Source organism: Sander vitreus, chromosome 8 (assembly GCF_031162955.1).
Source record: "Sander vitreus isolate 19-12246 chromosome 8, sanVit1, whole genome shotgun sequence".
Taxonomy (NCBI): Eukaryota; Metazoa; Chordata; class Actinopteri; order Perciformes; family Percidae; genus Sander; species Sander vitreus.
Genome location: NC_135862.1, coordinates 29366250 through 29483997, shown reverse-complemented (window position 1 = coordinate 29483997; position 117748 = coordinate 29366250). Strand labels below are relative to the sequence as shown.

The 117748-nt window shown below is 40.6% G+C and overlaps 3 protein-coding genes across 4 annotated transcripts in view; 2 read left to right on the top strand and 1 right to left on the bottom strand.

The window, feature by feature from the left end:
- Window positions 1–218: 218 nt before the first annotated feature.
- On the bottom strand, window positions 219–8623 carry tsnaxip1 (translin-associated factor X interacting protein 1). Its single transcript, XM_078256167.1, has 10 exons — window positions 8522–8623; window positions 8233–8373; window positions 8048–8141; window positions 7431–7627; window positions 6607–6748; window positions 5628–5791; window positions 5404–5517; window positions 2462–2571; window positions 2108–2231; window positions 219–1326 (listed from the first exon to the last, which is right to left on the bottom strand). The coding sequence occupies exons 2-10, from the start codon at window positions 8311–8313 to the stop codon at window positions 1282–1284; spliced, it is 1071 nt and encodes a 356-aa protein (XP_078112293.1). The 5' UTR covers window positions 8314–8373; window positions 8522–8623; the 3' UTR covers window positions 219–1281.
- Window positions 8624–9642: 1019 nt separating this feature from the next.
- On the top strand, window positions 9643–62107 carry ranbp10 (RAN binding protein 10). Of its 2 annotated transcripts, none has more exons than XM_078257771.1 (15): window positions 9643–9989; window positions 24314–24425; window positions 35484–35536; window positions 41838–42005; window positions 43574–43596; window positions 44615–44799; window positions 46116–46228; window positions 46837–46945; window positions 48032–48180; window positions 50563–50776; window positions 51854–51993; window positions 52284–52432; window positions 55925–56036; window positions 56278–56419; window positions 58651–62107. In XM_078257771.1, exons 1-14 carry the CDS (start codon window positions 9791–9793, stop codon window positions 56406–56408), a joined length of 1857 nt encoding a protein of 618 aa, XP_078113897.1. In that variant the 5' UTR covers window positions 9643–9790; the 3' UTR covers window positions 56409–56419; window positions 58651–62107. The 2 variants fall into 2 exon arrangements, with proteins under 2 accessions (XP_078113897.1, XP_078113895.1); XM_078257769.1 differs by having other exon boundaries at window positions 9644–9989; window positions 50560–50776.
- A 43326-nt stretch (window positions 62108–105433) lies between these two features.
- Window positions 105434–117748, top strand: part of det1 (DET1 partner of COP1 E3 ubiquitin ligase) — a 14395-nt gene continuing 2080 nt past the window's right edge. Inside the window, exons 1-8 of the mRNA XM_078257768.1 lie at window positions 105434–105697; window positions 107149–107505; window positions 109057–109323; window positions 109800–110012; window positions 110644–110867; window positions 113097–113226; window positions 114892–115082; window positions 116860–117051. Of these exons, the coding sequence (XP_078113894.1) occupies window positions 107257–107505; window positions 109057–109323; window positions 109800–110012; window positions 110644–110867; window positions 113097–113226; window positions 114892–115082; window positions 116860–117051 (1466 nt within the window). The 5' untranslated portion in view covers window positions 105434–105697; window positions 107149–107256. The remainder of the gene's footprint in view (window positions 105698–107148; window positions 107506–109056; window positions 109324–109799; window positions 110013–110643; window positions 110868–113096; window positions 113227–114891; window positions 115083–116859; window positions 117052–117748) is intronic.

Here is a 117748-nt window from a genome sequence, read left to right as displayed (position 1 = left end):
AAAAAGGACTGGAGGACATTTTCAAAACATGACGTCAACATGAACGGTAAAATTGGCATTTACAGATTACTGTACGTGACTAAAAGCAGCTTATCTAGGGTGGCCACGTTATCATTACCAGCACATTCATTAATCTCTTTCTCCAGACTATGTACTTCAAGGGCTTTTAAGCGTGGCTTGGGTCCTCACTGTCTTTATGCAGATGTAGTCATATATACCATCTGCACTGCTATCTGCCATCAAGCTGTAAGAACACAACACTATGCTTTACACACTAGAATGAATCATGTCCTTTTAGTGTTTCACAGGCTGTGGTGAAAGAACGTAAGCATGTATAGAGGAATATACAATATGTAAATTGTATCAGCTCTATAGATATCTTACCAAATACCATCTTTGTATACGGTTTTCTGTCTCCATTCATGTATTTACGTTGATGAATCAGCAGTTGGTAGATTTGTTTGAGACTTAGGCCCCCGTGTGACTTGTTAGTCTGCATCAACAGAAGTACATTTCCAGGATAACTGCCTGACATCCGGCGCGCTTAGCCTCCGCTCTGTGTTGCCGTTCTGAAACTGTCTTGCATTGCAGACTTTACGCCACAATGCTGTGGCGTAAGGTCTGCAATGCAAGACTACTTTAGCCCTGTTCTACCACAGTGCCTGTAACAGCCTGGAAATGTGAGATAGAAATGATCACTCAGACAACGAGGTTCTCTCTCCGGTAGCTCCACCGAGAATGAGGCATCGCGCTGAGAGCTCCCGCTTCTGACCTTGTAGACATAACTAATCAATCATGATCAGTTTTCTCAAGAAGGGGACACATGCTACAAGGTAAAAAAATAAAACCCCTAATTTGATGAAAAATGTATTGGAAATTAACGAGCATTTTGAAGTTGTAATAAATAGCTTAAGACCGCAAGAAACATACTAACAAAGCCATCTGAATGACCATTATACATTTATAGTCATTATTGTTTATCATTTTTATTTGGCAGGATATTAGCCCATTCTACAAGACACACCTGGTTAAAACATCAGTGTCCGGTCACTCAAATCACAAAATATCCCAACTGATATCCAGATTTTGATTAATGTACATTTGCAGTTATTTAAATATCAGGAACTGTTAAAAATGTATTGTGGGGCAATTGATAATCTGTGATTCAAGAATAAAGGTTCCATTATATACCTTCTTTCTTACCTATCCTTAATTGACAATCAATAAAATTAACATACAGTTGCTGGCATGAAATGGACTTGATGCAGCATTTTCTTCCGATTATTCAAGAGCTGGATGTAAGGCTGCCACACCAGATTCTGCTAGCTGTTGGAGCATGTCAAGAGAAAAATCTTAGGAAGTATCCAGAAAACTGTTCAAACTAAATTCCAAAAGTACAGTGCATTCAGAAGTATTCAGACCCCTTTACTTTTGTGACGTTGCAGCCCTATGCCACGAGACCTTCTACAGACGAGTGTGAGCCTTTCCACATCATGTCCAACCAGTGTCATTTGCCACAGGTGGACTCCAATTAAGATGTAGAAACGAGTTAACGATGATCAAGAGAAATGGAGGCACCTGAGCTAAATTTAAAGCAAAAGGGCCTGAACACGTCAAGATTTCATTTTTCTCTTTAATAAGTGTGCAAGAGGGGGTGTCTAACTGTGTCAATCACCACTCATGCACACACATTCCTTCTCCCTTGTGGGGGGAGGGGCTTACAAGACCTATTGGGCTTTCGCGCAAGGGGGGGAGGGACTGAGAAGTTGTCCATGTTCAAATTTTTTGGTCAAAGTCCAAGTCCTGGATCGTCACAATCCTACCTACAGCACCTTTAAACAATTAGAGCATGCTGCAACATAAAATGTGAAAGAATTGAAGCGGGGTGAATATTTTCTGACTGCACTGTGACTGCATATTTAACATGCAGTCACTAACTCCTGTACATTTTGAAGTGTAATTCAATGGTTTCACCAAATGAGAGAACAAATGTCTTAGAATACCTACAGATTCATGTTGTGGTAACATTTCGTGAATTATGCAAACTAAAATCAGCCTAAAAAAAAAAAGAAAAAAAAAGTGACACCTGTGCTGGTACTGTACGTACCAGGCTGTGGAGTCTCTGAGAGGAGATGGTGTCATTGCTGTTGTCTGGTTCACTTTGAGCCGAGGCCACAAGTTCATCTATTTCCTGATCTGACTTCAGAGGGAACGCTGTCCTCAGGGCCGCCCTACACATACATGGAGAAAACACTCTTGACAGAGAAAAACCAACAAAAACTTCTCTGCTGAAGGCTTTATTTTGGAAGTTTGTCCTCAGCTGAATATAGGTCTAAGGATAGAGGGTGTCATACATTGCACAGATAGTAAGGCCTCTGAGGCAAGTTTGTGATTTTAGGCTATATAAATAAAACTTCACTACAATTTTGTGTGCTCTTCTGTGTGCCTCTTTTTATATCACCTAAACTCCTGGACAGTGAGTGTGTTGCTCTCCGGGGCGTCCAAGTTGATCAGGTCTTTTAGGTTGCGAGACTGAGTCCGGCTTTGCCCTTGGGACACACTCTCATCCATCTGAAAAACACCACAGCTTTTAAAGAAACTGTTTAACATTTGGGGGAAAATGTTTCTTCACCTTTTGGCAAAGAGTTATCCGATACATTACATACTTATCATTCCAATATGCATCTTGCACAGTACTTTGCACTGTTAATTCTTGCACTTTACATCTGTCACGATATGTTAGAGACTTAAGTAGCAAGGCTTGGACCCAAATGCAGTTCAGAGTAGATGATGTATTAACAAAAGGACCACAACAAAAGGTGCCCAGAAACTGGCATAGCAAAAACCGAGTTCCATAGAGATAAATAATAAAAACCCCAGGGAATACAGCAACAAGGAACGCCGCAACAAGAAAAATCAACTCACCCACAAAACCCTAAACAGCAAACAATGATCCAACAAGAGACAAACGCGGAACAGGAACTAAATACACCAGGTAACGAGGACTAACACTGGACAGGTGACACAACAGGTGAAACAAATCAGGGTGGGGCAGAACAATCAAAAAAGGCGGGAAACAAACAAAGACAGGAAGTAACCTAGACAAGACAAGGGAGACAAGACAGACTACAAAATAAAACAGGAAACAGAACATAACAGAAAAACAAGATTACCATAATAATACGGAACAAAACCCTGACAACATCCCACTCCATGTGTACTTGTCTTGATATTATGTCTTAATTGTGTATTTGTATTTTTGTATATTATGTTGATATGTGCCTATATGTATATTGTTGTCTCTATTGTACAGTATGTGTCTATATTACTATTTGTCTATGTTTACTACATGCATATTTGTTGCATGTATAGAGAGTTAACACCTACCAAAGTCAAAATCCTTGTGTATGTAAGTATACTTGGCCAATAAATCTGATTCTGATTCTGAGTAGATCGAGACTTCTCTTGTATCTGTTAGTTCAATATGAAACTGGAATCAGAAAATGGTTAGCTTAGTTTAGCTTAGCTAAGCATAAGTAATGAAATAGGGGGAAACAGCTAGCCTGGCTAGTCCAAAGGTCAAAAAAATAAATAAAAAATAAAACACCAACTAGCATCGCTAAAAAATAACCATGTTATATGTTTGTTTTTATCTGTTAAAAAACCAAATTGTTGACTGTTGCACGACTAAAACAACTCTTGAACGGGCACATGTTCCACCAAAACAAGTTCCTTCCCGAGGCTATTTTGCAGTGGCACCGTCATAGGCGTCGATTTCGGTGGGGACCATAGACAGTACATAAGAATGGACCAACAGATCCCGTTGCTCTGGATGGAGACCAGTGAAGGATATTAGAAGCACTTTTCCGGTGAGCGCTGAGCGTTACTGCGCAGCCTCCAACTGAGAGAGACGACGTAAATGTGACGTGAGCAACCTGTCTGAAAGTTGTAAGTCTTCTGGTAGCTGTGCCAAGAGAAATCTCAATCATTCCCAATCTTGCAGAGACGGAGAGCGTAGGTATAAGTAAGGAGATAACATAGGCACAGGTTAATTATTGCTAACTAAAATGCTAGTTAACATTAGTAATTAAACTTAAACAGCTAATGTAAGTCAAAACTGCCTGCGAGCTTCTCCTGTACTATACGGTAATTCCTCTGGTTATGACACAATCGTTAGCCTATTTTTACAAAAACGTCTGCTACGGAGCCATAACGTGAGATACAAGGTAATGGAGCCTTTTATACATTGTCGTGTTTCTTTAGAAATAAACATTGGACAAATAGAGTATTTACACGCTTCAGATGTAAAGTTATTCGCTGTCAAAGTGGCGCCAAAATGAATGGCAGTCAATGGAATGCTAACGGGAGGTGATGGCTTGGTAGCATCAAAATGGCGCCACAGGAGCTACGCGTTCTGGGGAGAGGCTTACCCCCTTGGTGGGGACGCGTACCTATGAGATTTCGTCATGAGTCATTTTGTACCCACCACTTTTTTTTAAAAGTTCATAACACATATAATTCTTGAGTGACAGATGACAACAAATCCAAAACAATCTCTATCCCAACAGAGCAGGCACAGACACAGCCGCTCTGTGGTGCAGAACTACAAATATTGTGCTGCACAATATGACTGAAGCGCCTGCACCGTTATTCCACGGGACGGTGCTTAGGCTCAGCCGCCTGCACGCACTTCAACACCGCTCACTCTAACTTTGGATACACTTTTTTTTCTTACACATCTCCAAGGAGCCAGGGACTTTTGCTTTGTGTGTGTGTCTTTCTCAAAGATTGTCAGATTCCGTTTTTTTAATGCTTTTTGGGAAACTTCCCCTGATCTATAGGAAGCATTAACTCCATTCAAGAGGATTGTGTTGCATTGAAACCCCAGAAGTAACTATTTCCACAGTTTAACTGTTGTACTGTGACAGTGTTTTTTTTATCCTGCGCAGCTCCTCTCTCTGAGTCTGATGTCAGGTCATGTCACATTGTCAACATGGTACATAGATACATGAAGCAGAACATAGTGGTTCATATGTCTAATGCTTTTTGAAAACTAAAGGCTTTCTTCTTCATAAACTGTGTCGGACATCATCACATTTTTGTATACATTTTTATTCGTTTACATCAGTAAGCTACAGGACAGCGTCTTTCAAAACATGACCAGCGCGAAAGAGAATAAAATGAATGAATGCGCCTCTGTCCCCAGCACATTTCAAACCAAACTGACGCCCATGGGCACCGTGGCTCTCTGGTGCTTAGCGCCGCCCAAGTCGACTGTGATTGGTTTAAAGAAATGCCAATAAACCAGAGCACGGAATTCTGTGTGGACTAGCCAGACCCTCCTCCACAGCGCTGTGGAGGAAGGTCTGGCAATGCGAGACTAGTCAGGGTATTAACAAGTACCTGCGCAGTGATGGGGTCCTGTGTCTTGTTCTGCATGCTGCCACTTTTGTGGAGCTCCAGCAGGGTGTCATACTCCCTCTTCAACTGATCAAAGTCACCCTGCAGCGTCTTCAACTGGACACCACAGAAAATACAAAAACATGACCGTTAACATTTTAAAACTCTATGTATGTGTATATGCAGGCGTGTACTGTGTGTACAGTGTATGTGTCTATACGGGCCACCTGCAGGAGGTTCTGTCTGTGTGTTTGTTCCAGGGTGTCCCAGTTGCGTCTTGGCACGACATCCCAGTACTCTGCCTTCATCCTGTTGAGCTCCACCTGGGCTTTGGTCAGGTCTTCCCGACACACCTTCAGAGCGAGCTGCAGCCCCACAGGGTCTTTTGCCTCTTTTTTTTTTTTTACAATGAAAACATAATACTTAAATTTAGATATTTACAGTTTAGGTTTTTGTTTGAGCCTTTTATTTTGATTTCTTTCATAAATTCCTAACATGAGAGGTATCGGTATTTTTGTTTGTTTTTGTTTTTTGCATAGGGCCAGAATATTTCAGGATTGGCTTTATTATAACTGATTCTTTGAGGTACTCACCTCAAATAGTGTTTTCATATTCCTTTTTGATGCCAGAAAGAAGGGGTTGGTAGAGAGGTATCGGTACTGCTTAGCATTATTTGGGAAATATGCTTTTGCAATTTGCCTTCTTGCTGAGTTTTCAGTAGAAAAGTGCATAAGCATGTTCCCCAAAATGTTAAACTATTCCGTTACAGACTTTGTAAGAGCCTTAACCATAAGTTGTAAGTCAGCGGGCAAAGTTTTAAGGAATACAATATAATAAACATGTGTACGGTTTCAAGCTGGGATGCAACTAAATTATGTTCATTATCAATTAATCTGTCCGTTATTTTCTTGTTTAATCAATTAATCATTTGGTCTATAAAATGTCAGAAAATGGTAAAACATGCCCATCACATCCCAAAGCCCAAGGTGAAGTCTTCAAATGTCTTGTTTTGTGCAACCAACAGTCCACAACCTAAACATTTTCAGTTTACAATCGTAGAAGACTAATGAAACCAGGAAATATTCACATTTGAAAAGCTGGAACCAGAGGAATGACAAATTGATTATCAAAATAGTTTCAGATTCATTTTCAGTTGATTGACTGATCGACTAATTGAATAACGGACGATTAGTTGCAGCTCTCTACCAATGTTGTCATCTGCAGGATGCTCCTCCTTCACAGAGCCTCTTGTTAGGTCATTGAGCTTCCAGATCAACAGCTTGCGGGCATCCCGCTCCTCCCTGTACTGCAGATACTGCTGGGAGAGTTGAGACTGCAGGCAGTCCACCTGGAAAGGCATAGAAGATAGTGGGGTGGGTGAGACAAGATTAGGGCTGGGTAGCGATACCAATACCGTGACTTTGATACCGGTTCCTAAACGATACTTTTTTTCCGATACCAATTTGATAAAACAAAAAGAAATTACAACATAACGGCGCAAATGTATTTATTTATTTTTCAGCTCCTGCTACGTGAGCCCCGTCTCTGTGCGTAATTTAGAGTTTTTCCTGCGTGTCTCTACGACGTGTAACGTTAGACAGCCAATCACAGACATTATTAGATCTTGGTATATATAATGGTGCTGCATGCTTCTACCATTATACTACCATTATATTGGCTCAATGACGCTGGTGAGATTTACTCCCTAGGTATTGAAATTGGGTATTGAATGACGAGGCATTTTTCGATACTCGATACTTTAGAGGCAATTCGGTCGGTGCCTAAAAAGTGTTGGAGTCAGTACCCAGCCCTAGACAAGATAGTGAAAATCTACCATTGACGTTACTATCTGAACTACAGGGATCTCCACCTGTGACCCTAAATAACTTTGTCATACACGTTTGAGATCAGGAAAGCACATGAAATACATATTTAAGATCATATTTAGGAGAGTTGTATTCCTTAAAAAGCCACATGAATGAATAAATAAATTGTGGTTAGAACACCCCTTTTACAAGTATGTCATGTACCACCGCCTCCATAGCCTTTTGTTTCTCCCTCATGGCCTCAATGTGCCTCTGCAGTTGCTGCTTCTCCCTTTTCAAGGCTCCAATCTCAGCCTGCTCCTCTGCCCAGCGAGCTTGAATCTTCCTGTCACATTCCTCTGTCACTAGCCTCAGATGGGTTCGCAGTGGTTCCAGTTCTCGGATTTGATCCTGCAGATATGCTGAACAGATGTAAAATGCAATAAAATGATCTATCATTCATGGAACTATTATGGGCTGAAACAAGTATTTGGTAAAACGAAACGCAAATGATTTGAGCAATTTGAAGACGTCAATCACTTCAGGATCTGAGAAGCTGTGATGAGCACTTTAAATATTTTAGAGACTATATGACTAATGGACACACTGACAATGACAATGGCAATTTTATTTATGAATACACGTAAACTCAAAGTGCTTTACATTAAAAGACAAAATATAAAAAATAGAAGCATAAACAACAAAAATGAGAATACAGTTTAAGCATTCACACAAGAAGACAACCTACAACAAATTAAAGCAAACAAAAAACAAACAAGTATGACCATAGATTCTTAAATAATGAAAATGATCAGGCCAGCTTACTCATAGAAGGTACTGACCTAAAGTGTTTTCATATTCCTTTTTGATGCCAGAAAGAAGGGGTTGGTAGGTTTTGAACTCTTTGATGAAACAACCAAAGACATCACGGTAGACCTGTAGCCAAAGCAGATTAAGATATATGAGTACTTTCTCAGACAAGAAAATGTTTGTATAGTATGGCAAAAAAAAAAAAAAAACATAGCACCTGTAGTTTCAGTTCCTGAAATGTTGGCTCATGTGAGCTGATTGTATGCAGCTCCTTGTTCACATAGCTCTCCAAGTGCATCAGAAGTTGAGGCTTTCTCCCCGGGCCTGCATAAATGTAACTGCTACCTGTCCAGCACAACTATAGGGTTTATCACACACGCACACACACACACACACATACACACAGCTACTAGATCTATTTTTCACATTCAATAATAAAGTAGGCTTTATAAGTGAAATTCTGCCAGGTTTAATGAACCTCTACTGTAGTTACCTGGTTTGCTTACCTTTCTTGCTGCAGGTTGGACAGAAACAGCACCAGCACTTTCTCCTTCTTGCCCTTCCTCTGATGTCTGGACAGTGTCATTTTGTAGTCTATGCTCATATGTAAGTCTAAAATAAATAAATAAATAAATAAAAGACCAAAGATACATTTAACATTGTAGTTATGTTAACTCTAGCTATATATAGCAGGCTAGTTAGCTAGTTGCAGCAATCGACTAACGTTAGCTGCAATATTTTTGCTTTATGAATCTCAATCTCAATCACTTGCCTTTGTTTTTGTGACGGAGTTAAAGGTGGGAATTTAATATCTTTATGTGGTGACATCTCTAGCGGCTATATGAAAGCCAACATGACATAACAACCTCTTGTCCTTTTTAAACTGCTGAATGTGGTCCGTTTAGCTTTGGCTTTAGCACACAGATCACAGCATTGTAACATGGTTCCCATGGTAACGAGGAGGAACACGCTGCGTGCAAGACCCAAATAGGAGACCGAGGCGCGCCTAAACTATTTTTTATTTATTCAAATTATGTAAACTTTCCTTTTAAATAGAACATATAGAAACGTTCTAACCACGGGAAACGCGTGTATAGGGCAGGCCATCAACGCTGACTAGTTTCCAATAACAAATATGATGAATAAATAAACAAACAAACAAACAAACGGGCAACTACTTTATAAATATCACATACAAATAATAATGAAGTGACAGAACAGAAGATACCATATGCCAAAATCACATGAGTAGAAACTCTGTCTTTAGGAGTAACATTAGGAAAATTTTGAGAAAAATACACGTTGTGTTAGTTCTGTAAATAATGCTGTCAATTAATTTTCATCTAGCTAAATATGTGTGGAATGTTACACGTTCTCCATATGTGGCACACACACACACACACACATATGGATAAAACTAGAGATAATGATAAAATTATATAAATGTTCTAAAAAAACGGTCAATACATTTACACAGCTGAAAAACTACATTTCCTAGCTACCTTTCTCGATGGAAGTCTTAAACCAGGATAACGGTAGTGGAGCTGTGTAGTCATTATTAGGGACAGTATCATAAAAGCGAGCGTGCAGCTGAACTACAGTACCCAAACGACACTGTTCCAGCCTACAGTACATTCTGCTGCTTATCCGGGGATGTCACACCGCTGCTATTTTCTCCCCTCAGTCCTTCTCACTCTCAGCCTACAGCTCAAGCGGACTGACACGGGGCTTTGGATAGAAAGAAACGGACAATAAGATACAAAACAGAGGCCAAAATGGCAGAGCTTGGAGCGGGAAGCCTGTCGTTAGGGGATCCTGCTTTTAATTATCAGGAACACGAGCTGAACGAGCGGCTGAAACGGCTGTACCCGGCTGTGAACGAGGAAGAGACCCCTTTACCCCGATCCTGGAGCCCCAAGGATAAATACAGCTACATTGGGCTGTCACAGAACAACCTGCGAGTCCATTACAAAGGTTAGAGAGCTGGCTTAGTCCTGATGGTCTGACAAGTAACGTTAACGTTAGTCACAATAGCAGAGGGTCTCAGCTCAAATCTGTCACTGTGTTGTCTCACACTCTCTCTCACACACACACACACACACACACACACACACACACACACACACAGTATGCGATTATGTTGATTGTGTACGCGCGCGCGCGCGTGTGTGTGTGTACTCCTGGTAAATCTAGTCTGAGCTGCCTCTCCTGTCCTGTAACCTTGCTTTGTTTCACAAATGAGCAGAGGAATGCCCAAATGGGTGACAGTGAACTCGCTAACCCTGACAGTTGGTCTTATTACCACCTCACTGAAATTCACCTTCAACAACGCGGCTCTCCTTTGTTTATTTGCCGTTTATGACGTTATTTGTTTGTAGTAAACTGTGCATCTGACGTTCTCTGTAGTTTGTACTGGAAGTGGGCATTGGCAGCAATAACGACGCATAGACAAGGCTATGTCAATAAGCTAACTAATGGTATTTAATGTATCTAACGTTAGCAAACAGCAAGCTATCTCATACAGCAGTTGGCCTTGTGGCTAACTAGCTAACGTTAGCTCCTTGTAACTAACATGGATTTAAATAAACAGTAAGGTAAGCTGGCTACAAGATGGACACGAGCCAAACTTGTTGTTAACATATTACCACGTAGCTGAGTACTGAGGGTAATGCTGCAATTGTTTAGTTTTTGACAACAGCAAGCACCAAAATAGAATAAATATGGCATTGTTTTTTTCTCGCGTGATTTCAGTGGCAGTGTTCTAGAAGTCTTTTCCAGAATTCGTAAATCATTTTTTTCCGAGCCTGGAAGCAACCGGTCCAACTCCATTCAGATCTGTACCCTGAGCTCAACAACAGTCTCATGTCCAACCTCCAGCAGGCAGCAGCTCGATTTCAACAGCTGCTGTGAGGGAGGAGGCCTCTGCGCATTACATTAGGCCAATTGTACCGATCTTGTAATTCATCTTTGTATCGTCAGATTTCGGCATTTTCACAATATCAACAACTTTACTCGTCAGACGTATGTTGCAGTCAATCACTTATTCAAATGGCTAAAACCGGTCAGTATGGACTGCCAGGCCCATCAGCTGGATTTATTATATATCTCTCTTATCGTTCTTAAATCAAAACAAGATGACTGTGTGAAGTCCTGTTCTCAGTCTTTTGCCTGCTCTCTTATTTTTCGTCAGGCGACACGTCAGGGCAGCCCCCCAATAGCTGGCAAGCTAGCCCTGCATCTCAGGCCAGGCTATGAAAAATCTCCACAGAGGCATTGCAAGGCCACTTTGGGCCCTGCTGGCTGTTTACATCAGTGAAACATGCAGAGGATAAGAGGATGCAGGCAGGCTGTGTAACCTATTTTGGAAAGCTTATTTGGCATATAGTAATAATCCTGCTGTTTGTGAATAGCAGGGAAGGCCTTTTATTTGTTAAAATCAAGACTCTGGCAGATATAACCCAAAGAATATTTGATGCATAATGGATCAGTTCCCTGCTGTTGATATGACCAGTGGTCAAATTTAATAAAGCCTACATTCTGCTTATCAGTGTTGTAGATTGCATAATTTCTTTGTGGATGCGGTGCTCCATGTTGATCCCAATAAAGATGTGAAAAAAAAGAGTTGTGAAAAAGCTTTTTTTTTTCATCTAGCCTTACATTATAATCAAGGATATTGAGATCCTGGCATTCTGTCTAGAGTTACCCATGAACTTGTCACAGCAATGGAATTGGCACAAAATGATGAATGGGCCCATGTATTTCTGAAGATAAGACATGTCATGTCATGTTGGGGTCATTTATGTAGGGCACAGTCTTTATGTGGCACAGTCTTTATGTGTATGAAAAGTGCACAGATTAAGTGATCCTGCACAATTGTTCAGGGATGATGTATAAATAGGTCTATTCTGGATTGTGCAGGATACCTTTTCTCCTCCTGGTAGTTTTAGCTCCTGCTCTCTTCCCTCACCCTTGTGGTTTGAATTCTATTTTGACCAATTTGTGCCAATTTTCTCTGTTTAAGACCACACAGTGTCTACCTAGTCCTGCTGTGCACAGATGGATTCATCTACCCAGTCTCAACAGATGCATACATAAATACACAAACACTGCAACACACAAACTAATGAACTTAGTGCGAATGATTAAATCAATTGAGTGATGTCATTTTGTTTTTAACGAGCGCTCTGGTCCATGAAGGATTCCTCTGCTTTATTTAGATGTAGAGGATTTCATTGTTCTTTTTAATAGGCCTTAAAGGGCCAGTTCACCTCAAAATCAAATATATATATATTTTTTCCTCTTAGCTGTAGTGCTATTTATCAATCAAGATTGTTTTGGTGTGAGTTGCCCAGTGTTGGAGATATCGGCTTTTCTTAACAAAAACGTGTTTGCTGTAAGTTCCGACAGTATTCTTCAACCGTTTATATACCAACTTATAATATACCTGTTGATCTCTGCACCTTTTTTCCATCGTTGAGGCATTATTTTTTTCCCGCCCTAATGTTTTGTTATTGGCTGATAATACTTTGCTGTGATTGGCCATCTACACCGGGCGGACCTGGTCACTGATCGCTCAGCGCTATGTCCCATGTTTCATTTCTCTAAATGGTTGTAGATCTATCCAATTACGTCCAGATGCATTTTGGTCTACCCCTTGGAAATCAAAAATGAACTGAGAGGTTCCAGAAAGCATTTGCATTTTGGGTGAGCCCAAACATGCTGTGAAGGAAACACATTTTAACCCATTTGATCCTATCCTTTTAGTGACTACCCAAATAGTCTCACATTGCCACAGCGCTGCGGAATAAGTTCTGCTAACACCATGTATAGATTCTAGGATAAGAGAAAAATCCGCTCTGGGTTATTTGCATTTCTTTAAACCAATCACAATCGTCTTGGGCGGCGCTAAGCTTCGGACGCAGCGACGGCGGCTCTGCGAAATAGTCAATTCTTCAAGTCTTCCTCTATAATACCATTCAAATTTCATTTGTTATTTTTTTTAATATTCGAATATTTAATGCTCATTTGCAGCCTGTTATTAATATGTACTATACTACTCAGGCTTATGCATTGCCAATGCCACTTTAAGCATGTTGTTGTTGTTACACGTTCCGTCCACTAGAGGGACAACCAGCAATAGCCTGGCCTTGAAGGGGACCTACGTCATGGCGCATTGGATTTCTGGCACGCCACTCTCTGTTTACATTATTTTCCACCCCGCACACAGCGACAAACACAAATCAACAGAGAACTCTCTAATGAAACATTATCTAACACGCGTATTGAAGCGGCTCTGTTGTAAAGACTAACGGTCCTCGGTTAGCACAATGACATCATGTTAAACAGCACAGCCGAAACAATTTGTCATAAGTAACAATAGTGTTAGCCACAATGCTAATGGAATTGATAACTAGCTAAGCCAAACGGTGCTGTCACCACTATTTTAGTGATTTAAAAGCAACCTGTTTCTTGCAGATTGTCTCGTTACTGAGAATACAGCTGTAAGAAGGTAATGCTGTAGGGCAGCTAACATTAACTTTAGCTGTCTCCATGAAGCTCCCAACTAAGCTCCTATAACTCGTGACGCATGTTAAAACTATTTCCCACCCTTCTTCCGATTTCCAGCCGAAGCCTGTCACTCCCCCCTGTACTAACATTACTCGGTACGTAACGTTAGCTCACAATGCCTTGGGTTTCTCACTCCCGTAACTTTTTGTTCATCAGACGTGACATGATAAGTGGGAGATTAGCTAACGTTAGCCAACCTACATTCAAATGACTGTATATTCAACTTTCGGAATTCGTTCCAACAGCCCTTAGGCCGGTTACACACTGGATGCGTCGCGCGAGCGTGTCAGCTGCGTGGCGTTTCCGTTTACATTTCGGCTCCCATGTTAACAGGTTAGAGGCTAGCTTACACACTGCCTGCTTGACGCGCGTTTTCAGCGTGGCTGCGTGCCTGCTAGAAATAGAACCAACGCCTATTTTTCAAGCGTGTTGGAAGCGTTTCCAGGCAAAATAGAATAGGAAAAGATGTTTATATGTTGTTTAGACACAAATACATATTAATAAATGACATGTTGATGTTTGAAAATCTCTAGGTTTTGATATAAATGCAAAAAATCGATTTTCTAATATTGCACCTGTCAATACAGAACGAAATATTCTGTAGCCTATTTTGCCGCCAATACTGCCGACGTTGTCTTTGCTGTAATCAAATCAGTATATATTTTATGTTTAACATGGTATTTAATTTTATCAATGGGAAACATACATGTGTCCAGACAAGGCTAGCAGCTAAGCACCGCGTCAGACACGTTTCTGGTGTGAAAAGACAGAAAAATCCACGTGGCTGACACGCAGCAGAAACGCCACGCTAACGTGGCGTGTCCGTTTATATTTCGGCTCCCATGTTAACAGGTTAGAGCTTACACACTGCTTGCGTGAGACGCGCGTCTCACATGCGGCTCGAGCCGGGCCTGAGACAGCGTGCCTGCTACAAATGGAACCGACGGCTTATTCGTCACGCGAGATGCGAGCGTGTTGGAGAGCGTTTCAGGCAAAATATTCTGTAACATATTTTGCAGTCAATACTGCCGACGTTGTCTTGCTTTAATCAAATCAGTAGGCTATATATTTATGTTTAACAACTCTCTCCCCCATACGTCGAACAAGCCTATATATAAAGGGTAGGATAGGCTACAATAACAACGTAGTGTGTGTTCTGAGTGACGGTCCAACATCAGATAGGCTATATAGGCTCTTTACAGCTACACAAAGTTGTTATAAACAGACAGCCCACTTACCCATTTTTCAGAGTTTGAATCTTTCGCGCTATGTCCCGAGATCAGCCCTCCCTGTACCTAGCAGCAGGAGTAGCGCCGCGTCAGACACGCTTCTGGTGTGTAGGACACAGAAAAATCCACGCAGCCGCCACGCTTCTGAGACGCAACAGAAACGCCACGCTCGCGTGACGCATCCAGTGTGTAACCGGCCTTAGGTAGAGTAGGTCTAGACCACACTATCATTTACAGAGACCCAACAATTCCTCCAAGAGCAAGCATTTGGTGCAACAGTGGCAGGAAAAACTTCTTTTTAACAGGCAGAAACTTCAGACACTTTGGTGGGCGGCCATCTGCCACATATACAGATATACAAAAAATATAGAGTTTATTAGCATCACAGTATCAGGGAGAGGATCTACAGCCAGGCCATACAGAGTAATGGCATGAAATATACAGCCACTACATGAACCATCAAAAACTCAATCAAATAAAACAAAATAAACTGGATGGGGTTAAACTGCACTAAAAGAGGGACAAGTGTAGAGTTAACCGCCAACACAATTTGTCACAGAATGAAGGCAATTTATAGATAAACCCAACACGGTACACTAGGGCTGTGAGCTTAATCAAATTTGTAATCGTGATTACTATTTCGACTCCTATGGATCACAAAAACAGAGTAATCGAAAAAAAAAATAATTGTTTACGCAGTGTTATTGTCTGCTATAAAAATTTGGTCCGCCGCTGAAGGAGCGATTGCCGCAGCTCCTTTCAATGTTTTAAAAAAAAAAAATGTCATGAAGTCGTAATTACACCAAAGATCCTCTTAACTAAACCGTCTCCGATTACACGACTCTCGCAAAGTCATGGCAACCAAATAATCACCAGCGGCGAAAGCCAACCATGGAAACCGTGTGAAATGTGACAGCTACAGTCACTTGTAAATTAGCGTTATGGGCACTGACTTTGATGAATTTACTGTTTATCAGACCCCAGATGAGACAAGAAGCTAACGTTAGCTAACCCTGTGGTCCCTCTGCCTTTGACTCCCCGCTGCAGGCGACGTTGTGTCCCCCCGACGCGCTGTAACGTTATTCACTTACTGTTTAAAATGGTTTCCAGGTTAGTGGGGATGCATACCACTCAAAACCAACATGAAAAAACGTAGTAATGTTCCCTCAGCATTTTGTTTTGTTGTTAAACTGTATGTAAAGTGCTGGATTTTTCTTTAGCGGAGGTTAGCTAGCAAATAAGCCCACTGACGGCGACGTTTTTGTTCATATTTTGGCACAATGTTTAGTAATGACAGTAGTATTGGTCATAGTGAGTGGAAATGTGATGTGAGATGCACATTGTGTTATGTATCTGGAATAGTTCATTAGCTGTGTAACGTTATGTGTGATATCTGTAAAGCTGAACCGACTCACAGTAGTAAAACAGATTTTATTCTGATCCAAAGAGTCTTTCTGTGAGAGAGAGGACACTAACATTATATCCTGAAATGTTAATAATTGTAAAATATATGACGCTTCCTAGAAACGATTGCAAATACCCCCCCCACCCAAAGGTTAATGAGTAATCGTGTTAAATCATTGTGATTTCAATATTGACCAAAATAATCGTGATTATAATTTTTTCCATAATCGCACAGCCATACGGCACACACGCCACTTTAAGCAGTTTTATACACTCAAACTGCCTATTCACAGCACATGGATGGATGGATGGAGATGGGTCCCAGCGCCAGAGGTGGGCCGAGCCTGGAGCTCTGCAGCGGGATGCTAGCGGATAGACCCACTGGATCCTACCTGCCCAGCACCTAATGGCTGACGGACAAAGTTAGCGACTAGCTGATAAACTTAGGAAAGAGGCATTTAGCAGCATAAGAGACAGATATTTCCATCAGGAGTCAACCCAAAACAGAGCTAGAAACATGATCAAGTTTATTTGTTTTTTCTGGATGTGTAAATAAGAAATTGTCTGCAAACCCATTGGTCATAACAATGTTTAAGATCAATGATATGCAAATCCCCCAAGGGCCCAAAAAAAAAGAAATAATTTAATACAACTTTAAGCTTCTGCACTTGTGGCAGCACATCGCTCCAAATCCATTGGAGATAATTCACCTTCTTCTGACATGAACCATGATATGCTGACCATCATCTAAACCACTTCACAATCGGATGCAAATCAATGAGTGATGTAGGTCACAGCCTGACCAAGCTACATAACAGAACTATATAGTCTGTACAAATCTGACACGGAATCCTGAGATCGCCAAAGAAGACTGGACATCCTTCAATCCTTGGTTGTTTTTCACAATTCTTACCTTGAAAATCAGGAATGACAAGAGACAAAGAGACAGAATGACAAAGCACAATGGAGTCATCTATTGAGAAAGCGCTTGATAAAGTGCCAAGGATGAAGACATAGCTTTTGGTCCAGTTATACAAGGCCTAATTGCTCATAGTAACAGCCCCAGTGGCCCATAGTCCCAGATCTGCCCCTTCATGACACCTTGGACTAGTCCAAGTTCATTAAACACACTTTTAAGTACTGCTAAAAGTTAGAAATCGTAGCTGTGTAGCTACGTAGCTGCTCATCGACGTTATGGCTAACGGCAATTTTTTGAGGGCTGTTTAGTAATTTATTACTATGTGAAAGATGTGAAACACTTCTAAAAAAAAAAACATTCTTTTGATTCCCCTTGAGATAGTTGAAAGACTAGCTTTCAAAATGTTCAATGAGCAGTTAAGAGTTTACAGTTTTAAAAGGTCCCCCATATTCACACCGGTGTGTTCAGTGATCCTGGCTGATTCAGGTTTAAGTTTGGCAGCTCTTTGATGGGAATTTTGTGAGGTATCTAAATTCCACATACTACTAATACAGAGGTGTGTTTCAGGAGCGGGTAGTATATCAATCACAGATTGGATGGTTCAATCCCCGGCTCCGCCTGTCTTTTAAACAAGACCCCGAAACGTGATTGCTTCCAGCCAGGAGGCCAGCATCCTGTATAGCAGTGGTTCCCAACCTGGGGTCCGGGGACCCCTCTGAGGGGGTGGCAAAGATCACAGGGGGTGCGGTGCGCAAGTCTTTATCTGGTTTGAGGTTGAGGTAAAAAAAATAAATATTGTTGAATATATAATGTATACAAACATGTCTGTATAAAAACTATGTATTTTTGTTCTCGCTTAAAATTGTAGGCAGCCTACTTAGTAGGCCAAACCTCCAGGACCTCTTAACCTGGGACCCTTGCTGTCATCAGGTCAGCTGCTAGCTGCTATCATCCTCGTTTTTCCTGCCGCCACGGCATCACTATTTTATGAATGAAACATGGCGGAGAAACGTAAAAGTGCTCATAACTCCTCTGTATCAAAAAAGAAAGTAAGGCTCTATCTCGAGAGTTACCTCAACTTTGGTTTCGGAGGGGGGGGCTCAGCTTTTCTTAAACATAAGTAATGGGGGGCGCCAAGGAAAAAAGGTTGGGAACCACTGCTGTATAGTAACTTCACCACCATCGGTGAGTGCTTCAATTTGTGGCACATTACAAAGCACTTTATAAATGCAGTTTTATAAATGCGTTTTGGACAAAATGCCCTTCTGTAATAATAATCTCTCTTTGCAAAATATTGCAGCTAACATTAACATTAGCTGTCTCCATGAAGCTCCCAGCTGAGCTCCTATAACTCACAACGCAGTTAGGAAACAAGAACGAGCCAATTAATGATAACATAAGCATTTGACTTGGCGGATGACAATTTTCAATTTGTGGTAAATCAGTATTTTCCATCCTTCTTTTTATACCCAGCTGCAACCTGTCACTGCCTCTCTACTACTTGGTCTCTACTGTAGCTCCGTGCCCTAAGATATCACAATACCTTGTGTTGCTCACTCCCGCTGACTTGTTCATCAGACGTGACAAAAGCATTTGGTTTTCACATGCGGGTATGCCAAGGCGAGAATGGCGAGATCATAGAACTAATTGTATTTCTTTGGGCGAGATTCACCAGCGTTAGCCAACACATAAAAAATACACCTTCGAATAGTAATTCAAGCATTCGATTAGTACTGATTTTTTTTTTTTTACTATTATTCCAAAAGCCCTACAATGTTCATCCTTGGAGCTAGATTAGTTGAATCATGACTAATGTCTTGTTCCTCCCATCAGACAAAAACTACAGGAAGTAAACTAAAAATGAATTTAAATATTGTTCTGTTGAATACACACTGTATACAGAGACAATGTGCAATTAGTCCCGCCCACACTGGAGGAAAAAAACAATCGTTCTCCATGTGACTTTTGCGTGAAGGTGCCTCCTTGTCAATTCTGTCTGCTAGCAAACAAGAGGAAAATACCTTAAAGCTGCTGTGTAACTAAGTTTTTTTAAGCTGCTGAACCGAAAACCTGACCCTTTAAGAAGACAAAAGTGGACACAGGCAATAAGACGTGAGGCATCAGCAGGAAATGGGGAAATTGGTGGGGTCCTTACATGTTACATTTGCAGCAATCATTTTGTCACTAAGTTAAATATCCAAATGTCAGTTTTAGGCTAACTATATTTTATTTTGACAGAATTCCACTTGTGTTATAGTGGAATGTGGCTAAATCAGAAAGCTATGCAGTGTTATGTTTGCAAGAGCCTCAGCTTGCTAACACATAGCTAACATTAGCGTACAGCTAACATGTCCTCTCTGCTAGACAGTGGGGCTAAAATAATCATTCGACACACTTAGATTCAATGTTTTTTGCTAGATACAGACATTTTGTTAGCATTTCAGCCCTGGGTTGCATAGTGTTTTTGATATTTTTTTTTTTTTTAAATCTGCTGTATCGACTATATTAGTATTAATATTGAATTTTATTTAGATGTAACTGCCAGATTTGGAGGCTTTGCAGCCATTTTGCCACTGGTCTGTTGTCACTTTTCAGCAACTGTCAGAAATGCCCAATATCGCCAACAATTACAGTCTGAACAATTTGGCGTGAATGTGGGATTAAGTGGTTACAGTGTTTGTCAGTAATGGGCAGAACTGTAAACCCTTTTCTTGTTAGTTGTTAGAATTTTCTGTGTGTCATACTTACTGCTTTTGGGGCTTAACAGTACTTGTAAGTGCAGACTAAACCGGTGTACACAAACAGGCAATATGTAGCCCTACACTGCATGGCCAGATATTAAACTTTGTCTTCAGATCTTCAATTCTAAAGAAAAAAAAAATAAGACTTTGAAATTGTTCTTGAGCTGAAGTAACTTTTCCACTTAACACTAAACAAATGCCAGAGAGTCTGTGTTTCTTCAACCAATCGAACAGTTCATCAAACAGCCTAGCATGGAATCTAAAAGAAGGGGTTGTCATCTTTTGTGTGCTTTGGCCAAAGTTTGGTTGCTTCTGAGATGTGAGGACAAAGGTATGTGTGTGTGTGAAGAAGGCGTCAGGTAAAACATTAGCAAAATGGTTTGATTTAAATGGCATTGATTCTTCATTGGTCACGTCGTGCTATTCACTTTTCTGCTGCTGACGGGAAGAGGCAGAGGACACTAAGTGATAGATGTTATACTTTCCCTTGCTTGTGGTCAAGGCTAAAACCTGGAGTGGGATTACTGGTTTCCTAGTAAGCAATTAAGGAGTCACTGCTGAGGGGTAAGAACAGGACATTAACCTTTGATCCTTGACCTCTCTGCTGGAGAGGTTTGATGTCACATAACAGCTGAAAGGTGTAACACTGCCGTGTCTGTTTCTCAGAGGACATTTTTATTTCAATTCAGGAGGTTTATGTCTCTAAAACACCCGTAGACAGTTTCTCCTAATCACCTGACAATGTAAAAAAATCCTACAAAATGTAAAGGTTTTGCTTTTGCTTTCATAAACGCAACATTTTGAATTTAGGATTGTCATTAAGGGGGTGGTTGGTGCTGTTAAAAGCAGTAGCCATTTCTCCTACCCATCTATGCAGTTGTAAAGAGACCTGTTGGCCTACTGACGACACGTTTTTCACGAGGAGCAGCTAAAAATAGACGCCATGAATGTTGCTGCAACCATTGGACCGGACAATCGCACACAAACACACATGCACTGCTGGTACCATGAATAAACACGGATTTGTTGAGTCGTAGAACGGGCAGAATTGAAAGTAATGGTATATCATGGTTACTAGTGGAGTCACTCATATTCATTTGGTTATTCCTTGGCCGTTTTACTTGATGACATTGATGCACAAGCATATGTGTAGCCTATATTTTATGTATTAATAGTGTTCTGCAACTTCTCATGTAATAATGTACTTTATTTGTCATTTTGAAACGGCATTTCTTTTTGGGATTTACACAAACCGAATGATAGGCCGAGCAGTTAGATGTTTAGTGTCTTGCTCAAGGGCACCTCAGCAGTGCCCAGTAGGTGAACTGGCACCTCTCCAGCTACCAGTGGACTTGAACCGACTAGCCTCCGGTTCCCAAGCCAAGTCTACTGAGCTACTGCCGCCCCCATTTACTTTAATTCAATATCATAGTGATGTCAGTTTTAAGGAATGATCGCATGACATTTATCTCCTGTAAACATTGTCTGTACATGGTGTGATGATGATTTCACGAACGGTAAAATCACTACGAGCTTAAATGTTACATTTAAAAATGCAGAAGTTAAGTATGTCAAAGTTAAATATAGACCACAACACTAAGCTCAGTTTCAGTCAACTAGCATATTTGATCATTATTATATGTCTTGTATGTTCCCAGCTGGCAGTGTGTTTAGTGGCTGGAACTTCCATGCTCTGTCTGTGTCTTACACACACACACACACACACACACACACACACACACACACACACACACACACACACACACACACACCAGCTGCTTCGTTTAAGATTACAGCCTATCTACATTTCAAACATGTCAAACATAGAGCTCACAACTTTATCAGGACAGGTGAACTCAGTCAATGGTGTGATTTATATGTAACAGAAAGCAATGCACATGTTTACTGCAGAGCCTAGATGGCAGTTATACAACAGCTACTGACCATTGTAATCTCTCTCTCTCTCTCTCTCTCTCTCTCTCTCTCTCTCTCTCTCTCTCTCTCTCTCTCTCTCTCTCTCTCTCTCTCTCTCTCTCTACCCTCATGACCCGAGGGATTGCATAAGCAGCCATCTGAATATAGAATGACGGACCGTAATGACTGTTGTACTTAAATCTAATTGGTCCAGAGGCAATACATGAGCCCTATGACCCTGTTACTGACATCTTTACCACTTATTGTAGATAAAGTGTATTATCTTTACACACATAGACAAAAGAAAAAGTAATTTACTGTATAACCTCATTATACAAAAGTGAGATTACATTGTAGATTGCAGTACATCAAGTCAAGATAGATGTGACTATCTGATATGTGCATTGATAAGCTGTCCTAGAAAATGAAGAATGATACAGAGGAACTTCTTCATCAAACTTGTTCAGGGATAAGAAATAAAGCACAGTAGATCAGCCCTAAAAGAGTATCGTCACACGGCTGAAAAGACCATTTTCAGCGTGTAGCTTGCTAGCTTGGAGGTTCTGGTTGTTGTTTACCGAAGCAACCGGAGTTTAGAACGGCAATACAAAGAAAGCAGAAGGTGAGGGACATCCGGTGGAATTTCCGGCAGTGCCGGAACTATCCGGTAAATTAACTGTTGTCTATCCAGACTAGTGGAAAGCCAAGGGAAATACTAGATTTGTGTCATATAATTTTTTTTAAGTTCATGGGACATAACGCATTTTAAATGTAAAAAATAAGGATATAGTTTATCCACACTACAATTTTAAAGATGCTGAACACCCAGTTGGTGTAAACTAAATACACTGATAGAAGTCTGTGTCATATTTTGAGACGACAAAGGCAGATTGATTGCACAAATGTAGGATTTTTATGAGCACTCGGCTTTCCCTTGGCTGCTTTTGGGATTTTGGTAGAAAATCAGCAATCAAACACAGGCCAAAAGTTATTCTAAAGCTCAATTTTGCTGGTGAAATAAAATTGGAAGCAGCAGGCTAATGTCCCTTTGTCAACTGTTGGCTTAAGCCCCTTTATGACCAGAGGAACTTTCCCCAGGGACAAGGAGCCTTTTGGGTAACTCATTGGGTTTGAGCGCAGGGACCGGGGTCTAATTTAGGGGCCGAGGACATTTTCCAGGAGCATTTTACCCCCCTAAATGTACCTGCTCGGTTGGTAGTACTTTACGAAAGTACAGGCTGCAGAGTTTTTTTACCCATGCGACCACCAGCAGATGATGTTGCTTTTTCATACGTCAGCGGACGGATTTGCATAATCTTCACAGGTACAGTGGTGCTCATAAGTTTATGAACCCATGCTAAAGTTGACTAAAAAGAGGAATAAAAAAAAAATCATCTTTTGGAAATTGATCTTAATGCCTTAATTAAAAAAATGAGGAAAAATCCAACCTTTAAGGACACCAATTTTCTTTGTGAATGAATATCGTAAATAAATAAATGTTCTTCCTTAAAATAGAGGGGGCATAAGTAAGTACAGCCCTATGTTTAAATTCCCATAGAGGCAGGCAGATTATTATTTTTAAAGGCCAGTTATTTCATGGATCCAGGATACTATGCATCCTGATAAAGTTCCCTTGGCCTTTGGAATTAAAATAGCCCCACATCATCACATCCCCTTCACCATACCTAGAGATTGGCATGGGGTACTTTCCATAAAATCATCTCTCAATGCAAATCAAACCAGCTATTAGGCTAACCGACATAAAACCATGCCAATCTCTAGGTATGGTGAAAGGTATTTGATAATGTGGGGCTATTTTAATTCCAAAGACCAAGGGAACTTTATCAGGATGCGTAGTAACCTGGATACTATGCATCCTGATGAAGAGATGATGCAGAGATGATTTTACAGAAAGTACCCCATGCCAATCTCTAGGTATGGTGAAGAGTATGTGATGATGTGGGGCTATTTTAATTCCAATGGCCAAGGGAACTTTATCAGGATGCATAGTATATATGCCATAGTATATATATATAAAAATATGCCTGCCTCTATGGGAATTTAACATAGGGCTGTACTTACCTATGCCCCCTGTATTTTAAGGAAGAACATTTATTTATTTATGATACATTATTCATTCACAAAGAAAGTTGGTGTCCTTTTAAAGGTTGGATTTTTCCTTTTTTTTTTTTTTTTAATTAAGGCATTAAAATTAATTTCCAAAAGATGATTTTTTTTTATTCCTCTTTTTAGTCAACTTTAGCATAGGTTCATAAACTTATGAGCACCACTGTATCTAGGCAATGGTGGAAACCCAGATAACGGGCTGCAGGAACCTTTCGGTTCCTTGAAAAGTTGTTCCTAAGTTGGACGAAAAGTGGGTGGAAAGGCAGTAGTAGTTCTTTTCAGTGGAACTCAATGACGGCACAAACCTTGACAATGCATTTTCCAGAAGATTTTACTCCTGACATGAAATTATGTTATCATATTGTTCATGAACACCTTATATTTCTCTTCTTGCAGGCCATGGAAAGAACCACAAGGACGCAGCATCAGTGCGAGCCACACACCCAATCCCTGCTGCCTGTGGGATCTACTACTTTGAAGTCAAGATTGTCAGCAAAGGTCGAGACGGGTAAGGAGATTCTGGAAACATGTTTTATCATTAATTACATTTTTGTGCCTACATGAAAATTATAGCTATTAGCAACAAACAATAAGTCATTATTAGGGCTGTCAATCGATTAAAAAATGTAATCTTATTAATTACATACTCTGTGATTAATTAATCGAAATTAATCGCATACATAATTAACGGTGCCTGAACCGATACTTTTTAAGAAAGTAAAAAAAGAAAAGAAAAAAAAAGGGTACTAAACAACAGTTGGTGACATTAAAGAACGGCTTGTTTATTGCTAAGGCCATATGGTCAAAATTAAATGATTTAATAATAATGAATAACAATAACTAATTTAAGTAGTGAATTGCTGTTGAACCATCAGATGGGAAAAGGACATTTACAATAACTTCAAATGCACCACGAGGCTGTAGTTTACCAGTTTCATTGAACGCACCATCTGTGTTGTTTTTTCGAAGGCAGCTGCAGATTGTTACATACCGGTGTTGAATCCTCTACAGTGAAACACAGTCAAACTTTACACCGTTTAGCGTTAGCTGTCAGCATTTTAACCGTGTTTAATCCAGCTACTAGCTAGCGGTAGGCTAACGTTAGCTGCTGTCGAGTATAGTGTTAACTGGCGTCATGTGCAGCGGTGTTTGTGTTGCAGAGCATCAGAGAGAAGCGTAGCCATATCGGTGGCACCAGATTTCGGTAGCCAGGGTTGGCAGGAAGAAGATTTTTACAAGTAAATGTTCCAATTAATAATCCAGGCAGAACATTCTCGTCTCCCTCCTTCATTTTACAGTCCATTGGTGGCTAGAATGGCTCCGGGTAAAACGTCAACATGGAATGGATTAATCTGCGTTATTTTTTTTAACGCGTTATTTGTTCTCAGATTAATTAATCGAAATTAACGCGTTATTTTGACAGCCCTAGTCATTATCAAAACGCAATAATTGGTCATGAGTCTAATTTATCTCAGTACCATAGCATTGGCTCTAGGGATAGCAATGTCTTGACAATTTTTGACAGGATTACTGTGTGAAAATGGTACAGAAATTAAGAGTTTGCAGAGGATGAATGATAATGTCTTTGCTCATGGTTACCTAACAGCACCACTTGCCCAAAATTCATCACAGGGTACTTCGAAAGCAAAAGTAACAGCATGAGAAAACACACTCAGTTGGTTCAGTTTGTGCTAAGCAATAGCTACACACACACACACACACACACACACACACACACACACACACACACACACGCACACACATTTTCTGTCTTCCCTGAGATGACTTAAGTCTCAACCCTCTAAATCATTCACACTAAATGTTAGCTAAAATGAAAAATGTTAACATGCTAAATTGAACTGGAGAAGAGTGTTTTTAACGTGTTTTTAATTTTGATGGAAGCTCACACTAGTCTGCAACTCGCTGTGTGTGCGCTCTCAAAGTAAGAAATTGTATCTAACATGCCTAATACTAGTGCCAGTACCCTCAAAGTGATACCGATACAAATAACGTAACGTTTTGGTGGCATCTCGGCACGCTGAGCTGTTAACTCCGTCACTTACACCGCGCTCGACTTCAGCCACCCGCAGACTGTATGGGTTGTAGCTGCTGCGGTAGTGAGCCATTTACAAGTCCCATTAACTCGAAGAGTACTGGCTGATATTGCTTGCCAACGTACCCCAACAAATAGTACATTTTTCCTAGATCTGGGTACAAAAAGGATCAAATGCAGGTATCGTTTTCAAAATTTTGATACTATTATGTTTTGTTATTTCGGTTGATTCCGATATCCAGCCCTAATGCTCTTGGTATGGATGTTAATGTGCTGACATGCTTAACATTAAACGTTAAATGGTATCATATTAGCAAGCTCACTTTGCATGTTAAGATGCTAACATTGGTGCGCTATCAATGTTTGTGGCCTCATAGATTTCTACACACCTAGACTATGACAATTTATAGTTCCATTAGGAGTGGAACGGTACACTAATTCACGGTTTGGTATGCACCGCGGTTTTGGGATCATGATTCAATTTTTTTCCATTTATTTTGAAATGCAAACATTCAACAGTGGCCCGTTGACCATAATTCGTACTGTAAAGACCTTTTCACACCGGGGGTGTTTAATAAAAAGGTTTGAATATTCGCGTACGCTTACCATTTCAGTGGGACAGTGAGAGGTTCTTCTGGGGATGCTGCTGTGGTGAAGCGGTGAAGATCTCAAGTGAATGTACAGTAGCTAGAGTCTGCAGTTTGAGCACAAATAAGTGCTGCAGCTCCTCAAGATCAACAGAGATGTCCTGTCTTGTTTCCCCGGCTGCTGAGTGGAGCGACGGGGGTTAGTTTTGGGGCTCAAGCCCCCTGTGCTGTACGACCACAGCCGGGACAATTTTGACAGTAATCGTTTGGGTCCCAGTTTGTACTGGACCAAGGAAGTCACATAATGAATGTCCCGCATAGGGTCGCACGATATTGACAAAATGTGATATCGCTTATGAATATTGCGATATAGATATTAATGTCTATATTTTTTAAACCTATGTAAAATTACGAAAGTTATGGGAAAATGCATCAAAATAGATTGATAACAAATAAAACAAGTTCTCTTACAACACAAGGTTTATTTCAACTTACTGGTACAACATGAATAAATAAATAAATAACGACCATGTCTACAGAACAGGACATGTTTTACTGGTTGTGCAGTATAAAATAAATAAATAAAGAGAACAGGACACAACTTTTCTTTTGCTTCACTGATTCACTTACACTGTCACTCTGTCGAAATATGCACACACGTGGTACGCAACATAGGGTTTGTCACGTAGTGGACCCGTGCGTTGACGTGTACTAACATGTGCAAGTGGCACGGTAACTGGCCAATGAAAGGATGACCATTATAGGGTTTCAAGCGGGCTCTAAATCAAACACAACTAAGCCACACAGCCAACGGACGCTCCACAATATAAACAAAATATTGCAAATATTGCAACCCCTTTCGATATAATATTGTGCAACGTGATATTGCGTTAACGATATTGGCTTGATATATCACGCACCCCTAGTCCTGTACATGGGGATGAATACACATACCGTTACAGCCCTAGCAGTTTTTCTAGGAAGGGTAGTATACACTGTGAAATTGTCAGCACCAGTACATTTTAATTTCATGTGTATTGTAATGTGTTTTCAGGCTAGTTAGGTCCGTGTGTAGTTCTATGGTTGTTTTTTCCTCCATAATGTGTCAAACATTAGAGTGCACTTTCTTTGCTCGTCTTTGTTTCCTGTGGTTGTTTTGGTAAGGTCGGACATCCCTGGCTCACTGTGATGGCTTGTGAATTTTTAAACTTGCTTAAGCAGCATTTCCCTCACCTTGAGTCTGCATAAAAACGGCAGTCTTTATCACTGTTCCAAGTGTATTGCCAAATACAACAGTGCCTCCAAATATGTCACTCACGACCTCTATCAGACTGGTCTCAGTCTTGTTGCCAATATCTGCATCAGCTGTCCGGTTCTCCCAATGTTAGTGCCACGACAGAGAGAGTTGCATCAACAGTGGTAGACATTTAAACTCTGTTTAAACTGCTGTGTCAGGGAAAATTGTGACGTTACAACCCAAAAGGGGTTAAGCAACATGCCATGGCTCATCAAATCTGAAGGACAAAACCCAACTGTTGAAGTTTTATGTTGCTGAAAAATCAAAAGATGCATCCTAACTGCACCAGAGTTATCTCCACATTTGGCCCATTTAGTTCTAGAAGCAGGAATGAGGCATTGCAAATGTACATCAAAAAAGAACATCCAACAGAGATGCAATGCAGAATAGGGCCTAGGCTTTTCCACCATGTTTTAGTGGTTCAGGGTGATACATTATTTAAAATACTATCAGAGAAATTGTATTTGTAGGCAGATTGTAAAGCCTTTATTCTACAGGCTCTACAGGCACTACAAAAATGTGCTTCACATCTGGTCTTACAGTTTCATCATGCTATTGCATGTACTGATATGTTGACCAGAGTACACTCAGCGTTAACCAAATGTTTCCCCCATGATTACACCAATCCAGTTTGCTCCAAGATAGCAGCCAAAATAAGTGACATCATGCACTGTTCCTGAAGTAACTAAATGAATAACTGATTTCAAACTGAATTTTACAGTAAGCCACATTACTGGCCCTTAGCTAAAGCATCTGCTGGGGTTGTTTTGGTTGTTGATTAGTACCAGCAACTCTGCAATTACTTTGCCAGATGCTTAGATTCCTGGCTTTCAAAGGTCAAACCTTTTTGACCTGTTCTCTGCATTGGAAACTCCCCCCTCATCCTCCCCAATAAAAGTCTCAGGTTGCATAATATACTGTTTAGTTACACTCCCCAGTTCCAGTTGAGCAGCTCTGTGCAAACAGAACAAAACAGTGGTGTAAAAGACGTGAAGAGTGTCTGTATGTGTAACTACTACGTTAGCTGTAAATAGGAAAGTTTTCCGAATCAACTTGGCTGCTTGATTTGAAACACCAGACAGCAGCAGTGTGATCGTATGGAGTGATTGTCTGGTTCACTGGACTAGAAGCAGGACTTAACAACATCTTGAATTCATATTTGAGTTGCAACATGAAATAATGACATATACCATATGATGCACTTCACAAAACAAGTGGACATTCATTTCTTTTGTTTCATAACATTACAGTGCAGATAGAAGTGGTATGTCAGAAAATACTGCATGAGTAATGCCATGACATGCGTACAATACATGTGTATTTCCAAGTTAGGAACTTAAAATGAAAGCAAAATAAAGCCAAATATGATATTGACTACTGAACTCAAAAAACACAATGTCAATACTATGGCCTTAGTTCTCAGGCTTCAGTCTCTCAAAAGCATGGAGAAAAGTCTAAATGTGAAATCTCCTCACTTTTTGTGTAAGGAAATATAATTATACTATAACTATTAATATGTGCATTTAAACATTTTCGAGAACAGGATAAAACCGATTCAAGACTTATTTGTGGAAACAGCTTCTAAGCTTCAAGCCTCTGGGTGGGTGCTTCCCTTATCAGTGGTTTACTGACATTATCAACAAGCTTGGCAATTCGTGCTTATTAGTGCCATTAGTGATTTAAGATGAATGTCCCTTTACAACAGTAAAGTTACTTAGTCCTAGTTACTTATGCCCACTAGTAGTTAGTTTTCATTACTAGGATATATCGTTTTTTTGTTGTTGTTTTTTTCCGATACCGGTGCTAAAACGATACTTTTAAAACAGTGCCAGTGCCTAAACAGTGCCTGAACCAATACTTTTTAAGAAAGTTAAAGAAAAGGAAAAAAAAAGAAGGGTACTAAACAACAGTCACCGACATTAAAGAACGGCTTGTTTATTGCTAAGGTCAAAATTAAATGATTTAATAATACAGTAATAACTATAACTTATAACAATAACGTATTTCACTAGTTAATTGCTGTTGAACGACAAAAACAACCACCAGATGGGAAAAGGGTATTTTATAGGGCTGTCAGCATTAACACGTTAATCGCGATGCGATTACGGGCCGAGCATAATGCATACTTTTTTTTTTAATGGCATTAATCGCATGCCGCCATTTATTAATTTATTTTAAACTTCACTAGGCTTTGCGTCGTGCCTAACAGGCTACTATCTTGACCCTTTGCCGCACCTTTACTTATCATCAAGCTGCCATACTCCCTCGTAACACATCCTGCTGCTGCAGGCTGCAGGCATGATGGAGAAAGACAGCAGCAACACAATTCTGAATGGCGCTTTTTATTTTCCAAAACTCCCGGACGGCTCAGAAGTCGAAAGCCATATGCACATTGTGTAAAGCCGAATTAAAATATCACCGAAGCACGTCAAGCTTGAGCTACCACCTACGAGCTCAGCATAGTACAATTAACGTGACTGGAGAGTGCTACAAGTTGCCGACCTGTTGATGAAACCAAATCCCCAAAAATTACTACAGCACTTGCGAAATGGGTGGCAACTAACTGCAGACCTGTCAGCATCGTAGAAGACTTGGGTCTTAAAGACTACAGTTGGCATGTTCTGACCTGGCTCGTTGCCGTCGAGGGAGACAGTAGTTTCACTCATACACAGCCTGTACGACACGGAGAAAGAAGCCCAACTGGAACTGCTGCAAAGTGCAAACGCTGTCTCATTAACCGGTGATCCCTGGACGTTAGTGAGTAATCAAAATTATTTAGAAGTTACTGCACACTATATTGACTCTAGATTCAAATGTGTGACTAGATTCACACATTTTCTTTTGTTTACAGTAAATAAATAAATAATAAACAAATACAAATCTTAAAGTCAACTTCATAAAGTAACTTTCTTTGTATTCATTTGATTCCCAATCAAGATACACTGGTAAGAATTGCTTTCCATTGTTAATATGTACTTAAAAACAGTTCTGAAATGCAAAATAATAGAATTTTAATCATGTGATATAATATGCGATTAACTATAGAAGTTCAGCGATTAATCGCGAATAAGACAAAATTAATCGTTTGACAGCCCTAGTATTTTTGACTGCACCGTGAGGTTTCAAGTCAACGCACCGTCTGTGTTGTTTTTCCAACAACGGCAGCTGCACACTGCTTAACGTCCCGCTGTTGGATCCTCTACAGTGAAATACAGTCACACTTTACACTGTTTAGCTGTCAGCATTTAATCCAGCTGCTAGCTAACGGTAGGCTAACGTTAACTGCTGTCGAGTGTAGTGTTAACTAGCGTGACATGCGGCAATGTTTCTGTTGCCTGTAACGTCCGTTTCGGAGCATCAGAGAGCAGCGCAGGCATGTCAGTGGCACCGAAATGATGCACCGAAATCCGCGTTGCTATTCGGTCCGGTAGATACTGGTCGTTAAGACACTGGTGCCATATTAGCACCGGGTCTCGGTACCCAACCCTATTCATTACATATACTTCTGGCTGTAAATTTTAAGTTAACTGCCACCTCTTATTATACTTTGCAGCCCAATAAAACATATTGGAATATTTTTGGCTTCAATTTAATGTTTAGCCATGGCATACTCCATATTATTCATGTGAATTGCCATTTAATATTTATATATTACTTTGAGATGTCTTTATTCTGACTATCATTGGCCTTGCCACAGGGACAGATTGGCATGTAAATTACATCAGTAGAATTGCAATGAATAAAGAGCCTATGGAAAAAAAACACTTCCTGTAAGTGGTTGAGACAAAAATATTGCAGTTGCTGTTAGGACATTGTCTTTAAGTGAAAGCCAGGTTGATGACTCACAAATCTCCAATGAATGTCCCAGTGCCTCCTATCCTTTTTAGAATATCTCTGGGTGCTGCACTCATTTGAGTAATTTCATCACTTTGGTAGTCTATGTCGATGACGTTTCATTTACGGGACAGTTCCAGTGCCGCTGTAGGTTCCGCCGGATGTCCCTCATTTTCGCCCGGATGTCCCTCACCTTCTGCTTTCTTTGTGTAGGCATTCTAAAGTCGATTCGGGAAACCTCCTCTGAGCTACAACCGACAAGCAAATTATGTTTATCTTTTTTTGGAGTAATATTCTCATCACACACTTGACAGCCATTTTAATTCCAGAACTCGCCTCCCTATGTGCACATGTTCTACCAAAACAAGTTCCTTCCCAAGGCTATTTTGCAGAGGCACCGGCCAAGACGATTGTGACTGTGATTGGTTTACAGAAATGCCAATAAACCAGAGCACTTTTTTGTGTTCTCTGGACATAGGTCTTGCAAGCGAGACTATCACTTTGGTAACACTTATCAGAAAAACATTTTTAGCCATGCTACTGGCTTAAATAATGGCAATCTTGGTCTATCCCTCTGCCACTCTACTACTTTGATCCAGACTGAAATAATTCAACATGGATTGCCATATTTTGTACAAGCATGCGCCAACAGCATGCCAATTCTTTTCTCCAGTTAAATTGACTCAAAACATTGCTCAAAGCACAGGTTGACTACAGAAAACTATGGAGGTATTTAAGGGCCATAACTAAATACATTAATACATAAATAAATCTATAATTATATAATTAAATGTATGAATGTGTATACATTTATTGATAGCTTTATTTATGCTTTTATCACAATTAAAATTCTATTTTGCATTTCAGAACTGTTTTTAAGTACATAATAACAATGGAAAGCAATTCTTACCAGTGTATCTTGATTGGGAATCAAATGAATGCAAAAAAAGTGACTTTATGAACTTGACTATTATTTACTTACTGTAAACAAATGTGTGAATCTGTCATTATTGCACAATTCCTCCAAGTACCTAACTAAAACACCACAACAATTGACTGAGATGTAACACTAACACGTTGCTTGTACAGTACAAACAAAATGGTCCAAAAACCAGATGCCACAGCAGGACATTTAACCTTTAACAGAACAATTGACTGAGATGTAACACTAACAACCACCGTTAAGGCAAACGAGTGCAAAGTCCAGCCAGAGTCAATATAGTGTTTAGTAACTCCTAAATAATGTTGATTACTCACTGACATCCAGTGATCACCGGTTAATGAGACAGCGTTTGCACTTGGCAGCAGTTCCAGTTTAGCTGCTTTCTCCGTGTCATACAGGCTGTGTATGGTGAAACTACTGTCTCCCTCGATGGCAGAGTATATGACGGGTCAGAACATGCCAACCGTAGCACTTCTTTAAGACCCGAGTCCTCTACGATGCTGACAGGTCTGCAGTTAGTTGCCACCCATTTTGCAAGAGCTGTAGTCATTTTTTGGGATTTGGTTTCATCCACAGGTCGGCAAGTAGCACTCGCCAAAATACTGCTTTGCCTGAGCCCGCTAGCGTCAAACTGCGTCACGTTCATATGCTTAGCTCGTAGGTGGTAGCTCAAGCTTGACGTGCTTCGGTGATATTTTAATTCGGCTTTACACAATGTGCTTATGGCTTTCGACTTGTCTACTGAGCCGTCCGGCATGCGATTAAAAAAAAATGAATCGCATTGCGTCGGCCCTTAATCGCATCGCGATTAACGCGTTAACGCTGACAGCCCTATTTTTTTACACATTTATACTTTTATTTATATTTTTATACTTTTAGTTATACTTTAATCTTTTATTTATTTATTTATACTGTTATACTTTTATTGATCCATAGCGTAACTTGCTGCAGGGACAATATAAATCTGTTGACTTCAGCCATCAAAAGTCAGGGGGCGGGCTCTGCCCTGTGATTGGTTGTTGAACCTGAATGTACTGCTTTTGCCTAATTCAAGATGGCTGCGCACACAACCTACCCATAGACCGTACCTGAAACTGGTTGCAAGTGTGGCACATAGTATATTTTGGGCTGACACTTATTTTTACACAGTATGTATTATTTAACTTTTAATGACAGACCACATTTAATGTATTTCTTATATGAGTACAAACACACAAGCAGCTGTCACATGTTGCCAGAGCAACTCCTCACATCCTGAGTGGAGATTGTGTGATTTCCTAAATTTAATAAATACTGCACAATTAACTGCTTAATCTTGTTATAACTAAGTTAAACTATGTTTCCATGGATAGATGTAGCTACTATACGTCCAGAGACAATTTCCGGTTCCTGCTCAGTCAGCCAGTCAACTTAAGCTAACGTTAGCTTTGTAGAGATCGTGGGATTTCCCAAACTAAATAACTAAAGCACATATAAACACAAAACTGCTTTGCTAGCTCACTCGTGTTGTAACTAATATATCTGCATAAAAAATATTTTTTTCCATTGACAGATTTAGCTCCTGTATGTCCGCGAACTACACATGTAGCAGCTATTTTTAACATAGCGCCCTGTCAGCAACACAGCTGATGGGATCCAAACATTTCCAGTTAACTCCAGAGTGTTGTAACAAATATATCGTTTAATCCGATGAATCACTTTATATAAATATGTTACTTTTTTTGTGTTCCAATGTTATGCCTGATTTTATTTTCATGAATACAAATGTTTCAAAACCAGTTTTTGATTCAACTCCGTTATGTTGACATGGAAATGGCAGAGTAATATTTTTAGTGATGAGCCTGTGGTGTGCTCAAATGGCTCTGTGTGTGCTATCCTGCTAATTTGAGCATGTTCTAAATGTCTAGTTTGAAAACCCAATCCAAATCTAGTAGCAAACCCAACTCATAGCTCGATCCAAGAGAGCTCGATTGACTAGATGAGCCTGCAGGGGTTGTAATACGTTCATTAACCAATCAGAAGCTTTAACCCGCCCCCTGAACTTTGATGATTTATTGACAGATTTATTTTTATCGTGCAGCAAGTTACACTATGGATGAATACAACTTTAAAAGTATAAATAAATATATACAATTTTAGACATTTAATTATATTTATTTAGTTATATACCTTTAGACCCTCCATAGAAAACTCCTTGTCTTGCTTTATTATGCCAGACAGACTAATGAAATCATCCCTAGATGAACAGTTGCTGAAGTGACAATGACTGCTTGTCCCACCCGTAGTTCAATTATTTACTTCCAGTTGATTGATGTGACACCAATGTCTTTTTCCTCCCTTTTAACATCCTAGAAGTAATTGAGGAAAAAGCAGGAAACTTGTGAATAAGGCCATCCATTCGGCTTAGATAAGAAATAATTTATTGCTGGGGTGATACCAGTATTCCCAAAGTGTGCTGAGACTATGTCACACCCATACAATGTCGATGACTCGTTCAATTGAGAAAAAAGTTTTTTTTGCTGTGCTTTCGTAAGCTTGCATACATGAAAAGGATGCAGGCCAAGTGCTTATCCTTGTGTTACGTACATATGATGTCACTGCTGACCCCTAATCTTCGCTCGCTGTCTCTTTTGAAGTTCGGACGTTCCATCGGAGGCAACTCACTCTGCCATAACTAGTCCTACACAGGATATCAAAGACAGTATATTTAAAGTTGCCTCTGCCTGACACTCATCTAAGTATGATCTGAATATTTTTCAACATTAACCTGAGAAAACGCCTAAACATTGATACTCAGCTATAATGCGTAAAATCTACTACAGTTTGAATTCTTCTTCTCTTGTTGTATGCAGGTACATGGGCATTGGCCTGTCTGCCCAGGGAGTCAACATGAACAGATTGCCTGGTGAGTAATGTATGAATGATGTCACCATGACATAAACAGTATGGAGTTGGATGATGGACAGATTTGTTAGATAGGTCGATGCTGAAAATAAGGACACAATGGATACAAGGATAAGGATAATAAGGATACAGGTTACAATGGGCGGGTGGATGTCAGAATGAATTGATAAAAGCATAGTAGAACAACAGGAGTCTGTGTTTGGAGCAATCAACGACATGGGGCCAAATAAGGATTCCCAAGGTTTTTCAACATCAACGGAGTGTATGGCGAGTCCTTAATCACGCCATTGTCTAGCAATAACATTGGCTCACTGGGCCAAAGCCAGAATTACAAACATTTAACTGTCTGATTGAACCAGTGCTTTGTTTAGTTTTGGTTACACGCAGGACAGTCTGAGCAGCTCTGGAGTGGCTGGCCAAAACCTTGACCCTGAATGTTATTGGCCCAACTTCCAAGCCCTCGGACCCCATTGGTTCAGATTACAATCAAGCATCGACAGTGCTGTACGGTTGGTTTACTTTAAAATTTACATGACTAAATAGGGAGGTCTTATTCAACAATTAAAAGGATTGATTATTAGCGCTTGGGGGAGTGGGGAGAGATAGTGTGGATGGAAAATGTTTATCCACGTGTCGAGGTAAATATAGATGAAAGGAATGAAGAAGTGCCAAGAAATGGATTTTGTAAATAAGTGAAAGAAGCAACATTTATGAGATTTGGGGATGAAAGTGGGAAGAGAGGAGGACGTGTGTCATTGCATGGTAATTGGATGTGGCATGTGGATTATGTCCGAACAGTCTTGACAGCTGCAGAAAGAACATGTCAGGACATGTCACTGAACAGTCGTATGGATCAGTGACAGATGATGTTGACTTGGGCTTGCAGTCTGACCTTAGTCTAATCTGACTTAAACAAACACTGCTTCTCACTTTGTAATGGTAGACTGCTCAAACAGTTTTTTCCCTTAAAAAATAATTTTGTGCCCGAGCCTTAGCCAACACCAAACTATATGGATTTATTACACAACTTGCTTGAACTCGACGACATTCTGCTGTCTGCTAGTTCTTGATAACAGACAGCTGCTAAGAATAACACACCGTTGCCATGCATAACAGAGCGTTGCCATGGACGCAGTTCTGATCACTCTGGAGGACAGCTATCAATCCGCTGAAAGAAGTCTGGTTCATTTATCAGCTGTGGCAAAAAGTGGGGAAAAGTGGAGCAACGCCCGTCCTCCAATACAGGCAATGACAGCAGATCTGGTGAACCCCTTCAGGCTGAGTCAAGACCGTCCTGATCACCCTGTCGGGGTTGTATTCGCTATAACGACTGCCATGCTCTACATTATCCCTTACGTAATATGCATTCTTCTATACAGGATATTTGTGTGAATGTGTTTCTCACATATCCAAGGGTGTCATCATCACAAGCAAAAGCAAGTGGTGCTTTTGCATGATTCTTTGTGCAGAAAACTCAGTTTTTAAGATCCGTTGATTGAGTCGATTAGTCGGCAAAATGGTATGAGTGTTAGTCGACTAAGAATTTCTTTAATCGAGGACAGCCCTACATTGGACACTCCCAGCTTGGTAAACTCCCACACTTTTCAAACTCGATAACCCAGCGTGTCTTTCTCATATAAAGTGGTTTTCTCCACGCCCAAATTGAGATAACCCAGACCATGATCACTGAGTCCACTGCCAGGATCTAGGGAACTGTGTCCCAACCGGCAGCGGCAGATGGCCGCCCACCAAGTGTCGGGGTCTGTCCCGAGGTTTCTGCCTGATAAAAGGAAGTTTTTCCTCGCCACTGTCTGGGGTGACTATCTGTAAAGTGTCCTGAGATAACTCCTGTTGGGATTTGACACTATAAATAAAATTGAATTGAATTGAAGAAAGGTGCTACTACAAAGATTTGAAAGAAAACGAGACTCTCAACGATCATCCAAGCCTTTGTCTACTGACATATTTATTTTGTACTGGGCACTGACTATCTGTAAGTTATTTGCCAATAAAATGGCAATGCAGACTGTCACGTGATTGTGTCATTTACACTGCTGTGAGTTGAAAATGGATTTGGAAAAAAAAGTCTTTTACTTTTTCACTGTGAATATGTCTCTTTGTATCTCTTTCCTGTGCAACCCCCACTGTCCACCATGTCCCTATACACTCAGCGACACCCCCCAATACACATACAATGACATCTGTGAATGGTTCAGCGATCTCTGATGACAAGGGAGGAAGCATAGTACCCATATAGCAGCCTAGAGCCTGTATAAAGCCCCTTGCCTCTCCCAACCAATCAGACCACTCCTCTGCTCTGACCAACCACATTCTGGCTGGGGCCATTTGACCTGCTTATTGACTAGTCAAGATCTGTCCGGGGGCCGAGGTTTGTGGAATGCTGTGGACACCAGGGCAGCCAGTTCAGCAGACTCTAGAAACACACACACACACACACACACACACACACACACACACACACACACACACACACACACACACACACACACACACAAAGATCATTCATTCTCCTTTCTTCTTGATTCACGTGTCAAATGTCACACAAAGTTGTGTGAATGAGTGTTTTTTCCAAACCTGCTCACACATATTATATTATATAAATATTTATGGTTGCTAGGTTTCCACTACAGATGGTCTGTAGTAGAGATGGTCCGATACAATTTTTTGCTTCCCGATTCCGAACTTGCGTATCGGCCGATACGGAGTACTGATCTGATACCAGTGTGTCATATATTTTATTATGTTTTAACAACGGTATACTACTATCCCTGTATGGATGTGATATGATTGTCGGTCTGGCTCAGGTTAAACTCTTTGTGAAACATGAACAAACACAATCAAACAATGAATGCCACAGAACTTTCTTTTTTTTTATCCAGTTTGACAGTCAGTTATAACGGAAAAAGAACATGAATAAACTACTTAACGTAGATTTTCTTTAGGGCTTTATTACGTGGTATCGGATCGGTGCATAAACTCCAGTACTTCCCGATACCGATACCAGCGTTTTAGGCAGTATCGGAGCCGATACTGGTATCCGTATCGGAACATCTCTAGTCTGTAGCCGTGGTAGACAGATTACTGTTGATTGCCTTAACTCTAACTGACTCATTGTGTTTGTGTGCCAGTGTGTGTGTTTGTCCTGAACTCTGTGGATTTATCTGTGTGTGTCCTGGACTGACTGATTGCGTCTCTAAATGTGTACTTGTTTGTGTCCGTGCCCACTCGCCTGTGTGTGTTTGTGCACTTTTATGTCCATCTGCATGCACTTTATGTGTTGATGAATTATTTGTATCCACCCCTCAAAGTGATCAATGCTACTTCACCAATAGACCATACCTAAAATAGAAGTATTTTAAACTAAGTAAAGTGCTACAGTCTATAGTGTAATAGAACGATACAATCCGAGAGGCAGTTGCTGATTGTATTTAGCCGCTACTGAGCTCCGGGACGCCAGCTACCAGCGGCAGTTGTTTAGACGCCAGTAGGTGACTGTGCACTGGGTACAGGCACCGCCAGATGACGGTCCTTTCAGGGGCCGTGGTAGTTGAGTTAAGCCAGAAAAAGTGAGCGTCATGCAGCGATGACAGTTATGTTTAGCCACCAAAACGACGAAAAAGATTGTTGTTTGGATTAAAACACTCCCGAGGAACGAATGAGCCTCTCCTGGGTGAAAGTCTTTTGTTTTTGCCGCAAAGTGAACTCCGCTCTCTCGGCTTAAAAGCGCTGTGTTTTATGTTGACACCACGTTGTGCTATTTCATGTTGAGTCACTTTCCATTGAATATTAAAGTTCATAATTAAGTGTTTTGGCATGCCTGGCCAAGTGGCACTATATCCATGGTATTGAAAGGGGGATTTAATGCTTGCATGTTTTGTTTTGTTGTGCATAATCTGCTTTTTTCACAAATTGCACCCTGTATATACAGTATGTGTTTGTGTCCCTTAAAAGTAAAACGTTCTCCACTGCTGACCACTGTGTCTGATCCTGCTGTGGAGGCCTGCCCATTTCATTAGCATGTTGGAGCAGTGAGCCTGGCTTTAGAGGCAATATCCCTGTCAGCAGATTAATCTAATACCTTAACACACACACACACACACACACACACACACACACACACACACACACACACACACACACACACAGAAGTATATACGGATATGCACAAAAGAATGCATGAAGAGACGACACAGTATGTGCTCAAGTTAAAAGATACACACCAGTGCACATGACATAGACACAAAAACAAATTCACACATTTGGCTTATACAGGCTCACAGATACACTCATACAAGTACGCATCTAATATCTCAGCTCACCCACGACCTACTTTTACTAACCCCGCTTTGCTTTTTGGCAACGACAGACAAGCTGTGATTGAAGAGAGACACTGATGTAGCAGCAGTGAACTGAAGCTGAACGCTGTTGGGTTCCGGCCCCTTTCAGCTCGGTCAGTTCAGGAAGAGGAATCCCAGCAAAACTCGACTAGCGTAAAACTTAAGGCATAACAAGCCTGTCATCCAAATATCTAATCACAAATGTAGTTGTTTCCTCTCGCTGTAGGGGAGTCCTGCGCTGTTGTCAACTATTGGCTATTCTGCATGTTCATATTGTAGTTAGTAGCGCGGAGAATATACTTATGAGAGCCTCCTCATTTTTGAAGGCCTTGGAAACCACAACCTTATTTTCAAAACCTGAAAGGTCATGCAGATTGTTTATGCAATGCTGTAGTGGGTTTGACGTTTCCTATTGTGAAATCCTAAGGAAACTTATATCTTATCCTTGAAATATGTGGCAACACTTTATTTTATGGGCCTGTAATGTCCTAATCATTTCTAGTTTCCTAGAAAGAACTATGTATGTATAATTGGAACATTTATTCTTTATATATATGTTGAATTGTATGCTTAATTGTATTGTTGTAATTGCTTTCTTGCTGAGAGTTAGATGAGAATACATACCACTCGCATGTGTGTACGATAAATATAAAGCTAGAGCTAGGAGATGCTTAGCTTAGCTTCGCATGAAGACTGGAAACACAGGACGGACCAATTGACTTATTTTTTTTAGTGACTTTGAGCATTTTCTCCTTGTGAAATACTTCAACCTCTTTAGGCATGCAAAAAATCTGTCAAATGAAACAATACCTGAAACTAAACATACTCTCGTGTCCACACTGAGGCCGTAACCTTTGATGAGGGGGGTCACAGACACATTCTGCTTCCTTTTATAATGGGATTAGCCTAGAAGCCAAAAAGCTTTTGTGAACCACTGCTTTTAGGTTACACTAACACCTGATGTTAACTAACTGGAATTCAAAAGATAGGCTTTTTTTCACAGACAAAATTGTGTCTCAGTGGGAAAAGCACAGGTGTAAACAATAAATGAATGATAGCTGAATTCCATTTAGCTGCTTCAGAGTCCTGGTATTGTTTATTCTGTCTCAGGGTCATTGTTAATATTATTAGATAGGGCCGATGTTATTAGTTACACACGTGCTTTTCCTACAAGGACAAGTCATTATTTGCTGTAATGAGAGAACTATTGAACACTGTCTTTTTTTCATTTGTACTAAATTACATCTATCTCCAGAAAACCTCCTCTGGAGGGAAATTACTTACCAAATACGTATACTGAGCGGTATACTGAATAATGTTTTTTTTTTTACTCTACAGCTGCAGCAAGCTAACAGTCAGGTTGAATAAATAAGACACAGTTACATACACATGCATCAGTACCAGCAGGAACAAGAAATTAGGGAGTTTAATGAGCAAGTCATGACATCCTCTTCTCCCTTCCTCTGTATTCTCTATTGAGCCTCCTGAGCTGCTGTTCCTGTTGGCAGTGACTCACCACTTTCTTTACATAGACAAGATCCTCCTGCTGGTCATACACAGTACTGCACTGTGTGTGTGTGTGTGTGTGTGTGTGTGTGTGTGTGTTTTTTCATGAGACGCCCTGCAGGCAGTGTTAGTCAGATGGGAAAATCTGAGCAGCAGAAGTCAATGAGTAACTGTCTCCCCTCCTTCAGCAGCAACTACTGTTCTACTGCTTCGAGCAAGTCACTTCACCTCAGATGCTCCTGTGGATTCACAAACTGTTTATACTGAGCAGCATGATGTGTGCACTGTGCAGCGTTAGACTGAATAGGAAGCACACTAATGCTGTAAAACAACATGCATACTGATCAACCTTTTCCAGTGTTGTTAGTCATATGGGGTTTTTCAAAATGGGTCAAGTATAAAATAACAAAACTAATCCTTGTCTCTGTCCTATTTTAGGATGGGACAAGCACTCATACGGTTACCATGGAGATGACGGCCACTCCTTCTGCTCCTCCGGGACCGGCCAACCATACGGCCCAACATTCACCACTGGGGACGTGATCGGATGTTGCGTTAACCTCATCAACAACACTTGCTTTTACACCAAAAATGGCATCAGTTTAGGTTGGCGAACATGTTGTGTATTGTATATTTAGGTGAATTGACTATCACTGTGTAGGGCGGGGTTTCGTTAAAAAATGTCCGATACCGGTACCGATACCAGTACCCTGACTTCGATACCGGTTCCTAAACTATACTTTTTACAATACCAGTATTATAAAAATCTATTTTAAAGCTGTCTCCCCCATTAGGCATTCTAAGTAATGACAACAATTCTGTCGGTGCATCGGCATGACACAAATCTTTTGTGATCGCGCTTCGCCCCCACCCCTCCTCCACGCAGTTGCTACGTAGTCAAGGAGGACACGGAGGATTAAAAAAACATGATGAACTCTTCAGAAGAGGTAATTATCTTTACTCGAGTTTCTGCACGCAAAGCCGCAGGACTACACAAATTTCTAAACACAGCCATGCTGAGAAACACAGAGAGTTGTGTGGAGCTGATTAGCTTAATTAGCTTTGTATCAACTGATTTGGCAATGGCTTGAATGTAACGAAAGTTCATTAATATCAACAAGTTACGCACTAAAGTTTTAACAAAAATAAATTACATTACACATTAAGGCAAAAGTCTGTTTTAAAAAAAAAAATTTAGCTCCTACTATGTGAGCCCCATCTCTGTGCGTAGTTTTTCCTGTGTGTCTCTACGACGTGTAACATTAGACAGCTGATCAGCAGCATAGAGCTCAACAGTGACCGCTCACTTTTTTTCGGCTCTGTCTCCGGAAGTGTTTTTCCCCATTCAATTGTTTCATTTCGTTTCGAAAATTGCTTATATGTATACAGTTTTAGGTCTGGAACCAAGCCAACCAGCTACGACATGAATAGTGAGCATAACACATTTTGATTCGGCGAAAAAAAACATTTTGAAAACGGCAAAAAAGGCAAAGGTACAAGACCGTGTACAGAAACTATCATAGACTTCAATGGCAGAAGCCGTAGAAGCTCGCTCTAGTCGTTCACGGTTTCGCGGGTACGGTAAACGTGTCTATGGTAACAGCGAGTTGGACCAATCGGAGACGTTGCTGTTACACTTAGGATTGTGGGTAGTGTAGTTTTTCTCCATTAAATCGCGGATAAAACTCGTTTTTCTTACAACAAGGTTGATTTCATACGGACTTCTAGCTTCCACAGGAGCAGAAACCTTCGTTTCACAACCACGTAGCTCGGGGTCAGTCTACCTCGGATGGTTTAGACATTATGACTGATATTCTAAATCCTTATGGAGAAAATCAATGGGATTTTTACTTCCGGAGTCGGCTGTGGGCGGGACTGTTGAGGTCTATTTTATTAGATCTTGGTAGCAGCATGCTGCATGCTTATTGGCTCACTGACGCCGATGAGCTTTACTCCTTCGGTATTGAAATTTGTTATTGAATGACGAGGCATTTTACGACACTTGATACTATAGAGGCAATTTGGTCAGTGCCTAAAAAGTAGGCCTATTGAATTTGATACCCAGCCCTATAATTGTATCACATACTACTGGATACTTTGTTTTTTATGCTTAATTTATCGCTTGAAATCATCATGTATACTTAATTTTAACTGTTTGTCCTTTTATCCCTTAGGTGTAGCCTTCACAGACCTCCCCGTAAGTATCATTATTTGTGCATCACATAATCATTTTCATAATATACTCTAAACTCTATCATCTGTTATCTCCATCACTGCCTCAGTTTTGATTCTGTCGCAGCTTGGCAGCTATGAACATTTTATAATTTGTCCTTGTTTGTTTTTAGAGAAAATGTTTCAGGAAAATAGTCAGTATTATATAGTATGATTCTTATCATACTACTCCTGTAACTGTAGTGACTAACAGACTGTATAATAATACTGTATATAGCTAGATCTTGACCTTGCAGGTCCATAACTAATTGCAGCTTATGTTGGCAGTTGGGTTGGAAACTAACCTTTTTTTGTCCAGTGGCCGCAGAAACTGGAACGTTGCCCTGAAAGAAACTAACGATTTTACCAGCCAAATACCTTTTGAGAATAGAACAGGAACTGAAAATCCCAGTTAGTTGCTGGCCACAGTTGCTGCAAGAGCAGATGGAGTAACCAACCACTGTCAAAGCTAAACGCCATTCACCCGGGTGTTGGTGTTAATGTCATACCCTGTTGGTGGTTTTTGCATATACTATATAATATAATGATAGCCTAGTAAAGACAGCCTTCAGTGTCGTTAGCCAGCCTGTTTACCCAATAACAGCGTTCCATTACAGGAACGTAACAAGCCATGACCTGAGGCTTTCCATAATCAGTGCTTTTAAGAACTTTTGAGGCTTTGGCATGAAGTTGTTCTTTTCATTTCAAGTATATTTTATAAACCAGGATGTTTTTCTAAAATATATATATATTTAAAAGGCAACAGTGGACCGCCTGCACTGTTCAGTGTTCCAGTTTGGTAAGCTGTAGGTAGACAAATAGGCTTGCTGCCACCAAAAACTAATAACTATCACGCAGTTTATAGCTGTCTCAAGATTATGCAACTTGATACTTAATTGGTCTCATTCACAACTATAAATGTTTATGCCTTTGAGTATTTGAAAGAAATGTTTAAAACAGTGCAGAAACTGACAGATTTTTTCTTCTTCTTTAATATCTTCCAGCCCAACCTGTACCCCACAGTGGGGCTTCAAACTCCGGGTGAGATCGTAGACGCTAACTTTGGCCAGCAGCCGTTTGTCTTCGACATCGAGGACTACATGAGCGAATGGCGGGCCAAGATCCATGGCATGATCGCTCGCTTCCCCATAGGAGAGAGGCTGGGGGAGTGGCAGTCTGTCCTGCAGAAGTAAGATTCAGTCCCCACATCTCCATGAACACACACACACACACACACACACACACACACACACACACACACACACACACACACACAGGGAGAGAGAGGGGAGGTAAAAGGGAGCACTAACAGCGCTAATGATAACAGTGCAAACCAAGCAGTAGTTAGCTTCATGGTTAACTCGCACTCCCCAGGTGCTCCTCAGCTGTAACACAAACCTGTGTAATATGTGGGATAATGTAGCGTGAGCGCTACATTATCCCTTACATACTTTCATCTGAAAGCTGTGAATATGACAGTATATTGCAGCTACAAACAACACAATTTAAATAATAAGCTCTGTCCCTCTGTCACTCTGTTACTATGTCCCTCTGTCACTATGCCACTATTTCCCTCTGTCACTGTGTGTGTGTGTGTGTGTGTGTGTGTGTGTGTGTGTGTGGGGGGGGGGGGGGAGGGGGGGGGGTCGATATGTAAAATTTAAACTCCAGGAGAACAGCAGGGAGAGGGGCAGGAAAACCAAAATTGGTTGATAAGCACGGGATGCATATTTCATCATTTATCAGAATCACATCATTTATATCATCTAGTCTTCTATAGTGTTTATAACAGATATAGATATCCGTGGGTTTCCATGCAAAATTTGTTCGTGGCTCGCAGAAAAAAATAGACGAGATGCCGAAGCAGTTGCTCCAGATCGGCTCCAGCACAATTGCTTAACATGGGCGCTGGTGTACGGTAAAAGATAAACTACGCATATAACAAAAAGGCCTACACACATTATGAAGAAAGGACAAATCTTCTCTAAAAACAGAACCATCTGACCATCAGTTGTTCTTAAGTTAAAAACACTTAAGTTTTCACTTTCAGTTTCCAGCGAAAATATATCGGTGCACCAAAGAGAGCAGAGAGTGAAGTTCAGTTTGGCTATGAATAAGTGCTGCAGCTCATCAAGACCAACAATAAGTTCAGAATTGCCATGGGCTGGTCTGTTAAACAAAGTAACATTTATTACACATCAACACTTTGGATGAGTAATCCAGAACAATAACTTGTTGAAAATAGCATAATTACATTGAAAAGCAGTTCTCAGTTATGTGTCTCAAACATAACTTTACCATGTCATGTGATGTGCTATTTCAGTACACAACAAACAAATATTACTGGGACCACTACAGATGAACATTTAATATCTATAGTCACAATATGGACACCACCGCTGACTATCAATGTAACAATTTGGCCACGATTGAGCACGTTGACCGTACACGGTCCAGCCATATGCTAGGTTTTAAACCTAGTCTTGTTTCATGTTTTGTCTCCAGTATGGTGTCCAGCTACCTAGTGCATCATGGGTACTGTGCCACCGCAACAGCCTTCGCCAGAGCCACAGAGACCATAATACAAGAGGAGCAGACATCTATAAAGAACAGACAGAGTGAGTGAACAGAGCAACCACGCACACATTATTTCACATTTTCATCTGACTTGTTGCAAATATAACATACAGTGTTATTTAAGTCATTTAACTGAACCAAAGAATGTTCTGGGCTTGGTGTTGTTGTTGCTGTTTTTCTCCTAAGCTATCTTAAGTGTAATCTTTACAACAGAATACAGTGTTTCCCCCATTGTATTGCAAGACCCACCAGGTCTAAGCCACTGGGAATTATTTTTTTAATGTATTTTAAAGCTTTAGTGCGTAATTGTTTTATATTAATGAACGTCCGTTACATTCAAGCCATTGCCAAATGAGTTGCTTCAAAGCTAATTAAGACTATCAGCTCCACACAACTCTCTCTATATTTCTCAGTATGGCTATGTTCAGAAGATTGTGTCGTCCGGTGACTTTCCCGCACAGAAGCTCGAGTGATGATAATTCATGTTCATGTTTTTTTAATCCCAAACTTTTCTTATCATCGAATAATACATTTCCGCTATTGATATCAGATATTAGATATGGACTAAATGTTTAAGTATCCCATCATTTTGAAACAAACAACATCCAGAATCAGATAGCTGTAGCACCCTGTTTCTTTTGTCTAATAGGAATACAGAAGCTGGTGCTTGCGGGACGGGTGGGCGAAGCCATAGATGCTACTCAGCATCTTTATCCCGGCCTGTTAGAACACAACCCCAACCTACTATTCATGTTGAAGTAAGTCAAATTGTTTTAAAGATTAAGATCGAATGCAGGACAAAAGAACCTGTACAATGTATCTGTATATATACGTATATACGGTGGGGAGAACAAGTATTTGATACAGGTTTGCAGGTTTTCCTACTTACAAAGGATGTAGAAGTCTGTCATTTTTATCATAGGTACTCTTCAACTTCAACTGTGAGTGACTGAATCTAAAACAAAAATCCAGAAAATCACATTGTATGATTTTTAAATAATTAATTTGCATTTTATTGCATGACATAAGTATTTGATCAGAAAAGCAGAACTTAATATTTGGTACAGAAACGTTTGTTTGCAATTACAGAGATATTATGTTTCCTGTAGTTCTTGATCAGGTTTGCACACACTGCAGCAGGGATTTTGGCCCACTCCTCCATACAGACCTTCTCCAGATCCTTCAGGTTTCTGGGCTGTCGCTGGGCAATACGGACTTTCAGCTCCCTCCAAAGATTTTCTATTGGATTCAGGTCTGGAGACTGGCTAGGCCACTTCAGGACCTTGAGATACTTCTTACGGAGCCACTCCTTAGTTGCCCTGGCTGTGTGTTTCGGGTCGTTGTCATGCTGGAAGACCCATCCACGACCCATCTTCAATGCTCTTACTGAGGGAAGGAGGTTGTTGGCCAAGATCTCGCGATACATGGCCCCATCCATCCTCCCCTCAGTACGGTGCAGTCGTCCTGTCCCCTTTGCAGAAACGCATCCCCAAAGAATGATGTTTTCACCTCCATGCTTCACGGTTGGAATGGTGTTCTTGGGGTTGTATTCATCCTTCTTTTTCCTCCAAACACGGCGAGTGGAGTTTAGACCAAAAAGCTCTATTTTTGTCTCATCAGACCACATGACCTTCTCCCATTCCTCCTCTGGATCATCCAGATGGTCATTGGCAAACTTCAGACAAAATACTTGTTCTCCCCACTCTATGTCCAGCAGTGATTGTGTACTGTCACTTATGCTGCTGTAGATGTTAAATTTGCTTTGATGAGAAACACGTGGTTCCTTTTGCTTAAAAGCGTAGTTTTCCAGTAAATTCCAGTAACACCAGTAAGTTGCTTTATAGGTGTCGTCAGTTCGTGGAGATGGTGAACGGCACAGACAGCGAGGTTCGCTGCTTGACCATTCGCTCCCCCAAGTCCCAGGACAGTTACCCTGGCTCACCCAGCCTCAGCCCCCGCCACGGAGCCAGCAACACACACCTGCACACCGGAGGTACACTTTTATTAATTATTTATTTAGAGTTAGCTAATGAGCTCATTTTCATCTGCCATCCCTGGGCAGGCTATTACAAATGGCCTAATAGGATGGATGGATGGAAGGAACTGGGAAATTACTGTTACAGCAGCAACTTACATGGACATACTCACACACGTACAGAAACTACAAGAAATATACTAGAAACAATAAATAAGAAAAAAAAGAAGATACAATAGAGAACACCTGCTAAAAAATACACTTAGAGGAATGAAAAGAATGTACAGTGGTGCTCATAAATTTATGAACCCATGCTAAAGTTGACTAAAAAGAGGAATAAAAAAATCATCTTTTGGAAATTGATCTTAATGCCTTAATTAAAAAAATTATGAAAAATCCAACCTTTAAGGACACATATTTTCTTTGTGAATGAATAATGTATCGTAAATAAATAAATGTTCTTCCTTAAAATACATTGGGCATAAGTAGTGTATACACACCCCTATGTTAAATTCCCATAGAGGCAGGCAGATTATTATTTTTAAAGGCCAGTTATTTCATGGATCCAGGATACTATGCATCCTGATAAAGTTCCCTTGGCCTTTGGAATTAAAATAGCCCCACATCATCACATCCCCTTTCACCATACCTAGAGATTGGCATGGGGTACTTTCCATAAGATCATCTCTCAATGCAAATCAAACCAGCTATTAGGCTAACTGAAATACAACTATGCCAAGCTCTAGGTATGGTGAAGGGTATGTGATGATGTGGGGCTATTTTAATTCCAAAGGCCAAGGGATTTTCAAAAATGCCTGTATCGACAGATTCTTGCCAATCCACAGCCCTATTAACTAAGTAACCAGTGTGCAAGTAGCATACTAGTGCAATATTGTAATGTGTGAGGTAATGAGAGAGTTATATCACACACAGCTGTGAATTGTACAGTTTTATGGATTGTGGCAGGAAAGATTTCCTGTAGCGGTCCGTGCGACATCAAAGCTCTTAGAGAAGGTGCTCTGCTGTTGGACCAGTGTGGGGTGGAGATGGTGGTCAGGGTCATCCATGATACTACATACTACAGTACAACACTGTATGATACAATACGATACAATAAAGTACAATACAAAAGTAGCAGATATATGTAAAAACGATGAACGTGAATTCATTTACAGTGGAAGTCTCCAAACACTCCTTCAGTTTCACAGTGGCTTAAAGATGTTTTATTTTTTTTTTTATTTAAGAAAATTAAGTACACAATGAGAAGAGACACTGACAAGCTTTTTCTTTAACGTATGGCAGCCTTTTCTATCATATTTCGCACACTTGCAGGTCTTACCAGACTAAGTTCAGTTATATTTTGCTGTATGTATGCATATGATTCCAACTAAGCAAGGGTGGGGTAAGGGTGGTTGGGTTGTGTGCTTTTATTTAGTTCTCTTTGCCTTCGGGCATCTGGTAAGGATGCCCCCTGGGTGCCTCCCTAGGGAGGTGTTCCAGGCACGTTCAGCTGGGAGGAGGCCTCGGGGAAGACCCAGGACTAGGTGGAGGGATTATATCTCCAACCTGGCCTGGGAACGCCTCGGGATCCCCCAGTCGGAGCTGGTTAATGTGGCTCGGGAAAGGGGAAGTTTGGGGTCCCCTGCTGGAGCTGCTCCCCCCGCAACCTGACACCGGATAAGCGGCCGAAGATAGATGGATAGTTGGATGGATGCCTTTTGTGTATAATTTGTAGTGGGTGGCTCTTACTAAGAAGACTGTTTGCCCAAACTTGTTGCATCTGTATTGTACAACACAGTCCCCCCGAGGGTAGTTGCCCTTGTTGCCCTGCTGCTGCTATCCTTCTGCATTATGAACTGACTCAGTGTGGGTGATGCAAGCCCATGTTAAACTTTAAACACGAGGCAAGCATCTGCAAAATGTTAAAAACGAAATTAGATCAATTGTACTTTTGTAATTTGTGGCAATGGTGGAAGCAATTGGCCTTCCGGTCAGGTTTTTTTTTGTGTCTGTTTGTAAAGAACCTCAATTGGTTTCAGTTTAGTTGTCAGTCTTGCTTGTGATTAGCTTGTAAAACAGCACGTTATGTGGGAGAAGATCATATGTTGGCTGCCTCTGTTGTTGTTAGATATGGTCTTATATGCCTAAAGTTTGCAAGGTTGAATTGGATGGTACTGGCCACCTTTTTTAACATGCTTTTTAAACGACAGATTTGAATCTAGAATGATTCCAAGGTATTTAAAGTCAGACCCCACCTTGAGCTTTTCATGCTCATCTCCTCTAAACTTCTGTCCTTTTTTTAAGAGCAACAACCTGACAAAGATGGAAATGTGATTTTCCCGGTCACTGTAGGAAATGAGATTAGTGTCTGTGTTTTACTGTCACCCCTCCGCATAGAAGCAGACAGCCCAACCTGCAGTAACGGAGTGACTCCCCCCAACAAGTCAAAGAGCCACAGTGGCACAGGCAGCAGCAGCATCAAATACCCCAGCGTGTCCTCCTCTGCCTCCTCTTCCACCTCCTCCTCCCCTTCCTCCGTCAACTACTCAGAGTCCAACTCCTCCGACTCCACGAAGAGCCAGCCACACAGCGCCAATAGCACCCAGGAAACCAGGTAAACCATGCAAAAACAGATGTGTCCTTTTATCAAAAAAGGCTTGTTTATTGCTAAAGCCATATGGTTACATTTTAAATGATTTATTTAAAGTGGCTATATGTAACTTTCAGTTTGTGTTGATTCAGTCCTTTGGACAAAAGCAGTAGCGTTATTACTACACTTGCTGTCGTAAAGGTCTGTTCTTTACGGTGATGTATTTCCAAGATAGCGTTGCTTGAACAGAAAATTATTCATTTACAATAAGAGAATATGTTACAGATGCATTGTTGCATTTTAAGTGTTGCATATGGAAACTTAGCCTACTATGGATGTATCTTTCACTTTCCCTTTTAGCTTTTAGTTGTTATTTAATTTCATTATTTAGAAAGTTATTTCATTGTTTCTGTGATGGCCCTCCCCCAGATTTAGCAGATAACTTCTAAAGTAAAATTAAAATACAATTCGGCCTATATAAAGAAATCTCCTGCTACCTTTTACCTGCATACTCACTAACACAGGCTTTTCCGGTGTTACACTGAAATCTGTGACCCATCAGAATGTGTGCTCTGTAGTGCCGTCTTCCTTCGCGGGAAAAATCAGACCCGGGCAAAGGCATTAATAAAAACTATACAAAATGGTGTTCTTTTCACTGTTAGTCTCATATGCCTACAGCACCTTTAACTTTAATTCCATTGCGTTTTTAGTCATGGATATTTAATGTTATAGAAAAATACTTAAGATTTAAAATCTATTTTTCAGGGCCTTTTCAAAGGGTCATATAGGATCTGTTTCTTAGCATGGTGTACATGTAACAACATCTTCATGACAGGAAGAAACAGGGTAGCAACGTGGAAGGACGGTTCTGTTTTCTTTCACAACTTGGGTCTTATTTTTGTATTTCTGGCCATCATTCTGTAGGAGTTGTTACCCTTTATATATAATAGCAACAGGGCAAGTCTCCTTCAGCATAAAATATTAACATTATATTCATATAATGTTTTCATCCTTTGAGTTGAGTTTAACGCCTGTGTGTGTGTGTGTGTGTGTGTGTGTGTGTGTGTGTGTGTGTGTGTGTGTGTGTGTGTGTGTTTTTAGTGACAGTGAGATGGAGATCGAAGCAGAGCACTATACCAATGGGGTTGTTGAGGGCTCTTCAGCGCGGATCATGAATGGCACATACAAACACGAAGAGATCCTTCAGCCAGACGACAACAGCATTGGCAATGGGGTCGCAGGTACACACACACACACACACACACACACACACACACACACACACACACACACACACACACACACACACACACACACTCTAAACTCTGCATAAGCAACATCATGCATCTTTCTTGCTTGTTTGCTTTTGTTTACCTTTTTGTTTCCTTTATGTGATTCATTTTTTGTGCTTTTTTGTATAGCTCACCTTTTTCTTTTTTCCCTTTTCCTAATATTTCCCTATATTTTACATTTAACTTCCAGCAGGATGTTTCTATCTGTCTACCATTAACTGTGTGTTTGTTGCCAGCAGATGAGGGTTGTACTAATGGTAGACAGCTCTGTGGGGGCAACCAGGCAGCCACAGAGAGGATGATCCATTTTGGAAGGGAGCTGCAGGCGCTAAATGAACAGCTGGGCCGCGAGTATGGCAAAAATGCCACACACAAGAAGATGTTACAGGTACACACACACACCTGCACGTGCACACACTTTTGGTTTCAACAAAAAGCTGTGCTACAACAGATTTAAAGTGATGCCAAAACTGGGCTGAAGAGATTTCTTCTGTTGGCACAAGTTAAAATCTTGGTCACAGCATTCTGTACACGCTGCAGGAATTTGAGCAATGTTTGCTTTAGGATGTGCTGTAATAAAGCAGATAGAGTCCCAACTGTAAGTTCTGTGGTGCACAGAAGAAAGCTGAAATTACTCTGTACTGCAGGCTGTGTCCTCTGATTCATAAGCAGCCGCTCTAAGAACACTAGTTAGAGTCTCTGGAAAAATACTATAAACTGCGTGGGAATGATAAAGCTTCTGCCAAAGGGGCTTGTCTGTTTGTTAAACATAGACCTTTTTCTAATATAAGAATTTTGTACTAATTGCATTATAGCAAAACCTCCATCACAACAAAATTGCTTTGAATGACATGCTTTTTTTTCTGGTTTTCTTCTTCTGTTGCATTACGTAATGTTTAACCACTAGGGGTCAGAAAGATTACAAACCGAGTGACAGAAACGTAGCCCTGGCCACTTGAATAAAGTAAGAAGAATATCTGTGATGTATGACTATGCTCACTGGCCTTTCAATAACAACAGTCCTCTGCCATGTGCTGGGCCAAAAGCATACAGTTTAGGTTTAATATGTTAGATGACACATGTGGGATTCATATACTGTCTGTGCACAACGAGAGAACCAAAACACAGAGCTGAAAGAGGCTAAATTCTGTCAAAAACTGCTAAATTGAGTGTTACACCAGGAACACACCACCAGCGAAGCGTCGCAAAGTGCAGATTCGTACCCGATCGTGCTACTGGCTGTTTATACCAGCCGTATATTTCTCCACGCCGGTCACAAAGCGATCATTCTCATCTCCACTCTACAACACGTCTCTCTCTTTCTCTCTCTCTCTCTCTCTTCCTGTGAGTGTTTGGTTGTGTGTGTGTAGGTGTGTCACTCTGTTTGTCTGTCCATCCATCGGTCTCTCTCTTCTGGTGCCTAATCGCTAGACACAGCTAAGAAGCCAAGGCAGCCAAAATCACAATAAACCTGGTTTTATTTTGTAAAGTATCCGACTGCTCTGTAGTCTTCTTGTATGTGATTACCTGAGACCCCGAAACAATTGCTGCAGCGTGCGGGCCGGCACGGCCCGGTCACGGCCTGGCACGGCCACTCCGCTCCTGATCGCAGCTGGTGTGGACAGAAAGATTGGATAACATGGGCGCCGAAATGAAAATAGCTCCGCTTTATGGCACTTCATGGCTATTCACGGCGCTTCCGCATGCTGTGTGTTTTCGCTGTTAAAGAGACATTTTTCTCATCCAGATCCAGCTCTGTGTCATGTCAGTGTGGGCAGTGTGCGCAGATGAACAGTGTGTGGCTTCAGCTCCCACCCGAGATCCGCTGGATGACGTGAAACATGTCACGGAGGGTGTCTGCTGAGATCCGCCTGGTCTTGGCAGACCTCGGCTGCTCCAAGCTCTGTGCACTGTGGCACTGAAGGAAGTGCCAACACAAAGATGACACAGAGCTGTAAAAAGTATCCCTTTTAATACTCAAAGAGTTAGAGACACTACGAGCAACAGACATCCAGAGTCCAGAATTGAACGGCAGTATTTCTGTCTTTTCTCTTCAACTGTCTCAATAATGTCTCAATAACTTGTATTTAGCAATAAGTAAACACTAATAACTCCCCTGTAATCGTCTCAGCATGGGTTCCAAGTTGCCTGGGTGAGACTGAAGTTATACTGTAGTTTTTGTCATCATAATGTTTGTGTATGTCCAAGACGTTCCACTTCCAGGATTGCTCCGGTGCCGCAGGAAATTTTGCCAGATACATGTCTTTTCGCCGATGTCCGTTACCTTCCGCTTTCTTTGTGTCGGAATTTTAAACTCCGGTCGATTTATGAGGACTATGGTTAACTGCTCCTCAGATCTCTGCCGGGTAAATCCAGACAGTTAGCTATTTGTTTATTTTGCACAATAAAATCAAGATAACAATAACACAAAAAAGTTAAATAATAAAAAATAAAGTGTTGCAGGTGAGATTAAGAAAACCCCTAGGGACTTATAGAAGGAGTCTCACCTAAGGAAGAGAGGAATTATATAGATAATGAACAATTACAAGTGTCCTAAAGAAAAAAAAAACTAACTGAACATAAGTAAGCACTGAATAGAATAAAAAAGCATAAGGTTGGCTACATAAACATCAAAGACATAAAATTAATTACAATAATTTAGATTATATGTGGACTGATGTGTGTATGTGTAAATAGAAATGACAGACAGCAAGGCCAAACAGAATGTGATATGAATAGTTCAGATCAAAGCTAGCTAGCTAGAATATCCAATCTGAGTTTTCTCTCGCACGACTAAAACAACTTTTGAACGTACACGTTTCACCAAAAAAGTTCCTGTCCAAGGCTATTTTGCAGCGGCTCCGTCTGGCGCTTAGCACCGCCCAAGATGATTGTGATTGGTTTAAAGAAATGGCTATAAACCAGAGCATGTTTTTCTCCCATCCCGGAATGCTGGTGGACTCGCCAGACCCTCCTTCGCAGCGCTGTGGAGGAAGGTCTGGCAATGCAAGACAAGTTCACACTTAACAGATCATCAATTAAGGAGTGTCAATTCACATTAACTTCATACATTAATTAATGTACAACCAAATTAACAGTAGGCCTACCTTCTTTTTTTTTTCCAATGCGAGACCATCATAATTTAGACCAAAGATCACATTAATCTTGCCAGAAATATATTATGTGTACTGTATTGAAATGACAACATTTATTTAGGAAGCACTGAGGACAATCTTTTCTCATAGCTGTGTTGCTCTTGTCTAGTCATTCATAGTCATTCATAGTCAACCATTTGTCCTCAGACATGTATGGATACATGTAGGAAAGGTTAGCCTGACAAGCCAGACCCACATCAAGATGTTGGGTCTGGGAACTCACCATTGGCACGGCTCAATCCGAGGGGCGGGATAAACGATTGTCATTCAGATTCCCTCTGCACGCAATAGCCAACCAGAGCAACGCTAGTTGATAGATTAAACTTTTGCCGTATCCGGTCGGCAAAACTTAGAACACATCTTCCTTTTTTAAGAATGACTTCAGTGCCGTTCTTTGTTCCTTTTCTCAAAGAAAAGCTTAACTCCAAGTCTTCCAGAGTCGCGGCCAAAACCTATTCGAAAGACCGCTGTTCGCCACCAGCAACGGCCATCTTCTTTGTTTTCAAGTAGCAGGGAACCGTCGCAACTCTGCCGTCCTTATGTTAAGCCCGCCCACCGATTCTATACACGATGTGATTGGCCTGACCAGAATTTGGTTTTTCCCTGGCTGGGGTGCGTCTAGATTTCTAGGCTAAGGAAATGTAGTCTTAGGGTCAAATTACACCTTATAAGCCCAACCTAGGAAGCTGCAGAATGTATTCATATTTGTTTGTTTGTCTGTGTAGGATGCATTCAGCCTGCTAGCGTACTCGGACCCGTGGAACTGCCCCGTGGGCCAGCAGTTAGACCCTACACAGAGAGAATCACTCTGCTCCGCACTCAACAGCGCCATACTGGGTAAAGAGCAAACACAGACACATACTGTGTGTTACACAGATACATATGTATTCAAACTATTACTGCAGTTTTTGTTTTTTTTACTGTAACACCATGACAATGTAACAGCCATGTGGCAAAAAGAAAGCAACCGCTTGACGTTGTCCCTGCCTTAGATATTGAGTCTTACCCAGCACACACAATTGGATCCATTGTGACTCATGTGTTGCACCCCTGGCTTCCTGTGTTTTTTCTGCTCCAGAGTCCCAAAATCTGCCTAAGCAGCCTCCACTGATGTTAGCGCTCGGCCAGGCCACAGAGTGTGTTCAGCTTATGGCCCGAGTCCGGTCTGGTTCCTGCTCCTTCGCCAGAGTAGACAACTTTTTGCACTAGCCCAGGTCCAGGTGAGTAAGTTTAAATAGTATAACAGCTGGAACACACCGTAAGCGTCGCGTATAGCAGCTATTTTTATTTCGGCGCCCATGTTATCCAATCTGTCCGGCCACACCGGGTGCGTAGCGTCTGCGTAGCGTCCGCGTAGGCCTGCGTGCTGCAGCGATAGTTTCTGCGTCTCCTCTATTTCTTGCCCGAAACGCGAGCGTAAGTGTCAAGCCAGGCAGGTAATCGCATACAGGAAGACCACAGTGCAGCTGGATATTTTACCAAAAATAAACACATTTCAAAAGAAAACAACCAGGTTCATGGTGATTTTGGCTGTCTAGACTTCTCACGGCGAGACACGCAATCAGGCACACGGAGTGAGAGAACGACGGACGGACAGTATCTACGCTACACGACACTTAACGCGTGCGGTGTGTTCCAGTTGAATACCATGAATACCAAGGCCACGGACCATTCTTGTTTCTGACTCAAATCTTTTATTTGACAGTTAATCACAGCTCTAAATTAGTGCTCATTAATTCCATTGTATTTCAGCCTAGATCTGATTCAAAGTTATGGCCGTTTTGACTATGGGGTAATGCCAACTTTGCATGATTCGGCAAGGTGGACACCTTTAAAACAACATATTTCATGACAATCATGGCACACACTTTTTAGGACTTTCCAGTTAGACCTACATTTTACACAAATCCTTTCAAACACTCAACCGTCCAACTGAAAAGAAACTCAGAAGTTAGCTCCCTGGATTAGCTATTGTAGCTAACTGCATCAGGTCTCCAGACTAACCTTTTACATTGGTTGCACTGGTGCGCCTAGCTTTTTCATTTAGGTGCACCAGCACATAATTTGAGTGCACCCAAAACATTTTACATTATATACGTTTTAAGCATTAACTTTCTTTTTTTTTTTCGCTATACAAACTGGTCATTTCTTAACACATTACCTATATGATTGTAAACGGTAATAAAGGTGCAGAAAAATGTCTATTCTTTATTTAAATCACAGCACAAACACGAAATCGCAATAACTTCAATTGTATAAAAAATATACTGAAAAAGTTATGATGATTTGAGACTAAAACTTAGTAAAAGGTAGCTCTTCTTTGGCTATATTATAAGTAGTGTTTAAAAAAAATAGTTTTTTCTAACTCATCACTGCTTCAGTTTGCCGCTGCCTGGCCCTGAAACGCTGCAGGGAGGGGACTGCTCTGCTGGCCGCGCACCTGGCGCGTCACAGGACGTTTTGATGACATTTTTCTTTTCAACGTTTCAATTCGGAACGTTGATGATCCGACAGCTAAAGCACTGTTCCCAGCCATGCTTTGGCCTCACTCTTTACATAAAAGCAGTGCATAATGTCGGCCTTTTTATCATGTCTGAGCCACGGAAATGGAACAAGCCATTTTTTGCAGAAGGCATGTATTTTGGCCTTTTTGTGAGTAGGCTCAGGCTAGGAGTCAGATGAGGCCATCGCCACTGAAAATGTTGAGTCAGGGAGGCATCTTACCGGGGACAGGGGAGACAGTCGCCTCCGCCAATGATGTTGGTCTGGGCATGTGTTCACATCGACACGCATGGTAACAAACCGGTGTGCATTCATAGCTTGGTTTGCCCCAAAGTGGATCCCTTTTGAAGTTAGCTAAAATATTTAATCCAGACAGCTCTGTGTTTTTCTTCAGTCAGACTTCGAGACAAGCGTTCGAAAAGATTTATGCAAAATGTAGGTTTTTTTTTTTCTGAACGCTTTAGGTTTCTCTGATATACATTGTTTTTCCAGGTTCACGTTTCACGAATCTCTACAACAGTGACGAGTGCAAAGTTAACATAACCCATAGGAAAAATGGCCACAATTATGAAAATAAGATCCAGGTTGAAAAATATCAGAATTTCCTGTTTACTAAGCCACATGTGACATTTGGCATGTTGCCACGTCGTATCGAAGCATATAGAATATTAGTGAAAATACTGTTTGACTGCAGGTGTACGCAGCATGAACCACCTAAGTCTCCGTCCATTATTTTCCTACAGTGGAACACATCATTGTGAATTACATGCATACAATGAAAAATCATTTGAATAACACTGGTCATACAGTATATGAATTAAAAGAAAGGGCAATTACTCCCAAACAAAATAAAAATACCAAAACACCAAATCAATGCAGTACACGTATAGTTTTAATCGTGCTACATTCATTCATTGCCTTGCTTAGATGATTACCCATCTCTCCACAGGTTAATGTTAAGTAGCACTGAGAGAAGAAGGCATGTCCAGCAGGTAGTTGTCGTGGCAACGGGGAAAGAGCATGCACGTGATTGGTGTGTTTGGCTGTCCGTCAGACTGAGCCAGCAGCACAGACAGAGGAACAGAGGAGAACGGGAGAGAAGAAAGCTTCCTTTTGATTTAGTATTATCAAATAAAGAAATGTGTGACACTATTTAAAGATAATTAATTATTATTCTGTTTATCTAGCCATTTTATAGTTCTGTTTTTTTGTCAGTTTGTTGTGCTCATCCTGGACAAAACAAATTGTAAATCCCCTTTTTATTTTTTCTTCTGTTTTTAATGGGTGGATTTTGATTCCCTTTGTTCAGTATTTTACTCACATTGTTGTTGTTCACCATATCACAGACCACAATACCCACATCTGGCTACCATGGTAACCCCCACAACTGTAGGTCAACTTAACACAACCTGAGGTATATTAACATCATCTTTGATAAGATACAGAAGACTCTTAGCCCTTTATTCTTCTAAAATACTGCAAAGTGCATTCATTACTGAAATACATTCAGCAAACGTGTGCTCAGCATGAAAAACACCATTGATTGTGTGGAGCAGATCATTAGCTCTGGTCAAGGCTGATGCCGTACAGTACTCAGTGCCACTGATGTAAAATAGAAAATGTACAAAAGTGGGTCCACTAATACAATTATTCCACAAGGTTTGAAATAACAATGTAGTGCTGTGTGTCGCAGAATTGTAATTCCCTTAAGGAACAAAATACTTTGCACGAACAGGTTAGACACATCCTGAAAAAAGCATCACCTGTGTAAAAAAACATAATTGAAGGGCCTCTGTAGTGGCAGAACTGCCAGTAACTAGGCAGAGAAGGTGATGACAAGGGATTAAATTGGAATATTGAGGTGCTGGAGTCTTAACTTTACTTTAACAATCACAGCAGCGACCAATCAGTGATGTGGTTGCATGGGGCAGAGCTCAGTACGAGCTGCAACTACAACACCTGCTCTCAAATCCCAACCTAACACTATTATCATGGTTTGCATTGATGCCGGCATAAAGAAAATCACTATCAAAGGCAGACTAATGAGCACAGTGTATGGCTGGCAAAACGTCGTCACCCCTGGAGAATTTTTATTTTTTTAATACTTTTTTTGCCTGACCTGCTCTGTACATGTGCTGTCGCAGTTGGAATTTTGAATAAAGAGGTAAAATAATTTGCCTAACAAGAAGGTTTTTAAGTCTCGGGTGATAATCATGTGATAATTAAGTCACGGTCTCACAGTTTATCACAGTTTCTTTCATTCTGGGCATTTAATTCCAAACATCTCAAAGGTTGTTAAAACCAGTTGTGTGTGTTGAGGAAAAAATCTTTTTTTTTTCTCACTCAGACCCCTCCATTTTTCTAACACCCATAAACTTGACTTGATTACAGTATGTCCTATTGGACAGGAGGACAAAACCAGGTTCATTTATTGAGCCCCAAACCACAAGTTTGTCCCAGAGTGCCTCCCAGTATGTAAAATAACTAACAAAAAAAATGGAAAAGAAGGATATTTTTTTATTGTTTAGGTTTGCTGTTGGCCACCATGAGATTTAACAACATCGCTCCTGTTTTAGAGTCAGATCAGTAGTAAAAAAACTACTAATTACCACTAATAGCCACCAACGGCATGGCATTACAGCTATCACTCCTCACTGTCAGCCACTTTGTATGGAGTCCCAAAGTGTTTGATAGTAAGTGAATAAATAGGACATTATGAAATATCATGAATGAATGGAGTAAAATGTTTAATTGAGCCAATACATCTGAAAAATCTAATTTCACATGCTTTTCTGTTCAAAAGTCTCCATCACCAGTGCCCACCACTTTCAACCAATCACGTCTCCAGCTTCTCTACGCAGGCTCAACAACTACTACCAAAATTTAGCCCGCTATCTCATATTAGCTTGTGGCTAAGTTACTAGCTAGTTAGAAATTTTGAATCGACCAACTAGTTGCTGCCGCTCCTAAACACGCTGGCCAGTAAGCACACTTTCTTTTTATTTAGCTTAACAAGGCTACATATGCTACCTACCTAGCCAGCTAACTAGCTAGGCTGGCTTGTAGGCTTGGATTTATGAGTCCGCATCAAAGCGAAGAGCATGTGTTAGCGGCAGCAGCTTACATTTGCTGGTCAATTCAGAGTTACTTAGGCAGTGTGTGATTCTGGACATTTTCCTGGGCCTGAGTTGAGTTTTGATAATTTCTTAAATTATTTCATAGTTTATTGGCTCTTTTATGTCTGTTCATGAGATTAATCATTTGATAATGTCTTGTTAAATGTTGGAGTTTATTATTGGATTTTTCATTTTGACATTGTCTCATCATCATCTTGATCAGCTTTCTGTCTCTGTATCTAAACGGATGATTGTTCATAGCAAAATAACAAATTAGACTCAACTTCACCCTAGGTTCAGTCCAATAATTGGATTTTGATAACAAACTTGTTTTGTTCCATCCCTTAGCTTTATTTCAAACATTTTAATTCTTTTGTTTTTACACCAGGTTTTCTACCATATAGCACTGACTTAATGTTGTCTGACTGTGGCAGTCTGTCACTTCAGCTGCTTTGTTGTGACCTGGCAAACGGCTTGTGGATCCACCCTGATGTGTACATTTCCATTTATAAGAGAATTTCAGTCTATGGTAGAGAAATATGGAATAATATGTGGGGTTTACTACAGGCTATGTGGTCAAACCTTTTACCAAGCTGGTTTTTATAAAGACCTTCTGCTATAATAGGAACTATTCTAATAACCATACATACAGCACACACTCCTGACATCTGCTTCTACAGCTGTAAAGGACTTCTGTTATACACACACACACACACACACACACACACACACACACACACACAGACTCACAATTGTATGTGAAAGAACAACCTCTGTTGCATACCTGTAGGGAACAAGTCTCCCAGCTGTCATTTGTGTGTGTGAGCCTGGGCTGCGCCTCAGCACTATTACCACGCACCCTTCCTCTTATCCCTGCATAGACATAGCCACTGATGTGATCAGTGATTGTTTTAAGGAAAGAAGGGATGTGAACAGTTTTTGAAATGGGCACGAGGCCTTTAAAGCCACATGGACTTCTTCAGGAGAGGCCGGATAAATGGATTTAGGCATCGCGGACAAGCTGTGCGCACTTGACTTCTATCATGATTTTAATTTCATATTTTGACTTTTGAGTTTTAGCAAAAAATAAAAATAAAAAAAAAACAATTGTGAAATGAGTTACCCTCTACTTAGCATGACTTTTAAAACCTTTAAAACGATATTAAAAAAAAAAGAAAAATGATAATTGAAAAAAATACCTATGTACTGGAAACATGTTAAAAAAAGAAAAATTGTATTCTGTTTAATTTTGACAGAATTATTTTTATTAAAATACATCCATAAGCATTTTATTGATATCCTGTTTTTATTTGGTGTTTGTTTTTCCTTCATTGCAAATATGTGCAAACAAGGTGAAGAAGTAGCAGGTCACAAAAACACATGGGCACATATTATTGTGGATGCATAGACGTAAGCACATACAGGTTTGGATGAGGTTTAAGTTTTGGAGGAGACCCATTGACCCATTACAGTATTTGGACAGCAGAGGGCAGAAGGAGGTTGGGGAATACATAACCATCACAGCACTGAGCAGCATCCTTAGATGAGAATGGTACGGTGGCCGACAGGGGCAAACGCCCTGCAACTTAAGAAAACACACGCAAATAGACAAAACACAAGCAAATTAAGAAAACAACATTAATTTGACAACACATGTGGAGCATTCAGCAAACGCGCTGCAAATAAAAAACGATGCAAAAAGAAAAGCATGCAAACTCCGAAAAAAGAAGCGATGCAAAAAGAAAAACAACTTCATTAATTTGACAACACATGCGCAGCATTCAGCAAACACGCTGCAAATGCACACAACACAACCAAATACATAAACTCACTGCAAATACACACAACACAACCAAATACATAAACGCGCTGCAAATATGAAACGATGCAAAAAACCCAGAAAACAAATGCAACAAAAAAACGCAGCATCCAGATTACACAACGGAAGTTCTCCAGACCTCTAGAGGGAGCAGCTAAGTGGAACAGCTTGATTTTCGACCCCACGGGGAGAGAGCGCTCTGCCTTTTTATTAGAGTCGGGTATGGCTGCAGCCTGGAGAACGCCATAGACTGTATATTAAACTCATATTATTATTATTAATAACATAATATATTAATAATATACAGTCTATGCTCCCGTCTCATGCCCTCCCGGCTGGTGCCGTCCCCCAGCTTCAGCTTTTCAAAATAAAAGCTTGAATCTGGTCCGCTATGTGTTTGTACTTTTGGTGGTGTGAACTAAACAGTACGCAATCATGCTAATGAATACAATAACTTTTTCAGCAGATGTCTTACTTACAACACGTTGGAATTAGCAAAGCAGTTTTGTGTTTATATGTGCGAACGGGATTTATTCAGTTTGATAAATCCCACGGTAAATTGGCTGGTTTACTAAACAGGGAGGGACTATAAATCCTGTCTGTTTTTGTATTTCAAGAGCGAATTGCTGTTGATAACCGTTGTTGTATAATCACAATATTACACTTGAGGAGGCCTATACTTCAGTAATGCGCCTTTCGGACCTCGAAATTAAACCCTCTCATGTAATATGGCTTAAACAAACGTCAGCGTTAAATGCTGATGCAGTTTTAAATGTTTTATTACCACGAGTTTACAGACGTCTCTGCTGATTGAGTATCACCTTCTGACCTGAGCCGAGACACACCCACCAAACGAGAGAAAACATATCTCAAACATAGACTTAATATATACAGTCTATGCAGTTGCTCTCTCTCTCTCTCTCTCTCTCTCTCTCTCTCTCTCTCTCTCTCTCTCTCTCTCTATCTCTCTCTCTCTCTCTCTCCCTGTGGGGTCGAAAATCCAGCGGTTCCACTTAGCTGCTCCCTCTAGAGGTCTGGAGAGCTTCCGTTGTGTAATCTGGATGCTGTGTTTTTTTGTTGCATTTGTTTTCTGGGTTTGTGTGCTTTTTGCATCGTTTCATATTTGCAGCGCGTTTATGTATTTGGTTGTGTTGTGTGTATTTGCAGTGCGTTTATGTATTTGGTTGTGTTGTGTGTATTTGCAGTGTGTTTGCTGAATGCTGCACATGTGTTGTCAAATTAATGAAGTTGTTTTCTTAATTTGCTTGTGTTTTGTCTATTTGTGTGTGTTTTCTTAAGTTGCAGGGCATTTGCCCCTGTCGGCCACCGTAGAATGGTCCTCTTTAGAAAGCTTCTCCCTGTCACTGCGTTTTCTAAGTTTACACATTTCCCAAGCTGTTTCTCATATCCCACAGATAAAACAATACACATACAAAATGTGCAATTTTCATCTTACAGTTTATGCTTTCATCACATTTTTGATCAAAAGGACATATTGCACATTCATATGTTAAACATAGAGTTGTAGTATAATTCCCAGTTTTACAAAAGCACTAATCTGAAAAGTGGAAAGTATATTTTGAAGGCGTAAAGGGAAGGAATTACAATTTTATTTATAAGTCAGTTTTGATATCAATCTTTGGTTAAAGACGAATAGCACATTTTGTGACCAACTTTGCCAAAAGCTGAGATGTGCTGCTTTCAAGACTAATTTGACAAATTTCTCTGGGAAGCGTGGAGCTTAGAGGTTGAAGGAAAATAAAGAACCCCTTTGTAGAAAATCTGAAGAATGTGAGGTCAGGGAAAATCAAGCTACATAACTTAACCACACTTTGGATGATAGCTAGAGACTATCACCTCACTGCGACAAAGTGAATTTGTTTTTTTTCCACCTTATCAGTCATGACTCCCTTGACTTTATCTTTAAAATTATGTACCTGTATACACCTGTTTAATTTAATTAGATGAGAGCAGTAGGTGGTTCGCCTCGAGTTGTAGAGAAAGAATGATTTTGTTTTCAAGTGTGACATGTACATTAATGAGGATGCAGCAGTGAAGCAAATAGAATAGAAACAACAAAGGACCAAGAATGGAGCTTTGTGGGACACCACATGCTCTCGGTCTAAACTGTCCTCCCAGGAAGAATGATGCATCAGTCATTTCAGCAAATGCAGTAAAACGACATGTTTATGTTGAAGTGACAAAGCCCATAAAAGACAGAAGAAGTTAAGACCCAAAACCTAAACTATGATCTTTAAACCTAAACCTAACCAGGTTGTAGCAACAATAGCATTGCCACATCATAAAATTTATTTTTCAACAGTGATTTGTAGCTGTTTTGGAAGGAACAGACAAACAATGTAGTCCTATCAATAGAGGTGTGAGATCTGGAGTCGTTAAGAGTATTGGAGGACTCCATCTGGTGATAATTTATTTCTAGCTAAAGTTTGTTGGCTGTCATGTATGTAATTTAATTATGGTACAGCAGATTAGCCAAGCGCTGTGACCTAAAAAAACCAATATCAAAGTCTTCCAATTCTATCCTAACCACATGGTCATCATTAATGAGAAATATCGGATTTTACCAGTAAGCTGTTGAGAGTTTTATTACATTTTCTGTAAATACATCTAAAACTATAAATATATCCCTACATCGTAAACCCCATTGCAACCCTGTCAAGAAGTATTTCTCTTTTAAAACAATTTGCTCTGAATTAAAAGGCTGTTGCTCAGAGCAGCACTGCTGCTGCTCTCCAAATAAACTGTTATTGACATCCCAGACCAGTCTTGGATTCCTATGCTGAAAGTGATGTGCTGCAGCTATCGTTGACAACTTCTAACACTTGCCAGTATGTCTCTTCTGAAGTTGGAGAGATCTTCAAACATGTAACTGAGCTTTAATACCAAAGTGAGCTGACAGTGACAGTTTAGAAAAAGAAAACAACTACTCCATTATCAAATAACTCAGGTGGCACTTGATGACAAAAGCTGTCTGTAAAAAAATTTGAAGTTTGAAAAAAGGTAATAAATAATAAAGTAATAAATTGTTATATATCACAGTATCTTGATCAAGTATCGTGATTATATCGTATTGTGATGCCTCTGGTGATTCCCACACATACTATATATATCATATATATCACTATCATATATATATGATAGTGATATAGACTGTCAGGCAGTGTGAATGAGATTTTTTCAATCTAGAAACTACTTAAGGGGAAACAAAAGGCCAAAACTGGATGTTGAGCGGTTAAAAAACAAGCAATGAATCAGTGATTATAAGGACCCGGACCATTTTGACTGTGAACACCACAGTGAACACCAGCAGTACAATTCCCATTCAAGTGACACAGAAATACATGCTCTACAAATACATGTCGCCCAGAGGTTAGTGGTTCAAACATTTGCTTGAAATTTTTTACTGGAAGCATTGTTAAAATCCCTTTTCTGGTGCAGACCGAGAGCTGAGCCTGTAATTATGCACGAGGTGAGAGTGGTGGGCCGTCTCTGTCAGCGTTGCGGCCAATAAATTTCCTACATCATATATTACGCCCTCGAGGCCCGTAGACATCCTCGCAGCGCTGCGAGACCTCTGGCCTTCAGAATTGGGATGGAACATTCAGCTTGGTTGCTATGGTACACGTAAGTCACCATGGCAACCTGCTATAGCATTCTCAGAGGGGGGTGTAAACACCTACTCTTATTGCCCAATCGCTGTGATGCATATTCATATTCACATGCAAGTCATTAGGGACATGTTTTATTAGTCTGCCCACCCATCTATCCATCCATCTATCTATCTATCCATCCATCCATCTATCATTTCATCCTTCTATCCTTTTGGCTTGACTAAATAGTAATTACTCTGAGGCCAGTTGAAGGATGCATCCCCCGCCTGCTCTCAGCTAGATTGTAATGGGTTCATAAGCGCTGCTGATTGAATTGATTGCCACAGTTGGAGTCTGGCTGAGATGTACAATGGGGTGGAATATGCAGAGCGCAGAACATTAATCAGCTCACACGAATGGGCTAGTGGCTTTCATTTTATTTCAGGTACAGTTGAAAATGTATACAGTACAAGTCATATGCAAGAAAAGACAGCAAAGAAAGAGACAATATTCTTTTTTTTTTTTCTCCATTGGGTTTGACATATGTCTTGTAGTGTTGCCTCGCAGTTCTGTCGTATCCACATATGCACAAGGAACAGTTTATTTGTCTGGTATCACGAGCAAAGTAGTGCAACTTTACCAGGGCATGTGCGGTTATGTATTCTCTGTACACAATAACATACAGCAACAAAGACAAACGTTGAGAAGCTACACTACAGCGGTACAGGGTTTACAGTGCTTACCTTTTCAAGAACACAATGTCCAACAACAAAAAAAAGATGCACATTTGAGGGTCCACCTGCAGGGCCATGCACTAGTATTGTAGAGGTCAAAATTGAATTGGAAATGGGGTTGTACATTTTTCAGATTACCTCCAGTTCTTTAAAGTTATAAACCTTGAGATTTTCATCATATCAAACCCAAACAAAATTTATGGCTGACATGTATTCTGGTATAGCTATTCAGTGTATTTGGGTTCAGTCTGGGTTCTGTTTGTGAGCATGTTTAGTTTTCAGGAGCAAGTGGAGATCCAGGGGAGCTGATTGTAATTGTAAGCTGCAGCCATATGGACGCTGGAAGTCAAAAACACAAACTAATACAAAGAGGAACAGCTAAGGGTGGAGGAGAGGAAGGACGTGCAGGCGTGACTCACTGAGGTAGACTGTGACTTGTTGTCAAGAACATGAATGTACAACAACAAAATCACTAGTCTTCCACAACGTGTCACACTGTTCTGACAGGCCTGAGAGACAAAATGCTGCCTCCTGATTATTTGACAGCAGCAGCCCTGTAAGTCAGATGAAGTGTGACATCAAATATTGAGATTTTCCTGATTAAAAAAGGATTTATTTGCTCTTTAGTGCGGGAATCAACAGTAAAGTCCGTTGCTGTACATTATTGTTAATGGTGTCAAATGAAATGTAATAACATATCCTCATTAATCAACAATCATATATCTAAAGAGAGAACATACGGTACTTACTTTAGGCTAATCACATAAACACATTATATGTACAAGCAATGACACATTACACACCGTATAATGTAACCAACCCATGTGTTTGGGATCGCTTTGTGATTCATTGCCTCATTCATTCACACATCACACGTGAAGTCGGGACATTAAGGCACTTTGGGTTTGCATGTGTTGATGCAAACAGGAGGGTGAGGAAGCAGCATACAGTGAGAGAGACAAAGCAACCATGACGACTTCAATCAACGCATTCTCATGAACGGTAATAATGTAATGTAATAATGCATTGATAACTACAGTACAGCTCTCTCTCACACACACACACACACACACACACACACACACACACACACACACACACACACAAAGCTGAGCAGAAAGTTGTGACAGAGTCACAGGCTGTTTTAATAACAGAAGAGTAAAAGGACACGTGTAATCTCCTGGTATTGGTTCTCTAAAGCACTGCCAATATAGTGGGATCTCTGAAGGATGAAGAGGAGGAGGGCAGAGGAGTGGGTAATGCAAAAGATAAGGTAAGGAAAAAGGAGAGGGGCGGAAAAGGGAAGAGAAACAGTAAAGGAAAGAAGTGGTAAAGGGAAGGGAAAGGGAGGAGGAAAGAAATAGAAAAACGGAAGAGAGAAGAAAAAGAAAACAAAGAAAAGGAATAGGGGAAGGAAATGAGAGGAAAGGAGAGCAAACAAAAGGAAAAAATGTAAGGAAAGCAAAGGTCAGAAGAGGAGAGGATAGGAAAGAAGAGAAAGATTAGGAAAAGAAAGAAAAAGGGGAAATAAAAGGATAAAAAAAGGAAAGGAAAAAGAAGAGGAAGAGGAAAAGAAAGGAAATTAGAAGAGAACAGGTCAAGATGAGGAAAGGAAATTAAAGAAAAAGATGAGGGGAGCGGAGAGCAAAAGGGAAAAAAAGGAAAGCAAAGTGCAAATGAGTAGGCAGCGGGATAACTGTTTTCATGTTCAGCAGTTGTCTGTTATTCAAGTCAAACATCACAACGCTATTTGTGGGTGCAGGTTGTGTTGTGAATGACAAATATCCTGTAAATGAATGATAATGGCTTGTTTAGCTGAAGCCCACCTACAGCGTCTCTGCTCCATCCTATTTCCTGTTAATATCGCTGGCTTCAGCCTCGCTGACCTCTGCCATTCTTCTATTTCTATTAATCTTTAATGGTGGGTAAACGGCCCAGCGCCACACACTGACCGACATGGCTTTCCCACCTCATTATTGTCCTGCAGGAGAAAAGAGAACAACAAAAATCACTTATTTGTCTGAAATGTATTGAGGATGTGGACTTTCTGTGATGCTTGTAATGTTTCTCCATCATCTGTTCTGTCTTCGGCGAGCTGTTTCTCTCTTTTTTTACCTTGTCTGCCAGGTCAATTATGTGTAGCTTATACAGCGCGCGCGCACACACACACACACACACACACACACACACACACACACACACACACACACACACACACACACAAACTCACTGGTGCCCTGCTTGCTGATCTCAACAAAGGTCTGTGACATTTGGAAGTAGATGAAATGACCGGCAGGGTCGGGGATTGCTGCACTCCATGTTTTACTGCTTGGAGACAAGAGCTCTTAACACCTGAAAAGAACAAACCCACACACACGCACGTGCACGCACGCACACCCACACTCACACTACTTTGGGACCTCAACACCTGCTTCAAATCTCAGTCGGAAGCCTATTAAAGAGTTGGACCCGGTGCTGTTTCAACCTGGGCCCCATTTCAACTCTCTCTCGCCCTCTCCCCTCGTCCGCTCTTCATCCGTATACTACATCCATAGACTATAGCCTACTCTGGCTCAAACGAATACGGGCGGCCATCCAATTATAACAACCTCATCCACACTGTCGAAATCATTTTAATATTGAGCCATTACATTTAAAATCTTTTAGATAACAGGAGCCCATCATTTCTGTAGCCTACTCCAACAGACTACCTGAACGCCTTTTTCTCGTCTCGCATTTCACTCTCCACACTGCTGTCTTCAGACAAAAAGTCACGTCCTAAGATCAATAACGTTGTCAGGTATATTAGTAACAATCTGAGCCTGTCAGTAGCAACAACAAAAAAACTTTTATTGGACAAAAAGCAAGGCTCCACAATTGCCCTATTAGGTTACATTGAAGCTTGGTTCGTGCCGGCCTGTCAATGCGATCTCGCTCAATATTGGACCAAATTCAGTCTATTAAACAAAAATGCATGGGCAAATGGGATTGAAAAAAAACCGGTAGTTACCCTTTAAGCTGTTAAATGTATAATTTAAAATGTGTATATTAAACTGGAATAAAAATCTTCATAAATTCTTAAGCTCCATGTCTCCTTATGATGGACATGGGCACTGTAGTTTATTTTGATTCAATCCACATACACCAACCTGCTGCATACACTCACAAGAGCACCAAATGTGTATTAATCCACAGCTGAAAATACTACCCCTAAAAGACAAAAAAGGGGTTTTTCTTTTTGTTGCGTTATTAAAAATTCTTTGGACCTTTCCTTTGACTTGAAAAGACTGCAAAACCCTTCCCCCAATAGCGTAAAATATTACTGGACAGCACAGAATAGGCACAACTTATGTTCTACCCCCAGATTCCAAATTTTTTAAATAAATAACAATTAGATCACATGACATTGTATAAGGTGAGTTGTATGTCCAATTGTCGCATAACCCCTATGTAGATATTTATGTAACTATTAACTAACTTAACAAGCGAAAATAAAATATAAATACAAATGATAAATTGAATAAAAGAACATCACTGCTCTCCCAGAAACCTCAAACTATCCTCCTTGTGGCCAAGAGAACACAAACCTTTTCTGACCCTCCCTTCCCCCAAAATAATTTGTGTACAGTCCCTAACCTAACAGTTCTTTTAGCTGCTGCAGCTGTAGATTTCGTGGTGAACAGCCTCCACATTGCACCACGCTATGTCTGTACTTTTCTGCTGTTCTGCTGAGTTTTATCTCTTTACAATGCCCCGATCAGACGCTGCTGTCAGAACCAACAATACTTAGAATGACAGCTGCCTTCGCTGGACTGCACCGCCACCAAGTTTCAGTTACAGGAGCCATTGATTCTCTATGGGGTGCTGGCTGCCTGGGTTAGCATACAATTCCGGGGGAACAATGTGGCTGTATTGTCCAGGTCACAGCACTGAGCAGGAGAGTGACAGCGTACAGCCGGCTATGAGTTCATTAGACCAGCACTGCTCTCCTTTCTTTCTCTTGCTCTCTCTCTCTGTGCCCTAAGTACTCATCTCTCTCCCCCTCTTTCTCTGCCTGGCGAGGTGTGCCCTTCTCAGTACTCATTAACGTCCAGTATGAGCCACTGAGTTACAGGTATTAGCCGAGGAACATTGAAGAATGCCACATGAGTACATGCTGCCCGGTTAAACCCATGACCCCCCCCCCCCACACACACACACACACACACACACACATGAATGACACATTAGAAATTAGCTCCACGTCAAGTCCGCTTCTAATTCTCACATTAAAAAAAGCATATTAAGAAATAATGGGCTCCCCATAGTTCACATAACTTAGTGGTTCTAGTTATCTCTGTCTTTCTGGAGGACTTGGGTCACTGCATATACTCAGACTCGTGCTGGAGAAAAGCTCGAAGGGTGAGAGTTTTGGACTATTATTCTCCCAGCCCTGGTCCAACAATTATGGGCAGCCTGCTGAATAGTTCTATGTCATTAGAGCTGGCTAAATTATGCTCTTCACTTTGGGATGAAGGTCCTTTCACTCAGAGCCAAAGAGAGAAATAACTGGGAGAAGACTATAGTGTTCACAATGAAGCTGACAGAGTGTTCAGGGACAGCAGGCTTTCATTTCTCTTCTGGTAATGTTCTATATTAGACTAATGTTCAATTAGGTTGTCAAGGCTGTTCTTTTATCATATTCCATAATATCCAACATGAATAATTTCCCTTTACATGTACGGTAAGCTAATCAAATCATTAGCGGTTCGTTCATGATGATGATTTAGCTTACGATTTCATGTTAACGACATGCAAAGAGAGAGCCTCTCAAGTTGATCTTAATTCATGCCGCCACTTCATTAGACAAGGCTCTTAATGTGGTCATGATGCAGAGCCATCGCATTGGGTTTTTAAATGAAGTCCTAGTGTGTGCAGATGGGCAACAGGGGGTGGACAAAAATAACAGCTGCACCTTAAAATATAATGCAATCCAACATTGGCACCACCGCAGATGAAGTTCTCACAGTCTCAGGAAAGAATCATTGTAAGCTTCACAGTGTGCAGGGATGTTTGTTCTGTTGGATCACATCATGTTCTGCAGGTGTTGCTGTTATTGTACGTATATCCTGCGAGTATACAGTATCTAATTCATCTTCCCAGCTCACTCTCCTGCCTCACCAGCTCTTTGTCAACATATAATCAATCACATTCCTTCTTGTGAATCGATGTTTTGTGTCAAATTATAATAGTTTGAAGACATTCTCCAATGGAACGTCAACTGAAATAGCAGCGTGTTGACCAAAACATTCCATTTTGTTGTCAGAGAAAAATCTAATAACAAGCCTTGGTAATTTGCAAGGATTTCTCATGTCAGAATAAAAAGTATTTTTCCATCCCTTTTTGTGCATTTTCATATTACAGCTTGTGGAGTGAACAGTTGGTTGACTATGAGCTATGAAACAAAGATTTGACTGTGTTTGGGGTATTACATTGTATTGTGTGACCCTGAACGAATAAAAAGGACAAAAACTGGCAGTGGCTGATCATTTGCTGTTTTTCTGCTCTACTCTGATGATGCCCGGGATGGACTCTTGCATTAATACAGTACATTATGCCTGACTGGCACAGCCTTGACGCTTGTTTTTACATTATATCTAACTGGTGGCCGATGGCTCCCAGGAATCGTAAACCCAAATGCCACGAGGGCAAACGTGACCGGCTGCGAAAACACACGGGGTCGTTTAAGTTGTGCTGTAGCAGTAAAACAATACGAGCTACACTCAATAGACAAAACATAAGAAAACATCTCTATCTCCTAAACAAGCTTCTCCAGCCGTGAATAATTCCTCAGCTTCTCTTATGTTGTAGATTTAATTACAGAAATCAATATGGAAAATAGATTTCACTTTGATAACCTGTGGATTTGACAATATTTTTTGTAACCACAAGAATCCATAGCATGCGTCCTCTGCTCTCTCCCCTTCTTCTCCTCTTCTGTCCTTTCATTTGCCCCTTTTTCTTTTACGATCCTTTCCTTTTTCTCCCTACTGCTTTCCCCTTCTCATCTGTGCTTTCATTTCCCCCTTTACTATCTTTCCCTTTACCCCCCTTTTCGTGTCCTTTCATTTCCTTTACTCTATTTTCCCCTCCTCTCGTCTTTTTCCTCCTTCTGTCCTACTTCTCCACAGTCTTCCCCTCCCTGTAACCCTCCCTCCCCCTCCCTCCTCTTCCTCCTCTTCGTCCACCTCATACACAGTTCCTGTCCTCCAGCCTTTTGCTCCACCTGCTCGGATCGATTCTATGTTAGTGAATCTGGAGCCGCGGGGAGCACGGGGGAGGGAAAATGACCACTGAGCGGAAATGAGCAGAGCTGGACATAGTTAGCTACTTCCTGCACAGCGGGGCGGTCATTTCATCACATGGGTCATCTGTCTAACACCCACAAGCCACCCCCTCCCCCCACCACCACCACCCCTACCTCTACACCATGGTCTTCTCCACTATTTTTTACCTTGCTTTTTGCCATTCTCTCATTTTCTCTCAACCTTCAGGATCTCTCTAAATGCCATGCGGGGCTGCAGACAAAGAGATGACAGACCATCAAGGGCCGCTGTGGGCTGATCATTAGCAGTGCCCTGTGGTTGACTTCAATTAGCCTGCAGAGACACTGTGCTGCAGCCGAGCGCAGTGAGAACATGCAGTCAGCTGGGCTTCTCGCCTCTCAGATTTACAGTTAGATTTAAGTTTTGGCACGCTGGAGATACACAGAGCTGATGCAAATTAGACAGTGAGATTCCAAAAAGTTTCATTTTGTTCCCCTCAGTTCATGACTCTACAGAGGATCTTAAGGGGGATTTTGTCCTTGAAAGATTTGCTTCATGTAGCTTTACAGAATTAAACTAATACCCAAAGATGATAATATTTATCCATTAATATAAGCACTATAAAAGTTGGTTAATGGTTAATTCAGTCATTGTTATTCATTTGGATGTTGTGAAACTGCAAATAATCCTGATTGACCCGACAGACTCTTTCTACATATTTTGACTGCTATTATTGTAAAAACTACGCCAGTGAAAATGTCACTGAGCATGGTAGCAGTTGATGAGGAGGAGGAGGAGGGAAAATCTGTGCAGTGGGTAAAATGGCATGATGGAGAAATGGAGACAGAAAAAAAATTGAGGAAGAGACAGAAAAAAATAAAAATAAAAACAAAGAGAGTGAATGCGAGTAGGGAGAGCCAATCTGCTGTAAAAACTGAACAGACAACTCTGAGATTATCAACAACAGTGACAGCAGAAGATGACTGTTGTTAATGCAGGCTATGTGTGTGTGTGTGTGTGTGTGTGTGTGTGTGTGTGTGTGTGTGTGTGTGGGGGGGGGGGAGGCAATTATGTATAACTCTCCCTTCTCTCGCTACATTCTCCTCTCTCTCTACCCCCTACGGTGGCCCTGATGGGACACAACCTTTCATTTGCTCATTGCGGTAATTGGTGTGTGTGAGGGGGAGGTACATGTGTTCTGCTCCCCCTCTGCGTCTGTCAGTGAATTAGAAAATGGAATTCTCTGAAGAGCAGTGTGCGTCTGCCTTCCTCATCCAAGATGACACATTTTCATTATTCGCTCTGTGACAGAACAGATTTCTCTGTCCTCTGGCCACCAGCATACATTATGATTTGCAATTGTGAAGATAATTTCTATTGTGATTAATTTTCGCAAAAGTACATTTAAACAAATGGATGTTAAATAAAAAAATAAAAAAAAAGGTTCAGCAATTAAGTCATTTTTTGCTACAGGTCCTTCTGAGCTGGTAACAGTGTTCAAATTGGTTCACAAATTAGTTAGCCCTGTAGAATCAATTCAAATGTCTGCCTCAAATGTCATCAATTCATGCTACCTTTTTCCCTCTTACATTAAATCCCTTGTTAAACCTAATAGCATTGAGGCAATATTCATAATCATAACGTATAAGCTGTATTTTAAGAATACCTAGGATTCTTATTTTTACTTTTGCTAATTTATAATGCAAACCATACAGTATTATGTGAATAAGTGTGTTTGAAATACTGCCGTGGCCCTGTAACGCACTGTGTAGTGCTGAAATGATTACTTGGCTATTATAGTGACAAATGAACAGTAACTAAAGAAACACTAAAGTTGAGGAAAAAGAGGGTTTGACATTATTAAGACTCTTTGCTAAACTCTGTAAAAGATATATAAGACGTAAAATATAAATTTGAAGCATTTATGAGCAGATTTTTTGTCATTGTCACAGGCCTTACATAAAACCTTAAAAAAAACATCCAGGTAGCCTACTGCACTAGGTTTTAAAAAGTCATACACACAATGCTGCAATTGTTTCCTTTTTTTCTATTTGATGCGATCATAAATAAAAAAATGTTCTAATCTCACATGCATTTTGTTTTTTGTCTTCAGAAACACAAAGAGAGGGACAACCTTTGTGTGACAACGCGACATTCGGTCGAAATAAGTACTTCATTTAAAAATTAAAACAAAATAGCACTACCAGTGCCACTGGTGTGCTTTCACCGTGTAGCCCTGTTTCGTGTAATTATACGGGTTCACAGTTAATCCGAAAAAGCCTGTATTCATGTTTAAATATGCTACAAATCCATATCAGGATGGCTATAAATTCCCTGTGTGTCTCTGCAGGGATCAAACACAGAGCACAGAGTGTAACTGCCTCAAATAACCTGAGTGTTAAAATGTATCTGTAAAACAATACTGGACATATAATAATAATAATAATTTGGCATAATAAAACCCTTTGGCAGCCTATTCAAGAGAGAATGAAAGACTCTGTGATCTCCGGTCATGGTTGGAGAATCGCTGAGGGGAGAACAGAGAAAACAGCCAGACCACTGACCTCTCACAGGAGGGAGCATCCTGTACACGGCTCGCCGCAGGGGGAGAAGCAGCCAGAGACGTGGAGGGAGGGGGGGTTAGTTGCTGGAAGAGCAGCGGGGAAGGTGAGGTGGAGCGGCGAGGGGAGCTCTCGAGAGTTGGCGTTATTGGGTTAGGGGGAAGGAGCGCGAGTGAAAACAACAGAGGAGAAGTGGGGACCGGGGAGGAGAGGAGGAGGAGGAGGAGGAGGAGGAGGAGGAGGAGCGGCGCCTTGTTGAGTGAGGAGAGGTGAGGGAAGTGGTGTAAGAGAGGTGCGAGGTAGAGGAGAGAAATGGGGGAGTGATAGCGAGAGAAAAGTGCAAAGTCGGGATTAAAGCTGAAATGAGCGACATATGGAAAAGGTGAAAGGGAGAACATGGAGGAAGGAAGCAGTGCAGGGAGAGAGGAATGGCAGAGAAATCTTTTATTTCCAAAAATTGCATTTCGTTCCTCACTCCGATTAAGACCCCCGCATGCACCTGGCACCAGACTACAACCTAATTAAATCCTAATCAGATGGAACAAAATCAGATCAACTGCAGGTGTAAATGCCCCCGGAGCACACTGAAGTTCAGACTGCATGTAGTAATTGTGTACACAGAAATAAACTCACAAACAGGTGGAAGGCAGCTCAGACTGCAACCCACTTGTCAATATGGATTTATGGGTATACTTCTGCGCTGAACAGCTGACTGAACAAGACCAAGCGCTTCTTGTCAATATTTATTATCTTGTGAATATTAGTAGTGCTAGTGATGTGCAAAGCAAACTGAGGGAGAGCAACTCTACTTGGGAAATGCACAAATACACCCAGGAGATGTATTTTAATATCACATGTAGCTCTATCCTGAATCATATGAGATGTACTTTAATTCCAGGTTGAGAGGAGGTTTTAGAGGTAAGGGCAATTCTTTTGGGGGAGCTTATGTTTGTCCTTTCAGGTTTATTAGATAGGATATAATGGAAGAGAGGGGCAGGAGGTGGAGCTTTATCGACAGCAGGATGCCTCACAAGGACCCGCGGTTAAAGTGGCCGCTGGAGGATGGAGAGATGGGCAGGAGGATGAATAGGAGAACAGGTGCAGCGTGTAGGCCGGGGGAGGGTGGCGGAGAAGGAAGGAATTGTGGAGAACAGCGGGGTGTGTGGTGAAAGGGTGAGGGTGGCAGCACCACAGCTACAGGAGAGAAATGGATGGAGGGAGGGTGGGAGGCGCAGTGCTCTTGGCAGGGTCTGCAAGTCAAAGAACCCTCACTAGGTTTAACAATTTGATACAATCCTTTCTTTTTCTGGCTCTCTGACCAGGCCTCAAGCACTTTCCTCTGGCCCTCAGATGTTCCCAGTCCTTTCAATTAATTTGATTCCCTTTTTCTATTCGGTCCTTTGGCGACATGGTGTTGCTCTGTTCGTCAGTCTGTCTGGTGTTTGTGTGTTTTCGTGTGGATTACGTCCAAAGCTTGCTGTATGTATTATGTGTTAGGCGTTATACGTCTCGACGGTTATGCTGTGATTGTTTTGTGGTTCTGTCATGAGCACATTCCTAACAACGTCGGATGGCAATAACGTATTGAATCTTGAATCTTTCTATCTTTCCTATTGACTCCATCCTTTCCTTAACCCTGAAGCCGTTCGTTGGTGTTATTGTGTGACTTTGGAGAGTCCGAACTAACCCTTTAAAACACAAATTAAAAAACGGCTTCAGTTCCCCGTCGGAGAGGGCTGTCTGACAGGAAGGTAAAGCAGAGAAAATATGTTAAATTGATACAGATTTTTTTACGTGGGCCTTTTTTTTAGGTGGCTGAAATACGTTTAGCTGCTGCCCCGCCTCCACAGCAGACATTGCTTATCTTCCGTGCTGGTCCTCCTGCCTGCTTCTCCAAACTGGGGGCGTGCCGACCGCCATCTACTGTAGGTAATACACTAGACTATGGATAAGCACTGAGAAGTGTAGGCGTAAGTAGGAGGCGGAGGATATAAAATACTGCAGGTAAGACCAAAAGGGTTTTGCTGTGTAGAAGTTTGAAGTTTAAATGTGGATTTTCAACTTCTTGACACAAGAAGTTTATCCAGACTCTGAATCTCCAGTGTCTCAATAAGTGCTAGCAGATATTGGCTGTTGTTTAATTTTAACATTTTAAAAAGTTCACCATCACCATTGACCCTAAACCCTTAATCATAAAATAAAGACATAACTAATTAGCTGTTACTTTAAAGGCCTTGAAAACCTATTTTCTCAATCAGTTCTTTGATGTCTTATTTTCTTTTTTAACACAAAATGTTCTGCCAGAGTTCGAACAGTTTTGGGCTGAAGAGCTCGGCTAAACGGTTCTAACTTGTCAGGATTTATCAATATCTAAATCAGTGATGACAGTTATGGGGTTGTTTGTTTCTGTTTCCAGACCGCCGTTAATCCAATCTGATCAAATCACAGTTACACTGTCCTGATGAAGAAAATGAGAGATGTTTTTGAGACCGGCAATCAAAGGAAAGAACAGAGAATCTCGCATTACAACACACATAAAGGGAGTGTGTCTTCATTCTCTGCTCAGGGCCCATTACTCCACTATATCTTTACATAGCAAATATCTTGCTGCTGTATTTATGTTCGAGTTTTTAAAGATTATTTTTTTTGGGGCTTTTCCCTTTATTGACTGGGTGAGCTAGAGGCCGCCCCGAGTACAGGACTTTTAAGGATGTTTTTATAGCCCCAAAATACTAAATAGCTGGAGTGCCCCTTTAATGTTATAGAGAAAACCTAAAGATTTAAAACCGTATTTTCTGGGTCTTTTAACTTTAACCATTATTCTGTTCTAAAAACCCATGTCATGTTGTTTTACAGCATTAGTGTGCTTCCTATTCAGTCTAACGCTGCACAGTGCACACATCATGCTGCTCAGTATAAACAGTTTGTGAATCCACAGGAGCATCTGAGGTGAAGTGACTTGCTCGAAGCCACTCTTAACAGTAGTTTCTGCTGAAGGAGGGGAGACAGTTACTCATTGACTTCTGCTGCTCAGATTTTCCCATCTGACTAACACTGCCTGCAGGGCGTCTCGTGAAAATTCACACACACACACACGCACACACACACACACACACACACACGCACACACACGCACACACACACACACACACACACACACACACACACACACACACACACTGGGACGTCAAGACAATGTTTTTGCACTCCTGCTGGTTTTCACAGGCGGCAACAAACACCTGTGCATTGTGTTCAACAAAGGTTCCTAGCAACAGTCGTCGAGGAGAGACATCGTCAGGATGCACACCTGTTTGATCTGCCGGGACCCTCTGTGATAAGTGGCCTCGGTAACCATAGCGACCAGGATATGGGATGGATGCATGTGGTGCTATTGAATGGCCTTGGATTATAAACACACACATACATAGAGAGACACACAATGACACAAACACACAAACTTAGGAAACACACCTCATGCTTAAAAAAGTTTGTTGCACACACCTACAGACATGCGCACACACACACACACACACACACACACACACATCAAATGAACACGCACACATGCAATGTGAGAAACACCATACAAACAACACAAAATCCCACAAAGCAGCTGAAGTCGTACACATAATGAACCAGTAGACCATCTCAGAGCATGCCCGCTTTCACACCTGTACGCAGACTCGTAACAGACTTCACACATGGAGGAACGTGCAAAAAAGGTCTAACATTCAGGAAAATATAAACAGCAATACATACACGCAGGCCGAGTGCAAACATTCCAATCAGAGCAACAACACAATGAAGTGTGTAGAGAGAAGAAAACGCGGTGGCAGATGGCTGACATGCTGACAGTTACTCACAGTGTGCAGGTGGACGAGGAAGCGCTTTGCCTTTTACTAAAGAACTTGTCAACCTTGGAGTGAAAAATGTGAATCGTTAACTGCAGTAGTCATTCACACAGAAATAGATGTACAAATCTGCACGCAGAAATACATAATTGTCTGTGCTGTCGCATTTTGTATAGACTGAAAGCCTTGATAGAAATGTGAGTATTTAAATGCAGTCAAACATGAACAATCCGTGAGAGTTTCCTCTATGCCTGTCTGACACACAGGAATGTGAATACAAACTGCAAGTGCTGATCTGCTCTGTAGTTCTGTATATGTACTCACGTCAGCGTGATTGTATGATGCATTGGAATGTAAATGAAGCAACAATCTGTGTTGTGTGATTCAATACAATATAATACATCTGCACAAGCCTTTGCGAAGATTAACCTGTGCTGTTCTGACCAAACATTGTATTAAAGATGCAGATGAACCAATTAATAGACATTTTACAGCTGTATTGTATTTACAATGCAAGATAATTAGCACATCAATTCTTACTCTGGTAATCAGCAGATCTTTAATTATAATTTCCCCTCACGTTGTTATCCTCAAAGTACCTGCTATGATGCTGGACAACTATTTTAAATGAAATGTCATTTTAAGGCAGATGGATGTGTGTGATCTTGCTGATCTACTTATATATTTTTTTCTTCTCCAGATTATTAATAGAGTTGAGAGACTAGAACTTACATCATTTTCCAAAATAAATCAATAAAAAGCTTCTTTTTTTGCCTTTTAGCAACTGAGGGCCTTTATTCTCACGTGTGCATTCGCAGCCAGTTGTTTGTACCCTAGCAACACAGTAATATACAGAATAAATGAATTATTGTCATTATTATTAGTAGTAGTATTATTATAAAAGCACTAGTGTCTATGATGCAAATCTTGTCTCTGACCTTCTAGTTTTCAAGCATGATCCTTTATTTGCATTAATCTGTATTTTCCTTTATGCTGACAGTCCTTTGTCAGTGCTATTGAAATTAATTCTTTTCTTATCATTGTGCGGAGGGGCGAGCCTGACAGCTCAGATGTTAAAGTCTGTCAGAGAACAGACAGACAGACAACCACGTCCTTTATTCTATGAGCCAATCATGATTCACAACCTACATGTCGTGAGGGCCGAGGGTAAAATAAAAACAATGAGTGACAGCCAGTCAGTCAACACCAATTTTCATTTGGCCCTGTGTTTCTTGTAGAAAGTGGAGATTAACAGCAAAGGTGCCGCAGCTGGGGATCACACAGTTTGATCTCATCATACACTTACTCGAAATAGAATCCAAATGGGTATACGAGTATACTGCTCGTGGTCCGTTTTGATTCTCCAGTCTCGCTTTTGCACACTGTGTCTTGTGTTCACTGCTGTTTTTTCTCAAACCAGTCATAATTAGGATGTCCTACCATGGATGTAAATATAGATTTCTACTGAAAAACAATCGCCTGAAGAAATCAACAGCGAGTTTTCACGTTCAATTTCAGAAACCACATGTCCATCATTTAAGTAAATTTCATATTGGTAGCCAAAACAATATCTATTTTTTAAAGTTATTGTGGATGAAACTATTCCTTTACTATTTGCTATTTCTTCTCTCTCTCATTGACCCAATTATGTGACCTGTAGCCACTTTATTAAAGGTTCTGCATTCAACTAATCTGTGCACTAGAAGCTTTTTTATTTGAACAGAATCAACAGAAGTAAAGATCGTTAGCTTTAGCAACGACAGCCACCATCGACAAACGGAGAGAATACACACTGCCTTCAGTAATGAAGTCCAACTGTGATCACACAAAAATAATGTCAGTGTGTGTCGGTGTCTGATTGACAGTTGAACCCCGGTAGTAGACAAACCTGCGCTGTAACGTTAGCTCCAAAGCCACAGGCAAACAGTGTTTTGTTAGCAGTGGTAATAAGGAGTAAAGGCTACACCAGCATCTAAATTAACTTAAATTACATTTGCAGGTAATTTTTTTAAGTGGCCATATTATGCTCATTTTCAGGTTCAGAATTGTAATTTAAGATTGTATCAGAATAGGTTTACATGGTTTAATATTCAAAAAACACCATATTTTTGTTGTGCTGCACATTGCTGCAGCTCCTCTTTTCACCCTGTGTCAGGTCTCTGTTTTAGATACAGAGTGAGACCTCTTAGCTTCTGTAACATCTTTGTTGTCAGTCGCACATGCGCAGGACAAGGACTGCATGAGCTAGCTAGCTCTGTTTCTCCAATTTCGGCCTGTACAAGGCAGGATTAGCTGGGAGGCTTCTTCTAAACGAGGGCGCACTTCCAACTTTGCGTGGAATACCTGCAGAACAGAGACATGTAAGTAGTTCTATACAATTTATTTTGTAGATTAGGGTGAATTTGTGTGTGTTGTAGCAGTGTTTTGCCATTGAGAACGAGCTAGCATGCTAACGGTTAGCCCCCTAGGCCCCTCGTCTTGGCTAGATACGTAGAAAGCCGTGCAGATTTTGACCAGCTCACCCGAAGACTGAAGGCAGGACACGTTCAGAAACCCGTATCTCACTCAAAACAGCATGGATTTTTTTCAAAGTTTGTATGCGTGTAGAAGCACCAGAGACACAAAATAACACCCCAAATCCCAGAAAATGTGATTTTTTCATAATATGGGCACTTTAAGTCAACTAAACACAAGTCAATTTGTATTTATATAGCGCCAAATCACAAAATCCCGGGCGCCCGGTAAGCTCACCTGGTAGAGGAGGCGCCCAGAGGTGGAAAGTAACAAAATACATTTATTCACGTTACTGTAGTAACGTAGTTTTGTTGTGTATTTTGTATTTTTCAAGTAGTTTTGAAAATCAGTAATTTAAAATGTACTTGATTACGTTTTGAGTGAAGTATTGTATTTCGCTACATTACAAATCCCATCCGTTACTGAGTAAAAAAGCAAACTTTGACTAACGAAAACGACGAAAAGAAAGGAAATCGCGCCCAGAACCACTACAGTGACGAATGATCAGCATCTAGGCTGCCTACCAGGCGCCAAGTCTTTCTGTAGGAGATTAAGAACGAGATGGAGATGGATCAGACGAGTGACGACGTGGAGTTTTTCTTTTTTCTTTTGTCTAGCACTAGCAACCCGTAGGACAACGTATGTAGGACACTGGCTAAATGAATTCGCCCTGCGGCCCTTTGCTGCATGTCATTCCCCCTCTCTCTCCCCTTTCATGTCTTCAGCTGTCCCATTCATATTCTCCATTTGTATTTTGGTTATTAGCCGTAATGTCTAAACCATCCTAGGTAGACTGACCACGAGTGTCGAGATTGTGAAGTTTTATGGCCCTGTAGAAGCCACAAATTCATATGATTTTAAGAAAAACTGGTTTTATTCGCAATGTCATGGAAAAGTACTGCACTACCCACAATCCTGCCACTGAAGTCTATGATTCTTTATGTACACAGCCTTGTACAGTGCCTGAATTGGACCAAAAAATGTGCCAGTACCCTAATTTGGCAGTTGTATGACATGATCATCGAATGTGTCTTGAGAATATTTAATATTTTGAGAAAACATTGTAATTTCCCTTGCTGGATTAATAAAGTAGAAATTATTATTATTATTATTATTATTATTATTATTATATCTTGTAGGGGTGACCCCAAACAGTGGACTATTCGATGAATCGATCCAAGGAGCCTGATTCAACTGCCAATCACACAGTCGACTCGTCGCAGTGTCTGAAATGTGGTTATGAATCAGAGGATCATTCACACCTATATGGGACTGCTAAATGTCTGATTTTACATATAATTCCTTGGTTTTTCCCACTGAATCCTGATATATAGCCTATTTTAGTATAACTATCAGCTTATTAATAATACTGTCAGCAACAATTAGAAGTAAGGGTCCTCATGTGGACAAAAATCAGAATTGCAGGTACTCAGTACTGTTGAGTACGCCCATTTCAGGCACTGTTCTTATACCTTAGCCTTTTTTTCAGGTTTTTTGAGCCAAATCAAATGTTTTATGGTGACGATCTCGTAGATCGTTGGCTTGGTTCCAGGCTTAAACATTTTTTAGACACTGAATGGGAAAAATCATTTACGGAATCAGATCCGTTCAACTAGTGGGCGATCACCTGAGGTATAGAGCAGGACTTCTAGACTTTATACTCATTCGTTTACACAGACCCAACATTCCCCCATGAACAACAAGGGCAGGGAAAAACTCCCCTTTAACGGGAAGAAATCTTACTGAATTACAAGTAAGAAAAAAGGAGACAATATCAAGAAAGCTAATGTAGGTTGTTGTTCGAAGTCTGTTAGCCAGTAACCAAAACCACTCCCTATTTACTATTTACCCTCTGCCATTTTATTTAAGTGTCTGAATTTTGAATGTGAAATGTATTTACTATATATATATATATATATATATATATATATATATATATATATTGCCATCAAATTCCCACAATGGAACGAAAGAGTAAAAAGAGCCTGTGGCATGTACTACTTTCTGCTAACAATCCTATGATGCAATGAGTCGCATTTTATAGATGAGAAAATGATCATTGTGCGACCAAACCCGTAAAAGATGATGAAAAATGATTAGGATTTATAAATGTCCTAAATCTGAGTTAACTGCTCACTATAAGAGTAAACTATGTGTGTCTTTACTTTAGGGAGTAGTGGATGAGTGATCTATGTCATGCATATATCTACACTGATGTTGTGATACAAATACAAATTTCCAATGAAATGGTTCAATGGGCTGTATAAAAACAAGTTCTTAGTCTTCGCAGATGGAGAACTAACAGCAAATGCAAAATATATATTTCTCCTTTTTGGGTAAGTAGAGCACGTGGAGCAGGAATATATGACGTAATAATGTTGGACATTAAACTTAAACAGTAAATACAAATAAAAAGACATCTTAGTGGTCTGTTCTACGCCCACAGCAATGGGAATCTCTAGGAAACAACATCCTATTTTGTCAATATTTGCAATTTAATATTTGACTTCCATGTTAAAACTGATCTCTAACTCCACTGACTCCAAAGCAAAAAATAAAACAACAACCAAACTGACTGACTGTAAGGCAGCTCTACAAACATTGACAAGCCTGTTGCTCCAGGATGCCCCTAATAATCTCTCTTTTTTTCTACCATCCTCAAGTGAACCCCCCCCCCCCCACACCCACACGCACACACACACACACCCCCACCCACACCACCTCCATCTCCCTCACCTCTCCATTCCTGCCCCCCCCAGCGAATGAAAAAGGCCACATCAAACAATGGATTTAGCCTGCTCCCTAAGTAGATGCAGAGAAGGAAAAAAAAAACAGAGGAAGATAGAGATAAGAAGCTGGGATATGAGAGGGTGAGGAATGGGGGTGGGGGTGGGGATGAGTGTGGAGAAGAAGGTGGAAGAGTGGAGGAGGGGTACGTGAGGACCAGGTGTAGAAAGACAGGGTGGCGGAAGAATAGTACTGGGTATGTAGAAAACTTGTCATAAATCTGTTATAATTTTGACACATGGGTATATATATATATATAAAACATTTTTTTTTTTATTCATCTTTCTCCTTAATATCTCACTATGTTTGTTGGCTTGCACACCCTGATTTATCAATTTATTTTATGTTTTTAAATTAAGACGAATAATATCATGAGGGGAAAAAAACAAGTTCAGCGACATCTCATTATATATCAGTTCTTAAGTAAATAGGAGAAGGAAAAAGAATAAGAACAAGAAAATATACATTAACATAAACTTAAAACCACAGACAAATCAAGTGATAATGACACATGTAAAAAGATAATTGTTGAGCTTTGTACCGTATTTGCACCATTCCTATTTTGTTTATTCTCAAAAAAAAAATTTCCGTATCCTATTTTTGTTGCTGAAACCACCCAATTTTCTCACAGAGATTCACTGAAATGTAATCAAATCATGTGCGCAGTGTGTCACTCCTATCACAGGTAGCCAGCAGTAGTTGCAGTACAGTGGTTGTTTTTTTCCCCAGGCAGTGTTAAAGAAGAACTACACAAAGCCAGACCAGAGGAACAGGGACACCTTATTTTCACGGCTTTACAAAGCCTTTTTGAAGTTGGATTGAAAGAGATCTGAAGCTATAATAACTTTACCGGGAGAGCAGAGAATCAATCCAGATCCTGCCTCAACTGTGGTGGAACTAATGCAATGTCAGTGACTTTTTGCTGATGGGAAGCGATGAAGCAACAGGAGGAGAGGAGGCAGACAGGAAGTGCAGGAGGGCAGGCAAGCAGGCATTGAGGGAAACAGAGGGTGCAGGAAGAGAAGGAGGAGGAGGAGGAGGAGGAGGAGGAGTGCAGGTGCAGAAGGTGCAGACAGGGTGGAGAGTGGGGGAGCGACAGCAGAGAGTCTCCCACCAGCGCTGTCACAACCACACGCTCGGCTGCTGTTGCCGCTGATTGTGATTGCTGTTCAAACAGGGCCAACAGCTGCCACAAACATCTCCTGCTCAATATTACACACATGTATGCCCACCTATGGACACACACACACACACACACACACACACACACACACACACTCACACAAACTGATGACACACTGATATCGCTCAGATGTCACTCTTTATGGCACACTGTTTACTTTCTTTCTTGTTCTTGCTCTGTGATAAGACTGTGGCAGCTGTGATTGCCCTCTGCTCTCTGTAAAGTATGACAGCTCAATCACTCATCAATGTTCTCTCGTCATGATGGAATGAGTCTTCCAGAGACTCTTGTCATTCTCTGGTTCTTGAGGATTTTCATGTTTTTTCCTTCCACCTCCTAAAGAATAACGTAATCATAACCACCTTTCTAAAACCTACTTCAGATCTCAAAAATGCATATTCAAATCCAGACACTCTCTTACTCTGTTCTGTCAAAGAGGAAAGGATTTTTTCCCCAAAACAGTATGGCTCCAAAGTAAAGCCACAGACACCTCTGTGTCACTAATGGAGCTGCAACAAGTAGTATATATATATATATATATATATATATATATATATATATATATAGATGCAAAATCAATCTGCAAAAAATAGTTTTTTAAACATTTGATGGTTTCAAACTTTAAAAATATGAGAATTTGCTTCCTTTCGTTTTATATAATTGAAAACTGAATATCTTTGGGTTTCGGACTGTTGGTCGGACAAAACAAGACATTGGATCAGCAGATTATTTGATAATGAAAAAAATCGTAAGTACAAATTCACATTTTAGCTCTACTTCCACACAAACAGCTTCACTTTACAGCCATGGTCCATTCCAATCTGTATGCTGTGCATCTACAGTACACACTCGACAAAAAAACAGTAAGAACCACCAGTTTATCAAAAACGCACCGATCATTCTAATGTACCGAGGGAGCCTGCTTTTTTATATTTGAAATCAAACACTGTTGTTTGGACCAGAGGCAAAAAGCCTGCAGTTTCTTGACAATCTGCTAAAGCTGATAATGACTCTGGGCAAAAGGGGATTAGTTATGCATTCACAGGGCGTTCACACAATAGTATATAATTCACACTGCTTTTTTTATCCTCCACAGGTAGCAACAATCGCGACATCACAATCACAAATGCACTAAGGGGTCCCTGTCTCTCCCTCTCTCCTACTTTCCTGCTGTTTTCCATCTATTTATGTCGGTCTCTGTCATCCTCTCTCTCCACACACGCACGCACGCACGCACGCACGCACACACACACACACACACACACACACACACACACACACACACACACACACACACTCCTCCACAGCAGTTGTACATTATGGAGTGGTAACCAGGCACCATCTAATTGCAATAATTGGAAGAATGTACCGAGCGGCCTGTTTGAACACCTGTTAGCACTGAATTTCTCTCATGGCTACAGATTGTCTGTGCTGTGTGTCACACCATTTGGTGTGCGCATGTGTGTGTGTGTGTGTGTGTCTGTGTGTGTGTGTACGTGTGGGTGTATGTATGTACCCGTGTGTATGTACCCGTGTGCGAGCCTCAGGTTGCGTTACCCTCTCTCTCTCTCCATACAGGCTCATGTATGGGGGGGGGGGGGAATAGGAAATCCTGGCTGTGATCCAGTTTCCATTTTGACACCTCACACCCTGCCAGAAGGAGGCTGCCTGTCACTGACACATCCCAAGGCGATTCACCCAGAATAATTTGGGACTTGGGACAAAAATGAATAATATGCATGATACATTTCTTGGCCTTCACACTTCTCACGGTGCCATCACTGGTCTCCTTCAGTTTTTTTGGAGCTAGTTTCAACTCATTTTATGGGCTGTGACATACTGAAATAACACATCTAGGGTTCAGTTTGTTGGACAGAGTGAGAAAACCTTTTCAGAAGATTTAAAATGATCACGTACAAAATCAACTCTGCGATGGGGAAAGCAGGCCTATGTATTTGAGATTGAGCCGGTGTAACTAAAGACTCTGCTTCCTCTTCCTCTCATGTCCTTGCCGGGTTGGGCACCTGGCCAGATGTGTGGAGCTGTCCGCCGCTGCGGTGCTGAAATCACTATTCTGCTTGGGTTCAACACACGTTCTCTTCTCTTTTCACACTCATGAAAGCTTTAATTTCACCACAGCTTAAAAAAAAAAAAAAAAAAAGAAATTAAATATATCAAGCTTGTATAGAGGCTGCAGCTATCCAGGCCGGCGGCGGTGGCCGTCATTTCATAAGATAGGCTATCATACGAATTGTTGTGCATACGTTTTCATACGATATCATACGAACCCTTTCATGAGAATGCGGTGTGAGAGAGAAACCAGTGAAGCTTCTCTGCCTGTCTCTGTCTCCCTCTCATGTGTCCAACCGACTGGAGACAAGCCAGCTATTGATTGATTCGGAGGGTTTCAACATTGAGCTGTTGTCATTGGAGCCCAGGAAGCCTTTACAGGCTGTGACGCGGCCGGGGGATTAATCCATCGGGAGATAACGACTCGAGGACCACGCTGCTTTTTCTGCAGGGGACCCAAGGAAAAACACAACAACTTTTCTTTTCAATCTAATTAGCTGTCATTAATGTTAAATGGGGGCACCGTCGTCTTGAGATCGATACAGGCGCTTAACACTGGGGCTGCCAGGCTGCACTGGGATGTGACATGAGGACGACACTCACTTTTTTGTTGGTGTTTGGAGAGGGCGCTCACCTGGTCGGTACTCTAACGTGCAGTGTTGGGGAGTAACGGAATACATGCACCGGCGTTACGTACTCAGAATACAAATTATGAGTAACTGTATTCCGTTACAGTTACAATTTCAATAGTTGGTATTTAGAATACAGTTACATTGTTGAAATCAATGGATTACATGACGATACTTCTCTGTTTCACGGGTTTATTCACTCTCGCAACTCCATGTATTTCCCAGAAGCCCCAATATGAAAACGAAAAGATGAGCTATTTGCGTGATCACTGATACAGGTAAAGATGGAGCCGGAACCGGCACAACAGAGCCAGGGCAGGAATGCGTTTCTATCTTGGAAAAACAAACAGCATTTCACATCAAAGAAAGAGAAGGGAGAACGAAATATAACTGTGCTCTGCAGTGCAACTTCTGCTTGCCAGCAACCAACTTCCTTTCAGCGTCCAAATTACTCCACCTCCAACCTGAAGAAGCGTCTTAAAGTAAGTTATTTTTAGCCAAGGGTAGTCGTCTGCTGTAGTTTTACTGGTCACCTTGCTATTTTAGTTGACGTGCGACTTTACATTCTCCTACGTGCTGATTTACTATCTCCAGAGCCGTTGAAAGACTAGCCCCGTTTGACATGTTAGCTAACGTTAGCTAAAATTAGCTCGTGGTAGCTTAGACTGCGGTTAGATTTTTGTAGTATGCAGTTCGGGACTACAAATACAAAAATCTATCTGCTTGTTTAGGTACACATTCAGCCAGTTGGAACAGAAGAACATACCAGAATAGGCCTGTTTAGTAAGCTGTATGTGACGGCCGCATTCCTACACTTATAAAATGCAATTCACTGTGGAAGTAATCCAAGTATTCAGAATACGTTACTCAGATTGAGTAACGTAACGGAATACGTTACAAATTACATTTTAGGGCATGTATTCTGTACTCTGTAACGGAATACGTTTTGAAAGTATCCTTCCCAACACTGCTAATGTGTATAAATTACGACACTTGAAGTCTCATTTAGAGAAGATGGTGGGTTCACACATACCTGTTGATATCTTGCAGGTCAGTCGGCACCGCGCATCCTGCGTCCTCCTCCTCATCATCACACCATTACAGTCTAAAACATGAGAAAGAAAACAAGAGGGTCAGGCAGGAAAGGATGGCCGTCATGTACTGTATCATGCGTAAATTCTCTTTTATTTTAAATCTCACTGATATAGAGTGCTTGGGTTTTAATCGGTTTGTTTCTATTTCCCATGCTTTCCGTAAATACTCGGACAGTGCGTTCCTTTCCTACAACCCCTCTTGTCCTCCTCACCTCCACTCTTTCTAGGTCCTCCCCCAACCCCCCTAAAATGCGGGATGCTGAGAGTCTCCGCGTTCACCTACCTGGCTGCTGTCGACCCGGCTCCGCTGCTGCTGCTGCTGCTGCTGCTGCCGCTGCCGCTGCTGCCGCCGCCGTGTTGGATGGAGAGATGGTGAAGTGCGGTGCGTCGGAAGCGGAGAACAAGCCTCCGGGTGCGCTGCTGCCTCTTCCTTTAAAAAGCCTCCACTGGTCCAATAGGAGGCCTGTCAGCCTGATGGGACCTGACGTCACCGACCCGTCCGACCCACCCACCCCCCTCCCTCGATTTTATCTATAGGAGAAATCATATCGGCATTATTTCCTCGACACAGAAGAGTGTCGGAGAAGATTTTTAAGTGCTCAGCTGTGTTGCTCCTCAGTGAATGTGTTCTTTTTTCTTTTTCTTTTCTTTCTTTTTTTTTTTTTATAATTTCCTGCTTTTATTTGACTTTTTCATTTTAGAGATACAAAAAAAGTGGCCTGCTGTGTGATTTTTCCACATGAGATATAGGCTTAATACTGCGAAAGATTGGAAGCAAGGCAAGCTGGGAAACATATGCTGCTGCGTGTCGCCTCAAGCTTTAGCTGAATGTGCCCAACTCATGAACCCTTCATAGCTTCGTGGTGTCCACTGACAAGGTGGATCCAGGTGAAAAAAACACATCTGGATTTCCACTATTAATGTAACTATCAATATTAGTCACAACGGAAGACATACAGAAAGAGAAGCACGTGCGTTCCAAATGTAAGAAATATGAACTGTGCAACAGGATGCAGCTCAACATCTGACTATGTCCTTCATATGTTGTGTTTGATTTATTTATTTAATTGTTGCATTTCCTCAATCATTGTAATGTACTATTTGCAGGTACTTGTACTTTACTTTAGTATATTCCATTTTTATGCTTCCGTAGGCTATACATCTACATTTCAGAGGGAAATATGGTACAACTTTGTATATTCTCCTCCACTACATTAATTGCACAGCTTTTCACATGTAAAACATATGATCCTCTTGCAAAAACGTTAGCGTTAGATTAAACATGTAAAAAAAAAAATACTTAGAATTGAAAGATTTAAAACAGATTCAGCTTCATGTTGAAAACATTAAAATGTTGCGTTCACTTTAATCAGTCAGTAATAATAGTAATCCAATTATATACCGTATATATGGTTACTACTGCACTCATTTGCAAAATATCTTTACTTTGGATACTACATTTTGATGCCAATGTACTTTTAGGACTTTCACTTGTAATAGAGTTTTTTTTACACTGTGGTATCGCTGCTTTTACTTTAGCAAAGAATCTTAATACTTCTTCCACCAAACTTCAAATTGACAAGGATCTACAACCTATACACTTTAGTTTATACCTTCCCTGTCATATTTTTTGGTATTGTCAGTCCTGTGCAGTGGTTCAGTATAGAAAGATCAGAGCGACTAAATATCTTCTTTTCTTGAAATCACAGCATAAACAACGCCCACAGTGCCATAAAAATGGGAAACAAAGCTTTGGGTATCACATTATAGAAAAACATAAAGATGAGCCTGTATATAAACACGACAGTCGCAAATGATAAAAAAATATAAACACTTTACAATATAGATATCTATTTTAGAATCAAGAAAAACGCCTTAACGTTCAGCTTAACAACCAAGATTGGTTAAATGAATGTAACACAACCCACAGAGGAACCTGTAAACCTGTAACTTTGGCAACGGCATCACATCAGGCTGGATTTACAGTGCCATAATTACTAACTAACATAGAATACTGCAATGAATGATCTACCAGGGACACATTTGGTTGTCTGTCCTGAGCACCCACAGCAGCCCAAAAACATACTTCAACAATAATAAAAAAAACAAGTAAGCAAGCACACAGATCATTCTTCCAGCTTTATAAGGTCTCATTAACATCCAAGGCTGCATTACAGTGTAATGTAGAGTGTCACAGCCTTGAGTCTCAACTATGAATTTGTGTGAGATAGGTATGATTATCTAAATTCATATCTGTCATATGTTCTATACTTATTGATTATTGTAATAAGTAATAAGTGAGATCTGTGCTGTATATTGAATTTGTTTCTATAGGGAGCCCTTTGAACCTATCTTTGTCCTTTATTGCAAAGATAGAGCAGTGAATCAACTACCAACAGCAATACTGTACATTGTGGTTTAACATTTGATATACTTAGAGTGATAAATAGGAAAGAAATGCCTGAGAAATGCATGTGCAAGGTTATTATAAGCCTGTAGCCTACATACACAGTGATGTTTTGGAAAAAGAATGCATGTAAATATATATAAGCTTCTTACAGTAAGTGTATGTATAAAACTGACACCCTTTCACTCCTGACTGTCCCCTTGTTGCTCTCCGGCTGTAGGCAGCAGCACTACAAGAGGATTTAGAGCCAATAAAGACATTTAAAAAAAATGATGTTACATTTCATGTGAACTCTTCTTGATCTGCAGATGACAGCTACGCATAATCTGTCACCGTATGTCTCCCTGGCGGAGTGATTGCAGAAATGCTAGAAAAGAGGTGTATTTTCTGACACAAATGAGCAATTTGTAAGGCCATTGTGTGCTGTGTGCTCTATTGTACTTTCTAATTTCCCAGACTCAGAAACCATTGTGGAAAATCCAATTGTGTTGTCGAGTGCTTGTATTTTTTGTTTTGTTTTTCTGCAGGATTTGTGTTAGTTTTTTGTGCACCATTTGAAATGGGTCCACACACACACACACACACACACACACACACACACACACACACACATTTTGTTCAGTCTTTTTGATACTTGAATGTAACCTGTGTTTGTCTGTGTTTCCTTTCACATACATCTAGGCCAAGTCCGAGCCCTTTCATGCGAGACTGTAGTAAGACAATAGTGAACGGTGGGAGTAACAAGGTCGACTGTACCACTCCAGCTTACAGTGAGAGCAGCGCACTGTACTCTAAGCTTAGCTTAGCATAAAGACTGGGAAAAAAGGGGAAACAGCTTGCCTGACTCTGTGCAGAAGTATCAGAATCCACCTACCAGCGTCTCTAAAGCTCACTAATTAGCATGTCAGGTCTCGTTTGTTTACTTACTATTTCTTAGTGGCCAACAATAAGGTTGCCTGGCAACCAGCAGAGACTCAAGGTCACTGCTCCGAAACGCCAAAACTTGTCATTTTTACACTTCAGTTTTTGTACACATTAAGCAAACAAGACAAAACATGTTAGAGTTTTTTTTCTGCAAAACTCTAACCACAGTCTGCACAGCAGCAGTTCACGTGGACCAAACTCTAGTTCGTTTTTCATTGCTTGAACACAGTTTTCAAAACGCTATACACTTATCCCATGGCTTTAACCACAACCTGCACAACTCTGGATTTACAGCACTTTGTTTAAATGCTAACACACTGCTGTCAAAACTCTTAACCACACATTCAAAACAGAATGGATTTCAGTCTGGTGCATTTCAAACACTGCTATATATAGTGAAAGTTTAGAAAGATTTTTTTTGTAGTAAAAGTAAGAATGAAACAGTCATACACTGTACCATTCAAGAGAAACAGAAACTGCTAACAGAGCAAAGATACCAATATGTCCAGGTAGGATGTCTGAGGTTACATACACAGCTGTAAAAAAAAACGTGAAAAACACTACATTTACTACAGTAAAACTGCGCACTTACGTAATGGAAGCAATAGAAACACCACATTTATTTGTATTTATAGATGATGCAGGTGCATGGCAAGAGATGATAAGTTTCAAACTTCTGTATTGGTGTTTGATTTTATAATTTTTATTGAAATTACAATTTTTTTTCACCCTGTTGTTAGAACACACTACACAGAGGCCTGAAATACACACGTATGCTCAGGAACTATACATGCACAAATGGAGAGATGTCATAGTGAGGGGGCTGGGCAGGGCCCAGAGGTGAACTGGCATCTCTCCAGCTACCAGTCCACACTCCTTACTTTGGTCCATACGTGGACTTGAACCAGCGACCCTCCCGTTTCCCAAGCCAACTTTATATGGACTGAGCTATTGCCACCCCTAAGCTACTGAGTTTTTACTCTCAGTGTGTTTTGAGTGACAGTGTGTGTTGTCTCTATGAGGATTGTTCATAGTGTTTGACTTCACTGAGCCTGTTTCGAGACGTGTGAAGAGTTGTGTTGTTTGGAATGAGTTTTGCAGATGATGACTGTTGGTAATGTAGACTGTGGTTAGAGTTTTGCACATGTGCATCTGTAAATAGTGAGCTTTAGAGATGCTGCTATGCTGATTTTGTAACTGTTGGACAGAGCCAGGCTAGCTGTTTCCCCCCTGTTTCTAGTCTTTTTGCTAAGCTAACTGCTAGCTGTATCTTCATAATTAATGTACAGATATGAGAAGGCTATCACTTTTCTCATCTAACCCTCTGCAAGAAAGCTAATATGTTTTTTCCCAAAAGTGTCTAACTATTCCTTTAATAAAGTGGGGGGGAAAAAAGCACAACAAGACTCAGATGTTACTAACTAATGTGTTTTTGTTAATATAGAAAGAATTCCAATTAAAATGGAAATTGAAACCTTTAAAACCAAATGAAATTGCATATAGTAACACCGTTATATACCAGTTAAACCAGTCAAAGTCTAATTCTCACTCATCATTGGATGTATTATAAGCAAACAGCCATAAACACCAGCTGTACAAACAAACACTTCTAAGTTTAAATGTAGGTAGTAGAATGCACTCATTAATCGACACACAAAACAAAATATGATGACACTTGTTAGATGAAATAATAGATAACCTGTAATGGTCTCCCAGGGGAAAATTTGGATAATGTTTCAGTTTAGTATGTTTTTCAGATGTTTTGTATGACCTGCTGTTATATTAAATTAATTTTGACAATGCAGTGCTCAGTCAACATGAACTATAATCAAAATTGTCATCCAGTGGGTAGATACAGACACGCTTGCAGAGCGTTCAGTAATAGCTGGCAGATCTTCTGCAGTCCCTTGCCTGGTCTACCTCACCTTTGCGTCTCACATTGCTTACATTTTTATATGACTGTACTCAAATGAAAAAATAGCTAGCAGATATACCGTTATCTTGATTAAAAATGAAGTGTTTGACCCTGCAGCTGTGTGAGGAAGCCCTCTTTAATCTAGCACAAAACAGTACAGCTCATAGTCTTATAAGAAAATGAAATATCCAGTCACAATGTGTAACTGATCTGAAAGAAGCCAATCAACACACTTGTTTATGGCTGGATGATAGTGCAATCACACAAAAATGTCACACTCACCAAAATTAGAACATTTTACCATGACATTGCCATATGTAGCAGCGTTCAATTAAAAACACATGTTTAAGTAGTACTGCTTTTGAACTATTGAACATAGCCTACATGATGTATTTTTTCATCTTTAAAGCAAATGCATTTAGGAACTGAAAGATTCAGTTCAACGTAAAACCATGAATAGCACACTGAATGATTAATCACAGCACATAAGAAACATCTAGGAATGTCTAAATTGCAGAAACTGGGCATGTTGAATACTCACTGTTTAATCATTTTGACAGACTGCTATATATTCATAGAGTTGAATATGACAGAGATTGACAGTAAAGTTTGACTGAAGCAGGTCCAAACATCATTACAGAGAGAGACCTTCCTAGATCTATCATCTCCACAGTTTATACAGAGAAGTCCTGTAAGCATGGCAACCACTCCAAATATCACTCGCTCACTCACACACACACACACACACACACACACACACACACACACACACACACACACACACACACACACACACACACACACACACACACACACACACACTCGTAAACACTACAGCCTCTGCTCTTATTTCCGTTAAAGCCTGGTGAATGATGGCACAGCAATAGCAGAAAAAAACAGAGTAAGAAACTGGGACGGGTGTGTGTTCGAGGGAAAATACTGAATTATAACTGTAATTGTGAAATGGCAATTTTTTGTTGCTTTCCATGATCAAGAGAAAGGAACGGATCATTGAAACTTTTCATATTTCATAAGTATGTGGGCGCACACACACAAGCACACAAACAGACACACACGCACGCACACGCGCACACACACACACCATCAGGTATGTATCATACACCTAAGGTCCCAGACACACAAACAGACATACACACCCACACTTATGCAAAACTCAACATTGTGAAATCCTTCAGGAATTGTAAATGGAAAACCCAAACTCAATAATTAAATTATGTTTAAGAATTGGATCCTTATTAACCCTTTGCAAGTCATATCTTCAGTTAACGACTTACAGTTTTTTACAATCACTTTGCTACTAATTTCAGAACCTTGATGTCATTTTTCAAAACTCTAGACACAAAATTCCAAACGGTCATCACTTGTAACACAGGCTATCCAATGTTCAAAACATTGCATTGTGCATTCATATCTTTAAAGAAATAGTGCACTTGCACAATCACTGGTTCAAAAAACTAATTTATTGTGAAATACCATTGAAACGTTACTTTAGATCACCCACACACAAGCTACACATAGTTTCACTGGGTCATCGTTCGTACAATCATTAAATATTGTAGTACAAAGTCTAAAGTAGTAGAGAGAATACTACAGACCAATGTGGTACGAGTATATATATATATATATATATATATATATATATATATATATATATATATATATATATATATATATATATATATACGACCTGACACATTCACACAGTTCCACATTCTCATACCTGGAAGCTGCCCAGTACAACCACAGTCTGATCTGCTGGCCACTGAGCAGTATATATATATATATATAGTCCTTTATATATAAAGTATATATAAATTATATACCTCAATCATCAGTAACGAGTTGGCAGAGTTGAACAAGCAATTCCAAGGGCCTGCATCCATACAGTGCAGTACTGTCAATACAGTGAATAGTCTTAAAGGTGGTACATGGGACCATAGAAACAGTGTCTGATAAACAGTAGTACATTACAGTAAAGAATGATGATGAAATATTACATCCACAGATCATGTAGTCTAATTGGTTCATGCTCCACGCTAATTGGTGACAATGAATCTCGTTATCTTGAAACTTTCATGATCTAAACATGGAATATTGTTTGTCTGTTTCCATACAACTATGCATTAAGAGTAATGCAACAGTTACTTATCATTTTGAGTAGTTGTATCGCTTTATAGTTAGATCATTGTAATGAAATGAATAGACAATCATCTGAAATGTAATGTGTGAATTGCTTTTTGAAATAGTAGTACTTTGATGTTAAGTTGTGTCATATTGAACAGGTGATGGTTGTTAAATGAAGCAATTGAAAAAAGTGTTAGAGTTTTGAAAATTGTGTATTTTGATCATTGGTTGTGAGGTTTGTGTCTAGAGTTTTGAAAAATGATGTCAAGGTTCTGAAATTAGTAGCAAAGTGATTGTAAAACACTGTAATTCAGTGTAATGGAAATATAATGGAGATTATACAAAACCTAGAGTAAAAACAGCTAAAAGTGTCCCTTCTAGCCTGAAAACATTGAAAGAAATAGTCAGAAATAATCCCTGTAAAAAACTATTCCAAACGTTTTTTGGAATAGTTTTTGCATTGGAGAAAAGTGCAGACCTTGATGTAATAGAACATGTCATATGTATTATAAAGTATTAGTAATTATGTAATAATTGTGATAACGATAGCAGATTTGCCATCAGACAGTGATTTTTGAAATAATGGGTCAATGACTTGAAAAGAGGGTAACCTGAAACCCCCCTCTCATTGTTTTTTACAAGACATACACACCTGCATACACAGACAAATGTGTACACACATGTACACACATGTAGAAATCCACAAAGACAATTGTAGAAGTCCTGATGTTTTTAATCAGCAGTGGGGCCCCACCCTGGCAGATAAGCATCTGGTTACGTGTCTGTAAAAAAAGAGCAGTGGGGAAGGCAGAGTCACCTCGGCAGATGGCCCTATCAGTGTTGGGTAAACCAGCGGCCAGTGCGGCCGTGTTTGGCTTAACGGCCTATAAGTAATTCATTGTGTTCACTGAGAAGAAGCATCTGTCGACCCCTCAGCCCTGGAGACGCACACATACACGCACACGCACACGCACACGCACACACACACACACACACACACACACACACACACACACACACACACACACACACACACACACACACACACACACACACACACACACACACACACGCACACACACACACACACACACACACATGCAGTTATGCATAGACAAACATACTTACATGAGTATTCGGTCATATGCACAAATACAGATATACACACACAATTACACACACACACACACACACACACACACACACACACACACACACACACACACACACACACACACACACACACACACACCTTTCAAGCTCATTTGAAGTGGGCAGTGCAGGTGGCTGGAGGAAAAGGAGAGGCCTTTGTTCCATGTGACCTGCTGTGATCAGATAACCACCACTGATCTTAGTTAATACTCACTAAGAACTCATTTACCTGCTAACACAAAGGCAGGTCACAAAACAGACGAGAGAGATAGAGGGAAAGAGAGATGATGTAGAAAAAGGAGGAGGAGGAGGAGGAGGAGGGAAAAGACATGCAGCTGCAGCTCAGGAGGTCCAAAACTCACAACAACAAAAAAAAGGTGCAAATACTGGTTTTGCATTTTTTACAATAATGGTTGAGTCAATTTATGTTGTCTGTCACTTATGTTTTTTATTGAATAAACTCTTGCACAATCACACCTCCCTTACTATGCCTCCTCAGTCTGTAAACAATTTTACGCCTCAACAGCGAGCGCTATTATCATAATGACATGCAGAGGCTATTTCTTTCAACACAAACATCACCTTGTATTGCATTTATTTATTCATAAGCATGCCTGATAACACCGTAAACTTGGCAAGTCATCTTAAAAGGACTGTTCTGGTGAGGACATTTTACAAATTGCTTTTAATTGGAGTTGGAGGCTGATGATTACCACCTGTGGTTTTGTGTAGGAAATAGGAATAAAATGTAATAAAGCTAGAGACTTTTAAATTATTCCATTAATATAAACAGCTTTATGACACGATACAAAACAGAAATCTGTACAGGGAGCCTCTTGATATATGATTATAAATCTGGTGACATGTCACCAAATCCCATGAAAAGACCAAATCCAACAATATATTTATTTCATCATGATTTCATCGTTAGTAAATATATCTTATACATTCCTCCATTTGAACCACTGATAATGTTACTTGTAACACCTGTGCTTTTCCTACTATGACAATTTAAAATGTCTGCTGTGAAAAAAGCCTTACATGGTCACACCACATTAAAATGAATTCTAAGCTAGTTATCTTTTTAGTCTTACATACAGTATTTGTTGCGGTTTGTTAACATCTAAAAACCAGGTACAAACCAGCAGCGTTAATTCCTTTAAAACCAAACATTATTAGTGTTAATATTGGATTTATTTAGATTTAGATTTAGATTAAACTGCCAGCGTTTGCACCCAGCAGCATTTTTTGTAGTTCTTCTTGCCAAGTGGGAGATATTGTAGCTCTCGGATAGGAGAATGGCACAAACAGTTTTTTTCCCACTTGGAATGAGGCCTACAGGCAGCTTGGACTTCAAGGTTAATGTGCTGAATTGTCTATTAAAATGTTTTAACTATATGCAAATATGCCCGCTAGTAAACACTGCTGCTAGGATGTGCACTTTTCAGACACAACGAAAGTTTTGACCACCTGCTGTTTGTCAGTCATGTATCTGAGTATTAAAACACTTCTGTTGTGTTCTGCTGGGAAGCATTAAAACAACAGGCTAGGCTACAGAAGCTACTGCCATATAATGCAGGAGGCAAGGAGGACTGACGCAGGGTGATATGTACAGATACCATAACATTTGCAACCACACTTGCTTTTCAAAGTTAACGACACATGACAGAGTTACTTTCACAAATATCATCCAAATACTGCCAGCGAACGATGGACATGTTCTTAAAGCATGGTTGTTTCCTTCAGCCAGCACTCTGCCAAAGAAATAATAACAGAAAAGTGGCCATCACTCGGCTTTTCAGCTAACACTCTCAAATGGCAGAAATTACAGGCCGGCTTCAGCTCTAGCTGCTGAGACTAGGCTGTAATGTGTACAGCTGCTCAGTCCCCCACCAAGGCCATTCTCCTCTGACTGAATTGGAAACGTGATAGGGTAGTGAGGCAAGTTCAGGTGACCTCTTTCTTTTTTCTAAGCTCTTCCCTTAAGCATGGTCTCTTTTTCTTTGGGGAAAATGGCAAAATAATTGTGTCTCTGACTTCTCATCTTGTACTGACAACTGGAGTGAGGAGAAAGTTTGACCCAGTGGAAAGAATTGTCCATGTGCTGTTCATAATCAATACTCTCCTAATGTCTGATGCTTGTTCTCTGTTCTGCACCCAATAACTGTTGCACACACACACACACACACACACACACACACACACACACACACACACACGCGCACACGCACACGCGCACACGCACACACACACACACACACACACACACACACACACTACATACACTCGTAAACACTACAGCCTCTGCTCTTATTTCCGTTAAAGCCTGGTGAATGATGGCACATCAACAGCAGAAAAAAAACAGCAAAAAACTGGGACGGGTGTGTGTTTGAGGGAAAATACTGAATTATAACTGTAATTGTGAAATGGCAATTTTCTGTTGTTTTCCAAACAAGAGAAAGGAATGGATCATTGAAATTTTTCACATCACATAAGTATGTGCGCGCGCACACACACACACACACACACACACACACACGCTGACAAACAAATGTGGCTGTTGCATTTTCCCTATCCTTCCTTTCCCCCTGGTAACTAACATCTAAAATTATGCCTCACTTGAAGAAAATTGAAATTGAAAATGTGGAACATTTAGCGGGAGGGTTCCCTTGTAACCGATTACACACAAGAACCAATAAAACGGCATCCTGAGGCTGAGGAGTTATTTTCATCTAAATTAAATAACAGGAGGTTGGAGAGGAAATGATTAATTGGGAGTCATGTGTTGTTGTTGTTGTTTTAAATGTGTAACTTAATTAAGCTTTACCGAAAAATGACACATGCACTTTTCACTGTTTGTTTTTTTTAACCAATGGACTGTCAAATGCATCTTCTTGTGACTTTTACAGTAAGGCTTGGTGTCTTGACCAAATGATTCCTGTTGAAATGACAGGGATGGAGACAAAAAGCACAGTGTGTGTGTGTGTGTGTGTGTGTGTGTGTGTGTGTGTGTGTGTGTGTGTGTGTGTGTGTGTGTGTGTGGCGTCCTGTGTATATATTTAACCCATAAACCTTGTGCATGTTTAAATGAGATGTGATGTGTGTGGGTGGGCTCATTGAAAAGAAAAAAGAAAAAACTTAAAAACTTAAAATATTCAAAACAGCAGTTGTCTCTTATTCTTGCTCTTGTCACAGTGGGCCCTTGCCTCCCCACTTCACACACCATCTGAGGGTAAATATAATCTAAGTGGCAGCAAAGGTCTGGGCAGGAAACACATATTTAAAATGCTGCTGGCTCAGATTTATATTTGGATGTCAGTTATTGTGTCTTTTATTACATGCAGTTAGATATTTTTTCATAGACACACCTGCACCTCCGGCCGAGAGACTACAGGAGAATTATGAGACATATAATATATCAGCGTGCACTGTTACGCATTTAATTGTGTCTTATTCATAGTTGTATAGGGACAGTGGGTATATTCAATTAAATGTTTCTCATATATTGCAAAGACCATTTTACTTCTCGTGTTCTCCTTGTTCTGTGTATATTTTGCTGATTTTATGTCTATTGTACTGCGTGCGTTTTCAATATTAATGTTTTCTTTTATTTTACAGTAATACTGCACTATTAATGGACTGTACATCCAATTATTTTTCCCTCACACTGCACTCATGTAAAGTGTGATGTGACAATGAATAACATTTCTTTCTATTATGTTTGATTTGGTTTAACTTGATCTCCCCTATTTTATTTTGGCAAGGCCTGCGTCCAAATCAAAATCCTTATTTAAGGACTTGTATTTGTCAAGCTCAGTACTTGTACTTTACTTTAGTATTTCCATTGTACGCTACCTATAGGCGTCTTCTCCTCCGCAGCACAGAAGAAAATATTGTGCTTTTAGCTCTACATTAATTTGACAGCTTCAGTGACTTTATTTATTTAGGATCCCCATTAGCAGCTCGCCAGGGTGAGTGCTAATCTGAACATATAAAAATACATACAACATGCCTTCAAGATTGTGTAATGAGACATAAAGTCAAACCAAACGGACAAGATAATGAAAAAATGACAAAGAAAAGAATAGCAAAAATCTAAATAACCATTCTGACTTAACTTGACCAATAATAACTTAAACATACAAAACATATGATGAGCTTATAAAATGCAAAGTCTTCTTATGGATTAAACCTGTAAAATTCAGTAATAATAATAATACAATATAATATATAATAGTAGAACACTGACAGGGGTCATTGTTCTACATCGTGAGCATAGCCTACTTTTTATACTTTCAGTACATTTTGCTAATATAACTTTTACAGTGATATTTTGAATGCAGGACTTCATTTGATTGTTTCTATATTCTAGTAGTGCTACTTTTCCGAAGTAAATAATCTAATTCTGGCTTTTTTTTCTTGGCAAAAAAACATGCAGCCTTAAGAAATACTAACATCAAGGGGTCCGGCTTTGGGCCCTTTTGTACCCTGCAGGCCCGTTCATTATACCATCCATGCAGGAGGCAGACAAAAGTGTAGCCTACAGCTGCAGCCTTCTCTCAACCGTCTCTCTCTCTCCCTGTTCACCTCTCTCACAGTCTCACATTTTGCGGAGCTGAGAAGACAGCGGCAAGCTGGCCTGCCATAATGCATTTGTGATCACTGTAATTTCTACGAAAGAAGCAGAAATCATTCTCTGTCACAAAAGACATGGAAAGTTCAGGTACATAAGGACTGAAAAGTTATGGTGTTAAAGTGTCCAATTGTGCTCTGAAATTAGGCTGGATTGAAAAGTTAAAAGCTTTTGTTAAATGCCAAACACAACTGTCTCAGTTAAAAAAATAAAAAAATAAGATGGAGGAAATGGTAAAACTATGTTGTTTTATGTGCTGTCCATGCTCTAAATAACCTTTTCTAAATGCCTTTTATATAGAAGTTCGATCAAGCCAATGAATCTGTGCTATACTTTTCATCCGGATGTCCTTTAATGCAAATGGTCTATTAGATATTTCTGTTCCTTATAATGACAATAATAACGGCAATTGTAGAATTTGTACTCTGTTCAGCTCCCTTATTTACTTTTCCACTTGTCACAGAAAGTCCCTGCTTGCATTGGTTGCATTTCTTTACCACCCTTTATTTCCCATGACTGCAGAAAGCGGGAGAATTTGAAGTTTTCATGTAACTCCATTTTGTGGTGGGGTGATAGTGCCGAAAGCATGCAATTAGCAGACAACTGTCAGTGCTGTTTCACCTGGAGAAAGAGATGTGAACAAGAGCAGGAACTGTCCACTTTAGGCTGTAAAAGGCAAAGAAGGATGAAAGAAAGAAAAAAAACATCTTTAAAAAGCACTGTGTCTTCTGGCAGAACAAAAGTGTATAAAACCAATCAGATGTAGACTCTCCATCCCTTCTTCACTTCATGGTCTGATGCTAAAAGCTAAGGCGAGGGTCCTGTGTAGTGAGCGGTTTATTGGCTATTTCTTAGAAAATGGCATAAGAACAAACCAGAAGATAGTACAGTTTATATCTGGAATTACGTCTGTGTGGGTTATTGTTGTAGCACGCAAACACTTGTATGTGCACACACATATATACGCACACAACACAGTTTTGAGGCACAGGCTTGACACACAAACACAGGCACCGCTCAAACATGTGCACTCATACGCACAAACGTTACACAACAGGCACACACACACACACACACACACACACACACACACACACACACACACACACAAACATCCACATCCACATCCACATCTTGAAGCACAGGTTTCATCAGGTATGGTTGAAAAGGAAAATGCCATTAGATTCTAAATTGGATAATTTCACATCCTTCCCTCCATTCTTTTCTTCATTTGTCTTTTCAAACTGGCCTTTTATGCTCGCCACTACATGTGCTTTTATGGAAAATTACAACATTCAAATGAGACCCTTTGGTCAGGGATAATTGCACTAAGAACCATTAGCAGTCTTCCAAGACCAATACACTGTGAACATTTTGCTTTTTCTTTTTTTATAATGCTATTCTCAATCCGTAAGAACATTCTTCATAAGAAAGAGGATAATCATAATTTAATTATCTGTCATTATGGGGAGCAAAACGCAGGTCCCCTTGGGTTCACTTATGCTACATGCTGTTATAAACAAATCAATTAAATGAAATAGGCTAAACAAACAAGAGAGTTATATACATTGCAGGTACAGTGGCCAAAGGTCTGTTGTTTTTTTGTTTTTGCCAATTTAGTTGAAGAAATTAGTCATGCTCAAAGTTTCACTGGAACACTCGTGCTCCACACCTACAAACCCACCTACTGATCAGCAAATTGTCACTTCAGTGAAATCAGCAGGTATATGATTGACTCGTGTGTGGCCACGATCAAAATGCAATTCACTCCAGTTACCAATGTACTTTAAATTGTATTCAGTAAAATGTTACATTGGGATGCTCAAAAAATATACTTATAGCATATTAGTTTCAATTACATTTGGGTAACCACTAGCATGTATGATAGAATACTTTCATTTTTGGCAATAACTGTATTGTAACTAAACGTTTACTTCTATCATCTTCAACCAAAGTCAATATCATGTTTGATGTATCTTCTATTGTCATCTCTCTCTCATCTAACATAAGTGATATGTGTTATACTAGACTGTTGCCATTATATAATATAACAGTCCTTTACTCTGATGCCATGATATGTCGGCTCAATCATAACTAACATTGCACATCAAATTATATATGTGATTTTGGTTGCCTTTTCAGCTGCGACTATCACAAATCCATTTAATTATTTGATACAATTGATACATGTTGCAATGCCATTTTTCACCTGAGGAGGATGTGGTGGCGCTGTTTAAAACAGCTCTGGGCTTCCAGCCCTGCTATCGTCTTCTTCTGCGTTTCCTTCACGGATCACTCACAACAAACATCGGCACAGATGCTTCAGGCAGCTGCATAATTGGATAAACGTGATAGGTTCCAGTTACTTTTGCACTATGTGAAATAAAAGAAGCTTGATACGTCCCACTAACGTAAGGTAGAAGTTAGCGGCACGGTAGCTAACTGTAACTTGTCGAGCTCGTCAGCCAAACTTAACTGCTGTTGCTAACACAACTAGCTGAACTTGGAGGACCCAGAAAGCTTCCCAGTTGGCTTTTTAAAAACAAGTGAGTAACTGCTTACTGTGTCATATATATCTAGCGATATAATTAACGGTAGCTACTCTTTATTGTCGAGTTGGCTGAGCTAGTGCCACACGTCATAGACCAGGGTCTTCCTTTGCAACGGGCTCCGATTCAAGCCAGACCCAGACACCTAGGACAGAGCTGAACATAGTCCTCCTGTCCCTGATGTAGTGCGACGATTTGCATGTGTATTTAGTTTCTGTGTTCCTTTATAACCACACATAGCTCAATAAAAGGGCAGTCCTCACGCTTTAACGTTATACATGAAGATCTGTAGGGCTGGGACATGAATATGCTTTTGTCCCGATTCGATTCTTTCACGATATATATAGACGGGTACATGGGTGCTGATTCAATTTGTATTGCGATTTCCATTTATTGCGATTCTGTAATTATTGCGATTCGATAGGATTGAGTATTGCCATTTTCTCTTCCTTTTTTAGCAAAAACAAAAGTTGAATAATACACTTCTAGAGAAAATATATCATGAGACATTTCTAAAAACAAATTGTTTTCTGAGAAGAATGCACATCACGTCTGTCAGTCTTTCATTTGTAAAAAAGTACATAACATGACTTTTCTGCGTTTTCTGCTTTCGCTCTGTTTTGAAACTGATATGCCATCAGTGGCACCGTATAAACAAATATTTATTATTTTATATATATATATATATATATATATATATATATATATATATATATAAATTGTTGCAAAAAAAATCACGATACATACGATTTTTTTTTTCACCCCTAAAGATCAGTTTACTCGTCATGTGTATCGTTACTGGTTTACGTCGCTAATATTATGTTGTCTGCGGCTCTGGAGAAGCTTTCTAAAGTCTGAAAATACCCATGATGATCTCATTTTAAGAATTACTGTCTTCTCTGGTTTGCATAAATAAAGATTTGGTTACTTAATTAAAATAAAATGTCATAGGAGTCCAGATGTCTGTCTTTAAAGTGCTCACTTTGTCTGACCAGCAGCCAAGAAACTCAAACGTTTTCAGTGACATGAAAAAAAGTCATAGTTTTACTCGATCAGTTAGGCTACTTTTAATGGGGAATCTGTTATCAAAAAGTTTAAATGTATTACTTTGTTTTAATAGATAGATGGATGGATGGACTTTATTAATCCCAAAATGGGAAATTACTGTTACAGCAGTAAGTTACAAGGACATACACACTCACTCACACACATACAGAAAATACAAGAAATATACTAGAAATAATGAATAAGATAATAATACTAAATAAAATCGGATAACAAAAGATCAAAATACCAGAACACCTACTGAAAATAAATAGTTAGAGGAGTAAAATCAATCAGATCAGAAAGTAATTGATTTCTCTCAACTGATAATTTTAGCACTAAAAACCTGTTCAACTTGAAAACCGAGCACTTATCCGTTTTTTCTCCCCTCTCACTTACTTTAGAAAACATAGGTAACAGGACTGCACTTGTGATGTAGTCGATTCATCGTACTGGCTGCCTGTCTAACTCCCTTCTGAGGAAGGGTCTGAGATAATTCTCTAATCAAAGCGATGGATGAGGACACCCCAACCTTGAAGCCCAGACGCATCCAGAATCAAAACGTGGTTTATCGTCTTGAGAGGCGCAGAATCTGTTCGGGCCGACCCGGAGCTCACTGGTACAGAGTGCGCTGCTTCCACCAGAACCTTTTCCCCAACTTCACTGTCGTCAACGTGGAGAAGCCCCCCTGCTTCCTTAGGAAGTTCTCACCGGATGGACGCTGTTTTATCGCCTTCTCTTCTGACCAGACTTCCCTGGAGGTAAGAACAGTTAACCTAGGGTCTTTTCCCCCCTCATTATTCCCCTCTAAACATTGGCGTTAGACTCCTTAAATACCACACATTGTGTGATTTAGTTTTTTAAATCTTCCAACTGTCAAAAGCAACCTGCCCCTACTGGAACTGGCCTGATCCATCTAACTACCTAATTTAAGGAATACACCGATACCAATGCCAGCATCGGGTATCGCGCAACTGGCCCTCTTTGCATTCTTACCTGCACTGCTGTTATATCTGTTTTATATCTGTTTAAAGGTTTTTGTACTTTCCCATTTGCACAAACTGTATACATATTCTGTACTACACTCAGTATTTATAGTTGATCTGTGTTTTTTTGTAGACTCTTTTGCGTATTTAATGTGTAACTCTATGTTGTCTCGCACGTTTCATGCCTCGTCTTGGCCAGGTCGTCGTTGCAAATGAGAATTTGTTCTCAATCGGCTTACCTGGTTCAGGGTTTCCGCGGGCTCTTAAAAAGTCCAAAATTTCAAAATCCAAATTTTAGGCCTTAAAAAGTCTTACGTTTGCTGAAGTATTGTGTTCTAGGTCTTCAATAATTTTAAACAGGTCTTAATTTTCCTACGTCCATGCAACGCTACCTCTAATGCTCATTTCTTTTAAATTATGTTGTGTTGTAGTTCTTTCTTTCGCTAGTCCAAATAAAATTTTGCGGTATTACGACTACAAATGAGACCGACATGCAACTAATATTGCAGCCAATCGGCTTTCGTGTTATTGGTGCGAGTCTCTTTCGGATTGTACCACAGACACAAAACAGATTTTATTCTTCAGCTATGGGGAAGTGCAAGTTTAGCGATACTTGCCTTGAAAAACTGAATTTAAGGCTTAGTTGACGTTGTGATAAAGGTCTTAAACTTCATCCATAATGGTCTTAAAAAGGTCTTAAAGTCTTAAATTTGAGTTGATGAAACCTGCAGAAACTTTGTGGTTGAATAAAGGTTATAAAAATTTTTTTTTAAATCGATCCGATGCCGTGCTTCTTTGCAAATAGCCAATTTTTACAAACAAGCTCAAACGAAATCTCTCGGTTTGTAGTCCTAACTGTTTATAAACAAACCATCCTCTCCCTGAATCGGTAAATCCACATGGCTACTTAATATGCACGTGAATGACGTCATCGGACTTTGCCTTCTTCATTGTTTATAAACTTTACTCAGTATTTTGATATCAGGAATATGATTTATTTGTATTGACAATAACTCAGGGAAATATCCAGCCTACAGGCACTACGTTTTGAATAGAAAAAAGGCATGGTACTTTGAAAATACTGCGTAGATTTGTTTAAATTGACAAACAATATCAGAGCAGGCCAAAATCATCTGTGTGTCTGAAAACACCCTCGGACCCTAGAGGGATTATTAAGTGCTCGTATTGGTACTTGGTATCGGCGAGTACCCAAATGTTAGTACTTGTCTGAGAAAAAGTGGTATCGGACGGTGCACCCCTACCTAATTTACCAGAGACGACGATGCGAGGAGAAAGAAAATCCAATCTCAGTGTTCCTCCCTACAGATATATGAATATCAAGGCTGCCAGGCGGCTCAGGACCTGCTCAGAGGCCAAGAGGGAGAGACTCTTCTAACGGCCAACGACCAGCGATCCCTCAACATCCGAGGCCGCCTGTTTGAGCGCTTCTTCTCCTTGCTCCACGTCACTAATGTGGCCTCAAACGGAGAACACCTCAACCGGGAGTGCAGCCTCTTCACAGACGACTGTCGCTATGTCATTGTTGGGTCGGCAGTGTACGTCCCTGAGGAGCCGCCGCCTTACTTCTTTGAGGTAACAACACTGTCGCACTCGCCACAAATGTACAAGGAAACTCAGACATAATTAAACTACTTCTTTGCTACAAATGTACTTTCTAGGGCTGGGCAATATATCAATACTATATCGACATATGAGCCTAGATATTGTCTTAAATTTTAGATATCGTGTAATATAAGTGTTGTCTTTTCCTGGTTTTAGAGGTAAAAGTGATGTCATTTTCTGAACTTACCAGACTGTTCTAGCTGTTCTATTATTTGCCTTTACCCACTTAGTCATTGTATCCACATGATTGGTGATTATTTATCACAACTCTCATTGTGTTATTACTTTGTGAAAGCACCAATAGTCAACCTCGCAATATCGCCGCAATAGCAATCGATGTATCAAAAATATCGTGATATTTGATTTTCTCTACATCGCCCCGCTCTATGTACTTACCATAGTTTGGCTCTGACTGCCCCTTTCATCCACATTTTATCTCCTGCCAGGTGTATCGGAACAACGAATCTGTTACTCCCAACCCTCGGTCTCCCCTAGAAGACTACTCCCTCCACATCATCGACCTCCACACTGGCAGGCTGTGCGACACCAGGTCTTTCAAGTGTGACAAGATCATCCTGTCCCACAACCAGGGCCTGTACCTCTACAGGAACATCCTGGCTGTGCTGTCGGTCCAGCAGCAGACCATACACGTGTTTCAGGTGAGCAGAAGAAAACTTGCACTTCTGGTGAAACGCCACTGAGTGATGTTATATCTATTTTCCCATCATGTATAAAAGGCAAAACACTTTCTGAGACATTAATAATTTAGTTGTGGACAGACTTTAAACTTTTTTATTTTTTTATGTTAAAAAAAAGCTGATTTTAAGCTCAGATGTAAAAGGTTATTTACTCAATTTTCAATTTTTTTTTTTTTTACAGTAAACAGGAAACATCACTGCCTCTATCTCTGCCACAAGAACGTTTTAAAACACTATGAGGGTAAAAAACGAAACACAAGCACTGAACTGCCCGGGAGTTTGTGTAATAGCTGAATGTTTCCAGCATAAACAATGCACTCGCTATGTCTCGCTCCTCTTTTCTTTCTCTCTCCTGTGAAATAAAGCTGCCTTCAAGTGCGGTCGGAAACATCAAGATCTATAAACGATCTGAAGGAAATCATAAATTGTGAAATATAAAGTCTACTTGTGCTAGCTACATTGGTGGGGGGGGGGGTTACAGAACACAACCGCCCCAAGTGCTTTTTGTTGGTCTGAATGCACCGTAAAACCCCCAAGTATCATCTTTGTTTTTTAACTTCCGTCATCTATCTATCGTCTCTCTCTTTCCCAGGTCACTCCAGAGGGAACATTTCTAGATGTAAGGACTATTGGGCGGTTCTGTTATGAGGACGACCTCCTGACTCTTTCCGCAGTCTACACTGAGGCTCAGGCCGAGAGTCAGCCGGGCTTCCCTCGCCTTTACACTGACAAAACCATCAACTCCCTCAAGCACAGGCTGCTGGTCTACCTCTGGAGGAGGGCTGAGCAGGACGGCAGTGCCACTGCCAAGAGGAGGTATGCAACGTTACCCTCGTGCTCTCGGTGGATTCTTTTGAAAAAGAGACCTAGGTCCGAGTCACCCAGACAAAGTGCAAAAGAGACACACTACAAACGCACATCTGAATACAATGAAATACAGTCATTAAAGAGCCAAGAGCACATTAAAAACAAGCTCAAATAGGGTTGGACAGGTAGAACATAAAATAATAAAAGTTAAAGTGCAGTGTAAGAAATTAATAATTATTTGATTTAATAAAAGGCAGTGGCAAATACTTGATATATATGTAATAATACGTTTTGATATATAAGAACTGAGTTGCAGCAGACCTGCAGTTTTCTGGGAGTTTGTTCCAGATGTGTGGTGCATAAAAACTGGTCCGTGTTTGGTTTTGACTCTGGGGACAGAAAGCAGACCGATCCCAGACGACCTGAGAGGTCCATTCAGTGCTGTATTAACCAACAGTGGTATTTTGAAATCAATTCTTTGACACATAGGAAGCCAGTGTAAAGACCTCAGAACTGGAGTGATGTGAGCCACTCTTTTTGGAATCAGCTGAAGTTGTCTCATGGATTTTATTTTTTTTATTTTTTTTTAGGGAGACCTGTAAAGACACGGTTACAGTAGTTGAGTCTACTGAAGATAAATGCATGGTTTTACCAAATCCTGCTGAGACATAAATCCTTCAACCCTTGATATAAAACTAAGGTGATGGTAACAGACAACTCCAAACCCAGGAGGAGAGACCATATCTGCTGCTAAAGGACTCGTGAGATATCTGAAACAATCTGGCCTGGTTGCGCAATTATCGAAGACAGTGCTACAGATGGGGGAGACACGATTTAGCACAGTTTACCTCACACTCGAGTCAGTGCAGAACATATACCCAGAGCTACGGGGGAAGCTGGAGAGGCATAGCTTCCTCCCCACCCAATTAGGCTAACAAAGTAATCATTAAAAAAACACAAATGCTTGATCAAGGGCCCGGCCCGGCCCGAGGATAGTGGCGGGAAATATCAGCCAAGTTCGGGCTTGGGCAGAGAATCTAAACTTCTACCAGGGACCTCTCGAACACCTCGAACACCTGGAACTACAGTATCTTACAGGGGCTATATTTAGTCTCTGGTTCCTCTTGTCGAAATGCAGGCTTAGGTTTTAAAAAGGCTCTTGGTCCCTTGAGAAACGGCTCCTGCAGTGGAAATGTTCTAGATGGGCCAGCTGTATACTATAAACCAAGCAAAACGTATAAAAGTACCTAGTGTGTTTATGACTGACGTAAAGTAGCTTGTTTCCCTATAAGTGACAACAGGTGGTTGTTACAAACAAATTTAAGTATAGTTGGCATTATGTGTGACCTGTATGATCTAAAATTCAGTAATAAAGGGTTTTTAGTGTGATTTAGTTGCAACTGATGACTCATTTCATAGAATATCTGTCTTTATTCAGTTAGTTCCTTATCTGTAAAATACATAATGATGATTTAGCGAGTGTGTCTGACCAACAGTCCAAAATCTAAAAGATGTTCAGTCCAGGGTTTTTCCTGGCTCAGAATGTGCCTTTGGGGGGGGGGACACATGTTAAGCGGGGGCATCTGACATTCCTCATGAGGAAATTTTGAGCGCCAAACACTTTGTTTCCAGCATTCTGACACATTTTTATGCACCGATTTATGGTGGAAACGTCTTTATTTATGTAAAGGAAAACACAAAGCTCAGGAGGCAGGTGGCAATTCAAAAAAAGACGGAAGGAAGGGGGCGTTTACATCATGGACCTGAGCCCAATGTCCAGTTTATTTCATCAGTTAGAACACTGCATACAGTATCCGGGCAGAGGTGGTAGATCCGTGTCCAAGTCCACTGTACCAAAACAAAAGTAAACCACTGTTTAACGTGACTATGAGAAGTTTTAAACTGGTTGAAAATCCGTCTCATTTCAGTACCGATGCCACTATATCAGCCACCGCTACTCCTCCCGACGTTATCGCGCTGGTGAATATCCTTTGGCCCTGGCTGAAACCTCTTTGGCGGGGTGCCAAAAACTTCTTTCATGCAGGAAAAACCCTGTGTTCAGTTTACAAAGACATAAACGTATTTACAATGTGGCACACTGCTGTAAAGGTGGAGGAGTTGTCAACCTCAACAAAAAGTAGCTCTCCTTCAGTCTATCAAGTACCATTTCTCATTTTGTCCTGATGTTAGATATACTCGTATCCGTTTAGTTCACCCAGCTCTTGGTTTTGTTGTCAGATTCTTCCAGTTTTTTGATCAGCTGAGGAGGTTGAGGATGTGGAAGATGCAGCTGTTGGACGAGCATCACCTCTTCATTAAATACACCAGCGAAGACGTGGTCACACTCAGAGTCACAGATCCCTCACAGGTACACACACACACACACACACACACACACACACACACACACACACACACACACACACACACTCACTTGAATTCCTCTCTGTGTTCTCTTTGTTACGCTCCCCTGCTTCTCTTGTGTCTTTTGTTGTTTGTGCTGCATAACAGGGATTCCTCTTTCAGGGTCTCCAAGGAGACGTTTCTCTTGCAGATATTCTTCAGCGCCGGGATTCATTCATGATGCGAAGATGATGATGTACTAACAAATAGATCTCATTCATGTATGCTTTATTATGCGTTATTTACATGAGATCTCAGCTCTCTGACTTATTTTCCAATCAGCTATTTTTGTCCCACCACACTCAGGATTAAGCATATATAAATCATCTCATATGGCCTCGTTACACTATAATAAATATTTCACCCATCTAGCGCTGCACGATCTGAGGAAAATATGCGATATGCGATATTGTTGTTTAGTATCCCAATAACGATTTTACTCGCGATAGACAAACGGATATTAAAGTGTACTCAGTTCTGCATTGCTGTTGCTTTCAGTACGAATTGCTTGTTGAATTTAAAACAAACGAAAGGAAATCATTTTCAACATTCTTCCATTGAACAAGTTGAACATTGAATGAACCCATATATAGAGGCTCGGTCCTTTGCGCAGCGGCCGCGGGTTCGGTTCCGACCTGCAGCCCTTTGCTGCATGTCCGACCCCCTCTCTCTACCCCCCTTTCCTACATTCAGCTGTCCTCTCTGATATAGGCCGAAAACTGCCCAGAAAAAAAAAAAAAAAAAAAGAGATTAGATTCAACTTTATTGTCATTGTGCAGAGTACAAAGTACAAAGACAACGAAATGCAGTTTGCATCCAACCAGAAGTGCAAAAAGAGCAGAAAAGTGCAATGTGATATTTAAGTATAGACAGGACAAGAAATATAGTGCAGTGTAGACAAGTGTACAGTTGGTTTACAGAAGGTGGTTTAGAGTAATAGAAATGAAATAGAAATGTGTGCAGTGTATTAGCAGTTACCTTATAAGAGCGGAATAAATATGGCTATGTAATATGAACAATGTATGAACAACATGTACAGCTATGTGCAATGTAGCAGCAGTAACATTACAATAGTAGTAAAAAATAATATAGGTAAATGCAGTGTATTATTATAAGACAAACTGAATAAAATATGGATATTCAGTACGAACCATATAGACAGATATGCACGGTATGTACAGCTATGTGCAGTGTGTTAACAGTACCATTGGAGTGCAGAAACAGTAACATTATAAGAGTTGTGAGAATAAGTGTATGTGCAGGATGAATAGTATGAAGAGCAGTAGAATATGGCTATGTATAAGTGTAGTTACAGTATGTACATTTGTAAATACATAAATAGGACACTATGTGTGGGATAGGGGGGTTTGGGGACTTGGTTGGTTGGTTGTCACCGGGCTGCAGAGCTAGAGTTCAGTAGGGTGACAGCCGCAGGAAAGAAGCTTCCCCTGAACCTACTTTGCGATATGTCCGAGGCTTTCGCAATGTGTTTATTGCGCACATTGAAGAAAACAACATATTGTGCAGCCCTACACCCGTCCTGTCTGTCCTTGGTATTTCCCTTCTAGAAGACCAGGGTGGATTGTATCATCTTTTCTTCAGATCTTCACCCTGCCCCTCTCTCCCACAGCCCTCCTTCTTCGTCGTGTACAACATGGTGTCCACAGAGGTGCTGGCTGTCTTTGAGAACACCTCCGACCAGCTGCTGGAGCTGTTTGAGAATTTCTGCGACCTGTTCAGAAACGCTACGCTGCACAGCCAGGCGGTCCAGTTCCCCTGCTCGGCTTCGTCCAACAACTACGCCCGGCAGGTCCAGCGAAGGTACGGAGGAGAGAAATGTCATGTGCATGGCTGGACATTGGATCAGTAAACTCAAATGCCAAATATTTCTTTTGCCAAAATTGAATGTAGTTCAGCTTTAACATAATTAGTGCTGGCACACTGCAGGGTCCCAGGGGTCATTTCAGCCAAATGTCAGGGAGGATTTGAAGGAGGTGGTTAGGGAGGGAAGCGGATCAGCAGCGAACGCCTGGAGGTGGGAGAAGGGAGTTTTAGGATTTAATCTTGATATAGAAGAGAGACATTAAGCTGGTCAGCATGCCTGGAGGAGCTGTGATTGAATTTGGCGGTTCGACTCGCCAGTTTTGGTGACAAAATCCTCTGTGGAAGGTGAAGAGGGAGGACCAGACGGGGGGGCGGTGAGGAAGGAGGAGAAGATAAAGGATAGTTTGAGCGAGGCAAAAGGGCTTAGAATTGGATTTTAGAGTGTTGAAAATTGATGTCGGGAAGAAGGAGAGGAGATATTGAAGGCTGGCGAACACATTCAGCAAACCAGATTTGTACCACTTAGAACTGGCTAGCATAAGCCCAGTTCATCGGGTTTTAGACCGTCACAAACCAAGTATAGAGAGACCTGCAGGTCTGCAAGAATGGAGCACTAAACAAGGCGGGAGGAAAGACTCAAAATACGGATGGCGGATAGAAGGGGACACCACAGAGTCACTGCTGAGTGTTGAAAGTGTGTAGTGAGACCTGGGACCATAATTTAGCCAGGTATGTTTGAAAACGATTGCTTAGAATAAACACAAAGGTTCTCTCCAAAGCAAAACAACCATAGTGGAAACTAGGCCGTCGACTCCTTTCTGAACTTCAAAACCAAACTAAGAGGAGCAACACTTTAGGAGCACAGAAGCACTTTTGTGGCCAACTGTGGAGTTTGAGCGTTTTCACACCTATAGTTCGTTTGCTCTGGTCCAAATCAGGTAATGAGTTTGTAAACTTCCCCTCGGTTCGGTTTCGTATCACACGAAGAACGCTTCTTTGGTCCGCTTTTGGTGCATTTGCCTCATTCACAACTGCCCTAGTCTACAGCCATGACATTCCACTTCTGGGATTGCTCTCGTTCTGCCGGATATTCCGCCGGATGTCACTCTTTTCGGATGTCCGGTTTCAGGTGTCCCGTTGCCTTCCGCTTTCTTTGTGTTGTAATTTTAAACTCCGGTGGATTTCTGAGGACTATGTTTAACTGCTCCTCAGATCTCTCCAGGGTAAATCCAGACAGCTAGCTAGACTATCAGTCCAATCTGAGTTTTCTGTTGCACGACTAAAACAACTTTTGAACGTACACGTTCCACCAAAACAAGTTCCTTCCCAAGTCCATTTTGCAGCTCTGCTCAGCGCTTAGCACCGCCCAAGACGATTGTGATTGGTTTAAATAAATGCCAATAAACCAGAGTATGTTTTTCTCCCATCCCGGATTGCTGTGTGGACTAGCCAGACCCTCCTCCGCAGCTCTGTGGAGGAAGGTCTGGCAATGCGAGACTACACCTGCCCAAACGGGTTAGGGTTAGGGTTAGCCCACCTTACATCTTGGCCGCAGTGCCAGAAGAGGCTGCTTATTCACTAATGAAGACTCCTGTTGCTGTTTAATGTTATTGTGCAGATATGGGAATTACTGGAATTGTTGGGTCTTTGTAAATTATAGTGTGTGGTCTAGACCTACTCTATCTGTAAAGTGTTTCGAGATAACTCTCGTTATGATTTGATACTACAACTAAAATTGAATTGAATATGATATCCCCGTTTGTCTGTGCCTCAGATTCAAGGACACCATAGTGAACGCCAAATACGGCGGGCACACGGAGGCGGTACGACGGCTGCTGGGTCAGCTGCCTATCAGCGCCCAGTCCTACAGCAGCAGTCCGTACCTCGACCTCTCCCTCTTCAGTTATGATGACAAGTGGGTGTCAGTAATGGAGAGGCCCAAGACCTGCGGAGATCACCCCATCAGGTACAGACTCTAATCAGGGGGAATGAGCATCTTATTAACTGATGTAAAATAATCACATTATCATTAAGAGTCTAGTAATAATGTGACTTACATTACATCCTTAAAAAGATCCGTGGTCTGAAATGATTAGTTGATTGATCAAATAGACAGCTGCTGAAAAGCAATCGGCCACAATTTTGATAATCGATTAAATAATTTCTCAAGCAAAGATAGCAAACATTTACTGTTCCTTTTGCTTAATTTATTTTATATATATATATACACACACACAAATACAAAACAGTACATTGAATGTCTTTTAGATTTGGACGGTTAGTCGGACAAAACCGCTCAGGAACATGAGGAATGGGACTTTTTGGGACAATTTTCGTTTACCTGAATTAGAAATTAAAACGAAAATAATGTACACGTTAATCTGCAATGCAAACCATAATTAGTTGCAGCTCTAATTGCAAAATGTCACCCTTAACCTGATCAGAGCTCAGAGGTCCCAGGTGCCTTTGGCTGTGGAAACCGAACACTTCCATTCGGTCCCAGACGTCGGAGTGTGTCACCTGTGTGATTTGGATGAGGTTGAGAATGAAATGCATTTTATGTTCTCCTGTCCTTTTTTTTTTAATCATGATCTTTGTGTTAAAGGAGAATTCCGACCAATTTTTACGTTAATCTTGATCGCTATAGCTACGCGAGTACTTTC

Coding starts and splice junctions, on each gene's coding strand:
- tsnaxip1 (XM_078256167.1), bottom strand. CDS start 8,313: ATGCACTTGGAGAGCTATGTGAACAAGGAGCTGCATACAATCAGCTCA. Junction 5,518..5,627: donor ACAGACAGAACCTCCTGCAG/GTGGCCCGTATA, acceptor TGTGGTGTCCAG/TTGAAGACGCTGCAGGGTGA. Junction 2,572..5,403: donor AGGACCCCATCACTGCGCAG/GTACTTGTTAAT, acceptor GGTGTTTTTCAG/ATGGATGAGAGTGTGTCCCA.
- ranbp10 (XM_078257769.1), top strand. CDS start 9,791: ATGGCAGAGCTTGGAGCGGGAAGCCTGTCGTTAGGGGATCCTGCTTTT. Junction 42,006..43,573: donor CAAAAATGGCATCAGTTTAG/GTTGGCGAACAT, acceptor TTTATCCCTTAG/GTGTAGCCTTCACAGACCTC. Junction 46,229..46,836: donor ATCTATAAAGAACAGACAGA/GTGAGTGAACAG, acceptor TTTGTCTAATAG/GAATACAGAAGCTGGTGCTT.